This window comes from Lagenorhynchus albirostris, chromosome 3 (genome assembly GCF_949774975.1).
Source record: "Lagenorhynchus albirostris chromosome 3, mLagAlb1.1, whole genome shotgun sequence".
Taxonomy (NCBI): Eukaryota; Metazoa; Chordata; class Mammalia; order Artiodactyla; family Delphinidae; genus Lagenorhynchus; species Lagenorhynchus albirostris.
In genome coordinates, this window is record NC_083097.1 from 134,208,458 (window position 1) to 134,352,636 (window position 144,179).

The window sequence follows — 144,179 nt, forward strand, 5'->3', positions numbered from 1 at the left end:
GTGGTTATGTGGGCTTTTCCTTGAAGTCAAAAAACTTGCATTCATTTCAAGTACCTGGTGATCATAGGGTACAGCCAGGGAAGGTGCCATCCCCCTTGGGGGGAGGGCAGTGAATGGGCTCCTGCAGCCATGCACCTCCTGATGTACAGATTCTGGAGGAACAAAGGGCGGTCACACCGCAGTCAGCCCGTCAGGCTGTCGAGCCACTGGGCAACCCGACCAGCCTGGAAGTGCTCCGTCAGTTGCTGAAAGCAAAACTCTGTCCCTGCTGTGAAGCCAGGCAATTTGGGCCAGAGAGTCAGAGGAGACCGGTAATCAACTCCTCTCTACTCACCTCCTTGGGGTTACAGCAACCGCATCTCCAAACCCAAATCTGACCCTGGAGTGCCAAACTGGGAGTGGCAGGTGGGCTCTGCCGCTGCTTCAGCGCCCTCTGGAGGTTGTCTGCAATAATGGCAACTCTCAGCCCTTCCTCCTCCTCCTTCCCTAGTCCTGGGGGATGCCTTGGCCTCCTGCAGCTGCTGGCCTGATTTCATTCTTCTTTCTTCTCCAATTACAATTAAGTGTTTTACAGAGGTTTGGAATATTTTGAAGAAGGAAGATCTTTTAGTCAATACACCTTAACCGTGAGAAGTTGGTTTCAAGAATGAACCTGAAATACTGTATTTGTCTCCTGATGATTCCAAGGAGAGACAGCTCAAGTTTTCTAAATCATAAGAAAAACCAAGTTATAAATATGATATTCTGAGCCAGAGATGAAAAAGCAGTTTTTAGTACCCCCTCCTCTTGTCATATGACTGGGATTTAAATCAATCAGCTGCTACTGGTTTTTAAGTCACATGACCCAACTTTAACTCAATCAGCTGCTTCCCTGTAACTCACATGACTTGGTTTTGAAGAGTAAGAAATGCAGAGGTATAAAAATGATGTTCTGAACAATAAATGGAAAAACAAGATTTTAGAAAGTTTTTTTCTTTTTGAATGGACCATTCATTGCATACAGAAAAAAGGATTCTCTTGTGGATTTCTTGAACTGTAAACACATACAATGTCTCCGTTGGCTTGACTGACTTAGTTTTTTGGGGGTTTTTTTGTTGTTGTTGTTAACATCTTTATTGGAGTATAATTGCTTTACCATGTTGTGTTAGCTTCTGCTGTATAACAAAGTGAATCAGCTATTCTATACATACATACCCATATCCCCTCCCTCTTGCGTCTCCCTCCCACCCTCCCTATCCCACCCCTCTAGGTGGTCACAAAGCACTGAGCTGATCTCCCTGTGCTATGCGGCTGCTCCCCACTAGCTAACTATTTTACCTTTGCTAGTGTATATATGTCCATGCCACTCTTTCACTTAATCCCAGTTTACCCTTCCCCCTCCCCATGTCCTTAAGTCCATTCTCTACATCTGCATCTTTATTCCTCTGCAGTGACTCCTGCTAGGGATGGATACTACCTTTTATGCTCAGGGGAAATCCCCTAGTTTGAATATGATTTGAGTTTGGTCCTGTGAAACCATCAGAACTTCCCACCAGAGATAAATGAGGAGATTCTGGCCTTTATTAGTATGCACGGTGAACACGGGTGTCCTGGCTGTACTTGCCAACCCTCCTATTTTATCCACCTATTTTTATCCAATGTCCACCCTGTGAGTACTTTTGACCAACCCTGAGCTCAGACTCCTGACCTATTACAGTGACTTTGTCAGTCTTTCTTTTAAAATGGACAGGTAATAAAATGAATTTAACCTAGAAGCAGCAGCTCAGTAAGGGAAATAAAATCACCAGAAGTTATCTAATCACAGCCACAGCCATCCAGGGCTCTGTCTTATCTGCTGGGTCATAAGAATGAGACCTTCCTAAACTTGAAGGTCATCCAATCAAATAAGTAAAGGTGTTGCTCACCTCTGGCTCTTGGAGGGATTGCTAGGCAGTCTACCCAGTGTATACTAATGTCAAAACTCTGTCATGGTTTTGAAACACTTATGTTCCAGGAAAGCTTTTTGGGGTGCGTGGGGGAAGGTTTTTTTTTGACATCAAGCAAAAAATAAATCACCAAGCTCTTTGAGCAAAGGGGTTCTTAAGAGGGCAGTAGAAGGAATTAATGGGCAGAAAAGACGATCTCCTCCAAAGTGAAGGTCGTTTTTCCAAAAGAGTAGGATTTCATCTCAGTTTAAGGAGAACACTTTTAAATAGCTGCGACAGCTCCAAACTGCAGTTTAGGGAATGACTGCTTCAAGAGAACAGTGCTCTAAAGGTCCTGGCAAGGCAGCAAGAGGATGAAGAGTTGGTTTTGCATAGTTTTGAACACAGGAGTAAAGAAGCAGAGGCATCTCTGACTGAAAGGCCCTGAGATCCTATGGCATCAATGAGACAGTTGCAGCGGGCAGGGGATGGGGGTGGGGATATATTCCTCTCAAAGTCTCCCAGGGCCGTCACCCCTCCCTGCCCCACCCCCTACTCCCTTCACCCTTCCTCCCTCCACTGTCAGGTCCCCAGGGACAGCACTTCTTAAGCTGGAGCGCTCAGGCACCATCTCTGCAGTCTGGATTCAGGAGCCTGGCAAGTTCTGGGACAGGAAGGCAGGTCTTCAAGGCCTCTGGGGTGCATTCAGACTGGAGGGCTGGAGGGGAACTGGAGCTCCAAAGCCCCCTCATGTCCTTGAAGCCGAGGGAGGAACACATCCTCCTAACAGTACTTCTCAGGAGTCAGCCTGCTCCCCACCCGACAGTGATCCATACTCACTTGAGGCAGCAAGGACTGCTTCTAACTGGCCCCCTCGATTCCACCTTAAGGGTCCTCACACATGTGTGATAGCTCTCTTTAGTCAGCTGAGGCTAGTGCTGCCGGGGTCCCTCCACTCCCATCCCCCAGCCCCTCCCTCTGGTACTTCATCTAATAGAAGAAAGAGCACAGAAGAATTGGCTGAATCAAGGGACCTGTGAGACTGTGTATGAGTTTGAAGACCAAGAACCTAAGGCACAATTAAATACTATTGGAAACTACTGTAGGGTGTGTGGTGGGAGGTAAGGAGGCTGAGAGGCTGAGTCAATCTGGTGAGTCCAGCCCCAGGACACCACACAGCCCCTGCCCCACCTTCCCTGCCATCAGACAAGGGTTGCTGCAACTCCAGCCAGGACTGTGCATTTCCCCCTCCCTGATTCTCCTCAATAAGGGCAGGTGGCCCCCTTCTGAGGGCAGGGGCAAGACAACAGACCAAGTTCCCGTGGACTAAGGTGCTGCTGGAAGTTCTCCCTGAACAGCAGTGGTGGCTTGGAACGAACCCGTACACCTCCAAAGTTGGTCTCGTCCTGCAACTGAGGGACGCAGGCTTCAATTCAGGTGCCCTGGCTTTAAATCAAACAGCCCCCCCTTTAAGTCAGGTGACCCGACTTTAAGTCACTGTGTGTCCCTCAAGCCTGCAACTTCAAAAGTTGGGAACTTCACTTTCATCCCAGCACCTAACATAGCTGAATGCACACTGCAGTCACCCCCAAGCCTGGCTTAGAGGCAGGGTATAAGATAAGGGGATGGGCGTGCACACATGGTGATGAGGATGTACTTCATGTACCAGAAGGGTCTAGGTACTCTGGGGTACAGCGAGCAGTGCACGATACAGCAGCTCCCTGGCAAAGCTGGTGATGTACTGGGAGAGCAGGCACACCCATGCATGCAGATGTTCCAGGGCGGGGGCTGCAGCACAGCCAGCCAGGAAGGTGTGAAAGCGGAGGATCTGAGCCTTCTTGAGAAAGGCAGACACAGAGGATGGATGAGAAACAAAGACCAGATGAAATACAGATTTGAAAAACACACCCTGCTCTTGAAATTGGGGTGGGGGCACCCCAGATTTGAGTCCTCTTACTCCCCAGTTGCTAGTGCTTTGGCATTTGCCCAATTATTTATAAAATGTGATGGATAATATCTAACCCATACAATATTGCATTTGTAGTGGTTTTGCGTGTTTACGTTTCTATAGTGGAATAATCTTTTCTACAAGAAAAATGTATACTATCTGAAATAAATCAAAACCCCTTTTTAAAAAGTACTATATCGGACTTCCCTGGTGGCACAGTGGTTAACAATCTGCCAGCCAAGGCAGGGGACATGGGTTCGAGCCCTGGTCCGGGAAGATCCCACATGGCGTGGAGCAGCTAAGCCCATGCACCACAACTACTGAGCCTGCCTGCCACCTACTGAAGCCCGTGTGCCTAGAGCCGGTGCTCCACAACAAGCGCAGCAAGGGAAGCCACCACAGTGAGAGGCCCGTGCACTGCAACGAAGAGTAGCCCCCGCTCGCCGCAACTAGAGAAAGCCCGCGCGTAGTAACGAAGACCCAACGCAGCCAAAAATAAATAAATAAATTATTATTATTATTTTTTAAAGTACTTCTGTACAACTTCTCTGGGAAGAACAGAGAGATGGTGTGGGAGAGTGAGAAAGACCAATATTTAGTGCACATCTCTGATGCAGGTGCTCTGCTGGCTCAGATAGCTTTATCTCCACTTTATAAAGAAGGAAGTAAGCTCAGAGAGGTTTAGTAATTTTCCCAAAGCCAAACAGCTATTGAGTGGCAGAACCAAGATCTGAACCAAGTCTGTTACCTTCAAAGCCTAAGTCCTCATCACAACAAAACTCAATTAAAAATGACATTTATCGAATTACACTGCAACCTGGTGAGTTCTTGGCACAATCCTGAATAAGAGTGAGAAAGAAAGAAACAGCATTGTTCCTACAGTCAACCAAAATTTTTGAAGCAGCTGCTAGATGCCTGGCCCTCTTTGGGGTTCAGCAGTGATCAAGACAGGAAGAGTCCTGCTTTCACGAAGTATGTAGTGCGGAAGAGAGACGGGTGCAACTTGGGTGAGGGATTTCACCTTGCTGGGCCTCTGTTTTCTCATCTGGAAAATGGGACAGGTGTTCCTCATTTTCTGGGATTGTCCAGCCCTCACATTCTCTGATTCCATGAGAAGCATTTGTTTTCCTATTTCTTTAAAATTCAATCAGGCCATGAGCCGTGATGAATGTTGTTAGCTGCTCCCCAAATCACTCTATTCCCACCCTTTCCCTGTGATCAGGTCTTTCCCGAAACATGACTCACAATCAATCAAGTCCCAGAACATACGGGGCACCCAGCAGAAAAATTCCAACCCTGGCTTCTCAGGAGCTCTGCGGTCTACCTGGCCAGGTAAACTTAACTCACTTGGCACAAGGTGGCCATCCCTGGTTTCACATCAACATGATCTCGGGCACAAACCTCCTTGTTTTTCAATTTTGTCTTTAAGTTACTTGTTGAAACAACTGCACAAATATGACAAAGATATAAAATCAGGCATCTTCTGCCCCCAGTGCCTACTAATAAATGATTTTCTGCCACTTTAATGATAAAGATAGAACATTTCAACATTCTGCTGCCCTTATTATTTGTCATTTTTGTTGATATTTCTATTGAATACATCTTTCAATATTTTAACAATGGAACATTATTTAGGTTGATCCAGACCCAGCCTTTAGTGGTAAAGGTTTTGTTGTTATATTTCTATTATGTTTCCTTTAAAAATCATTTTCCTATTTAAATGGATTAAGTCGATTCTATAAGCATTTATCTTATGATATTGATGAAATTCATACATAGAGGGCAGTCGTACAAGTTGATTGGACTTGAGAACCTCTATTAGCACAGTTAACTATAAATATTATCTGTATGTAAGCCAAAGTACATGCTGAGTGAGATTCTCCGACTCTTTTTCACTGTCTGCCCCTCAAGCCTGTGAGAAATGGAATATTTCTTGCCATCTCAGTAAACAAAGGATGTCACAGTCATCAGCACTTGCAGCCCTTCAACGTGAGCCGGTGGGCCCTGAGGAAACTCAGGATATGCAGATACAGAATGCAGGCCCCAGAGAGCTGAGGTGCATATCAAAGGAAGGATTTCAGTGAGCCCAGACTCTTGCATCCTCCCATACAAAGAAAAGCGCTAAATTCCTTAACTTGGCATATCTGGTTTTCCTTAGTTAACTATCATCTTTTGATGTTCCCCATTACCTGCGCCAGTCCCCTGCCCTGTCCCCTCCCCCCTGGTACTTTAATTCTGGGAGGAAAGGGCTCAGAGGGACTTGGTTGAATAAGGGCCTGCGAGCCTAGGAATGAGTTTTAAGCCACCTTCCCCGCAGTCAGGAGGAGAGGCGCTGACGCTCCAGCCGGACCCTGCGCCTCCCTTTCCCAGATTTCCCCTCAGGACGCTCAGGCCGACCCCCTCCCCACGCCCACCAGGCCCCGCGAGCCAGGCCGAGGGCAGGGGCGAGAGGAGGGACCGAAGTTCCCCAGGACCAGATGCTGGAGGCAGCTCTTTCTAAACAGCAGCGGCGGGTGGCAGCGAACCCCTGCCCCTCAGAAGTTGGTCTTGCTCTGCCGCCCCGGCACCGAACCAGGCGGAGGGTCCGCGTCCACTTACCTGGCGCGCGGTCCCAAGGACTGTCGCGGCTTCGGCTGGTGGGGCCCCTACAGAGCCGGCAGCCTCAGTGAGGCCGCCCTCCTCTCGGGCTCCGGGGCAGTTCAGTGACGGCGGAGCGAAGAGACCCAAGCCAGGAGCTCCAACTCTGCGGAAGCGCGGGCTCCATTCTGGGCGCAGAGGGTGGGACGGCTCTGCCCCGAAGCCTTCCGGGAGGGAGGGGGTGCGGGGGGAGGGAGCCGCCAGGAGCGCGCAGGCCCCTTTGGGGGTCCTGGAGGGGCGGCCCGCACTGGGGGCCCCGCCCACTGTGACCGCAGCCCAGGCCTTTTTACTGTAATCCTACACAAAAAGTTAGCAAGATACAGTCTATAGTAAATATTCAAAAATGATTGTTGCTGTTGTGCTTACTATTCTATAAAACGTGTAAAATCCATAAAACACTTTAAGTTCAAAGTTAAATATGAATTTTTACCTTTCCTTATTATCTCTCTGCTATTCACAATTGTGGTTAATGAATTAGAGACTGCAGCATCACTAGTTAAAAATGAGCTTGTTAAAAAAATGGAATTCAGGCCCACCAGAGCTACTGAATCAGAATCCGCACTTTTACAATCTCCCTAGTGTGCTTGTGTACCCATGAATAGTTGAAAGGTACATTTCTACCTCGAAATGTCTTTTCTGTCTGAGAAATATACACATTTTATCCAGTTTGACATAAATAAAACACTCAAAAATGCATATGCCTGTGTTGAAACCATCATTTTGTAATTTCTTTTCCAGATAAGTATAGTCTCTATACTGGTTTTGTGGATCACATGTCATACTCTTTACTTGTAGTTAGAAATAAGGTATAGAATGTTACTTTGTAAATATATATATATATATATATATATATATATATAAGTGGATAATTCAAAACACTCTTCTAAATTAAAACCAGTTCTTTTAACTTGTTGTTTTCTTCTTGGGTTACATTATGAACTCTTCCCGTGGCCACATGGCCTGTGTACTTTTAATTTCAGGGACTGCTGACATTCCAGGATGTGGCCATAGATTTCTCTCAAGAGGACTGGGAATGTCTGGACCAAGATCAGTGGGAATTGTACAGGGATGTGATGTTAGAGAACTATAGGAACCTGCTCTCCTTGGGTGAGGATACCTTCCTTCCAGAATTCCTTATCCAACCACAGGGTTTAGATCTTTCATTTGTAGAATGTCTCCTGGAATTTTCTGCTTCCTACAGTAGGGTTTCAGGTTGCAACTTTTCAGGAAATATTGGGAGTTTGTGGGTGTATTTTATTTTATTATTTTAAAATTGCAACCTCCCTTTTAATATACTTTGTAACTGCTTGGGATGTGTCTATATGAACTGTGTACTATATGCTTCTGTTATAGTCCTTACAATATTTTATTGTCTTATTTTCTGTAACAATTTTCAATGGATTCTTTGGGTTTAAGGTATATTAAAAGGGAGACTGCAATTCTGGGACTTCCCTGGTGATGCAGTGGTTAACAATTCGCCTGCCAATGCAGGGGACATGGGTTCGATCCCTGGTCCGGGAAGATCCCACATGCCACAGAGCAACTAAGCCAGTGGGCTGCAACTACTGAGCCTATGAGCCAGAACTACTGAATCTGGTGCGCTTTGAGCCGTGCGCCATTTATTTTTTGGAGAATAAAACCACCTCTGAATGATTAAAATTTAGACCAGCTAAGTCAAAATGCTTTATCACCTGTTGTTCTAAAACACTGATCAATGTAACAAGTTAGACTAGGGATAACAGTGTAATCGTATTCTAGACTTCATATCGACAATATGGTTTATGACCTTCATGCTGGATCAGGACATTTCAATGGTATAACTGCTATTAATGGTCTGTTTGTTCAACGATTAAAGTCCCACGTGATCGGAGTTCAGACTGGGTTATCCTGGTTGGTTTCTGTCTATTATAGACTTCTCCCAGTAGGAAAGGACAAGAGAAATACTGCTTACTTTACAAAATGTCTTCAAACTAAATGATGATATAATCTACATTCAATTAATTTATACATACCCTACTGTAGAACAGGGTTTGATACGGTGGCAGAGCCTGGTAATTATGTAAAACTGAAACCTTTATCTGCAGTGGTTCAAGTCCTCTTCCTAAGAATATGTTTATAATCAACATTTTTTCACAAATTACCCAATTTAATTCACCATAGCATTCCTCATATTAACTAAATGGAGAATCCTATGCTATATACAAATCCAGAAAGGGCCCCAAATCATCAGCCCCTATGGATTATTACAACCCATTGCTGAGGCATTCAAATTATTTATGAAAGAACCACCATGACCATCAACATCATCAACTTATGTATTATTGCCCCAATGCTAGCCTTAACCGTGGCTCTCACAACATTAATTCCTCTTCCCATATCTTATCCATTAATTAATATAAATGTAGGCATACTATTTATATTAGCCATATCAAGCCTAGCCATTTATTCCATCCTCTGATCTAGATGAGCTTCAGATTCAAAATACTCATTCACTGGAGCTCTACGGACAGTAGCACACACAATCTCATATGAAGTCTTGTTAGCAGTTATTCTATTCTCAGTCCTACTGATAAATGGATCACTTACACTTTCAACAGTATTTATTACACAAGAACACCTATGACTAATTTTCTCCTGACTCCTACCCAGAATTTGATTATCTCTGCAGTAGAAGAAATCCAACGAAGCCCCACTTGATTTAACAGAAGTAGAATCAAAACCTGTATTTGGCTTCAATGAAGAAAATGTAGCAGGCCCATTCACCCCATCCTTCCTAGAGAATATGTCAATTTCCTTATAATAAACATTTCCACAACATTCTATTTTTAGGAGCCTTCGACAATCCCTACGTGCCAGAATTATATACAGCCCAAGTCATCATTAGAACACATCTAACAATCTCCTTTCTATGAATTCGAGCATCCTACCCACAATTTTGATATGATCAACATATACATCCCTTATAAAAATATTTTTACTACTAACATTAGCCCTATGTATATGAGAGTTTTCACTACCTGTCATCATACCAGGCAACCCACCACAAACTTAAGAAATATGTCTGACAAAAGAGTTACTTTAACAGAGTAAATGATAGAGGTTTAAATGCTCTTATTCCTGGAATTGAATTCTTCCTAAGAATTTTACATTCTCCATGCTACCACTTTACAACACATGCTATATAGTAAGGTTCTCTAAGAAAGCTTCAAGGCCCATACCCCAAAAATATTGTTGTATATCCTTCCTGTACTAATAAACTCTCATTGTTTTTACTATCATTCTACTGACCATTATCTCAGGAAATATAATTGTAGTAACAAGCTCACACTGGTTAATGGTATCCCCATTCTAATAAAAAACATGAACCCATAAGCTACAGAAGCATCCAACAAATATTTTCTAAAACAATCCACCACATCAATACTACTTATATGGCTATTATCATTAATCTAATATACTCTGGTCAAAGAACACAATGAATTACAAAAATCTTTAATCTAGCAGCATCCACTATCATAGCAATCGTCCTTGTCACAAAAGTAGGACTTTCCGGGCTTCCCTGGTGGCGCAGTGGTTGAGAGTCCGCCTGCCGATGCAGGGGACGCGGGTTCGTTCCCCGGTCTGGGAAGATCTCACATGCCACGGAGCGGCTAGGCCCGTGAGCCATGGCCACTAAGCCTGCACGTCCGAAGCCTGTGCTCCGCGGCGGGGGAGGCCACAGCAGTGAGAGGCCCGCGTACAGCAAAAAAAAAAAAAAAAAAAAAAAGTGGGACTTTCCCCATTTCACTTCTTATTGCCCGAAGTAACTCAAGGCATTCCATGAAGAGCAGGCCTGATGCTATCAACATGACAAAATTGCACCCCTATCAGTTTTATACCACATGTCACCATCCATCAACCTAAACATACTGTTAATCATAGTGATATTATAAATCATAGCTGGAGGCTGAGGCAGACTTAGCCATACTCACCTGCAAAAAATTACACCCTCCTCATCAATTGCCCATATAGGATGAATAACAACTATTATAACGTATATTCCAATTATAACAATCCTAAACATACTAATTTATATCATAACAACACTATCTTCTTCCTATTTATACCCAGATCATGTACTACAAGAGTATCATCATCACACACATGAGATAAAACACCTCCCATCACAATCCTTATCCTCACCATTACAGTGTCATTAGGAGGTTGCCCACCATTATCAGGGTTTGGACCCAAATGAATAATTATCCAAGAGATAACAAAAATGATAACATCATTCTACCAACACTAATGGCCATCACAGTACTCAGCATAGATTTCTACTTGCAGCTAACATACTCCACATCACTAACTATATTCCCTTCAATAAACAACACAAAAATACAAACATACAAAACAAATAACCTTCCTATCATTACTAATCATAATAGCTGTAAGGTCGGATCTTAACAAACGGCACCACGAAACAGAGGAAAGCTTCAAGTGAGCTTTATTAGGGAGCGCTCCCGGGCGAGGTTCACTTGTCCGAGAGAAAGGGGCCAGAGAAGTCGCACCCGGGCGAGGGCTGGGCAAGACTTTATAGGGGAAGAAGGGAAAGGGGTGTGATGAATCTGGGAGGGCGCAGGGTATTCCTTATTTGGTGGTCTTTTCGGGTATCCTGGGGGACCGTTGGTCCCGCCCCTCGAAAGGCGGGAAGGCTAGGCTGGGTTCAAAGTCCCCAGGTCATTTCCTGGAACTGGGTGGTCCGGAAAGTCTCCAGGTCAGTTTCTGGAACTGGGTGGTCCGGAGAGTTTCAGTCTGATACAACCTGTGAATCTTATTGTGTTCCCCTGCCTCGGGCCAGTTGGCCTTACAATAGCCACACGATTACTACCCGTAACACCCATTCTATTGGTGCTGGACTAGGAATTTAGGTTAGTTTAGACCAAGAGCTTTCAAAACCCTAAACAAGTACAATTTGCTTAATTTCTAAAAATAAGGACTGCAGGACTTTATCCTACATCAATTGAATGCAAAGCAAACATTGAATGCATAAGCCAAATCCTTACAAGATTGATGAGTTTTAACCCCAGGAAATTTTAGTTAACAGGCAGATCCTCTAGTCAACTGGCTTCAATCCACTTCTCCTGCCTTTGAGAAAGAAAAAAGAAAAAAAAGGCAGGAAAATCACGGGCAGAATTGAAGCTGCTTCTCTGAAGTTACAATTCAATTTGTTGATTCAGCACAGGGTTTGTGAGAAAGAGGGCTCAATCTCTGCCTTTAGATTTACAGTCGAATGCTAGCTCAGTCTTTTTACCTCTGTTCATACACTGCTGATTATTTTCAACAAATCACAAAGATATCAGCATTTTATATTTACTATTTGGTGCTTGAGCTGCAGTAGCAGGCAGCAGCTTAAGTATATTAATCCAGGCTGAGCTATGCTAACCTGGAGCGCTACTTGGAGATGCCCAAATCTGTAAGGCAGTCATAACAGTCCCTGCACTTGTAATAATTTTCTTTATAGTTGTACCCATTATGATTGCAGGGTTTGAAAACTGACTTAGGCCACTAATAACTGGGGCACCTGAGGTAGCATTTCCCCAAATAAATCATATAAACTTTTGACTACTTCCCCCATCATTCTTACTGCTACTCATATCACCAATAGTAGAAGCTGGGTCTGGTACAAGTGGAACCGTATATTCAGCTCTAGCCAGCAATCTGGCCCACACAGGAGCCCCTGCTGACCTAACCATTTTCTCCTTACATTTAGCAAGTGTCTCTTCAATTCTTGGTGCTATTACTTTTATTACTATAGTCTTTAATACAAAACCAGCAGTCATATCCCAATACCAAACACCAGTATTTGTTTAATCTTCCCCAACTATAGCCATATTACTATAATCACCAGTGTCAGTCCGAGCAGCCAGAATTGCCATACTGTTAAGAGATAGAAGTCTAAACACTACTTTCTTTGACCCTGCAGGAGGAGACCGAATCCTATACCAACACCTATTTTGACTCTTTGGTTACCCTGAAGTCTGTATTCATGGCCTACCAGGTTTGTTATAATCTCACATATCATTACATACTATTTAGGACGAAAAGTGCCTTTCAGCTATTTGGGAATGGTATGAGTCATGTCCACTGGCTTTTTAGGATTTCTCTTGTGGGCCCATCATATGTTTACCATAGGGATAGCTGTCGACTCAGGAGTATACTTTGCATCAGCTACCACAATTACTTCTATCCCTGCAGGAGTAAAAGTATCTAGCTGATTAGCAACTCTTTTTTAATTTTTTTTTTTTCTTGGCTGCATTGGGTCTTCGTTGCTGCGCGCAGGCTTTCTCTAGTTCTGGTGAGCGGGGGCTACTCTTCGTTGCGGTGCACAGCCTTCTCATTGCAGTGGCTTCTCTTGTTGCAGAGCACGGGCTCTGGCACGTGGGCTTCAGTAGTTGAGGCTCTCAGGCTCTAGAGAGCAGGTTCAGTAGTTGTGGCGCATGGGCTTTGTTGCTCCGCAGCATGTGGGATCTTCCCAGATGAGGGCTTGAACCCGTGTCCCCTGAATTGGCAGGTGAATTCTTAACCACTGCGTCACCAGGGAAGTCCCTGATTAGCAACTCTTCACGGAGGTATTATATGACCTCCCACTATATTATGAGTTTTAGGCTTGATTTTTCTTTTTACAGTAGGTGCTTTGACAGCAATCATCTTAGCCAACTCATCCCCAGACATTGTCCTCCAGGATACACACTATGTAGTAGCACACTTCCATGACGTAATGTCCATGGGAGCAGTCTTCACTATTATAGGAGGCTGCCTACACTGATTCCCACTATTCTCAGGTTATACACTTAACTCAGCATGAGCAAAAATTCACTTCACAAGTATGTTTGTAGTAGTAAATATGACATCCTGCAGCACTTTCTTGGCCTCTCAGGGATGTCACTACGTTAGTCTGAGTACGCTGAGGCACACACAACATGAAATATTTTGTCTTTAGACTCATTCATCTCAGTAGCACCAGTAATGCTAATAACCTTCATACTCTGAAAAGCTTTTGTGTCCAAACGAGAAGTATCAGCAGTGGAAACTGCTACTCCTAACCTAGAATGGTTACACGGATGCCCTCCACCATATACTATGTTTGAAGATCCTACCTACGTAAATGTAAAATAAGGAAGTACTCAAGTCCTTTTCAACCAGTTTCAAGCCAACACCAGAAAAATTATGCCTTTCTCAATAAATGAGATAAAAGTAAAAAGTGATGTCACTTTTTCAAAGTTAAATCATAGGCTAAAATCCTGTATATCTCTAAGGCATATCAATTTCATCTAGGCTCTCAAGATGCAACATCGCCGATTATGGAAGAACTTTTACATTTTCATAATCACACATTAATAGTTATTTTTAAAAGAAGTTCTCTAGTCCTCTATATTATTTCACTAATATTAATAACTAAACTAACTCATATACGTACAATAGATGCACAGGTAGAGAAAATTTGAACAATTTACCAGCCATTATTGTAATCTTAATTGCCCTGTCATCATTGTGAATCCTTTACATGCTACATGAAATCAATAACTCTTCCCAAACCATACAAACTATGGGTCAGTAATGTTACTGAAGCTACAAATACACAGATTATGAAGATTTAAATGTTGACTCCTCTGTAATCCCCACATCAGAGCTAAAACCAGGAGAATAATGACTAATGGAAGTCAACAACCTAGCAGTATAGAGATAGTCATTGAATATTAGTTTCATCTGAAATTGTTGTACACTCCTGAGCTGTTCCTTCTTAGACCTAAAAAGAGCTGCTATCCCAGGACGGCTAAATTAAAGAATCTTAATACCGACAGGGCCAGGCCTATGTTGTGGACAATGATCAGTAGAGGTCATTTTCCTGAGTCCAAAGACAGGACAGAGGGATATGGCTGAGATATGGGGTGAATCTGGAGCCCATGGGGATGCACTGTCCAAGCTCCAGGATAGCAATGGGGCCTCTGGGGTCCCAGGCCACCCACCACGCCCTCCCGAGCAGGATCTTGGCAACATTCCCTGTCAGTGATGAGGCAGCCCTAGCACTTGTCATACCCCAATGCTGTGTCCTATGTGGGTCCCATGCTCTTGGGACCACACCCACACTCTGCAGGTCCATGCTGCAGGGTCCTTTGTGCCTCAGGAGTAGAGACCACACGGCAAGCAGTTCCCTCCCCAACCAGCAGGAGGAGGGAAGGAGAGCAGGGGCACCAGGAGAATCTCACTCAGACAACAACACCCCAGGGGTGCCAGTGGGGCCAGTGATGATGCAGATGAGGCCCAGGCCAAGAGATGGAACCAGAGGACCCAAAAGGCAGCTGGTCAGGTCCTGGCTCATCTGCACCCCAGACACCTTTGTCCCTCATACACCCCCTTCCTCATACACCCTCTCCTTAAATGCAGATTCTTCAGATACAAACAGACAGAGCTTCAGACTGAAAGTCAGCTCTTCCAAAGTGAGCCATCAGCAAACACTGCAGGATTCCACTCCAGTGGGTGCCCTGGAGTCGACAACTCAGGGACCAAAGTGGACATTGGTGCCGAGTGGGAGGGGAAGGGGAGTGAGACTTTCATGGTTGTGGAAGTTTGGTTTTGCAAGATGAAAAGTTCCAGGAATGGTGGTGATGGCTCCACGAGAAGGTGAATATATCTGATGCCTCAGAAACGTGCACTTAAAATGGTGATGATGGTAAAGGGTATGTGATGTGTGTTTTATTTCACTTAAAATAAATTCATAAAATAATGTCTTGTTAATTGAGATGCCATTTTGACTCCCCTTCATCACAAATGTCAGAGGACCAAACAGTCCCCCACCTAAGGGGACATCATAGTATCTTCACATGGCACATGGGAGACCATTCTTAGTGGGGAGCTAGTCTGTGCTCACCTGACCTCTGTCCATTGGGACTCAGGCAGTGGTGACCCCCATACATTAGACATATGATATGCTATGATATTAATATGATACCACCAAGTGTTGTCACTCACCAGAACACAGAGCAGCAACCCACTCAAACATGCCCGACCTCATATGAATGTGACAAGATTAAGAGAAGAAAAGGAACCACAGGATAATCAGGGCAACACTCTTAATTCAGATGTTGGAAATCTCAAAGGGGATAAGAAACTCTTCAGGCAAAAAGCAGATATGGGGTCTCCCCGTACATGTGATCCCGACACATGCAGATGCGGTGAGACGCACACAGTCCCCACACCCTATACCTAGGGTCGCCCATCCACACTCACCACGGGGACCCACCTCCCCAGACCCTGCATCTAAAGTCACACGTTCTCACTCACCAGGTGACCCCACCTACCCAGACCCCTCCACCTGGGTCACACGTGCACAGTCGCCAGCATGACCCCCACCTCCCCAGACACCCTCAACTGGGGTCACACGTGCACAGTCTCCAGGGTGACCCCACCTCCCAAGACACCCCCACCTGGGGTCACATGTGCACAGTCTCCAGAGTGACCCCACCTCACCTCCCCAGACCCTTCACCTTGGTTCACACATGCACAGCCTCCAGGGTGACCCCACCTCCCCAGAACCCCCACACCTGGGGTCACAGGTCCACACTCACCAGGTGACCCCACCTCCCCAGACACTGCACCTGGGGTCACACGTCCCCTTGGTCAGGACACCATGGCTCTGCTGGTGGCTCCCCTACTGTGGAAACAAGCTGGGTCCCTGGGACCTCCTGGGATGGGAAAACGTGTAAGGTGGGTCTCCTCTCCCCACACTTGTCCCAGAGAAGTCCTCCTCTTCTCACTTTGGTTCTGTGTGATTTTAACAATTTTTAAAGCTTTCATGCTAGAGTTGAACACACTACCTTGGTTCTGGCAGGCTCAGTCCTTTCTCGTCTCACTTACATGTTGAGAAAACTCAGAGGACAGCAGGGCTGAAAGACGAGAGGCAGCTCTGGACACTGCTGAGTAGGGACGGGAGACTGGAAGGAGAGCTCAGCAGCAGCCTCACCTGTTGCCCATCGGCCTTTTGCCCAATCTGTGTGCCCTGCAATCAATTCACCAGCTAAACCTGCCTCCCTACGCACCATGCACGTGCTGGTGAATTGGAATTATTGCCAGGTAGCCCTCCTGAGGATTCTCCACAAGCCCCAGGGAAGGTGAACCTTGCAGGGATTAAGACTAAGGCCCCAACCATAGCACTGACCCTTGGGAGGACCAGGTAACCACACTCAGAAGAGAGGCTGTTACCTAGACAAGCCCACCTCAGCTCCAGACCCAGACATCAAAGCACTGACCTTCAGATGCATGCACGGAGCTTCCCAGTACTGAGGCCAGGCCAGGTCTCTACCCAGGTTCCCATAGTCCTAGCGTACACAGAACACGGTTAGGTCTAAATCTTCTTATTATAGACAACACATGGTCAGCTCTAAGCATAATCAGTAGACAGGACAGGCAGAGGTCTAAATCTACCGTGTAGACAGAACTTGATCATGTTTAAACTAGCTTAGGGCTGATCTCATAGGAGGTACAGGTCACACACATGGGTCCCTCATCTTTGGACACCCACATCAGGAAACTGAACAAAATCGTTGTCATTAAACATTTCAACAGGCAAAACAAAAATGTTACCAATTTCTCTGGCCACCTGATAGTCAGGATGCACGGGTGAGCCACGAACTTCTTAGAGTGCAGGCCAGTCTGCTGCCAGGACAGACAAGAAGTGGCCTGATTCCAGCCTCCCAGGCTTCCAGAAGGAGGCGGCCACACTGGAAGCCCAGGCAGGACAGTCCTGCATGGTCCGGGCCGGGAGATCCCGTCTGTCCATTCCGCTGGCCGATTCCGGGCGGGGCGCTCAGGGCCGCTGAGAGCCCTGCACTCAGGTCCTGCTTCCCTGAAGCATGTGTGGGAGGTGGGGGGGGGGGGTGGAGGGGGTGTGTGGCTGATGGCACCTATGGCTCCCGGTCAGATGACCTCACGCCCTGGGGCTGACACCCAGCATGGGCACCGAGCTGTCTTCGATGGGAGACACGGGGAGAGGCTGGGGCACAGAAGCCGTTGGAGAGGAGAACCCACCGCAGAACTCCTTGCACAGTGGCTCATCCCCACCTGGTGACTCGCCTGCCCATCGTGGGCCGCATGCCACCACCCCACCACCCCTGAGTGCAAAGTGCCTGCTCTGTCAAAAGCACAGGGTCTCACATGAAGGAGACCCAGCGGGGACTGTCACCCCCCACACACACTCCTGATGCTGTGTTTGGGGAGAATGAACCCCCTTGACTGTGCAATGGGACCCTGTGAGGAAAGAGGTGACAGCCGCATTCCAGTTGGGGTATGGCTGAGAGATGGGAACACAGGAGCCACGTTAAGGGCCCGGAGGCCATGCCAACAGGAGGGGCACACCCAGCCCTGGCCAGACTCTCCAACTGTGACATTGTAGCTTATAGGGGATCCAGGGCAGGTCACTGAATGTAATGGGGGCCTAAGCTGGACACTGAATGGGGCTTAAAGAAGGTGTGAAGCATGTTACTGAGACAGTGACAGTCATTGGAAGACAGACTCTGTGTCAGGACATCCTGCTCCATCCATTTAAATCCCTGAGATCTGTGACCTTTACCTGGCTACGCAGGATTGTTTGAGCAGGTGCGTGCGGACATATGTGGGGCACAATTCAGTCTGCAACCAACTTGCAAGTGGTTCCAGCAAACACACAGGTGTGCACACAGGCAGGTATAGCACACACACAAACACATGCACGTGCACAGCACAAATATATTCACACACTAGCATATGAACACACATGAACGCATATGCCCATGCACACACTAACGTGCAAATGCACATACCTATGCACATGCACAGCACATGTATGCAAACAGGCACATGCACACACATAGCACACACACAGGGAATAAAGTGAATACCGTAAAGCATTAATTCCTGAACACAAGTGAAGCTGACATGTATTATTCCCTTTTTCTTAGCTTTGCTGTTTTTCACAATAAAAAGTTTAAGAAAAAAGTTAATGGCAAATGACTTTTGATTCATAGGACTTTCCGATGTTATTCCACAAAAATTATATGACATGAGAAATGAATGTAGATATCACATGTGTCCATTAACAAATGAATGGAGAAGCAAAACATGGTCCATCCATACAAGGGAATGTTATTCAGCCTAAAAGGGAAGGCAATTCTGACACAGGCTGCAGCAGGGATGAACCTTGAGGGCATTATGCTCAGTGATGTAAGCTAGACACAAAAAAACGAACAGTGCTTGATCCACTCATACAAGGCCCCTAGAGCAGTCAGAACCATAAAGACAGAAAGCAGGATGGTGGGTGCAGGGGCTCTGGGAGGGAGAATGGGGAGTGAGTGTTTAATGGGCACTGTTTCAGTTTTGCAAGGTGAAAATGTTCTGGAGGACGATGGCGGCCAGGGTTGTACAACAGTGCAAATTACTTCATGACCCTGAAATGTGCACTTAAACATGGTTAAGACAGTAAATTTTATGATATGTGTATCTGACCACAATTTTTAAAACTTTTTTAAAAACAACAGGAAGTAATCCATGAATACCACAAGATTCACAACTTCACTAACAACCGAGGGATTAAAACCATAAGAAAACTACGGCGCACACACCTACCAGAATGGCAGACATGAAGACACAGTATTAAATATCAGCAGGATGTGGAGCAATGGAAAGCCTGGTGCGCAGCGGGCGGCGCAAACACTTCTGAAACAATCAGGCCTCAGAGAGCGAAGTCCATGCACACAGACCCACAGTGTTCCTCCCAGCTGAACACAAACCACCCAGCCCTGCACCAGGACACATGGACATGGACTCCGCAGCCACAGGAGCCAAACCTGAAAGAACCTGAAGGCCATCACAAGCGGATGCAGAAATGAACCCTGCACGCTCCTATGAAGGAATATTCCACAGCAACAGAGTACATTTTGTTTAAAGGTAGTAAAACTATAAAAATTATTTTTTAAAAAACCCTATATTCACAAGATGAAAGAATCTCATGGACACGATGCTGAGCCATCAAAAGCAACAAAGCAGCAAGCACAGTCCACCCACTTATGGACATTGGAACTAGGCAAAGCTGGGCTGCGTTATTTAGGGATGCGTGCTAGGGTGTAAACTATGAGGACAAGTCACTGACACAAAATCAGGAGAACAGCGACCTCACGGTGGGGAGGAGGCTGTGACGAGGGAAGGGCACTCCTGGGTGTCCACTCATCAGGTTCTGTTTCTTGATCTTTATGATTATTCTTTACATATGTATAACCTAATCCTTAATATGTACTTACAGCTTATCATTTTTGTTTATTAAAAAGCGGGTATCCCAACAAAGTAGAAGGAGACCTGCTTCTCCCAAGGAAGAAAAGAAATAGTTTCTACCAGTGAAATCTCGATACCATGGCTGCTTCAACCATTAAGCCTGACAACAACTCCCATGAGAGGGGCACCGGGGCCATGACACTCAGAAGGAGGCTCTGGGGCCTCAGTCCTGGGTCACTGCCTCTGAGGAGTCCATGGCACCTGGTCAAAGTTCTCAGTCATTCTGTGCATGACGCTTTTGCCTTGGTTGCTCTGGCAAAGCTCAGCCAGCATCATTGCTGGGAAAGAAAGAAGAAACGTGCAGAAGAGGGAACCGGGCTTCAAGCTGACCCACCTCCTTCTACGGAGATGATGCCACACTCCCTAAGAGAGGACAGTAAGGCCACAGAATCCAGCCTCTCTGCCTGAGGCCTGGCCACACTAGCGCCCCACGCTTCTGATGCCACAGGGAGAATTTCACAAGGTGCCCTCAGACCACCTGGTTGGACACAATGGGGCTTTCAAACATGCAGGTCCTGTGCGACCCCGCACCTTGGCTGTCAGATTCTGGAGGTGGGCCTGGAAGCCTCCAGTTTTTCACTTTTGATAACAGCTTTATTGAGACTGAATTTCTATACCACACAGTTAACCCATTTTAAGTATTAAGCTCAGTGGTGTTTTGCATATTCACAGGGTTGTGCACCCACCAGCATAATTCATTTTACAACATTTCCATCATCTCCCCAAACCCCCACTCTTTAGAGGCCACCCCTCATTTCCCACAGCCCCAGCATCACCAATCCACTTTCTGCCTCTGTGGGCTTGCCTGTTCTGGATGTCTCATGTAAGTGGAATCCACTAATTGTCTTTTTGTGTCTGGCTTCTCTCACTAAGCATCATGTTTTCGAGGTTCATGTACACCATAGCCTGTGTCAGTGCTTCACTCCTTTTCCATGGCTGAGTAACCCTTAGCCTCTCTGCTTTTAACTCTACAATTGTGTCTCCCTGCCTGCACCGCACAGGGCTGATGAGGATTTCACCTTCCGTCATTCTTGGGCTGTAAGCTGAACTTTGAACCAACACCAAGGGATCCTGTGAAGAGGCTGAAAGCCCAGCCCCACAGGGTGCATAGTCACCGTGTGTGACCAGAGCCCAGAAGGAAGGGTTTGATGGGCCTGCCTGTTTATGGGACCAGCGTCCTACAGTCTCACGGGAAACCAACTCACTGGTCAGCATTCCGTGGGAGGTGCTCCCCACGGTGTCAAGGGGGCAAGACAGACTGGTCAGGGACCACGGTGCTGCCTTCAGTTCTGGCCCACTCATACTAACTGTCTAGGTGGAAAGTGCTGAGGCTCCAGGGGAGGGTCCTTCCTGCTTCTTCCAGCTTCTTGGGGACCCAGGCATCCCTGGGCTTCTAGCTTCATCCCTCCCATCTCTGCCTTCATCTTCATGTGGTTTCCCTTCTGTGTCTGTGTCTCCACTCATCATATAAACACACAGTTACACAGGCTTGGGACCACCCTAAGGCCCTTGTCTTACCTACATACACAACCAGGCCCTACTTCCAAATGAGGTCATGTCCTGAGGCCCTGGGGTCAGGACATGGATGTCTCTTTCCCTGGGGGTACACAATCCCCCTTCAGTCTGAGGTAACAGTAATGTTGCCCACGAAACAAGCAAGCCCCTTACCTAAGCCAGCCCCTCGAAGAGGTCTGAGCCTGCCCGGTCTCTTGGAAACTGACTGGGCAGGAGAGTGTGGCTCAGGACCCCAGTGTGAAGGACACCAGGAAGCATCGGTGTGAGGTTCCCCTTCGCAGCTGCAGCACTGGACTAGCTGATGAGGTCCAGCAGGGCAACCCCGAGCTCCTTAGAGGACTCGACCCAGGTGGAGTGGGGGCGACAGGCAGCAGTGAGTGGGTGTGTGATGAAGTATATGTGACGGGCCTGCAGTGAGCAGGTGAGCACATCTGTGTGCATGACATCAGGCACACGTGATGGGTCAGCAGTGAGCACACATGTCTGAGATCAGGTGCAGTACACACTCACGTGATCAGGTTCATGTGGCATCGTAGCGGGCAGGGCACCACAGGGCTGCAGTGCTGCCACGGGCTCGAGCCACCGACCCTGCCTGGTGTGGAGCATCCCTCCCCCACCACGTGCCCCAGCAGCTCCCACGTCCGCAACTGCGCAGTGCCTGCACCTGCGCAGAGTATTTTCCCTGGGCAAGTAGTTCTTGAAAAGGGTCACCTCCGTGGTGACGGCGACCTTCCTCTTTTGCTGCTTCAGCGGGGGCCGGCCCTGCCAGTGCCTGCTTGCACCAAGCCATCCGGGCCACAGAGAGCTTGTCCCTGTACCTGAGACCAAAGAGAAGGACTTGAGGGGCTGTGCTTTCTCCCACCAGGAGCCTCATATCCAGGGGGGCCAGCACGGCCATGTCAGACACACAGGGCCAGACATTCTGGTTCATCTTCCCCCAATACAGTGGGTGAAAAGAGAGCCACTTGGGACCTCAGACCACGTAGGACAAGGCGTGTGTCGAGGACCATCTCACCACTGTCGATTGGCCCATTCAGTTTGCACTCCTGTGAAATGCTGCTCATGAACGGCTTTTCTCTACGTGAAAGCTGAAAAGAACTGCTTGTATTTAAAAGGGACACATTTGTGTGAATTTGACGAAGGGGTACGTGCAACCAAGCACACAGCTTGGTAGGAGGTTACTGCTATTCAGGAGGGACAGATACCTTCATGGTTTTAGCGCTTTTCTAAATGTGGTAAGAGGTAAGAATCCAGGTTCATACAAATTTTCTCCTGAAAATATGGAACTCTCTGAGGGCCAGTTCTGGCCCAGAGTACAAAGTGTCTCATCCTGATCTTCGCCCTGAATTCCTTTCAGGGTGTCCTGTAAGTCAGCGATTGTGGTGGTTGAGGACTTAATTCTTGTAAAACTGAATCATGGGCAACTTTCTTTATGTTACAATCCCCTCTTTTGGTCGTAATTTTGACCAAGGTTTAGGAGGCATTTCATGACCAATTTATCCCACGGCACCTGGAATACTCATTCCCAGTTCAGGTGAGGATTTCATTGATAGGCCACTCAATGTGCTGTTACTGGACTAGGCCCTGTTAACAATAGCCCAAAGCCACTGGGTCACCTGTCCTACTAGTCTGTTATGGTCCAGGAAATGGTTCCCTCTTGTAGCGTCTTCCCATATCTAGAGTTATACTAGTAAAATCACCGATCTTATAGAACTATGCATTTGACAATTGTTTTAGACATTGTCCTGTGCCTGCCTGCCCTTCCTGGGAAGGACCTGCTCATGATTTTCTGAGCTGAGAATCTGACTCTGTTCTACTTTACACACAAGTTATTTCTATATGACTTTAAGAATTTTGCAGGAATAGAATAACGACGTGATTCTAGGAAAGCTTGTTCGCACAGTTATTCAGAACTTTACCAAGAATTCTCTGACAGTTTGGAAAATCCAATCTCCTGGTAAAGTGGCTCAGAGTTTCTGAATTGCCAGTTAATGCACCAGGATTGCTGTCACCACAGTAATTCGAATTCTATACAACAATGCCTATTTGTCCTCATTTAAAAACATTAAATATAAAGTTTGAAGCGAGTTGAATGTTACCTGCCTTTTCTTAAATCTAAATTGAAGAAAAATTTAAGCAAACATCTGATTACTTAGTGTAGTTTAAGCCAAGCATTCACCTATTATATTATGTATTATTTCATTAAAATGTATTTATCTTTAATTCTCCTCTCTGCATACACACATATACATAACTATACTTAAATTGTATGTGTAGAGAGATTATCTTATCTCTGCCTCTGATTTCAGAAAGTGAGGGGAGCGTTACAAAGTACTTGGTATAAAAGGGGTGAGTGTCTGATGGGCTGACAGAACACCCATGACATAGCATTTCATTCCCTCTAAGGTACTAGAATCCAAAAGACAGACAATAAAAAGGAGAGAACTTGGAACCTTCAAACAGTGCTAGTGGGAATGTGAAATGGTGCCACCATTTTGGAAGACAGTCTGGCAGTTCCTCAAAATGTCACTACAAGACCCAGCAATTCCACTCCTACGTATAAACCCAAGAGAAAGGAAAACACACGTCCACACAAACACTTGTACATGCATGTTCATAGCAGCATGATTCACAACAGCCAAAATGTGGAAACCACCCAAATGACCATCAACAGGTGAACAGAGAACAGATAAACGCAATGTGCTCCATCCAAACAATAGAATATTACTCAGCCATGAAAAGGAGTGAAGCACTGACACTCGCTACAGTGCTGACAAAACTCGAGAACACAATGCTCAGTGAGAGAAGCCAGACACAGAAGGACACTGTCTTAGTCTGCTTGGGCTGCCATAGCAAACTACCAGGCTGGGGGCTTCAACAACAGAAATGTATTTCCTACAGTTCTGGAGGACAGAAGTCTGAGATCAGGGTGCCACTACAGTCAGGTTCTGGTGAGGATCTCTTCTTGGTTGTATGTGGCATCTTCTCCCTGTGTCCTCACATGGAGGAGATGTGAGGGAGCTCTCTGACGTCTCTTTTATAAGGACACTAATCCCATAATAGGGGCTCCACGCTCATGACCTAATCACTTCCCAAAGGCACCACCTCCTAATACCATCACCTTGGGGTAAGGATTTCAACAAGTGAATTTTGGAGGGACACAAACATTCAGCCAAGAACAGGCAAATTTATATCAAATGTCCAGAACAGGCAAATCCACAGAGACAGGAAGTGGGTTAGTGCCAAGGGCTAAGGGAGGGGGAAGGGGGTCTCCTTTTGGGGGGATGAGAATGTTTTAGAACCAGAGGGAGGTGGTGCTGGCACAACATTGTGAATGTGATAAATACCACTGAGTTGTTCAATTTAATGGTAAATGGTGAATTTTATGTTACACATATTTTAATCACAACTAAAAAAATAATTATTCGTCACATCAACATCTTGACACCTCAAGGAATTTCCATTTCTGCCAAGAGATCCTGTCTGCTTGCCCATGTGATTTCTGGGGCCCCGGGTGACCTCGTGTGGGCCATGGAGTGTAAATGAGGGCATGAACAACCCCTCACTGGGACGATCCAGAAGCAGACCCAGGGCTCGTCCCCAACAGCACAGGACAGAATCCATTTGGATTTATCAACGCACTGTGAACAGCCCCATGGGGCTGCTGGCCGTGTACTGCCTGATTGCAGCCCTGGACACCGGGGCCGTGGCCCGATCCCCCTCACCCCAAGACTGGAACCTTCCAGGTGAAGCAAACGGCACTGCAGTCAGTGCTTGGGAGCTGCTGGAGCACGGGCCCAGCCACAGAGCAAGGCTGGAGCACTTCCAGCTACCTGCAAACACGCATATTAGAAACATTTTTCCGTAACGCACGGGAGACCTGAAAGTGTGTTTTCTCAGGTAAACTGATAATACCACCTCCTTCATGTGTGGACGCCGCCCTTATGGTGGCAGAGTTGAACACTTACCCCTCCCCCGCCAGAATTGACCTCCAAGGCCTCCTGGGGATCCTCCCCAAACCCTGAGGATGTGTCCTGCCTGAGGCTCCTGACACAATATACTCCCACTCAGGCCGGCCTGCAGAGGTCACACAGAGGTCGGGCCCTGAAGCAGCAGGATGTGACCCTGGACACAGGCATGCCCACACTGCACAGACTGCGTCCCTAAGAACAAGTGTCAGGTTACTTCTTTGGGCCATGCCCCTGTCCCGCTCGAGGTGCAAGGCCCACCCCACTGCCCGGCCCGCGTCCCTTTCTCTGGGGCACCTGCGGGACCCAAACCCGCACCTTGCCCAGCCCTGCCTCCCCACCATGTAAGGCTGTCAGCATAACTGATGCCATCCTGGGCTCGTCCTTCCGCTGACCTTACCCAGGACTGTACTGTGTGGTCAAACACTTCTCTGTCCTCAAGCCTTTTCTAGTTAATAGAGGCTGTTTAGTAATTATCAGGACCAGGTGGCCTCTATGCTTTGTTAGTCCCCAAACAAGGAAGACCTTCGCTGATGTGTTCCCAGTGCCCATGAGACCAGTTACCCATTCATGAACCTTGACTTAGGAATGTACGTCCTGTTTCCAAGCACCCCCCACCCACAAGTTAACCATAAATTGTCCCGGTGACCCTTTGGCCATACAGAGTACAGCTACACATGCTTCCTTCCAATTGTTGTCCAATCCCATCCTGTGAGTAAACTACCCAATGATAAACTGATACTTTAATTACCTGGAGCTGCCTGCCTCGGTTTTCGGTCTCACGATACCCTGTCAGTTCGGTGGGCACTTCTCTTTCCCTCCATCCTCTAACACCTCACCTACTACTGTGGGTTCAATAGTATCCCCCCCCAAATTTATATCCATTCCTACCCCAGAATCAGGCCTTATTTCTGAAACAGGGTGTCTGCAGATGTGGTTAAGATGAGGTCATGCTGGATTAGGGAGAGCCCTAAAACCAACAGCTGGTCCTTATAAGAAGAGGGAAATCTGGACACAGACACAGAGGAGAAGCCACGTGACGATGGAGGCAGAGGTGTGGGTGATGCAGCCCCAAGTCCAGGGGCGCCAAGGATTTCTGGAAACCAGAGAAGCCGGGAGAGGCCAGGGCAGATTCCCTGAAGTTCCAGCAGGAACCAACCACACCTTCATTTTGTATTTCCAGCATCCAAAGCTGCGAGAGGGAAATCTCTGCTCTTGTGAACCCCCCAGCTTGTGGCATGTTGTCACGGTCGCCCCAGGACCCCCACACCTGCCAGATGATGAGACACGAGGCATCTGAGGAAAGAGCCCCTCGGTATCTGGATGAGCATCTCTACACACACGTCTGGGTGCTGAAGATGGAGGACACGCAGCTGCCTCCCCACCTGAGCTGTGCCTCATGCTGGCCTTGCTTTCCAGCTCACTCCTGTAGTATGTCCAGTGGATGACCAGCCTCTGTTGATGCAGGCGCCCCACCGCTGTCCTGCGACGTCCCCACGCACATCCCACCCACAGGCTGTGCTCCGGCCGTGGCCGCTCAGCAGCCTCAGCTTGGCTGCAATGACAGGTCAGGGGACCTGCTGGCCCCTCCCAGACCAGGGCCGGTGCCTGAAGCAGGAGGCCCTGGGCAGCCGCCAGGTGAGGCCTGGAGCAGGCACCTCGAGCTCCTCAGGGCCCTGATGCAGCCCCACGTGCCACCAACCCCACACACTCACCGTCAGGCTGGAGGCTCCGTGTCCCCAGGTACTAGGCACTTCTAGAAGGCGGCCCTGGGATGTGTCTTCAAACCGCTCCACGTTTGGCCCAACCTGGCTGGGAGCCCAACGGACGGCCGCCTTCGTAGGAGCAGACAGAGGGCATCCCTGAGGCCCCCGTGCCTCTGCCCCTAAGTGACCCCGCACTTCGCAGAACAGGCCGTCTGCCTCTGACCGCCACGCCCCCCGCCAGCTCTGGCCCGGCCTTCTAGAGACTCCTCACTCCCCGGAGGTAAGGGCTCACCGCCCCTCGGCCTCCCTCTCACCTCTGCCTGTCCGTCCATCTTCCCTGAGTCACGACACCACTTCCTCCGTGAGGCTCCTGGATTCCGGCCTGGGGCCCCGCCCCCCACACGCCCCCACGAGCTGTGTCGACCACCAGGATTGGTCACCTCAAGAGGTCCCGGAAGACGGACTCCCAGGGACCTCAGAATGGGACTTTGTGTGCAGATGGGCCACCGCAGAGGTGCCGGGGTTGAGATGACGTCACTCACCTGTAATTGGGGGGTTCCTCATGGGAGGAATTTGGACACAGACACATGGGGGAGAAGGCGATGTGACGGCAGAGACACAGCTGGGGCTGGGAATGGCATGGGACCTATTGACCCCAGAACCCGCGAGAGGAGCGGGCCCCCAATACCTTGACCTCGGGCTCCAGGCCTGAGAGTAGGCGGCCCCTGTCCCAACCCCACACCCCGTCTGGTGTTCTGTGCCAGGGCCGCAGGAATCCCACACCCGGCCTGCGGGGGGCGGCGCTGTGCTTACTGACACACAGGACCGTCACCGGCCGCCTCCCCTCTGGGCATGACGCCCACTCCTCCTCGGGGAGAGACCCAGGACCCCTGTCCCACACGTCCCTGTCACGGCGACCTCCTCCCCTCACCCAGCAACCCCCGGGGCATCTCAGACCCCAGAAAGGAGCTGCAGCGGTGTGGTGACCATGGTGAGTGGCCGCAGGCCACCGCACCCACCCGGAGACCTGAGTGTGGCCATCTGAGAAGCAATCCACCAGCCCCCGACCCAGGCGCCCCGTTTCACAGGGCAGGTCCTTGTGCCAAGTTCCGGGAGGGGGGTGTCAAGCAGGGGTGACTGAGGCCTGTGAATATGTGGGCCAGAGAGGTCCTCCCCAGGAGCCCAGGCACAGCTAGGCCAAGCCAAATCCATCCCTCCCTGCCTGTACCCCACAGAGTGAGGATAAAGCCCCAGTGACCCCCAAGAAGAGACATGACAACCAGAGGACTAGACCACCCACAGACCGGGGACTGAGTGTCCGCCTCATTCCCTCAGAGTGAACAATGTCTTCACCGGGGCTTCCAGACTGGCCCATGTCCCCACAAACACCCAGCTTCAGTGAACCAGCCAGACAGAAAACCCTCTTCCAGCATCCCCTGTGTTAATAGACCCAGCCTTCGGGGGAGGCGGGGCCGGCCTGAGGGAGGATGCATGTGCTCCAGCGCCGGACACTCACTGCCCGTCCCCCTGCCCACCCCCTGTCCTTCTCCTGCGCCCTGTGGTCTCACCCCCTCCAGAAACCCTCCTCTCCAGGCTCCCAGCACCCACATTTCCCACCTCAACCCCATCACTCTCCACTTCAATTTGCCTGTTTTCCCGCCGGGTGAAGAGAACAAACGTCCCGCACTGGTGTTTTCAGCAGTGTACACGGGGCTTCCTTTCTCTTCCTGGCGGGGGTCTGGCTGGACACCAGGTGGCTTCCAGCGGTGCGGGGCTAGGAGCCGCCCTGCAGGGAGCAGCCCTGATCCCCGCGCCTACACCGCTGCCTGCTGGACACTGGGTGGTTTCCAGCCCTGTGGGGCTTGGGCGCCACCCTGCAGGGATCAACCCTGATACCCCGCCTACAGCGCTGCCTGCTGGTCTCTCCGTCCTCCCGTCAGGCACAGTCTCCACCTTCCCCACTGTCTCAGATGGTCCCTCTCCACACTGTCCGGCGATCAGCCCCTCCTCGCCACCGCCATCACCCCCAGCTCCACACCCCTCGTCCAGCCTCAGGGATGACCCAGGACCCTTCCTGGGCCCCGCCGCCATTCCCAGCCTTGGTCGGTGTCCTCAAGCCACCTGTGCAGACGGGTGAGGATCCCCTCCTGATGCTCCCAAAGGCTTCACCCCAACATCCTCCCCGGGGTAGGCTCCATGACCTGTCAGTATGTTCCACCCTCACCAAGCCCCCAAGTACATGCCAAGGACAGGCATCAAGCCTGCTGCGTGCTCTGCTGTGCATCCTTCTGTATACACAGACATGACCCTCCCCCAGGATGCAGGAAAGGCAGCTCTACCTATTGATGTGGGGAGATGGACTGACCACAGGGCGGATGTTAGCTCTCAGCTCACCAGGCAAGGGCAGCAGTATTCTTGCTCCGTGGACCCTTTCTCACCCAGCCTGACCATGACCCGGCTTTGTTCCCACCCCCGTTGTCCCTCCATTGGCCTCGCTCTTGTGAGCAGAGCAGGACAGCATGGTCAGTGGTCACGGGCTGAGACACACAGACACTGGCTGACCTGTGTGCACCCATGCTGACCACACGGAATGGGCACTGCATCAGGACCCGTGCGGTGTGGGTTCACCTGCCCACAGATAGGCCGGGCCTCTGCTCCTGGCCCCAGAGGTCACCTTGAGTCTGATGGGAATGTCCGTGTTCCATGGACCTCGCTCCAGGTTGCTGTGTGCTGACGGGGTTATGCATGGTGGGGCTTCCTGAGTCGCCCCAGGGGCTGGAGGCCAAGGTCAGGCACAGGTGGTCCCCACATTGACGTGACAGACCCCAATAAACCTTGAACCTCAGGACTCAGGTGGGCTTCCCTGGGCTGCCACAGTCGAGGATGCTGTACCCTGCTCGTCCCCTCTGTCCTCGCTGATTTTAACTTGCATCCTTCACCATAATATACCCTGAGTATCACAGCTTCATGGAATTCTGGGAGCCTCCAAGGAAAAAGAAGCCGGGGAGGGGGTCTCTGGGTCCCCGACTCTGCAGTCAGGGTTAGAAGACGGTGGGGAGGATCTTGGGGCCCTGGAATCTGAAGGGCCCCCCTACCAGGGGAGGGGTAGGAGACCCTGGGTGGTAGTTAAGCTGAGTCCAAGGCCCTCCTGGGTAGGAAGCATCCTAGCCCCCGTGGATCCCAAAGAGGCCGGCTCCCTCCTCCCCTCAGCCCCCAGGCCTGGTCCCCGCTCTTGAGAAATTCCCTAGGGTGGGGTCCTGGTGCTGGAGGTGCCCCGATGCTGTGGCCTCCTGAGCCTCCAGTGAGGATAACGGGAGTGAGGGAAAACTTGTTCACAGAAAGGGAGCTTCTGCCAAAACAAAGCTTTGGCCTCCTGCCCCCGCCCCCAGGTGCACTGGGGCAGGAACGTGAGAGCGAGGCTCCTTCCCCTCCCAAGACACACAGGACACATGGGCACTGGCCACTGGACTCCCACACAATATTAAAATCTCCCACGCAAGACTGTTGGGTGAGAGACACAATTTAAAGACTATTAATGGGGCCGGGGGGGCCAGGGGGTGAAGCTGGGGGTGGAGAGAGTTGGAAAATCACCCAAAATCACCCATCTCTCTGCAGCGACCCCCCCAGGTGGGCCCAGGTGGAGGTGGACCCCTCAAGTCAGAGCCCACATTCTGGGCCTTTGGGGGACAAATAGCCAAGCACCCCTAGTACTTGCCTTCACCTGCTGCAGTTAGGGCCTGCCCTGTCTTCTTCATGGCCAAGTTCTAACACCTCCCAGAAGGCCTCTTTGGAGTTTATGAGATGGGGATGTCCATGGCAGGACTGGAGGGTCTGTGGTGGGCTGGAGGCCATGTGGCAGGCAGGAGGGCTCCCACCGATCTTAACGGTCCACACCTCCTGGTCACAGGCCTGCACAGAGTCCACCAGGCTGTGGATGTGGTAGAAGGTGCCGGGGACCAGTCCAGCCCATGCAGGTGTCTGACCACCAAGCAGTCAGTGTGGGGTATTCACAGGGAGCCCTGGCCATGGTCCCACACTCCTGGGAAGGACACTTCAGCATGGTCCCTGGAATGACCAGGAGGTCGGCCAGCAACGCCCCCAACCCAACCTCACTGTTACCACAAGAAACAAAAGACAGCTCCGTGCAGATAGACAGAACATCACCAGCCTGATGCTGAAGAAGGTCAGCTGGCATCTGGGAACTGGGTGCTATAGTGGGTTGAATGGGGGGTCCCCCCAAAATTTACGTCCACATCATGCCCCCCAGAATCTGAGAATGGAACCTTTTTTGGCAGTAGGGTCTTTGCAGGCATAATTAGTTACGGATCTGGAGATGAGGTCATCCGGGATCAGGCTGGCCATAAATCAGTGACAGTGTCCTTCTAAGAGACCAGAGGAGAGACACAGACACACAGGAGACACCATGTGAAGATGGAGGCAGAGACGGGAGAGATGTGGTCACAAGCCCAGGGACACCTGGAGCCCCCAGAAGCTGGAAGAGGCAGGCAGCACCCTGCCCTGGAGCCTCCAGAGGGAGCGCAGCCCTGGGACACCTTGACCTCAGACATCTTGTCTCCGGGACTGAGAGAGGACAGGTTTCTATTGTTCTGAGCCTCCGTTTGTGGTCATTTGCCACAGCTGTCCCAGGAAGTTAATTCAGCTGGTGAGCAGCTCCCTGCCCTTATCTAAACCCTCCCGCCTCCCGTTATGGGCAGCCCCCTGCACCTGTGCTGTTTGCACAAACTATGTGGTTCATGCTGAACCCCGGCTCCCCTTCCGGGCACTGGCATTTTGGATGGTGAGGGCAGAGAACATCAAATGACCAGCCCCCAGCCAGGTGCCAAGTCTCTAGTGAGCTTCCCTGGGGGGACGGGGGTGGGGGTAACTGTCATGGTTCTGCCCTTCGTTGCTAGGGGAAGAGACACCCTAGAGACCCTCGAGGGAAGGAGGGGGCATGAAGGGTCATGAGCTGACTGGGACAGGGACCCTCCCTCCCGTGCATCCCTACTGCGTGCTGTGACCCATCTCAGCTGTGAGCACACAAGCCACAAGTATGTGCTGGGTTCTGTGAGCCTCCCAGCCAGTACCTGAAGGTGAGGGTGGCCCTGAAGACCCCACCCCTTTCCTATACATCTAGTAGGTGGAAGACCCCCTTCTCCTTGCCATTCCAGAAGCGGTTCTGGAGCTGTTCGGGAGGGGTTCTGGGGTTTTGTGGGCTGAGCCCCTGTTGCTATGCCCCCACTTCCCCACAGGAACATCCAGAGCAAGCAGATTGCCCTGTTGCCTGAATGCCCCCCCACCAGTTTTCTCAGGAAAGAATCAGCAGTTTCTGTAGCAGCGTCTGCAGGCAGCTCTGCATGTGGACCCACATCCACATCTTCTGTGTAAACACCGACAACCTTCCCTGACACGTGCCTCCTACTGACCACTTCCGCATGCCGACCACAGGCCCCAGTGCGGGCGTCAGACTGACCGCCCGTCTCAGCCTCCCCCTCTTGTTGTCAGAGCTGCTCCAGGCCCTTGGTCAAAACCCGTGGACCCACCTTGAACAGGGCTGTCCTCCACCCCACCCTCAGCAGGAGTTCACCTATATATTTAAGTTAAAGGGTCCAGAGATAAGAAAGGAAGCTACAAACACAAAAACAGACGGAACCAGCTGGGACCAAGATGGCAACGAATCTGACCTGCAACAGACCCTGCGTCTCATCACAGGTTGAATTTACTATATCAGCATATTAAGTGACATACCTACCGGTGGCCATGACTGGACATGAAGGACGAAAAACGGGTGAAAAGAGGTGGTACCCCACTCCCTTGGAAAAAGCCCTGCCCCTTCCCCGGAAGGCCTCTTCATCCCCATCATTAGCCTCACTCGTCCTCCCTCTTTCAAATTAAGCCACTCTCTCGAGGAGGGCAAGAAGTTGATCTGTGAACTTAGTTCCCGCTTCTCCATTCTTTGGCCACTGAATGGAGCCTGTGCTGTGGTGGTCTCAGCTTTGGTTTTGTTATTTGCCTACTTGAACCCAAACGGAAAAAAGAAACCTTCCCCTCTGAGGCAGAGAGCCTCGCCAGGCTAGGGCCTGAGCAGGGTCCATATGACTTAACTTGGTAACAGTCTGTAAGGGGACGGTGGTCTCTGCCCATGGGGTGGGGGGAGGGAACACGTACAACCGCAGCACCGGCTCCATGGATGGCACGGCCCCTCATGGGCCTGGACTGTGTGCTCTCATCCCCCCACGCCTGACACCCCCTGACAGTCATGATGCGGTGACACTGGCTGCTCAGTGTCTAGTCATGGGGGACAAGAGGCAGCACCTGGTGCCAGATCACACGTGCCTTTTCACGGGCAGGGGACATAGGAGATATTAGGACTTTGTGTCTAGAAAACAAACCAAGCGGCTGGAAGGTGATCTGAGCTGTGGACTTGAAACCCACATGCCAGGTGAGAGCTTCCACTGGACACTGGCTCGGAAGCTTCTGTACAGGTGATGACCACACCAGTGCTTCCCGCCCAGCCCCTCCAGGCCTCCCTGGTGGGCACAGCTGGACCTGCGCCCCTCAGGCTCCCCGACCCAGAGCCTGAAGGTCTGATGCTGCCAGGCCCTGGGGACGAGAGTGGTCCCTCCACCAACGCTGCTCAGCTGCTCCTCCCCAGTGAACAGGACAGGGAAGCCCAGGGGAGTCTAAGGCCTGGCACAGGCAAAGCTTGTTGCAGCCCCTCCTCAGGAACCCTGGCCCCGCCCTGCTTACTCAGGCCCACCATCTGCCCCTCCCAGTGCCCGCGTCCCACAGACCCACATTCCTGGTGTGGACGTCCACGTACACAAGCTCCTCCGTGTCCTCTTCCCACATGGGACACCCCCATCCCTGCTTCTCCCTAATGACGGACTGCACCTCACCTGTTCTGGGCAGGAAGAGGGCCGAGGAGGACGGCAGCCTGTCTCGTCTGCTTCCTGGGGGCCCAGAAACAGGGCTTGGGGACTGCTGGGCCTTGAGGTCTGGATGCTTCCAGGTGGGGCGAACTTGCCACGGCCCACTGGAGCCTGCTCCTTCTGAGATTCCACAAACGGGGGACCCACCAAACCGAGCCCATCCCCAGGCTCTGCTGCAAGTCTGCTTGGATTTGCTCTCCCGATCCTGAAGACAGAACTGAAGGAAACAGGGCCTGCGATTCCCATACTGACGGTGTTCCGTGAAATTTCCACTAGACCACTTTCTACCCTGTTCTGAGGAAATTACTAGCCAATCCATGCTACCATCACTCCACAAACAGACCAGGAAGCTGAGGCTCTGAGAAGCCAAGTAATCCAGCCAGAAGCACAGATGTGCGGCCACGGAGTGGGGTCTGCACCCACCGCCCGCCCAGGGGGACTGCCCGCTCCCAGCAGGTTCCACACCTCTTCCCTTCACCCCCCTCCCGGGGCCAGCTCACAGATCCTCCTATTGGGCGGATTCACTTACCTTCTTCTAAGAGGATCCGTCTCACTATCCTGTTTTGGGATCATCCGGAAGCTTGTCACTCTGAAGCAGGTTCAGCCTCACGTCACCAGGGCAGCTTTCCTGGATCACACTCACCACCTGCTCGTCCACTCCCAGCTCAGACCCACAAAGGCCCCCTCGGCTTGAGCCCCATGGCTCTGCCTGGGCTTCCACCCCCTCCTGCCTGGTCCATCCCTCTCGTGTCCCCTGCAGGGTCACCAGGAGCTCCCACCTGTCCCAGGAAGGCTGTCTGCTCTGTCTGGGGGAGGCCTCCGTGGTGTCAGGTAGAAGAAACAAGAGGGACCCGTGGGGCCTACCTCAAGCAGCACAGTGGCCAGTACCCACCTACTTACCTCATCGCTCTGGATGGACAGGGGTTCATGCAGCCCACGGCATCTCCTGTTTCTCATCTCATCCCAGCGCTGCCAACAGAGAAGTTGCTAAGCAACTCTGTGCAGGCTGCACAGAGAGGACGCCCATACACACGTCCCCTTCCCAGCCCACGGGGTTCTCGTGGTCAGGTCCCTCCCAGGATACAGAGCTCCCCTGGCCAGGCACCCAGCAGGGCTGGGCACACAGGAACCGTGCACATAGCCCTCGTTACAGAGCACCCCCAGCTCACCTGTTGGTCAGAGCTGACCCTGAGCACCTCAGAGCAGGACCTGAACTAACAAACAGCAGCTCCTGGACAGGTCTGTGACCCTGGGCTTCACTCTGTGCGGCCTCCCTCTGCCTGATCTTCAAGACACTTCCACTGTAGCCGGGGCACCAGACCTCTGTCTCCGCCTACCACCCTTCCTCTCCCTGATTCCTGGGTTCCTCTCATTAGGAGAGGGTCTTCTTGAAGTTGTCTCCCACTCATGGGCCAGATAAAATAATTAGAAAACAAGCCAGAGCTGCAGCCCCTTGTCTATCCTGACCTTCAGGACGCCACACCTGTTCCTTGGACCTGGTTGGTGCAGCAGGCCCCATTTTCTGCAGCTGTGAGCCTCTGATGGGCAAGGATTGGCTGACCTGTGCGGCCTGACTCAGCCAGCCAGTCCTCCCCAGGTGTGCCTGGGTTGAGGTCAACATAAACACGCTCCAGGCAGCAAGATCCCCTGCAGCTGTGCCTGACGCCATATTCTCTGCCCCGTCAGCAGTCTCAGGGCTGGGCTGGTGGGAGAGAGTAGGGCTCATGGCTCTGTGGGTGGGCCGGTGTGAGTGGGGCTCTGCTGGATGTTCTGCAGGAGTTGCCAGGCTGCCACCTGCTAAGGAAGACGATGTGTCACCCATACCTGCCGTTGGAATTTCTCCCTGGGCAGAGGTGAGGAAGGAAAAAAGCACTGGGGGCCAGGACAGGAGGGGTATCTCAGGCAGGGAAATGGAAATCTTCCAAAAGAGCACCCAGGGCCAGGACCATCCTGCCTGGCCTTCAGGCACCAAGTCGGCCTGCGTGCTATTGCTGGTGTGGCCCTAAGCCCCTTCCTCTAGGATTTAAAGTCTTTGTACATATTCAAGTGATTTACCTGGGAAGGGTGGAAAAAGTTCAGCAGCAACTGGCCCGGGACTCAGCTCACGTTTACTCACAGATGCCTCCGCACGGTCCCCCAGCTTGGCAATGAGGACGCTCCTTGCAGGGAGGTTGCTGGCTGCGTGGGAGACGATTCCCCACCTCTGACCAACTTCAGAATTGTTTACCTCTGGAGCAAGTGTCCCAATAGCGTTTTCAACTGCATAACTGGTGGGTTCTGGTTTATTTTTTCTTTTCTTTTTTCTTTCTTTCTTTTTTTTTTTTTGGTTCAAGGTAGGTGTTATTCCTCGTTTTTGTATTTATAGATATAAGCATGGAAATAATTCATTCATAGAAATAAGTCTATGGGAAGGGAAGAACTTGTCTTAACTGTTTTATTTTTTTAACCTGATTTATTTTTTAATTTAACTTTATATTTTTATACAGCAGGTTCTTCTTAGTTATCTATTTATACACTAATATGTATACTATGTCAATCCCAGTCTCCCAATTCATCCCACCCCCCCACCCCCACCACTTTCACCCCTTGGTGTCCATACGTTTGTTCTCTACATCTGTGTCTCTATTTCTGCCTTGCAAGCCGGTTCACCTGTACTATTTTTCTAGGTTCCACATATATACATTAATGTACGGTATTTGTTTTTCCCTTTCTGACTTACTTCACTCTGTATGGCAGTCTCTGGATCCATCCATATCTGTAAAAGTGACCCAATTTCATTTCTTTTTATGGCTGAGTAATATTCCATTGTATATATGTACCACATCTTCTTTATCCATTCGTCTGTCTATGGCATTTAGATTGCTTCCATGACCTGGCCATTGTAAATAGTGCTGCAATGAACATTGGGGTGCATGTGTCTTTTTGAAATATGGTTTTATCTGGGTATATGCCCAGTAGTGGGATTGCTGGGTTGTATGGTAATTCTATTTTTAGTTTTTAAGTAACCTCCATACTGTTCTCCATAGTGGCTGTACCAATTTACATTCCCACCAACATTCCAAGAGGGTTCCCTTTTCTCCACACCCTCTCCAGCATTTGTTGTTTGTAGATTTTCTGATGATGCCCATTCCAACCAGTGTGAGGTGATACCTCATTGTAGTTTTGATTTGCATTTCTCTAATAATTAGTGATGTTGAGCAGCTTTTCATGTGCTTCTTGGGCATCTGTATGTCTTCTTTGGAGAAATGTCTGTTTACGTCTTCTGCCCATTTTTGGATTGGGTTGTTTGTTTTTTTAATATTGAGCTGCATGAGCTGTTTATATATATATTGGAGATTAATCCTTTGTCCGTTGATTCATTTGCAAATATTTTCTCCCATACTACGTGTTGTCTTTTCGTCTTGTTTGCAGTTTCCTTTGCTTTGCAAAAGCTTTTAAGTTTCATTAGGTCCCATTTGTTTATTTTTGTTTTTTATTCTATTACTCTAAGAGGTGGATCAAAAAAGACCTTGCTGTGATTTATGTCAAAGAGTATTCTTCCTATGTTTTTCTCTAAGAGTTTTATAGTGTCCGGTGTTACATTTAGGTCTCTAATCCATTTTGAGTTTATTTTTGTGTACGGTGTTAGGGAGTGTTCTAATTTCATTCTTTTACATGTAGGTGTCCAGTTTTTCCAGCACCACTTATTGCAGAGACTGTCTTTTCTCCATTGTATATCCTTGGTCCTTTGTCATAGATTAGTGGACCATCGCTGTGTAGGTTTATCTCTGGGCATTTTTTTTTTTTACATCTTTATTGGAGTATAATTGCTTTACAATGGTTAATTAGTTTCTGCTTTATACCAAAGTGAATCAGCTATATGTATACATATATCCCCATATTCCCTCCCTCTTGCGTCTCCCTCCCACCCATCCTATCCCACCCCTCTAGGTGCTCACAAAGCACCGAGCTGATCTCCCTTTGCTATGTGGCTGCTTCCCAGTAGCTACTGCTTTTACAATTGGTAGTGTATATATGTCCATGCCACTCTCTCACTTTGTCCCATCTTAACTTTCCCCCTCCCTGTGTCCTCAGGTCCTTCCTCTACATCTGTGTCTTTAATCCTGTCCTGACCCTAGGTTCTTCATAAACTTTTTTTTTGATTCCATATATATGTGTTAGCACACGGTATTTGTTTTTCTCTTTCTAACTTACTTCACTCTGTAGAACAGACTCTAGGTCCATCCACCTCACTACAAATAACTCAATTTCGTTTCTTTTTATGGCTGAGTAATATTCCATTGTATATGTGTGTCACATCTTCTTTATCCACTCATCTGTTGATGGACACTTAGGTCACTTCCATGTCCTGACTATTGTAAATAGAGTTGCAATGAACATTGTGGTACATCACTCTTTTTTTTTTTTTTTTTTTTGCAGCACGTGGGCCTCTCACTGTTGTGGCCTCTCCCATTGCAGAGACAGGCTCCGGATGCGCAGGCTCAGCAGCCATGGCTCACAGGCCCAGCCGCTCCGTGGCATGTGGCGTCTTCCCAGGCTGGGGCATGAACCCGTGTCCCCAGCATCGGCAGGCAGACTCTCAACCACTGCGCCACCAGGGAAGCCCTTCACTCTTTTTGAATTATGGTTTTCTCAGGGTATATGCCTAGTAGTGGGATTGCTGGATCGTATGGTAGTTCTCTTTTTGGTTTTTTAAGGAACCTCCATACTGTTCTCCATAGTGGTTATGTCAATTTACATTCCCACCAACTGTTCAAGAGAGTTCCCTTTTCTCCAATTAATGCCTCTCCAGCAATTATTCTTTGTAGAGCTTTTTGATGATGGCCATTCTGACTGATGTGAGGTGATACCTCATTGTAGTTTTGATTTACATTTCTCTGATGATTAGTTATGTTCAGCATCCTTTCATTTGTTTGTTGGCAATCTATGTCTTCTTTGCAGAAATGTGTATGTAGGTCTTCTGCCCATTTTTGGATTGGGTTGTTTGTTGTTTTGATATTGAGCTACATGAGCTGCTTGTAAATTTTGGAGATTAATCCTTTGTCAGTTGCTTCATTTGAAAATATTTTCTCCCATTTTGAGGGTTGTCTTTTCATCTTGTGTATGTTTCCCTTTGCTGTGCAAAAGCTTTTAAGTTTCATTAGGTCCCATTTGTTTATTTTTGTTTTTATTTCCATTTATCTAGGAGGTGGGTCAAAAAGGATTTTGCCTTGATTGATGTAACAGAGTGTTCTGCCTGTTTTCCTCTTAGAGTTTTATAGTGTCTGGTCTTATATTTAGGTCTCTAATCCATTTTGTGTTTATTTTTGTGTATGATGTTAGGGAGTGTTCTAATTTCATTATTTTACCTGTAGGTGTCCAGTTTTCCCAGCACCACTTACTGAAGAGACTGTCTTTTCTCCGTCGTATATCCTTGCAACCTTTGTCATAGATTAGTTGACCATAGGTAGGTGGGCTTATTTCTGGGCTTTCTATCCTCTTCCACTGATCTATATTTCTGTTTTTGTGCCAGTTCCAGATTGTCTTGATTACTGCAGCTTTGTAGTATAGTCTGAAGTCTGGGAGTCTGATTCCTCCAGCCCCATTTTTTTCCCTCAAGACTGCTTTGGCTATTCAGTGTCTTTTGTGTCTCCGTACACATTTTAGGATTTTTTGTTCTAGTTCTGTAAAAAATGCCACTGGTAATTTGATAGGGATTGCATTGAATCTGTAGATTGCTTTGGGTAGTGTAGTCATTTTCACAATATTGATTCTTCTAATCCAAGAACATGGTATATCTCTCCATCTGTTTATATCATCTTTGATTTCTTCCATAAGTGTCTTATAGTTTTCTGAGTACAGGTCTTTTACCTCCTTAGGTAGGTTTATTCCTAGGTATTTTATTCTTTTTGTTGCAATGGTAAATGTTTCCTTAATTTCTCTTTCTGATCTTTCATTGTTAGTGTATAGGAATGCAAGAGATTTCTGTGCATTAATTTTGTATCCTGCAACCTTACCAAATTCATTGACTAGCTCTAGTAGTTTTCTGCTGGCATCTTTAGGATTCTCTATCTATGGTATCATGTCATCTGCAAACAGTGACAGTTTTACTTCCTCTTTTCAAATTTGTATTCTTTTTATTTCTTTTTCTTCTCTGGTTGCTGTGGCTAGGACTTCCAAAACTATGTTGAATAATAGTGGTGAGAGTGGACATCCTTGTCTTATTTCTGATCTTAGATGAGATGCTTTCAGTTTTTCACCATTGAGAATGATGTTTGCTGTGGGTTTGCCCTATATGGCCTTTATTATATTGAGGTAGGTTCCCTCTATGTCCACTTTCTGGAGAGTTTTTATCATAAATGGGTGTTGAATTTTGTCAAAAGCTTTTCCTGCATCTATTTAGATGATCATATGTTTTCTATTCTACGATTTGTTAATATGGTGTATCACATTGATTGATTTGTGTGTATTGAAGAATCCTTGCATGCCTGGGATAAACCCTTTTTGATCATGGTGTATGATCCTTTTAATGTGTTGTTGGATTCTGTTTGCTAGTATTTTGTTGAGGATTTTTACATCTATATTCGCCAGTGATATTGGTCTGTTATTTTCTTTTTTTGTAGTATCTTTTTCTGGTTTTGGTATCGGAGTGATGGAGGCCTCATAGAAGAAGTTTGGGGGTGTTCCTTCCCCTGCAATTTTTTGGAAGAGTTTGAGAAGGATGGGTGTTAGCTCTTCTCTAAATGTTTGATAGAATTCACCTGTGAAGCCATCTGGTCCTGGACTTTTGTTTGTTGTAAGATTTTAAATCACTGTTTCATTTTCATTACTTGTGATTGGTATGTTCATATTTTCTATTTCTTCCTGGTTCAGTCTTGGAAGGTTATACCTTTCTAAGAATTTGTCGATTTCTTCCAGGTTGTCCATTTTAATGGCATAGAGACTACTACAATGGCTTGTAGTAGTCTCTTAGGATGCTTTGTATTTCTGTGGTGTCCATTGTAACTTCTCCTTTTTCATTTCTAATTTTATTGGTTTGAGTCCTCTCCCTCTTTTTCTTGATAAGTCTGGCTAAAAGTTTATCATTTTTTGTTATCTTCTCAGAGAAGCAGCTTTTAGTTTTATTGATCTTTGCTATTGTTTTCTTTATTTCTATTTCATTTATTTCTGCTCTATCTTTATGATTTCCTTCCTTCTACTAACTTTGGGTTTTGTTTGTTCTTCTTTTGCTAGTTCCTTTAGGTGTAAGTTTAGAATGTTTATTTGAGATTTTTTCTTGTTTCTTCAGATAAGCTTGTATTGTTATAAACTTCCTTCTTGGCACTCCTTTTGCTGCATCCCATACGTTTTGGATCACCGTGTTTTTGCTGTCATTTTTCTCTAGGTATTTTTTGATTTCCTCTTCGATTTCTTCAGTGATCTCTTGGTTATTTAGTAACATATTGTTTAGCCTCCACGTGTTTGTGTTTTTTACGTATTTTTCCCTTGTAATTGATTATTATTCTCATAACATTGTGGTCGAAAAGTTGCTTGATATGATTTCAATTTTCTTAAATTTACTGAGGATTGATTTGTGACCCAAGATGTGATCTATCCTGGAGAATGTTCCATGTGCACTTGAGAAGAAAGTGTAATCTGTTGTTTTTGGATGGAATGTCCTATAAATATCAATGAAATCTATCTGGTCTGTTGTGTCATTTAAAGCTTGTGTTTCCTTATTAATTTTCTGTCTGGATGATCTCCATTGGTGTAAGTGAGGTGTTGAAGTCCCCCACTATTACTGTGTTCCTGGCGATTTCCTCTTTTATAGCTGTTAGCAGTTGCCTTATGTATTGATGTGCTCCTATGTTGGGTGCACATATATTTATAATTGTTATATCTTCTTCTTGGATTTATCCCTTGATCATTATGTAGTGTCCTTCCTTGTCTCTTTTAACATTTTTTTATTTTAAAGTCTATTTTATCTTATATGAGTATTGCTACTCCAGCTTTCTTTTGATTTCCATTTGCATGGAATATCTTTTTCCATCCCCTCACTTTCAGTCTGTATGTTTTCCTCTGTCTGATTTGGGTCTCTTGTAGACAGCATATATATGGTTCTTCTTTTTGTATCCATACAGCAAGCTTGTGTCTTTTGGTTGGAGCATTTAATCCATTCATGTTTAAGGTAATTATTGATATGTATGTTCCTATTACCATTTTCTTAATTGTTATGCATTTGTTTTTGTAGTTCCTTTTCTTCTCTTGTTTTTCCCACTTAGAGAAGTTCCTTTAGCATTTGTTGTAGAGCTGGTTTGGTGGTGCTGAAATCTCTTAGCTTTTGCTTGTCTGTAAAGTTTTTGATTTCTCTGTTGAATCTGAATGAGATCCTTGCCCGATAGAGTGCTCTTAGTTGCAGGTTTTTCTCTTTCATCACTTTAAGTATAATTGTGCCACTCCCTTCTGGCTTGTAGAGTCTCTGCTGAGAAATCAGCTGTTCGCTTGTATGTTATTTGTCAGTTTTCCCTTGTTGCTTTCAGTAATTTTTCTTAGTCCTTAATTATTGTCAATTTGATTACTATGTGTCTCGGCATGTTTCTCCCTGGGTTTATCCTGACTGGGACTCTCTGTTCTTCCTGGACTTGGGTGGCTATTTCCTTTCCCATGTTAGTGAAGTTTTTGACTATAATCTCTTCAAATATTTTCTTGGGTCCTTTCTCTTTCACTTCTCCTTCTGGGACCCCTATAATGCAAATGTTGTTGCATTTAATATTGTCCCAGAGGTCTCTTAGGCTATCCTATCTTCATTTCTTTTCATTCTTTTTTCTGTTCTGTGGCAGTGAATTCCACCATTCTGTCTTCCAGGTCACTTATCCGTTCTTCTGCCTCAGTTATTCTACTATTGATTCCTTCTAGTGTATTTTTCATTTCAGTTATTGTACTGTTCATCTTTGTTTGTTTGTTCTTTAAATCTTCTAGGTGTTTGTTCTTTAATTATTCTAGGTCTTTGTTAAACATTTCTTGCATCTTCTCCATCTTTGCTCTCATTCTTTTTCCAAGGTCCTGGATCATCTTCACTATCATTATTCTGAATTCTCTTTCTGGAAGGTTGCCTATCTCCACCTCATTTAGTTATTTTTCTGGGGTTATCTTGTTCCTTCATCTGGTACAAAATCCTCTGCCTCTTCATGTTGTCTATCTTTCTGTGAATGTGGTTTCCCTTCCACAGGCTCCATAATTGTAGTTCTTCTTGCTTCTGCTGTCTGCCCTCTGGTGGATGAAGCTATGTAAGAGGCTTGTGCAAGCTTCCTGATGGGAGTGACTGGTGGTGGGTAGAGCTGGGTGTTGCACCAGTGGGCAGAGCTCATTAAAACTTTAATCTGCTTGCCTGATGATGTGTGGGGCTAGTTTCCCTCCCTGTTGGTTATTTGGCCTGGGGCAACCCAGCACTGGAGCCTACCTGGCTCTTTGGTGGGGCTAATGGCAGATTCTGGGAAGGCTCACTCCAAGCAGTATTTCCCAGAACTGCTGCCAGTGTCCTTGTCCCCATGGTGAGCCACAGCCATCCCCCACCTCTGTAGAAGACCCTCTAACCTAGCAGGTTGGTCTGGTTCAGTCTCCTATGGGGTCACTGTTCTTTCTCCTGGGTCCCAATGTGCACACTGCTTTGTGTGTGCCCTCCAAGAGTGGAGTCTATTTTTGCTCCAGTCCTGTCAAAGTCCTGCAATCAAATCCTGCTAGTCTTCCAAGTCTGATTCTCTAGGAATTCCTCCTCCTGTTGCTGGCCCCCCAGGTTAGGAAGCCTGACATGGGTCTCAGAACCTTCACTCCATTTGTTGGACTTCTGTGGTATGAGTGTTCTCCAGTTTGTGAGTCAACCACCCAGCAGTTATGGGATTTGATTTGATTGTGATTGCGCCCCTCCTACTGTCTCATTGCGGCTTCTCCTTTGTTTTTGTAGGTGGAGTATCTTTTTTGGTGAGTTCCAGTGTCTTCTTGTCAATGATTGTTCAGCATTTAGTTGTGATTCCAGTGTTCTTGCAAGAGGGAGTGAGAGCACATCCTTCTACTCCACCATTTTGAACCAGTCTCTACTGGTGGGTTCTTAATTAACAATGTGAATGGTAATGTTAAAAGTCCTGAATCAGGATTGAAATACTTACCCCCCACATGTACAGGTGTAAGAACCTGGGGAGGCCGTGTGCACACAGCACCCTTAGGGCTTCCGACTTGACCCCTCCACATTCTGGTGTCCAACCACTGCTTTAGGATTTCTGGGGGCCCAATGCTGACTCTAAGTGTTCCGTAATCCAGCCTCTGTCTGCCTTTAGTGAGACCCACATTTCCAGGATCCTACAGAGCAGGGTCTGTGTGATTGTTCTGTGTCTTCTCTAACAAATGACCACAAGCTGGGTGGTTTAAAACAACAGGAATTCATCCTCCCCCAGTCCAGGAGTTCAGACATCTGAGATCAAGGCGTTGTAGGACTGATGTCCCTCCAGAGGCTCCAGGATACGGTTCTCCCTGCCTTTTCCAGCTACTGGGGGCTCCAGGCATCCCCAGGCTTGTGGTGGTATCCCTCCCATCTCTGCCTTTGTCTTCACGTGGCATCTCCTGTATCTAGGTCTCTCCTCTTTTGTCTCTTACAAGGATGCTGTCATTGGATTGGGGGCCACTCTAACTCAAGATGACCTCCCTCGAGATCCTTAACTACATGTGCGAAGACCCTTTACCCAGATATGGTCTTGTTCACGTGTTCTGGGGGGACACATCTTTTAGGGCCACCATTCAATCCATTATCTGTGTATAAAATAACCCTCATTTTAGGAGATTACCAAGGTCTCATATAGGTTGGTACAGACAACAGTCATGTGGGTGGGGGGGTCTGGTGATGATGAGGACCCTAGAGTCACCTGGAAAGGATCAAAGCCTGGCTTCATCAGAAAGTGAGCTCTTCCACCATGGGGCCTGTGGAAACAGCCACTCCACTCTGTCCGTGGAAAGGGACCCAGTGCCAAGTCCTGAAGTGGTTACCTTGCAAAGCTGGCTCTTCTGGGATTTCACAATCAATAGCATCATGTAACCAATAACTATGGGCTTGGAGGAATTGCTTTCTGGTACGTGATGAGAGCACTGTCAGTTTAGGCACAGCAAGCCTAGATTAGGAATGTTTCAAGGAGAAGAGTTTGAGAGATTGCGAAGCTTGGTTGTCAAGGAAACTGAGCAGGTTTTTCAAGGTTGTCAAAGAAGCTTCTCTTCTAAACTGAAGGTAGGGCTGGGAGGGCTGAACTCCAGGGATCCTTTAAATGGGATACTCTGAAGCACCATTACCTGAGTGGTGGTCTCATCATGAGCTGGAGTTTGCGAAAAGTGTGATGAGATCAAGCCTGACTTTCTGTGACAGCTGGGGAGGGGTTTGTAAAGCACCTTGGCTTTTAGAGCAAAGGTTTGTTGCTGGAACAAAGTGTCTCCCAAAAATGGGCCGAAGCTGAAGATGTCTCTGTCCCCTTCTTGTTAGAGTCCACGGCAGGTGGGTGTCAGAGGCCAGGCCCTGTCCCCCTTGTTTCTCCTCCCTGCTTCTAGGTGAGGGCTCTAACCAGCAGGGTGGGATGACCATGGGGACATCATGCCCTCCATCCTAGAATGCAGGCTGGCCAAGCCCCTCACCACCTCCACCCTTTCCCCTTGGTAACACGAGACACTGTGTCTCAGCTGTAAGGGGTAGGAAGGCTGGGGGTGCAGGGTAGCCGTGAACAGGAAAAAGGGAAATGGGTTCTGATGGGCAGCTGGGCAGCTCTCCTCTGAGGGCCGCCCAGATGCTAGCGCAGAGACTCTGGGTCCTGTGAAGCTTTGATGCTTTGTGGTTCCGGAAATCCTATAGGAGATGGTCCACCGCAGGTAAAGCTAATGCTGTCAGTGGAGGTGGTGAAGCCAAATATCCGCAGTTCAGACTGAAGGTGCCGATGTACATACAGGACAAAACCATCTCGTGTGAATGTAGTTCAGGCACGTTTAACATGAGTGCAATCATGTTAATGCCTAACATCTTCTATCTTGTGCCTCCCCTCGGGGACCCCCTCCTCAGTTCCTGAGGCTCCGGTAACTCATGGACAGGGGAATGGAGAGTGGGCCCTGTCCAGTCTGAGCCCTGAGTTACCCTGTGTGTGAGTCTGCTCGGGGCTGCCGAAACAAATACCACAGACAGGGCAGCTTAAAACGACAGACATCTCCCAGTCCTGGATGCTGTCTGAGATCAAGGTGTTTCTTCTGAGGCTTCTCTCCTTGGCATGTCGACAGCCATCTTCTCCCCATGTCCTCACATGGTCTCCCTCTGTGCCTATCTGTGTCCTAATCTCCTTGTGTAGGACATCAGTTCTATTGGATTAGGATCCACCCTAGTGACCACATTTTTATCTTGATAGCCTCTTTGAAAACCCCGTCTCCAAATACAGCCACATCCTGGGGTCCTGGGGGTTAGGGATTCAACATGTGAATTTGTGGGGGACATGGCCAAGCCTACACCATTCTGCTTAGGAACTAATATGTGCCTCAGTCTCTCCTTCCCTCAAGTCTCACGGGGATCATGCAATGGCTCAAGGAGAGTTTGTGCAGAGTTTGTGTCCCAGCTGGGGAACACTTCTCTGCTCTCTTTGATCAGGCAGTGACAGTGTGCTGCTAGTCCCTTCCTGAGGTGAACAGTTCTGGGGTTTTGTGCCGTGTCGCCTGGCCTGCTGAGATGTTCATTGTCAGGGAACCCAGGAGCCAACAGCCTAGTGGGGATGCCGGGGACTCTCAGGGCCATGATGGACGCCTCTCTCACCAGACACATCAGAAAAAGTGAGAAAAACTTTGCGGGGGTGTACAGGTGGGAGAGAGTCAAAGTCTCATTTATGCTTCAGAAAGACCACTCTTTGGGGTGGGATGTGAGTGGCACCTGGGGGCAGGGAGCATTTTCAGGGCCTAATGGAGGGATCGGGCTTGGGCCAGGGCTGTGGGTGTAGAGGTGAAATAGTGTGGGGACTGGCTACAGACTCTGGAGGAGGAGCTGACAGTCACTGGGGCACAAGGACAGTGAGAGCCTGGGAGGCCCCAGTGTTACCGAACCAAACTTGGGTCCGCTTGCCCGAGTGCAGTAAAGCCAATCAACAGACACCGGTTGTGGTGAAGGAAAGTAGAGCTTTAAGTGTAAAAGTGTCAATACAAGGAGGACAGGTGGCTTGTGCTCTAAAAGCCCGAACTCCCTGCGGGATTTCAGCAAAGCATTTTTAAGGCCAGTTTAAGGAGGGGGGTGTCACAGGGTATGTGATCAGCTGGTGCACAATTCTCTGGTTGATGGTGAGGTAACAGGCAGTTAACACTGTAAATTCTTAGGCACCAGAAGCTCTGGGGCTACCTGTTCATGATCATCAAGTAGTTAATTTCTTCCACTTGGTGGTGGTTTTAGCATCTGTAAAACAACTCAGGAAGCGTTCATTAGATACTATTATCCAGGTACTTCAGACAGGAGCTACAGCAGTGGGTGTGGGGGAGGGGTCTGTCCTGGGAAGGCCCCATAGGGTTCTGCTCGGTTACACCTGGTGCCTGGGCTCAGCAAACCAGGAAGGTGGGGCTGCTCCTGGGTGTGGAGAGCTGCAGGATCACAGTCCTCTGAGGGCCCTGTTAGCCCCCAAGGTGAGATGGGGATGCAGTGGCTGGACAGAGGTGTCTGGCCTGGGAGAGGGGTCCAGGCTGGAAATGTCCCTGGAATCATTGCAGGGAGGGAGAGGAAAGGCCAGTGGGGGCAGGTAAGTCACAGCTGACTACGTGCAGGTGACTGCGGTCCTGTTGGAAGCAACTCAGAGCCAGAAAGGAGTGACCGTCAGGGGCTCAGCTTCATTCTCTTGTTCTTTTGTAAAACCACTGTGTCAGAGTTTGAGACAGCACCAGGAGACTTCTTGGGCCAGTGCTGCCATGGCTTCATCAAAGGGCCCAGGGGGAACAGAGAACCACTGCAGGCCCCGCCCATGTCTGCACTGGGAATGTATCCCATCGGGGCACCGTGGCTCACAGACTTCAGGGAACCTCTGCCCTCAGGACTGGTCCTCCTCCTTCCTCTCACCTGTTGGTCAGAGGCCCAGGAATCCCCAACCTGGCTCCATTCCCAGGGCCTGGATTCTGGGACAGCTTAGGGGTAAACAAGACCCTTATGCTCCTTTATCTGCCTACGGGTGATAATGTCTTAAAATCTACAACTGACTGATTATGAAGGACTGAGTGTTTCCAGAAGGTATGGGTGGAAAGATGGGGTGTGAAATTCTCCCGGCCAGTCAGCATCCTCCCAGGAAGCCCAGGAAGATCCAGGATTACCAGGGCAGAGGCTCTCCCCTTGATAACTTGTAACTTCCCACTCCCACAGCAAGGAGCCTGGCTCCCAGCATCTGCCATTTAACTATGCATTGCTCCTTTCCAGGTTACATGTGCAGAGGTTTCAGAATTGTTAGCTACTACACCCTGGAAAGAATTTCATAAAATAAAGCCCTCTGTTTATGTACAGTCCATTTTGCCTTTAGTCTACAGATTCCGTTCATTTCCAAAGGTAACTTAGGTCAGCACCTTTTACCCCATCACCTACAGTGAGTTTTTTCCCATATATTTCTAATACAGTTAGATTCTGTCACATTATTTATTCTATCCTGCAACACTCCTACATTCTAAATAACTAAATTTGAATAGATTATATGATTGACCCCTTGGACTATACACATCTATGGGCTTAGACAAATGCATAGTGACGGGTATCCATCCTAGAGTATCACGTGGAATACTTCAAACCCCCCACCTCATGATCTGCTTATCATGTATGTACCTTTGCCTTTCCTAGAATGTCATCAGTGGGGTCATACTGTATGCAGCCTCCTCAGACTGGGTTCTTTCACTTAGCAGTATATACTGAAGATTTATCCATGTCTTTCCATAGGTTGATGGTGCATTCCTTTCTACTGCTGAGTAGTATTCCACTGCACATGTATGGGAGGAAAAAAATTTCCCTCTACTTTTCTAGGTTCTTGGTTGAGATCCCCCCCCGCCCCCCAATAATAAAAGACAGGTTACCAGGAGGAAAACAGAAGTTCAATAACATGTATACCCCCTGTATACAGGGGAGATACCAAGGAAAAATGAGTCACTCCCTGAAATGACCAAAGCCATCACCTTAAATACCATCTTCAGCTAAAAACAGAAGAAAGATGTTGGGAAGGGGGAAGCCAGTTATGGTAGGTTATCATGCGTAGCACAGTAAACAAGGGTATGATTGTTTGCACATTTAAGTCAGGACTTCTTCACTGACAACAGTTACTTGAGATTTCATTATCCTTCTATTTCTGGTGCAAAGAGGGACATACCCTTATAAATGGAGACTTCTCTATTGTAAATGTCCTTCAGAAAAGGGTAATCTCTACTCAGCTTTCTGAGATTCCTTTTTTTTTTTAAAGCAGACTGAAATAATCCTTATGCCAGAGAGGCATAATTTGGGGTGGCATATTCTACTTGCCTTGACATGGATGTACCCCAGTTTGCTTATGCATTCATCTATTGAAGGACATTCTGATTTCCTCAAGTTTTTAGCCATTATGAGTAGAGCTGCTGTGCATAATTGCATCTTTGTTTGCATTTGGACATAGATTTTCAAAGCAGTTGCCTAAATACTGGAAGCACTATTGTTGGATCCCAAGGTGAGACTTGTTTAGCTTTGGAAAGAAGTGACAAACTGTCTTACAAAGTGGCTGCACATGCATCCCACCAATAAGCAGGGAGAGTTCCTGTTGTTCCTCACCCTCTAGCAATTGGTCTTGTCATTATTTTGAGTTTGGCTGTCCTGATCTTGCAGAGGCACCAGTGAGTGGTGGCGTGAAGTGAGATCTTAATTCCCTGCCCAGGAATTGAACCTGGCTAGCCTGGATGAAAACTAGGAATGCTAGCCACTACACCCTCTGGCTCTTGCCCCCAGTGAAAAATGCATTTCTTACAGAGGCAAAACTGTAAAAACAGGTACAAAGTTTATTATTAGAGACATAGCACAACAACAGGTGGGAGAGCACACAGAGGAACAGTTTGTTTAGTTAAGACAGAAGCAAGGCAGAGATGCACACCCAGAGGGAAAGGGTGTGGGCATCCCCCTAACGAGGAGAAGCGCAGTAAGGAGGCGGTTAAGTCACTTATATAGGGCAATTCTTCCGGGTCTCTGTTTACCTCTGGCCAATTACCTGGTTTCTTTTTCCACACCAGCCCTGCCCTAGGACTCTGCCCAACATATGTGTGCAACATTTTTCCAAGATGGATTACAGCCCAGAGACCTATGGGGTGGCCTTAGCATCACCTATTACGGGGTGGTGCCCCTTCCTTTTTGACCCCCAAGGAGCCTTTCTGCACATGTGCAATGTTTCCCTTGCCCCAAGGATAGAAAATGTATGCCCTCTTGATCTTTTAACAGGGTTTAGTCCCACTCTGTCCTTGCCATAAAAATATCAATTGTCCAGTTATTTACCCTGTTTCTGTTGCTGGATTTTATATCGAGGTGCAGATCTTGAAATATAGACAGGAGTCCAGTCATAAACATGTAGTCCTAGAGCCCATTTGTCTCTTGCTTCAGGAAATGTAAACAGGGGGCTGGTAATGAATGTCCAGCCTGGAGCCCATCTTCTTCTCACCCCAGGAAGTGTGAACAGGAGGCCAGTTGTAAATGTCTAACCTGGAGCCCATCTATCTCCTGCCTCAGTCCTAATAGGTGTGCTGTGATATCTCATGATTTTAATTTGTAATTCCCTAATGGTGTATGATGTTGACCATGTTTATTATGACTTTTACTATCTGTATATCTTTTTTGTCTGGATGTCTGTTCAGATCCTAACCCATTTTTTATGGGGTTGTTTTAGAGGTCTTTGTCTATTCTGAATCCAAATCCTTTATCAGATACAAGTTTTGCAAATATTTTTCTCCCAGTTTGTGGCTTGTCTTTTGATTTTCTGAAGAAGGTCTTTGAGAGTAGAAAGTTTTAATTTCATAAAGTCCATATGATTACTTTTTTCTTTTGTGGATTGACTTTTTGTGTTGTGTGTTAAAACTCAAAGCTCATGATCTCCAGACCAAACCCAAGGTCATGTAGATTTTCTAGGATTATCTCTGTAATTTTTACAGTTTCACATTTTAAATGTCTGTTAATAAATTTGAGTGAGTTTGGCGTAAGTTTTAAAGTTTGTGTCTACAGTCATTTCATACAGTTTCCAGTTAATTGTTCCTTAACTATTTTGGAGAAGTCATGGGATACTTCATTGTATTTCAGTTTGAATTTCCACAGTTTAGTGGATGCCTCAGAAGTGTCCTCAGGGGGCGGGGCCTCCACTGAATTGGGAGGCGGCTTGGTCTGCACGTTCCCATTAGCTGGCAGGGAACGTGAGCCTGCTTCCCCGACCCTCCGCTGGAATGTGCGTTCAGCCTTCGGACTTGGCTCCGCGCACAGCTGATGGTAGCCCCGTCTCCTCAGGACCCAATGGGCCTTTGGCTTCTGGAACACGGGGGGCTGAGTCCATGCTGACGGCTGGGCTTTGGGACAACCCGGGGTCGAGTGCACACTAACGGAAGTCGTGTCTCCTCAGGACCCGCTAGCCCTTCAGCTTTGGGACATCGTGGAGTCCGTTTCTCTCTGACAGGAGCCTGGTCTCCTCAGGACCTGCCGGGAGGTGATGGCACTGAGGGAAAAGGTGAGGAAAAGTGGGGAGAAGGTTCCTGTGTGTGGCTGACCACTGAGGGTGTCTGTCTTCAGAGGACCCTGGAGGGGAAGGGCTTGATGTGGAAAACTGGGTTTTTGGCCACATTTTTTGTGATATAGACAGAGTTCAGTGTTGTTCTTTGGCGTGTGGCATCTGGTTTTCCCAGCACTGTTTATTGGGGGGATTGTCCTTTCCCTGGTGTATGTTCTTGGCTCCTTTCTTGTGAATTAACTGACCACATGCCTTCAGGTTTATTCCTGGGCTCTCTGCTCTGTTCCTATGGTCTGTGTGCCTGTTTTTGTGCCAATTCCACTTTTTTGGGACTGTAGCTTTGTAATGAAGTGTGAAGTCAGGGAGCGAGATGCCTCCAGCCCGTTCTCCTTCCTCAGGGTTGCTTTGGCTCTTCTGGGTCCTTTGTGGCTCCACACAAATGTTAAGATTGTTTTGTTTCTATGAAATGTCATTGAAATTTTGGTAGTGGTTTCGTGTATGTGTACATTGCTTTGGGTAGCATGGACATTTTCGCAATATTTTCACCCATGCGCATGGGATATCTTTCTATTGATTTGTGTCTGTTCAGTTTCTTTCATCAATGTCTTCATTTTCAGTGTGCAGGTCTTTCAAGTTCTTGGTTAAATTTTTTCCTAGTTTTCTGAGGGATGAAATTATAAATGGAATTGTTTTCTTAATTCCTCTTTCTGATAGTTCGTCATTAGGGTATAGAATCACAAATGATCCTGCAGTTTACTGAATTCATTTTTTTAGTTCTGACCATTTTTTTGGTGGTTTTATGTGGAAACCTAGAATTCACAAATCCCACTGTTTTCCACTACATCCAGGTCATCCACAGCGCCCAAGACCTAGTGAATCCTAATATTATCTTCCCACAGTGCCTCTTAATACCATGTGGACAAAGTGATTAGCATCACCGCTTTGTTTAAATTTGGTCTGGGTGAGTCTTGGCCTCTTTAGCAATGTTTGATGTCATCTCTGATTTGCTGCCATGTTACTGACATGGCTGTATTGAAAAGTATTTTCTAGTAAATTTCAAATGTTTAAACTTTAAATAGCAGTACAAAGTTTTCTACGTTCACACCAAATACTGCAGTGTGTTTTAGCCAAACAGTCTCCCAGGGAACCAGGACATAACCTCAAAATAAGGGATAATTATGGTTTCCACAATATAATCCTATCCACAGGACCACTTCAGCTTTCACCAGCTGCCCCAACTTTGTGGAAATGTCTTTGTCCATTCTAATCCAGTTTTCATTTTCTGGAACCATCCCTGGGGCTTTCCCTCATTTAAAAAACCTTCATGGATTTAAAGTGTACCAGATGAGAATGATCTGGGTGGTTTTTCCTGTATGGCTTCTTCCACTTAGGATGTTTTCAGTGTTTATCCATGTTGTAACATGTATCATTTTTTTTCATTGTGATTGAAAACACATAACATTTATCTTTGAAGTCATTTTAAGTATACACGTCTATAGCATTAAATACATTTGCGTTGTTGTAAAAACATCCTTACCAGCCATCTCCTGAACGTTTTCATTCTCCCGAAGTGAAACTGTAACCCTTGAATACTTATTCCCCTCAACCCCTGGCAAACATTCTACTTTTTGTCTTTGAATTTGACTTATCTGGATACCTCATACTAGTGGAATCATAGAATGTTTGTCTTTTTGTGTCTGGCTTGTTTCACTTAGCATAATGACTTCAAGGTTCATCCACATTGCAACCTGTGTGAGAGTTACCTTAGTTTTAAAGGTTGAATCATATTCCATTGTGTATATACTACACTGTACTTATGCATTCATCTGTTGAAGGACACTTGTGTTGCTTCCACATTTTGGCTATTGTGAATAATGTTGCTATGAATATGGGGGTACAGATATCTGTTCCAGTCCTTGCTTTCTAATATTTTGGGTATATACCATGGAGCGGAATTGAGAGATTATATGTTAATTCCATGTTTAAGTTTTTGAGGAGCCGCCATACTGTTTTCCACAGCAGTTGCACAATTTTACTTTATTCCTTTATATGACAGAATAATGCAGCTTATGGATCTACCTTATTTTGCTTATCCATTCACCCACTGGTGGACATTTTAATTGTTTCTACCTTGGCCTATTGTGAACAGTGCTGCTATGAATATTTGTGTACAAGTTTTTATTTGAACACCCGTTATCAGTTCTTTGGGTATATATCTAGGAGTGGAGTTGTTGAAACATATGATAATTACATTTTTATATTTTTTAGAAAATGCCAAAATTTTGTACACATAGATTGCACCATTTTACATTTCCCTAAGTAAAGGTTAAGGGTCCCCATTTCCATACATTGTTGCCAACATTTGTTACTTTTATTTATTTTTAATATAACCATTATAGTGTTGGGAAGGGGTATCGCATTGTGGTTTTAATTTGCATTTCCATCATGACTACTGATGTTTGACATCTTTTCATGTGCCTGTTGACCGTTTGTATGCCTTGTCTGGAGAACAGTCCATGCAAGTCCTTTGTGCATTTCAAATATTGTGTTGCTCTTTTACTGAGTGGTAAAAGTTCTTGATATATTCTGGATAAAGACTCTTATCAAATATATAATGTGCCTAAATTTTCTTCCATTCTGTGGGCTGTCTTTTTACTTTCTGGATAGCCTCTTTTGATGTACAGAGGTTTGTAATTTTGAGAAACTCTAGATTATTTGTTTTTTTTTTTCATTGCTTGTGCTTTAGTGTCAGATCTAAGAAACTATTGCTAAATGCAAGGTCATGAATCCCTTGGTTTATTCCAGAGTACTGTTGTCCCTCAGTATCCACTGGGCTAGGGTTTAGGTCTGGCATTTGAGTCAGGTCAGGGTTTAAGGGTCAGGGGTCAGGGTTTGAGAGTCAGAGTAGAGGGTCTACAGGTCTGGGGTTAGAGTGTTAGGGTTAGAGATTAGGGCTCCTTAGTTTTGGGGTTAGGTTTAAGCATAACTGGCCCCCATTGCCCTTCCTTTCTCCTCTCTGAGGTCTCTAGGATGGATAGGATTTGCCCAGAGTCACACATGAGTCAGGGAGTTGAGCTGGACCACTGTTTTTCTATCCCCCAGTCCTGAGCTCTGAGAGAAGAATGAAATGTCTGTACTGTCTCTGAGTGTTTCAGATTGAACTCGATGTCAGTCAAGGGTTGTGGAGGGTGTCAGAAGTCATGCATGGTTTCTTCCTGCCCTCCCATCTGGGAAAGGTGGTGCTGGCCCTACTCTGCCTGGGCAGTCCCAGTTCCAGCAGAGTGCCCAGACAGGAGGGTACTCAGTGGACATGTGTGGATTAATGCAGGACTGGGTATAGCAACCTCCCAGCCCCCTGCCTACTTGAGGGCTGGTGGGGCCCTCCTGGGACTGCAGGCATCCCTTGTCCCATCTGAGTGGGTGTCAATAGACCATCAAGTCTCAGGCAGGACAGTCCTTGACCTCTGACCATTCAGGCAGGCATCTGTGGTCCTCTAGCTCAGTTCGGCCTGGGCCCTGTCAAGACCCCATGGACAATTAGTGAGCTGACCATGCTGCTGTGCAATGGAACAGCTACCTGGGCACTGTAGATATTCCTTTGAGATGTTTCAACTACCAACATCCATGTGGTTGAGAAAAGGGTCTCCCCTTCACAGCCTTCACAGCCTCATAGCCTGCCAAGAGAGGTAATAACCCTCTAAATATTTGAGTGTGTCCATTACACAACAACCATACAGCAGACCATGGCCCTGCAATCCTTTGTCCTTTTAGTTGTTAGAAATTTTGACATTCATATTCATTAAGAATCAAAGTTATGGGAGTAACTGGGCCTCCCAATGGGAGGTTCGCACTGAGATTGCATTGTCTTGGAGAGCCATATGCATCCATGTGGCCCCTGGAAATCCTGCCAATTATGGGTTCCATGGCATGGAATAATTCTTGAGCCTCCCATTACTTCATTGTACAAGAGTTTCCTTACCACCCTAGCACTTGGTTTCTTCCCTTAGTAAAGGAGATAGAAGAAACTGGAAAAGAAGCAGTATTGTTTTTCAGGGATGGGTAATTAATATGACCAGTGAGATGCCATAACTCAAGGGCTCCCACCTCTTAGGGGCAGGAATGAGGTCTTTGTGTCTTCTCAGGGCACATGGTCTGTTCTGGGTCAGCCTCTGAGATGTGAGGACCTGATGCCCCAAGGCAGGAGACTTGAGTTTACCAACAACAATTATCCTGCCTTTTCAGCAAGTGAAAGAACTCTTTGCAGTCTTGGGAGAGCACTCGTTGAGTAGCTGAAGCCCCTGACCCTAAGTGAACCCCTTCCTTCCTTTTGTGCCAGATGCTGGGCTGTGCATTGAGCTCTCATTGACATAGAATCTGCTGCTTTCTCCCAGCCAGCATCTGTTCTCATGCCCAAGTCTAGTACCTCAGTTTTCCTTTGGGAATTACATCTCACCTGCTTCCAGTGCAAATAGTTCCAGAAGGATGAGCCCATGTTCCACACAGCTCAAAGATGGGTTTACAACCCACATCTAGCCAGTCCCATTTTCCATCTTCTGGTGATGGGTCAAGGATGAGAATGAAACCCAAGCCAGGCCAAAGATATTCAAAACCATAACTTTTCTTACAACCCAAGAAGAGGAGCAACTTTTTCTTGGAAAAAGGATGGTGAGTGGTTGTCAGCCTAGAATTGCTCTTGGCCCAAGGGCAGTGAGAGAGACTGTGCCTGTGAATGGGGTCGCCCACAGACACTGAGCAGGACAAAGGTTTGGAGAGAAACAAGATCACACTGAGAGAGTGTGAGACACTGGACCTGCCAGGTCCAAATCCATTCTTAAACTTGCCACTTGCAAGTATTAATTTATTTCTACCCTTACAATACATACTAATTTATTTTACTTCAGTAAGTGTGTCCAGCTGCTGGGAATAAAAAAAGTCCTAGTTGACACATCCGAATCAGTAATCCCTGACGCATCCTCAGGTGTCCTCACTGGGTAGGCATGGCTGGGGGAGATGAAGACACTGGCTGGGGTCATATACTAGGGGAGCTGCCAAACAACTCTGTCACTGTTCCTTCCCTGTCCTGGGAGACGGAAACCCTGGAACAGTGATAGGATAACCAGTAGGGGAAGAGGTTCCTCAGAGGTTAATTAGTCTTTTTGTATTTTCCTTAATTTAGCGTCCATTTTGGTAATGTGTTTTTACAAGGAAATCACCCATTTCCTCTAGATTTCCAGTTTGTTACAATAGGTTTCTCTTATTTGACTTTTAATTTTTCCAGTCTAATTTTCTACAGAATCATCACAACTAATGAACAAATATTGATACTTTCTTATTAACTGAAGTCCCTATTCATGTTCCCTTTTTTATACCTTTCCTTGTTCCAGGGTCCCAAAGGACATGGGGTCATCATGTCTGTTTACTCTCTTCTGGGCATTGACAGTTGCTCAGACTCTCCTTATTTCTATGACCTTGACAGTGTGGAGGAGGATTAGTCAGGTATTGTGTAAACTGCCCTGCACTGGGATTTGCTTGGTATTTTTGTTGTAATTAGACTTGGCTTTGTAAAAGCAGATCACAGAGGTAAAGTGCTTTCTCTTCACTATATATCAAGAGAACAGGCTCTTAAGGGAACTTTTCACTTATATTCTTAACTTTGGTCACCAGGCTGAGGTAGTGTTTGTGAAGTTTTCACACAGTGAAGTTAATTTTTTCCCATGTTCATCCTGTGTGTCTTATTTAGGAGGAAGTCATAATGCAGAAGCCACACTTGAGGACAGAGTAGTTAGCTTCACATCCTTGATGGACAGCTGAGTGTTTATATGAATCGTTAGAAGCTTTCTGCATAGGAGAGTTCTATTTAACATCATTCATCATAAACTATGTAACTTATTGTTACCAGTTTGGACACATGAATAATTATTGTGAATTTTTGGGTATAATCCAGCACTACATTATTAGACTGCTTAGTTCATTCTTGCTTTGGCTGTTGAGTGCTTTCTCCACTTGCTCCTGTTTTCATTTTACATAATTTTTCTTTTGTGGGTTTTTAAAATTTTTGGTACTTCTTTACTTTCTGCTATTTTAAGATTATCCTGCTTCATATATTTACTGGCTCAGTCCTAGCATCATCCCTTTCTTCAAAGAGCCCTTGTTCCTTTTATTAGAGAATGGTATTAAAAAATTACATGTGGGGGGCTTCCCTGGTGGTGCAATGGTTGAGAGTCCGCCTGGCAATGCAGGGGGCACGGGTTCGTGACCCGGTCTGGGAAGATTCCACATGCCGCGGAGCGGCTGGGCCTGTGAGCCATGGCTGCTGAGCCTGCGCGTCCGGAACCTGTGCTCCGCAACGGGAGAGGCCACAGCAGTGAGAGGCCCGCGTACCGCAAAAAAAAAAAAAAAAAAAAAATTACATGTGGGAGCTAAATATGCTCAGCTGACAGTGCATGGAAATATATGCATGTATCCCAGCCTATACATATACACATAATTATAAAGATTTCCATGTGGAACTATGTGTATCTCTATTAGGCTAAAGATAGTTTATATTGATGTCTCCTACCTGATCTGTTATGACACGGATATTGTAACCTTCTCCCTTTGTTTGTCTGTGACTTCCCACTCCAGTGGTAAGAAAACTGGCTTCCACCATTTGTCATTAAATTCAGTGCTTGTTCCATTCGATTACTGATATAGTTGTTTCAGTACTATTAGTTACCACTCTCAATGGGAAAGAACTTACAGAGTCCACTGTGTGCGTACGGCATATTTTGCCTTTGGCCTACAGAGTCTGCTCATTTCCAGAGTTAACTTATGTCAGCGCATTTTGTCCCACCACAAACAGTGAGTTTTTTTCATACCTTTCTAAATCAGTTAGATTGTTTGTTACATTCTGTATGCCAGTCTTTGACACTCCCATATCCGAAGTAACTAAATTTGAATAGATTATAATTTACTTGTTGGGTTGTAAAAATCTGTGGGTGTAGACAAATGCATAACGACAGATATTCACCCCTAAAGTATCATACGGACCTTTTCAACCACAAATTCCATAAACTGTTTACCATGTCTGTTTTGCCTTTTCTAGAATGTCATATAAATGAGGTCATACAGTGTGTAGCTCTTCAGATTGGATTCTTTTACTTAGCAATATAAGTGTTAGATTCATCTTTTTTTTTTTTGCGTGGGTTGATGTTTCATTCCTTTGTATCTCTGAATACTATTGCATTGCATGTATATGAGAGGAAAAATAATTTTCCCTCTACCCTTCTATGTTCTTTATTGAGATTCCTGTTGTAATGAAAAGGAGATGAACTAGAGGAAAACAATCAGAAGTTTCATATATACCATGCATACCTCCTGTATACTTGAAAGATATCCAGGAAAACTTAGTCTGGCCCAAGCCATTGCCTTAAAGGCTACCTTCAGCTAAGAACAGAAGAAAGATGTTAGGGAATGGAGGAAGCCATTTAAGGGAGGTTATTAGGCAAAGCACAGTAAACACAGGTATGGTTGTTACGCAGATTTACATCCAGACCTATTTCACTGACAAGCTTTTTTTAAAAAATATTTTATATTTGGCTGTGCCAGGTGTTAGTTGCAGCATGTGGGATCTAGTTCCCTGACCAGAGATCAAACCCAGGCCCCTGCATTGGGAGTGTGGAGTCTTAACCACTGGACCACCAGGGAAGTCCCAACAAGTTTTTCTTGCTATTTAGTCATCATTCAATCTCTGGTCCAGAGAGGGACATACCCTTATGAATGGAAATATCCTTAATAAATGTAAATTTACCTCATAAAAGGGCATTTTCTACTTGGTTTTCAAAGATTCTCCTGGGTCTGCTGTTTTTTAAATTAATCGGTCCAAAATAATCCTTTTGTCAAATGGGCATATTTTGGGGTGGTGTATTCTGCTCCCCTTGACATGTACGTGCCCTAATTTGCTTACGAATTCATCTACAAAGGACATCCTGATATCTTTAAGCTTTTAGCCATTATGAATAGAGCTGCTGTGCATTACCTGATGCTAGTTTTTGTTTGAACACAGGTTTTCAAAGCGGTTGTCTAAATACAAGAGGTACTCTTCCTGGATCCTAAGGTGAGACTATTTAGATTTGGAAAAAACTGCCAAACCGTCTTCCAAAGTTGGTTGTACATGCATTCTACCAGCATCTTGAGTATATTCTTGTATGCTTATGTAGTATCTGTTTATCTTCTTTGGACAGGTGTGTGTTTCATTCTTTATCAAATTTTAATGACATTGTTTGGTATAATTTGAGTATACACCCTTTATTAGATATGTGTTTTGGAAATACTTTCTTCCAGTTTGTGGTTTGTCTTTTGGTTTTCTGAATAAGTTCTTTCATAGAGTTGAAATTTTTAATTTTATAAAGTCCACATTATCAATTATTTATCTTTTGTTGATAGACTTTTGGTGTTGTGTGTTTAAAATGCATCACCAGACCCAAGGTCATGTAGATTTTCTTTTTTTAAAAAAAATAAATTTATTTATTTATGGCTGTGTTGGGTCTTCATTGCTGCATGCGAGTTTTCTCTAGTTGTGGCGAGCAGGGGCTACTCGTCATTGCCATGCACAGGCTTCTCATTGCGGTGGCTTCTCTAGTTGTGGAGCATGGGCTCTAGGTGCACGGGCTTCAGTAGTTGTGGCATGTGGGCTCAGTAGTTGTGGTGCGTGGGCTCTAGAGTGCAGGCTCTGTAGTTGTGGAGCACAAGTTTAGTTGCTCTGAGGCGTGTGGGATCTTCCCAAACCAGGGCTCGAACCTATGTCCCCTGCATTGGCAGGCAGATTCTTAACCAGTGCACCACGAGGGAAGTCCTAGATTTTCTTTTTTCTTCTAGAATTTTTATACTTTGGTAATTTAAACTTGTCTATGGGCACTTCTGAGTGAATTTTGGTTTACGTTGTAAAGTTTGTGTCTACATTCATTTCATTACATATGGTTTCTAATTAATTGTTCCTTAACCATGTTTTGAGAAGATACAGTGAGATACTTGGCTCCATTTCAGTTTGGATTTCCAAACTTAGTATATACAGCAAAACAGCATTCTGGGTGAGGCCTCTGAGTTTGTGAGTGTGGTGCTCCTGGCACTTCTCTGACATCCCACAGGGGGCGACGAACCCACCTGTCTGACCCTGGAGACACAGGTGCATCCAGCACATAGACTTTGCTCTGTGACAAGCAGACAGGAGTTTGTCTCCTGTCAGGGCTTAGGTTTCTGGATCATGGGCCAGTGTCTACACTGACTGGAGCTGGCTTTTCTTAGGACCCACTGGTGAGAAGATGCCATGAGAGGAAAAAATGAGAAAGTGTGGAGAATCTTCCTGTGCAGCTGACTGCTGGGTGGGTAGGGTGCATCTTCAGAGACTTAGGAGAGAAAGGGTTTAATGTGGAATACTGTGTGGTTTTAGTTTTATGTGCAGTGTAGATAGTGACCAGTGTCGTTCTTTGGGGCCTGGTGTCTAGTTTTCCTGGCACTGTGTGTTGATGGCTTTGGGTAGAATAAACATTTTATTAATAGTCATTTTTCTGATGGATGAGCATGGAATGTTGTTTTCTATTGTGTCTTCAATTTCTTTATCAATGCTTTATAGTTTTCTGAGTATAGGTCTTTCATGTCCTTGGTTAAATTTATTCCTAAATAGTTTGTTCTTATGATGGAGTTGTAAATGAGATTGTTTTCTTAATTTTTCTTTCTGATGATTCTTTTTAAGTGTATAGAAACAAAACTGGTTTGTGCATATTGATTCCATATTTTGCAACTTTACTGAATTTATTTTTTAACATTTTTTTGAAGTAATGTGAAAAATTGTAATGTTAAAATCTCACTGTTTCTACTGCATCCCCGGTAATCTGCAGGACCCAAGACATGGTACCTACTGATATACTCCTCTCACGGTGACTTTTTAAAAAAACCTTATTTATTTCATTTATTTTTGGCTGTGTTGGGTCTTTGTTGCTGTGCATGGGCTTTCCCTAGTTGTGGTGAGTGGGGGCTACTCTTCGTTGCAGTACACGGGCTTCTCATTGCAGTGGCTTCTCTTGTTGTGGAGCACAGACTCTAGGCATGAGGAATCAGTAGTTGTGGTGCATGGGTTCTAGAGAGCAGGCTCAGTAGTTGTGGCACAGGAGCTTAGTGCTCCACTGCATGTGGGATCTTCCTGGACCGGGAGTTGAGTCCGTGTTCCCTGCATTGGCAGACAGATTCTTAACCACTATGTCACCAGGGAAGTCCCTCCCACTGTGCCTCTTAATACCATGTGGACTCCTACAAAGGAAATAACAATCACAACCGTGGTTGAACTTTGGGTAAGTCTTGGCCTCTATAACAAAGTTTGATGGCTGTCTTATCTGATTTTCTGGCATGGTACTGACATGGTTGTTTTGAAAAATAATTCACTTTCCAGTAATTTAAAATGTAAAGAAAAGTTTCAGTGATGGCAAAAGTACTCACATTTGCCACTTCACACAAAATACTCAGTGTGTTTTACCCAAAACAGTGTTACCCTCCTTAGGAATCAACACATAACCCCTAAATGAGGAAATCATGATGCCGACATTATAATTTAGAACACAGGCCCACATCAACTTTCGCCTGTTGTCCCAACTGTATAAAAATGTCTTTTTCCATCCCGATACAGTTTTCTTTTTCTGGAACAATTACTGAGTTTTTCCCTCATTTGGACAACCTTGATGGATTTAAAGCAGACAAGATGAGTATGGGATCTGGGTGGCCTTTCCTGTATGGCTTGTTTCACTAAGGATGTTTTTCATGTATATTTATGTTGTAAGAAATAGCAGCACTACACTTTTTTTTTCATTGTCATTAAAAATACAAAACATGACATTTACCATTTAATTCATTTTATGTATACACTTGTGGTATTGACTGCCTTCATATAGTTGCACAAACAAGTTAACTAACATGTGTAGCTCCTGTGTGCATGGGAGATACCCAGGAAATTGAGTAACACCCAGAAATGGCCTAAGACATCACCTTAAATACCATCTTCATCTCAAAGAAAAAAAAGGAAGGGTATGGTTGTTTCTGTCTACATTCATTTGATTGCATATGGTTTCCAATTGATTGTCCTATAACTAGTTTTGGAGAAGTCATGGGATAGTTGGCTTCATTTCAGTTTGAATTTCCAAATTTAGTGGATTCTGCAGGCTTGATACAAGTTTTACGAATGATATTGGATCAGGACATCCCATGGTATAACTGGTATTAATGGTTTGTTCAACAATTAAAGTTCTGTGTGATATGAGTTCAGCCTGGAGTAATCCTGGTTAGTTTCTATCTGTTATACATTTGTCCCAGGATGAAAGGACAAGAAAAACAAGGCCTACTTTATAGAAGTGTCTTCAAACTAATTGATGGTATAATCTCCACCTAATTTTTTTTAAATTTATTTCATTGAAGTATAGTTGACTTACAATGTTGTGTTAATTTCTGCTGTACAACAGTGATTCATATATATATATATACATACATATACACACACACATACTGTTTATTACATATATTCATATGGTTTACTACAGGGTATTGAATATAGTGCTGTACAGTAAGACCTTGTTGTTTATCCATCCTATATATAATAGTTTGCATCTGCTAATCCCAAACTCCCAATCCTTCCCTCCCCCGTCCTCCCCTTGGCAACTACAAGTCTCCTTTCTATATCTGTTAGTCTGTTTCTGTTTTGTAGATTCATTTGTGTCTCATTTTAGATTTCACATATAAGTGATATCATATGGTATTTGTCATTCTCTGTCTGACTTCACTTAGTATGACAATCGCTAGATCCATCCATGTAGATGCAAATGGCATTATTTCACTCTGTTTTATGGCTGAGTAATATCCCATTGTATATATGTATCACATCTTCTTTATCCATTCATCTGTTGATGGACATTCAGGTTGCTTTCATGTCTTGGCTATTGTGAATAGTGGTGCTATGAACATAGTGGTGCATGTGTCTTTTCAAATTATAGTTTTGTATGGATATGTGCCCAGGAGTGGGATTGCTGGTTCATATGGCAATTCTATTTTTATTTTATTTATATTTTTATAAATTTATTTATTTTATTTTTATTTTTGGCTGCATTGGGTCTTCGTTGCTGTGCACAGGCTTTCTCTGGTTACGGTGAGCAGGAGCTACTCTTTGTTGCAGTGTGCGGGCTTCTCATTGTGGTGGCTTCTCTTGATGGGAGCATGGGCTCTAGGCACACGGGCTGCAGTAGTTGTGGCACATGGGCTCAGTAGTTGTGGCACATGGGCTCAGTAGTTGTGGCTTCTGGGCTCTAGAGCGCAGGCTCAGTAGTTGTTGTGCATGGGCTTAGTTACTCCACGGCATGTGGGAACTTCCTGAGCCAGGGCTCCAATCCGTGTCCCTTGCATTGGCAGGTGGATCCTTAACCACTGCGCCACCAGGGAAGCCCCAGCAACTCTATGTTTAGTTTTTTGAGGAACCTCCATACTGTTTCTCATAGTGGCTGCAGCAAATTACATTCTGACCAACAGCATAGGAGGGTTTCCTTTTCTCCACACCCGCTCCAGCATTTATTTGTAGACTTTTTATTGATGGCCATTTTGACCACTATGAGGTGATACCTCACTGTAGTTTTGATTTGCATTGTTCTGATAATTAGCGACGTGGAGCGTTTTTCATGTGCCTATTGGCCATCTGTATGCCTTCTTTGGAGAAATGTCTATTTAGACCTTCTGCCTACTTTTTGATTTTTTTTGAGTTGTATGAGCTGTTTCTATATTTTAGAAATTAGGCCCTTGTTTGTCACATCATCTGCAAATATTTTCTCCCAAACAATTAACACAGGTGTGGGACAGCTGTATACCCACACGCAGAAGAATAAAGTTGGACCCTTACCTGCCCCCCCATCCCATATACAAAATCAACACAAAATGGATCAAAGGCCTAGATGTAAGAACCAAAATTATAAAACTCATAAAACATGAGAGTAAATCTTCATGACCTTGGATTTGGCTATGATTTCTTAGATCTGCTACCAAAAGCACAAGCAACAAAAGATAAAATAGATGAATTGGGCTTCCTCAAAATGAAAAACTATTGTGTATAAAAGGAACAAGGAATAAGATAATCCACCATCCAAAATGGCACAAGATGTTTGCAAACCATGTGTCTGATAAAGGACTGTAGCCCACCAGCCAAGCCCCCAGTGGTCCAGTGGAGTGTCTGTGTGGCCCCTCCCGTCCTAGGTGATCAGGAGATTTCAGACCCCACAGCACCCAAGGGCCGGACACTGGTCATCCTCAGCACCCTAAAGGAGTGAGTGATGGATTGTTTTGAGCCCACATTCCCTCCCATTACTGCCCTCAAAGGCTGAAGGCTTCAGCATGCCTCCAGAAGGACACAGAGTATTTGCAAATCTTTGAGAACCAAGAGAAGAGTCTTCACTTTTCTGAAAAGGGCATCTTATAATTTCACAAGATGAACATTTTCAATCTGGCTCCCAGGGGTGCCCTCTCACCTTCTTTATTTCTCTGAAAGTGGGCATGGTGGTTTGGCTGTCCCCAATCCCCACACCAGGTGACAAGGCCAGTGGGACCAGCTCCTGGTGGTCCTTAGCTTCATTGGAGATTAACCCAGACTCTCAGCCTGAGATTAAACTTGGACGCCCTTGCTTCTCCCCATCACGAATTCTCATCTCCTGCCCTGTCTCTTTTCCTCTTGCTTTTCAGAATCTGGTTTACCTGATGGTCACCACTCACAGTTCCCTCATAATGCAGAGATTTCTCCTCGAAAGAAAGGTTCTGGAAAAATCAGAGGGATAAATAAAGAATGCAGATGATTTCTGCCTTGTGCTGATGCCCAAGAGGATGATGAGAATGAGTGTTTTCGTTAGAATTTTAATGTGGCAAATAATTTATATTATAAATATGCCAATGGGGAGATCCATCTAAAAAATGTTAGAGGTAACTCCAAGGGTTTTACAACAAACGAGGACACTGAACCCTGTGTCCAGACACTGGCTGAGCGATTGCTACCCTGAGCCGCAGTCCCCTGGAGGGTGGAGTGGTCCTGACCCTCCTCCTGCAGGTCAGCCTACTCAGGCATATCCCACGTGGGACCACTGCATCGCAGAATCTTATTTAGAGTGGCCAATGGCAGGCAGCTGGCTAGAGATGTGGTCAAGAGAAAACTGCCCATCAGCCTGGGACAACCCCAGAGTGAGGCCTTAGTAAGGGCCAGTGTCATGTCATTAGTTAGGGCCAGCAGCACCAGGGCCAAAGTTAAGACCATTGTCAGGGCATTAGTGAGGGATATAATTAGGGTGTTAGTTAGGTAAAGAGTCAGGTCATTAGTTACAGACAGTGGCAGGGCCTCAGGTAGAGCCTTAGTTAAGAAGAGCATCGGAGCTTCACCAATGTAAGGGACAGCATGAGGATGTGAGTTAGGGCCAGCCACCAGGCCTTAGTTAGGGATAGTGTCAGGACCTCAGAGAAAACTTGAGGGCCTTAATATAAGACAGTTTAGGCCATTAGTTAGGGACACATCAGAGACTTTCTTAGGGACATATTCAGGGCCTTAGTAATGGTCAGGATCGGGGTGTTATTTAGTGACAGTAAATGCTATGAGGGACAGCTTCAGGGCCATAGTTAGGGACAGTGTCAGGGCCTCAGTTAAAGATAACTTAGGGCCTTAGTAAGAGAGAATTCAGGCCGTTAGTTAGGGATATCATAAGAGACTTTCTTAGGTACATTTTCAGGACCTTAGTTATGAACATGATCAGGGCGATAGTGTCAGATATCTCAGTCTATTAGGGTCACTGTCAGGGACTTAGTTAGAAATAGTTCAGGCTGTTCCTTAGGTATATTCTCATGGACTTAAATAATGCCAGAATCAGAGCTGTAGGTAGGGCCAGTGTCAGGGTGTTATTGTGGGATGTCTGCAGCTATTAGGGACATCGTCAGGGTATTAGTTAGGGAAAGAGGCAGGCCATTATTGTAGACAGTGTCAGGGTCTCAGGTAGAGACAGCATCAAGGCCTTAGTTAGGAAGAGCATCAGGGCCTTAGTTAGGGACAGTGTCAGGACCTCAGAGAAAACTTGAGGGCCTTAGTAAGAGAAAGTTCAGGCTGTTAGTTAGAGACACCTCACAGACTTTTTTAGGGACATATTTAAGACCTTAGTAATGGACAGGATCAGGACATTATTTAGTGACCACTTAGGCTCTGAGGGACAGCATCAGGACCTAAGTTAGGGAGACCATCAGGGTCTTAGGGACAGGGTTAGGGACTATGTAAGTTATAGTTCAGACCATTAGCTTGAGACAGCATCAGGGGCTTTCTTAGGGAGAATGTCAAGGCTTCAGTTAGAGATAATTTGCAGGCCTTAATTAGACACAATTCAGGCTGTTACTTAGGGACATCTTCAGAGCCTCAGTTAGGGACAACATCAGGGTGATAGTTAGGGAAGGAGTCAGGCCATTACTATAGATGGTGTCAGTGACTCAGGTAGAACGTGCATCAGGGCCTTAGGGACAGGGTCAGAGACTTACTTAGGGACATATTCAGGGCCTTAGTTATAGACAACATCAGGGCATTATTGAGAGATATATGAGGCTATTGGGGACAGCATCATGGTGTTAGGGAAAGAGTTGGGGCATTATTACAGACAGTGTTAGTGCCTTAGGTAGAGACATCATCATAACCTTAGTTAGGAAGAGGGTCAGGGCCTTGGCTAGAGACAGGGTCAGGGCCTTGGCTAGAGACAGGGTCAGGCCAACAGTGAGGGCATCTAAGGCTATTAGGGACATCGTCAAGGCCTTAGACTGGGTCAGCATCAGGGTTGTTGTGTCGACCAGTGTCAGGGCATTAATGAGGGACAAAATTAGGGTGTTAATTAGGGAACGAATCAGGTCATTAGTTGCAGGCAGTTTTAAGGCCTCAGGTAGAATCAGCATCAAGGCCTTAGTTAGGAAGAGCATCAGGGCCTCAATTAGGTTCAGCATCAGGACGTTAGTTAGGGCCAGCAACAGGGCCTTAGGGACAGTGTTGTCGAAACCTCAGAAATAACTTGAGGGCCTTAGTAAGAGACAGTTCAGGCCGTTAGTTAGGGACACTTCAGAGACTTTCTTAGGGACATATTCAGGGCTTTACTAATGGACAGGATCAGGGTGTTATTTAGTGACAGACTAGTCTATGAGGGAAAGCGTCAGGGCCCAAGTTAGGGAGAGTGTCAAGGTCTTAGGGACAGGTTTGGGTCTTCATAAGTTATAGCTCAGGCCATTATCTTGAGATAGCATCAGGGGCTTGGCTAGGGAGGATATCAAGGCTTCAGTTAGAGATAACTTGAGGGACGTAATTAGACACAGTTCAGGCTGTTACTTAGGGACATTATCAGGGCCTTAGTTAGGACTAGTGTCAGGGCGTTAGTTAGGGACAAAGTTAGGTTGTTAGTTAGGGAAAGAGTCAGGTAATTAGTTACAGATAATGTTAGCGCCTTAGGTAGACATTGCATCAAGTCCTTACTTAGGAAGAGCATCAGGGCCTCAGTTAGGGACACTGTCTGGTCATTAATAGGACCAGCCTCAGAGTGTTAGGTAGGGCCATTGTCAGGACACTAGTTAGGGGCAGCTTCAGGGCCTTAGTTAGGGACAGTATCAGGGCCTCTGTTAGAGAAAACTTAAGACCCTTAGTAAGAGACAGTACAGGTGTTAGTTAGGGACATTGTCAGGGCCTTAGTTAGAGACAGTGTCAGGGACTTAGTGATAGCATCAGGGCCTTAGTTATTGATAGTATCAGGGCCTACATTAGGGACAGTGTCAGCATCGATTTAGGGACATGTCAGGGCCTTAGGGAAAGTGTCAGGGCCTTTGTTAGCACCAGTGTCATAGCATAATTAGGGAAAAAGTTAGGCCATGAGTTAAAGACAGACTTAGGGAATTAGAGACAGCGTCATGGTCTTAGTTAGGACCAGCGTCAGGACATTAGCTAAGGATAGTGTCAGGACCTTAGTTATTGACAGCATCAGGGCCTACGTTAGGGACAGCAACAGTATCTAGTTAGGATCAGCATCAGGGCCTTAGTTACAAACAGTGCCTCAGCCATTATGAGAATAATATATTCTGTTGTTTATAAACTATCAAGTCTCTGGTATTTCATTTTAGCAGCCAAAGAGCTGGCTGAGGATAAATATCCCTTAGCTTGAATACCTATCAAAAGAAACCTTCAAATCTCAAAAGAAAAGAGAAAATGGGCTGGAAAGAAACCAACAGAACCTAATAATCAATAATTGTGGAACAACTAAAAATGCTATGACATATACATAATGGGTATAGCAAGAGAAGAATAAAGATAGAAAACAGAAAATATTTTTAAATGACTGAGAATTTCCTCAAATGAATGCCTGACACCAAAACACAATGTGGGAACTGAGACAAAAACATGAATAGTAAAGAAAACTACTGACCAATATCTCTCCAGAACATAGGTGAAAAAATCCTCAAAAAATACTAACAAATTGAATCCAACAATGTTTTGACAGACCTGTATACCATGAATGAGAAGGATTTATCCCAGGTATGCAAGGCCTGTTCCACATTCTAAAATCAAATTGCAGCCATCATATTAACAACCTAAAGAAGAAAACTATATTATCATATCAATAGATGCAGAAGACTTTTTAAAAATATCCAACACTCACTCTTCATGAAAACTCTCAGTAAAATAGAAATAAATAGGAGTTTTCTCAAGTTGATAACAAAAATCTACAAAAACTTTCACCTCACATTGTGCTTAGTGGTAAGAAACATGAAACTTTCCCACTAAACTCAGTTAAAAATCAAGGATGTCCCTTGCTCATGCAATAAGGCAAGAAAAGAAATAAAATACAGATTGTGTAGAAAAATAATAAGAAAAGCAACCTAGTTAAAAAGTGGACCAACACAATTTACAGCCACCTCACCAGAGAATACAGACACTTTGCATGTAAGTATATGGAAGATTAATCCAGATTACATGCTGTCATTAAAATGCAAGTTAAAAATACAATGATATATACCACTACATAACTCTTAGACTGGCCAAAATGTGGAACAATGACAGCAACAAATGCTGTAGAGAATGTGGAGCAATAGGAACTATCTTTCATTGCTGGTGGAAATGAAAAATAATAGAGCTACTTTGGAAGACAGATTGACACTTTCTACAACATTGAACATACTCTTACTATACAATCCAGAAAGTGTTCTCATGGATGTATACTGAAAGGAGTTAAAAACATTTGTTCATACAAAATCTGCATATGGATATTTTTAGCACATTTATTCAATATTGCCAAAATGTGAATGAAACCAAGGTGTCCTTCAGTAGATGAATGGAAAAATATACTCTAGTATATTCTGGGAATGGAATAATATTCAGCACTAAAAAAGTAAAGTATCAAGCCATAAAAATATATGGGAAATTCTTTTTTTTCTCTTTTGAAGTATAAATGATTTAAAATAATGTTAGTTTCTGTTGTACAGCATACTGAATTTTTTTTGCAGATTCCATTCCATTATAGGTTATTACAAGATATTGAATAAAATTCCCTGTGCTATACAGTAAATCCCTGTTGCTTATCTATGTTATGTATAATAGTTTGTATATGTTAATTCCATACCCTAATTTGTTCCTCTTCCCCTCCCTTTCCCCTTTGGTAACCATAAGTTTCTTTCTATGTCTGTGAGTGTGTTTCTCTTTTGTATATAAATTTATGTATTTCTTTTTAGATTTCACCTATAAGTGATCATATAGCATTTGTCTTCCTTTGTCTTATTTCATTAAGTGTAATGCTCTCTAGGTCCATCCATGTTGCTTTAAGTAGCATTGTTTTATTCTTTTTTATGGCTGAGTAATATTCCATTATACAGGTACATAAAGCACATCTTTAAAAAATAATTAATTAATTTCTGGCTGCATTGTGTCTTCGTGGCTGCGTGCGGGCTTTCCCTAGTTGCAGCAAGCGGGGGCCTCTCTTTGTCATGGTGTGTGGTCTTCTACTTGCAGTGGCTTCTCTTGTTGTGGAGCAGGGGCTCTAGGCACATGGGCCTCAGCAGTCGTGGCACGCAGGCTCAGCGGTTGTGGCTCACAGGCCCAGTTGCTCCACAGCATGTGGGATCTTCTCAGACCAGGGCTCGAACCCGTGTCCCCTGCATTGGCAGATGGATTCTCTACCACTGTGCCAGCAGCCAAGTCCCTACCACATCTTTTTTTTTTTTTTTCCAGTACGCGGGTCTCTAACTGTTGTGGCCTCTCCCATTGCAGAGCACAGGCTCCGGACGTGCAGGCTCAGCGGCCATGGCTTACGGGCACAGCTGTGCCGCGGCATGTGGGATCTTCCCAGACCGGAGCACGAACCCGTGTCCCCTCCATCGGCAGGCAGACTCTCAACTGCTGCGCCACCAGGGAAGCCCCCTACCACATCTTCTTAAGTCAATAGTCTGTTGATGGTAACCTGGATTTTTTCAGTGTCTTAGCTACTGTAAATAGTGTTGCTATCAATATAGGGGTGTAAGTATCCTTTCAGATTAGTGTTTTTGTTTTTTTCAGATTTATACCAAGTAGTGGAATTACTGGATCATATGGTAGCTTTTAGTTTTTTAAGGAATCTCCAAACTCTTTTCCATAGTGGCTGGAATTCTTTTTGTTGTTGTTGTTGTTGTACGCGGGCCTCTCACTGTTGTGGCCTCTCCCGTTGCGGAGCACAGGCTCCGGACGCGCAGGCTCAGTGGCAATGGCTCACGGGCCCAGCCGCTCCGCGGCATGTGGGATCTTCCCGGACCGGGGCACGAGCCCATGTCCCCTGCATCGGCAGGCGGACTCTTAACCACTGCACCACCAGGGAAGCCCCCTACCACATTTTCTTAAGTCAATAGTCTGTTGATGGTAACCTGGATTTTTTCAGTGTCTTGGCTACTGTAAATAGTGTTGCTATCAATATAGGGGTGTAAGTATCCTTTCAGATTAGTGTTTTTGTTTTTTTCAGATTTATACCAAGTAGTGGAATTACTGGATCATATGGTAGCTTTTAGTTTTTTAAGGAATCTCCAAACTCTTTTCCATAGTGGCTGGAATTCTTTTTTTTTTTTTTTGTGGTACACGGGTCTCTCACTGTTGTGGCCTCTCCCATTGTGGAGCACAGGCTCCCTACGCGCAGGCTCAGCGGCCATGGCTCATGGGCCCAGTCGGTTCGCGGCATGTGGGATCTTCCCGGACCGGGGCACGAACCTGTGTCCCCTGCATCGGCAGGCGGATTCTCAACCACTGCGCCACCAGGGAGGCCCTGGAATTCTTAAATGCATATTACAAGGTGAAAGAAACCAGTATGAAAATGGTACAAGATATATTATTCCAAAGATATGATATTATGTTAAAGACATATGTATAAGACAGTTAAAATTTCAGGGTTGCCCAGGGTGGCAGAGATGGGGCAATGAATAGCTTAAGTCTAGAGAATTCTCAGGATAATTAAAATAATCTGTATAATACTATTGATATAATGATGGATTCTTGTCATTATGCATTTGTCCAATCCCACAGAATGTACATCACTAAGGAAGAACCATAAGGTAAACTATGGTCTTTGAACAAGTATGATGTATCAACGTAGATCCATTGATGATACAAATGTACCACTATTTTGTAGGGTGTTGAGCATCAGCGGCCTATACCTGTGTGGGAACAGGAAGCATATGGGAAATCTCTGTCATGTTTTCACTTTTGCTATGAACCTAAATGGCTTTTTAAACAATCACTTAAAATTTAAATATTTACATTGGTATGTGGAGAATGAAATGCTTATTGGCATATATTAAAAGATACCAAAACTAAAAATAGAACTACCATATTACCCAGCGATTCCACTCCTGGGTGGATAACAAAAACAACCCCAAAACACGAATTCAAAAAGATACATGCACCTCAATGTTCATAGCAGCAGTTTTTACAAATACCAAGATATGGAAGCAAGCTAAGTGTTCATCAACAGATGAATGGATAAAGAAGACGTGATATATATACACACAATGCCATCCTACTCAGCCATAAAGAACATAAAAGTTTTCCATTTTCAGCAACATGGGTGGAGTTGGAGGGCATTATACTAAATGAAATAAGTCAGACAGAGAAAGACAAGTACTGTGTGATATCCCATGTATGTGGAATCTAAAAAGTACAACAAATCCGTAAATATAACAAAAAAGAAAACACAGATATATAGAACAAACTAGTGGTTACCACTGGAGAGTGTGAAGGAGCAATATAAGGGTTAGGAAGTGGGAGGTACAAATATTGGCTGTGGGTGGGGATGTATTTTACAAAACAGAGAAAATAGCCAATATTTTATAATAACTATAAATGAAAAGTAAACTTTTTAAATTATATAAATATTTATTTATTTATTTATTTTATTGAGCAGAGTTCCCTGTGCTATACAGTAGGTCCTTGTTGGTTACCCATTTTAAATATAGCAGTGTGTACATGTCAAACCCAAACTCCCTAACTATCCCTCCCCCCTCCGAATTCTATTTTTTTAAAAGTTTATTTTTTTTCTTATTAGTCATCTATTTTATACACAACAGTGTATACATGTCAATCCCAATCTCCCAATTCATACCACCACCACCACCACCACCCCCGCCACTTTCCCCCCTTGGTGTCCATACGTTTATTCTCTACTTCTGTATCTCAATTTCTGCTCTGCAAACTGGTTCATCCGTACCACTTTCTAGGTTCCACATATATGCGTTAATATACGATATTTGTTTTTTCTCTTTCTGACTTACTTCATTCTGTATGACAGTCTCTAAATCCATCCACATGTCTACAAAAGACCCAATTTCATTCCTTTTTATGGCTGAGTAATATTCCATTGTATATATGTACCACATCTTCTTTATCCATTCGTCTGTCAATGGGCATTAAGGTTGCTTCCATGACCTGGCTAAACTTTTAAAATTGTATAAAAATTTAATTTTTAGAAAAGAATAAAATAAAAATTTTAAATGATTCAATATTCTCAAAGAATATTTGAAAAAGTAGATATGCTTTTCCCTAATTTTTATTTAATTAGTGCGCTTTAAAGATGTGAGAAAGTATAAAGTGGGGATTGGGAGAACAAACTGTGACACTACAGTTTATAACACACACAATAAACAAATTATTCTGATCTGTTGATTCATTTATAATGTGCTTTATTACTCAATATAGATCACGACTTTTTTTGTTAATCAGATGTGCATTCATGGCATTATTTTCAAAAGTTTCTGTCCATCCCCAACCCAAAATGTTAATCCACCCTCCATTGCTGCCTTCAGTTTATTTTCAAACAAATCTGTGATGTAAACAACTTTGTGCCCTGCATCTTTTGGGGTATGGAGTCTCAGCTCACCTGAGGACTGGTGGTCATGCTCTGCCCCCCGGGAAGTCTTGTGGGTCAAGTGGGCCCTGAGAGGAGAGGGGGCTAGAAGACCTGAGGACTAAGGGTAACTTTGGGTAGATTTCTAAGAGTGACCCCTCACTCATCCCTAAACCCACCACATGATTTCCACCAACACAGCAGCATCTACCTTAGGCAACAGCAAGGCCACACCCATTCCTGGAGGAGCTCATCCCCTAGGAATAAGGCCCAGGGAACCTGCACTTCTGGAAGTTCTTAACCCAAACCTCTATGCTACGCAGTGGTCTCAGGTGTGCTATGCCTGATATCTCTAGCTCAGTGCTGTTGAATACGGGTCTGAGGGAGTAACATCTGCTCCAACAAAAAACTTGTTAAAGATGCCATTTCATCAGCCCTACAGGAGGATCATAACTTACAGTGGGACACTGAGTCCCCCCAAATTTGTATGCAGTTTGAAGCTGCAGAAGAAATGTTTGCTACGTGGTTCCCGTGCAGTTTCCCGTTAGTACTACATGATGAGTATTTAGAAATAACATCATCTGTGCCCTCCCCACAGAGTCTGTCTATTGATCTGGGTGGGAGCATCCGTGTTGTTTTAACTCTAGGTGATTCTAATGTGAGGCCAGGTTTAAGCCCGAGGGCTGCTGGGTAATGGGTAAGAGTTGCTTCCAGTCTTTTGTCCTTCTTCCTTTGGGGAGGCATTGGTGTCTGCTCTACATGGGACTGGAAGGGGCAGAGCATTATAGTCCACTTACTCTGTGCTGTAGCAGAGTTTCTGAGCATCTGCTTGAGGGGAGAGTATGTGTAGACAGGAAAGAAAAAGCTCACAGTTTGGTCTCCATTCAGGGGCTCATCGTTCCTGAATCTCTCTTTTTCAAGAGGTAGGCATTTCAGCGTTTCAAGGTCCTTTTGTCTGTGGCTGTGGTGGGAACAGGTGAAGGAGCTGTGCTGATGGTGCTGAAGGCATATTCTCAACATGCTGATGTGGTTCCTTGACATAATGTCCATGACAAAACGACCAGAGCAGGAAGAAGTTGAGGAGGGAATGGCAGCTTCTCAGGTGACTGTCCTGTCCTGGGTCAGAGGCTGTGTCTGCTTTTCCTTCTGAAATTTCATGGATTACAAACCTACAAACTTTTAATATTCTACTTCTGATGTTGCGGCCTTGCAAAGTTGTTTTTCAACTACTTATTTTTTTCCTTCTTATGATAGTCAAAGTCCACTCTTTAGAATACCTCTCCCCTGTGATCCAGAGCCTTTTCTCCATTGTCTGCATCCAGGCTCCCTAAAGAGTATGGAGAATTCTCACTATGAATAAATGACATTCAACTATTGAAATGATTCTCTTTGTGAAAGATCAACATGGGAAGGCAGTAATATCTAAAATGCCCTATGGCATAATTTCAGATGCTGGATATTAGTGAAGAAGGGAAAGTGGAATGATTAATGTACATCTGAATACAACAGAAACGTCAGCTTATCACAGCAGGATTAAGAAAATGCTCTTTTAAGTGCGATGGCATTAGTGGACCAGATAACTCAAGGTTCTGGGAGAAAAAGTAATTAGGAGAGATTTGCTCTGTATATTGATAAGAAAGACTACTTAAATACAGTGTAACAGTCAGGGAACATGGGAGGTATATGTGGACTGAAAGTGACATTTTTTTCATGATAGTTTCAGATTATGATTTTCTTATGTATTTTCACCCAGAATACCACAGTAGTGATAATGTTTCTTGTGAGCTTCAGTCACCTGATAATCATTTGTCCCATTACCCCTGATGTTCACTGGTTCAGGTGCTTTCTGCAAGATTCCTCCACTATGAAGTTCATATATTTTATCTTTAGTAAATGTCTGGTGTGATTCTCCGAGAAACTGTGCATAAACCATCAAGGTAAATCTGGAAAATTCCATTTCTTCTTAGTTTGGTTTTTTTTTGTTTTTTTTGCTTGTAGTTTTCTTTGGAAAATGAACATTGTCACCTTTGTTTATTAAAGATATTGGCTTTTCAACTGGAGGTTGTAATTGGCCAAGCCTTGTTCTTGTAAGTTTCCGTTGTACTCCATACTCAGGTAACAGATACTCTTCTTTATCACTTCTTTGTATTTTCAAAAAAGTTTACAAGAATCTCATTATTAATGTATGCTCAACTGTGTTTAATTTATGAAATAAAGCTCAACTCAAATAATTTTTCAAAGAAATCAGAGATTAAGAACCAATAGCTCTAACTAATTTTATATCATTGTATGTCTCCCTTAGTGTATTTATAATATACAAAGTGTATCACCCACAAGTAGATTTATATGATTTGCCCAATTAAAAATGGTTCATATTAATTCTTCTTTAAAGGTTTGTTAGAATTCACCTGTGAATCCATCTAGTGTTGGTATTTTTTTATTGGGAGGTTTTTAAGAACTGATGCAGTCTCCTTAACAGTAATTTGGTCTGTTCAGATTGTTTCATTTCTTCATGATTCAGTCTTTTTATTTATTTTTAAAATAAATTTATTTATTTGTTTTTATTTTTGGCTATGTTGGGTCATCTTCGCTGTGTGCGGGCTTTCTCTAGTTGTGGTGAGTGGGGGCTACTCTTTGTTGCAGTGTGCGGGCTTCTCATTGCGGTGGCTTCTCTTGTTGCAGAGCATGGGCTCTAGGCTCACGGGCTTCAGTAGTTGTGGCATGTGGGCTCAGTAGTTGTGGTTTGCGGGCTCAGTAGTTGTGGCTTGCGGGCTCTTGAGCGCAGGCTCAATAGTTTGGCACATGGGGTTAGTTGCTCCACAGCATGTGAGATCTTCCCGGGCCAGGGCTCAAACCCGTGTCCCTTGCATTGGCAGGCAGATTCTTAACTACTGCGTCATCAGGGAAGCCCCTGGTCTTTTTATTTTTTTTCTTTGGCCAATTGATTATTTAGGATCAGGTTGTTTAATTTCCACATATTTGTAAATTTTCCAGATTCTGTCCTGTTCATCTCTGGTTTCTTACCATTATGGTTGAAAAAATACTTAGTACAATGCCAGTCTTCTTAAATTTGCGAAGATTTGTTTAGTGACCCATCACATGATCTGTCCTGGAGAATGTTCAGTGTGCACTTGAGAAGAATATGTATTCTGCTGCTGTTGGATGGACTGTTCTGTTTTTCTCTGTTCAGTCCATTTGGTCTAATATACAGCTCAGGTTCAGTACTTCCTTATTGATTTTCTTTTTGGATGACCTATTCATTGTTGAAAGTTGGGTATTAAAGGTCCCTTCACTTTTTTTTTTTTAGTATTGTCTATTTGTCTCTTCAAATCTGTTAGTGTTTGCTTAATATATTAAGATCCTCCACTGTTGGGTGCATATTTATTTTTGATTTTTGTCTTGATAAATTGAAAGCATTATCATTATATAATGACCTTATTTATTTTTCCTTGTTGCAGCTTTAGGCTTAAAGTCTATTTTGTCTGGTATAACTCTAGCTACCACTGCTTTCTTTTGGTTTCCACTTGTATGGATATCTTGTACCAGAGCTTCAATTTGAGCTTATTTGTGTTTTTAACTCTGAAGTGAGTCTCTGATAGCCAGCATATAGTTCGATCTTGTACTTTTATCTGTCTAGCCACTCTATGACTTTTGACTAAAGAATTTAATACATTTATGTTTACAGTAATTACTGACAGTTAAGGACTTACCAATGCCATCTTATTGTTTTCTGGATTTTTTTTGTTGTTTCTTGTTCCTTCCACTGTTGCTGCCTTTCTTTGTGAATTAGTGATATTCTGTAGTGGTATGTTATGATTCCCTTCTCTTTATGTTTTCTGAATCTACTATAAGATTTTTGCTCTGTGGTTCCATGAGGGGTACAGAAAACATCTTACAGATTTAACAGGCTATTTTATGTTGATAATAATATAATTCCATGACACAAACACAAAACTACACTTTTACTCCCCTCCATGAATTTTTGTATATGGTGTTACAACTTACCTCTTTGTATATTGTTTATATATTCAAATAATTATAGCTGCAGTTATTTTAATAATCACATACTTTAACCTTTATACTAAAGTTAACCGGGTAACACACCACCATATCACATTATTAAAAGTATTCTTACCTTAACTATATACTTATGTTTACAAGTCTTATGTATTCTCATATGTTTTCATGGTACTATTTAGTTTACTTTTATTGTAGCTCAGGAACTCTTTTAGAATTGTTTTAACACAGATATAGTGATTATGAACTCTCTCAGCTTTTTGGGAGAGTTTTAAATCTCTTCATTTAAGAAGGGCAATTATGACAGAGAGGATATTCTTTGTTGGCAGTTTTTTTTTCATTGAGTAATTTGAATGTATTATCCCACTGTCTCCTGGCCTGTGAGGTTTCTCCTGAGAAATCAACTGATAACCTTATGAGGTTTCACCTGTAAGTTATAAGCTTCTCTCCTCTTGCTACTTTTCAGATTCTTTGTTTTTGACAGTTTTACTATAATGTGCTTTGGGGAATGTTTTTCTTTTTTTCTTTCTTTTTTTTGTTTTTAGTTTGGTGTCCTATGAGCTTCATGAACTTGGATATGCAAATCTCTCCCCCGATTATGAAAGTTCTCAGCAACTATTTCTTTAAATAAGCCTTCTCTCTATATCTTTTCCTTTTAAGACTCCATAATTCACAGGTTTCTTTTGATGGTATAGATCACAAAATCCTATAGATCACAAAATCCTTCTTCACTCTTTTTTTTCTTTGTTCTCCTCTGAGTGAATATATTCAACTTACTGTCTTCTAACTTACAGAAAATCTATTCTGCTTGATCTGTTTGTATATTGATTATGCTTATTGCATTTCTTTTTTCTTATATTTAACATAAAATATTACTTGAATTTAATGGTGCTTTGCTACATTTAAGTGTTATTCTTTGCCATTGTAGCAGTAGCTATCACGCTTGTCATGTCACATAATTATTATTTCTTTATTATGGTTAGAAAAATTAAGATCTAGTCTCTTAGCAAGTATGATGATTATAATACAATACCATGGTCTGTATTGACTGTCGTGTGCATCAGATCTTTAGGAATTATTTACTATTAGCTAAAAGTTTGTATCCTTAAACAACATCTCTCCTATTCCCCACACCCCAGCCCCTCATGGCCAACATTCTACTCTTTATTTTTATAAGTGTGGCTTCTTTTCATTTCCATATATAAAGGATATCACATAGTATTTGTCTTTCTCTTTTTGACTTATATCAGCATAATTTAACCAAGGTACATCAGTGTGAAAAATCATAGAGTTTCCTTCTTTCTAATGGCTAAATTATATCCATTGTGTGTATGTAAATATAGATAAGTATATAGATATAGATATCATATCTTTCTTATCCATTCATCTTTTGATAGGAACTTAGGTTGATTACATATATTGGCTACTGTGGATAATGCTGCAAGAAATATGGGGGTGCATATTTCTTTTCAAGTAAGTGCTTTTATTTTTTTTGGATAAATACCCAGAAATGGAATTGCTGGATCATGTAACAGATCTATTTTTAACTTTTCTGAGCAACCTTCATATTGTGTTCCATAGTTGCTGTGAAATTGTATCCCCACTAACAGTTCACATGTGTTCTCTTTTGTCAACATCATCACCAACGCTTATTTTCTCATCTTTCTGATGATAGCCATTCTAACAGGTGTGAGATAATATCTCTTTGTGGTTTTTATGTGCATTGTACTGATGATTAGTCATGTTGAGTACATTTTTGTATACTTATTGGCCATCTATATGTCTTTTTGGAAAAATAATCTGTTTCCTTTGCCCATTCATACATTGGATTGTTTGATTTCTTGTTGCATTTTATGAGTTATTTTAAAAGTGTATTTTGATTACAGGCCCCTTATCCAACCTATGGTTTGCATTTTTTTCCCATTTGGTAGGTTTACTTTTCATTTTGTTGATTGTCTACATTGTTGTACAGTAGCTTTTTTTAAGCTTTATTTATTATTTATTCATGTATTTTATTTTATTTATTTATTATTTTTTTGGGCTGCGTTGGGTCTTAGCTGCAGCATACGGGCCCTTCGTTATGGTGCGCAGGCTTCTCTCTAGCTATGGCATGTGGGGTTTTCATTTTTTCTCTCTCTGTAGTTGTGGTGCGCTGGATCCATGGTGCGTGGGCTCTGTAGTTTGTGGCACACAGGCTCTCTAATTGAGGCAGGCGAGCTCACTAGTTGTGACACATGGGATTAGTTTCACTGTGGCATGTGGGATCTTAGTTCCCTGACCAGGGGCAAACCCACATGACCTGCATTGTAAGGCAGATTCTTTACCACTGGACCACCAGGGAAAGCCCTAGAAGCTTTTTGTTTTGTTTTGCTTTGTTTTGTGCGGTACGCAGGCCTCTCACTGTTGTGGCCTCTCCCGTTGCAGAGCACAGGTTCTGGACGCGCAGGCTCAGTGGCCATGGCTTATGCGCCCAGCCACTCCACGGCATGTGAGATCTTCCCGGACTGGGGCACGAACCCATGTCCCCTGCATCGGCAGGCAGACTCTCAACCACTGTGCCACCAGGGAAGCCCCCTAGAAGCTTTTAAGTTTGATTTCTTCTTGGTTGTGGATTTCTGCTTTTGTTGTTTGTGCTTTTGTCATCATATTAAAAGAATAACCATCAATACAAGTGTGGAAGAATTTTTTATTCTTTCTTTTAAGACTTTTATGGTATCAGTTCTTAGGTTCAAGTCTTTGATCCATCTTGAGTTAATTCTTGTGACTGACATAAGATAGGGGTTCAAATTTCTGTTTTGCTTGTGCTTATCCAGGTTTTCTAACACCATTTATTCAAGACACTATGATTTCTCTATGGTTGTTTTTGCCTACCTTGTCAAAAATTAGTTAACCTCATATGTAGGGGTTTAATTCTGGGCTCTCTGTTCCATCGCACTGGTCTGGGTGTCTATTTTGATGCCAGCACTGTACTGTTTTAATTAATATAGATTGTAGTATAGTTTGAAATTAGGAACTGTGATGCCTCAGGCTTTGTTCTTCTTTCTTAAGACTGTATAGGCTATTCAGATTTTCTCTGGTTCCATAAAAAGTTTAGAATTGATTTTTTATTTCTGTGGAGAATGTCATTGGATTTTTGAGAGAGATTGTTAGAATCTAGATGGTGTTAAGGACTTTTGATCTTAGAAATCCCTCCAATCTTTGAATATTGGATACCTTTCCATTTTTCAGTGACTTCAATGTATTTTATTAATGTCTTATAGTGTTCAGTGTAGAGACTTTTCAACAACTTTTTCAAATTTATTTCTAAATATTTTATTATTTTGGATTCTATTGTCAATTAGATTGTTTTCTTTATTTTTTCAGATGTTTTACTATCTGTGTATAGAAATACAACTGATGATGTATGTTGATTTTATATACTGCAATTTTGCATACTTTGTTGATCAGTTACAACTTTTTGGTGAATTCCTTGGGATTTTTTTTTTTTGTGGTACACGGGCCTCTCACTGTTGTGGCCTCTCCTGTTGCGGAGCACAGGCTCCGGATGCCCAGACTCAGCGGGCATGGCTCACGGGCCCAGCCGCTCCGCGGCATGTGGGATCCTCCCGGACCGGGGCATGAACCCGTGTCCCCTACATCGGCAGGCGGACTCTCAACCACTGCGCCACCAGGGAAGCCCCTTGGGATTTTTTATATACAAAATCATACCATCTTCAAATAATGATAATTTTAGTTCTCCCTTTCCTATTTGGACACCTTTCTTTGTCTAGCCTAATCGCTCCAGCTAACACTGCCAGTACTATATTGAATAAGAGTGATTAAGTGGGCATCACTGTCTTGTTCTTGACCTTAGAAAAATAGCATTTACCTTTTTACCAACGATTATGATGTTAGCTGTGGGATTGTTACATATGACCTTAATTATGTTGAGGTACATTCCCCCCTATACTCAATCTGTTCAGAGTTTTTAATCATAAAAGGATAGCATTTTGTCCATTGCTTTTTCTGCATGTATTGAAACGATTATGTGTTTTTTATTTTTACCCTTTTAATGTGATGTATCTCGCATATTCATTTGTTATGTTGAAACATTCTTACATCCCAGTGATAAATCCCACTTGGTCATAGTGTATGATCCTTTTAATATATTGTTGAAGTTGATTTGCTAATATCTTGTTCAGAATTTTTGCACCTATGTTAATCAATTTTATTGACCTGTAGTTTTCTTTTCTTACAGAGTCTTTATTTGACTTTGGTGTTTTGGAAATGCTGGACTCATAAAACAAGTTTAGAAGTATTCGTTTCTCTTCAATTTTGTGGAAGTTATTACTGGTGCTAATTTTTCTTCATAGGCTTGGTACAATTTATCAATAATGTCATCTGGTCCTTCAGTTTTGTGTGTTGGGAGGTTTTTTTTTATTACTGATTCAATCCCTTGTTATTGGTCTGTTTAGATTTTCTATTTCTTCCTGATTCAGTCTTGGTAAGTAGTGTGTTTCTAGGACTTACCAGTTTCTTCTAGGATATCTAATTTGTTGGCATATTTTTGTTCATAGTAGTCTCTTATTATCCTGTATTTCTGTCATATCAGTGGTAATGTCTCCTCTTTCATTTCTGATTTTGTCTTCTGTCTTTTTTCCTAACCTAGCTGAAAGTTTGTGAATTTTATGGTTTTGAAAATCCAGCTTTTATTTCGTTGATCCTTTCTATTGATTTTCTTTTATCTATTTTATTTATTTCCACTCTAGTCTTTATTGTATCCTTCCCTCTGCTAACGTTGGGATACATTTCTTCTGTTTCTAGTTCCTTGAAGTGTAGAGTAAGATTATTTAGGCGCTTTCTAATTTCTTGTCATATGCACTTATGGCTGTAAACTTTCCTCTCTGAACTGCTTTTGCAGCATCCCATAGGTTTCGGTAGGTTGTGTTTGCATTTTCATTTGTTTTGAGGGGTTTTTTAAAATTCACTTTTTAAAAATTTTATTTATTTAATTTTGGCAGTGTTTGGTCTTTGTTGCTGCGTGTGGGCTTTCTCTAGTTGTGGCAAGCAGGGGCTATTCTTCGCTGCGGTGCGCAGGCACTACTCTTCATTGCAGTGCACAGGCTTCTCGTTGCAGTGGCTTCTCTTGTGGAGCACGTGTTCTAGGTGCGTGGGCTTCAGTAGTTGTGGCACATGGGCTTAGCTGCTTTGTGGCATGTGGGATCTTCCCGGACCAGGGCTCCAACCTGTGTCCGCTGCATGGCAGGCGGATTCTTAAGCACTGTGCCACCACGGAAGTCCTTTTAATTCACTTTTGATTTCTTTTTGGACCCATTGATTTTTAGGAAGTGTACTGTTTAGTTTCCACATTTTTGTAGATTTTCCAGATAGACTCTTGTTGATTTCTAGTTCTATATCATTGTGTCCAGAAAATTGATATGATTTTGATCTTCTTAAATTTACTAAGACGTATTTGTGTTTTATGATATGACCTATCCTGGAATATGTTCCATGAGAACAGGTTTTTGGATGAAATGTTCTATATATGCCTGTTAAGTCTACTTGGTGTAATGTATAGACGAGAATCTTGATTGTCAGGAAGTTGAAGTGGGGGATACGGGGGATGCTGTTCAAATGGTATAAAACTTCGGTTATGAAAGATGAATGAATTCTCGAGCACTGAGTACAGCCTGGTGAAACAGTCAATTATGGAGTGTATTATACTTTTTTTTTTTACATCTTTATTGGAGTATACTTGCTTTACAATGGTGTGTTAGTTTCTGCTTTATAACAAAGTGAATCAGTTATACATATACATATGTTCCCATATCTCTTCCCTCTTGCATCTCCCTCCCTCCCACCCTCCCTATCCCACCCCTCCAGGTGGTCACAAAGCACTGAGCTGATCTCCCTGTGCTATGTGGCTGCTTCCCACTAGCTATCTATTTTACATTTTGTAGGGTATATATGTCTATGCCACTCTCTCACTTCGTCCCAGCTTACCCTTCCCCCTCCCCATATCCTCAAGTCCATTCTCTAGTGGGTCTGTGTCTTTATTCCTGTCTTACCCCTAGGTTCTTCATGACATTTTTTTCCCTTAAATTCCATATATATGTGTTAGCATACGGTATTTGTCTTTCTCTTTCTGACCTACCTCACTCTGTATGACAGACTCCAGGTCCATCCACCTCATTACAAATAGCTCAATTTCATTTCTTTTTATGGCTGAGTAATATTCCATTGTATATATGGGCCACATCTTCTTTATCCATTCATCCAATGATGGACACTTAGGTTGTTTCCATCTCCAGGCTATTGTAAATAGAGCTGCAATGAACATTTTGGTACATGACTCTTTTTGACTTATGGTTTTCTCAGGGTATACGCCCAGTAGTGGGATTGCTGGGTCATATGGTAATTCTATTTGTAGTTTTTTAAGGAACTTCCATACTGTTCTCCACAGTGGCTGTATCAATTTACATTCCCACCAACAGTGCAAGAGGGTTCCCTTTTCTCCACACCCTCTCCAGCATTTATTGTTTCTAGATTTTTTGATGATGGCCATTCTGACCGGTGTGAGATGATATCTCATTGTAGTTTTGATTTGCATTTCTCTAATGATTAATGAAGTTGAGCATTCTTTCATGTGTTTGTTGGCAGTCTGTATATCTTCTTTGGAGAAATGTTTATTTAGGTCTTCTGCCCATTTTTGGATTGAGATGTTTGTTTTTTGTTATTGAGCTGCTTATAAATTTTGGAGATTAATCCTTTGTCAGTTGCTTCATTTGCAAATATTTTCTCCCATTCTGAGGGTTGTCTATTCATCTTGTTTATGGTTTCCTTTGCCGTGCAAATGCTTTGAAGTTTCATTAGGTCCCGTTTGTTTATTTTTGTTTTTATTCCCATTTCTCTAGGAGATGGGTCAAAAAGGATCTTGCTGTGATTTATGTCATAGAGTGTTCTGCCTATGTTTTCCTCTAAGAGTTTGATAGTTTCTGGCCCTACATTTAGGTCTTTAATCCATTTTGAGCTTATTTTTGTGTATGGTGTTAGGGAGTGATCTACTCTCATACTTTTACATGTACCTGTCCAGTTTTCCCAGCACCACTTATTGAAGAGGCTGTCCTTTCTCCACTGTACATTCCTGCCTCCTTTATCAAATATAAGGTGACCATATGTGCGTGGGTTTATCTCTGGGCTTTCTATCCTGTTCCATTGATCTATCTTTCTGTTTTTGTGCCAGTACCATACTGTCTTGATTACTGTAGCTTTGTAGTATAGTCTGAAGTCAGGGAGTCTGATTCCTCCAGCTCCGTTTTTCGTTCTCAAGATTGCTTTGGCTATTTGGGGTCTTTTGTGTTTCCATACAAATTTAGATTTAATCAACAAATTGTCAATAACATTCTGAAACATATGGTTCATTACAACAGAGATCACCTTAAAGTATAATGTTAAAGCAAATCTTCTGCAGTGAAAAATTACTCCTTTTCCAAACTATCCTTGCACTCATATAACTTTTTTAATGCAATTTAATTTTATATTTTTATTGAAGTATAGTTAATATACTGTATTCCTCCCCCCACACACACACATTTCCCCTATGGTAACCATAAGTTTGTTTTCTTTATCTGCGAGTTGGTTTCTATTTTGTAAATAAGTTCATGTGTATCAATTTTTTTAGGTTCAACATACCAGTGATATCATATGGTATTTGTCTTTCTCAGTCTGACTTACTTACCTTAGTATGTTTATCTCTAGGTCCATCCATGTTGCTGCAAATGGCATTATTTCATTTTTTTATGTCTGAGTAGTGACGACATCTTCTTTGTCCATTCTTCTGTCAATGGATATTCACGTTGCTTCGATGTCTTGGTTATTGTAAAGAGTGCTGCAGTGAACATTGGGGTGCATGTATCCTTTGTTTCCTTTAAAAAATAATTAATTTTAAACATCTTTATTGGACTATAATTACTTTACAATGTTGTGTTAGTTTCTGCTGTATAACAAGATGAATCAGCTATACTTATACATATATCCCCATATCACCTCCCTCTTTCATCTCCCTCCCACCCTCCCTATCCCACACATCTAGGTGGTCACAAAGCACCAAGCTGATCTCCTGTGCTATGTGGCTGCTTCCCACTAGCTAACTATTTTACATTTGGTAGTGTATATATGTCAGTGCTACTCTCTCACTACATCTCAGTTTACACTTCCCCTGCCCTGTGTGCTCAAGTCCATTCTCTATGTCTGTGTCTTTATTCCTGTCTTGCCCCTAGGTTCATCAGAAAGTTTTTTTTTTTTCGGTTCCATATATATGTGTTAGCATACAGTATTGGTTTTTCTCCTTCTGACCTACTTCACTCTGTAGGACAGACTCTAGGTCCATCCATCTCACTACAAATAACAATTTCGCTTCATTCTATGGCTGAGTAATATTCCATTGTATATATGTGCCACATCTTCTTTATTCATTCATCTGTCAGTGGACACCTAGGTTGCTTCCATGTCCTTGCTATTGTAAATAGTGCTGCAATCAACATTGTGGTACATGACTCTTTTTGAATTATGGTTTTCTGAGGGTATATGCCCAGTAGTGGGATTGCTGGGTCCTATGGTAGTTCTATTTTTATTTTTTAAGGAACCTTCTTACTGTTCTCCATAGAGGCTGTATCAATTTACATTCCAACCCACAGTGCAAAAGGGTTCCCTTTTCTCCACACCCTTTCCAGCATTTATTGTTTGTAGATTTTTTGATGATGGCCATTCTGACCGGTGTGAGGTGATACCTCATTGTAGTTTTGATTTGCATTTCTCTAATGATTAATGATGTTGAGCATCCTTTCATGTGTTTGTTGGCAATCTGTATATCTTCTTTGGAGAAATGTCTATTCAGGTCTTCTGCCCATTTTTGGACTGGGTTGTTTGTCTTTGTGATGTTGAGCTGCATGAGCTGCTTGTATATTTTGGAGATTAATCCTTTTTCAGTTGCTTCATTTGCAAATATATTCTCCCATTCTGAGGGTTGTTTATTCATCTTGTTTATGGTTTCCTTTGCTGTGCCAAAGCTTTGAAGTTTCATTAGCTTCAATTTGTTTATTTTTGTTTTTATTTCCATTTATCTAGGAGGTGGGTCAAAAAGGATCTTGCTGTGACTTATGTCATAGAGTGTTCTGCCTATGTTTTCCTCTAAGAGTTTTATAGTGTCTGGCCTTACGTTTAGGTCTTTAATCCATTTTTAGTTTATTTTTGTGTATGGTGTTAGGGAGTGTTCTAATTTCATTCTTTTACTTGTAGCTCTCCATTTTTTCCAGCACCAATTATTAAAAAGGCTGTGTTTTCTCCATTGTATATTCTTGCCTCCTTTATCAAATATAAGGTGAACATATGTGCATGGGTATATCTTTTGGCTTTCCATCCTGTTACATTGATCTATATATTTTTTTGTCCCTGTACCATATTGTCTTGATTACTGCTGCTTTGTAATATAGTCTGAAGTCAGCGAGTCTGATTCCTCCAGCTCCATTTTTCTTTCCCAAGGTTGCTGTGGCTATTCTGGTTCATTTGAGTTTCCATACAAATTGTGAAATTTTTTGTTCTACTTCTGTGAGAAATGCCAGTGGTAGTTTGATAGGGATTGCATTGAATCTGTAGATTGCTTTGGGTAGTATAGTCATTTTCACAATGTTGATTCTTCTAATCCAAGAACATGGCATATCTCTCCATCTGTTTGTATCATTTTTAATTTCTTCCATCAGTGTCTTATACTTTTCTGCATACAGGTCTTTTGTCTCCTTAGGTAGCTTTATTCCTAGGTATTTTATTCTTTCTGTTGAAATGATATATGGGAGTGTTTCCTTAATTTCTCCTTCAGATTTTTCATCATTAGTGTATAGGAATGCCAGAGATTTCTGTGCATTAATTTTGTATCCTGATACTTTACCAAATTCATTGATTAGCTCTAGTAGTTTTCTGGTAGCATGTTTAGGATTTTCTATGTATAGTATCATGTCATCTGCAAACAGTGACACATTTACTTCTTCTTTTACAATTTGGATTCTTTTTATTTCTTTTCCTTCTCTGATTGCTGTGGCTAAAACTTCCAAAACTATGTTGAATAATAGTGGTGAGAGTGGGCAACCTTCTCTTATTCCTGATATTAGTGGAAATGGTTTCAGTTTTTCACCATTGAGGATGATGTTGGCTGTCGTGTTGTCATAAATGACCTTTATCATGTTGAGGAAATTTGCCTCTATGCCTACTTTCTGCAGGGCTTTTATCATAAATGGGTGTTGAATTTTGTCAAAAGCTTTCTCTGCATCTATTGAGATGATCATACGGTTTTTCTCCTTCAATTTGTTAATGTGTATCACGTTGATTGATTTGCATATATTGAAGAATCCTTGCATTCCTGGGATAAACCCCACTTGATCATGGTGTATGATCCTTGTAATGTGCTGTTGGATTCTGTTTGCTAGTATTTTGTTGAAGATTTTTGCATCTATGTTCATCAGTGATATTGGCCTGTAGTTTTCTTTGTGATATATTTTTCTGGTTTTGGTATCAGGGTGATGGTGGCCTCGTAGAAGGAATTTGGGAGTGTTCCTCCCTCTGCTATATTTTGGAAGAGTTTAAGAAGGATGGGTGTTAGCTCTTCTCTAAATGTTTGATAGATTTCTGCTGTGAAATCATCTGGTCCTGGGCTTTTGTTTGTTGGAAGATTTTTAATCACAGTTTCAATTTCAGTGCTTGTGATTGGTCTGTTCATATTTTCTCTTTCTTCCTGGTTCAGTCTCGGAAGGTTGTGCATTTCTAAGAATGTGTCCATTTCTTCCATGTTGTCCATTTTATTGGCATAGAGTTGCTTGTACTAATCTCTCATGATCCTTTGTATTTCTGCAGTGTCAGTTGTTACTTCTCCTTTTTCATTTCTAATTCTATTGATTTGAGTCTTCTCCCTTTTTTTCTTGATGAGTCTGGCTAGTGGTTTATCTATTTTGTTTATCTTCTCAAAGAACCAGCTTTTAGTTTTATTGATCTTTGCTATTGTTTCCTTCATTTCTTTTTCATTTATTTCTGATCTGATTTTTATGATTTCTTTCCTTCTGCTAGCTTTGGGGTTTTTTTGTTCTTCTTTCTCTAATTGCTTGAGGTGCAAGGTTAGGTTGTTTATTCGAGCTGTTTCCTTCTTCTTAAGGTGGGTTTGTATTGCTATAAACTTCCCCCTTAGAACTGCTTTTGCTGCATCCCATAGGTTTTGGGTCATTGTGTCTCCATTGTCATTTGTTTCTAGGTATTTTTTTATTTCCTCTTTGATTTCTTCACTGATCACTTCATTATTAAGTAGTGTATTGTTTAGCCTCCATGTGTTTGTATTTTTTACAGATCTTTTCCTGTAATTGATATCTAGTCTCATGGCGTTGTTGTCAGAAAAGATACTTGATACAATTTCAATTTTCTTAAATTTACCAAGACTTGATTTGTGACCAAAGATATGATCTATCCTGGAGAATGTTCCATGAGCACTTGAGAAAACTGTGTATTCTGTTGTTTTTGGATGGAGTGTCCTATAAATATCAATTAAGTCCATCTTGATTAATGTATCATTTAAAGCTTGTGTTTCCTTATTTATTTTAATTTTGGATGATCTGTCCATTGGTGAAAGTGGGGTGTTAAAGTCCCCTACTATGATTGTGTTACTGTCGATTTCCCCTTTTATGGCTGTTAGTATTTGCCTTATGTATTGTGGTGCACCTATGTTGGGTGCATAAATATTTACAATTGTTATATTTTCTTCTTGGATCGATCCCTTGATCATTATATAGTGTCCTTCTTTGTCTCTTCTAATAGTCCTTATTTTAAAGTCTATTTTGTCTGATATGAGAATTGCTACTCCAGCTTTCTTTTGGTTTCCATTTGCATGGAATATCTTTTTCCATCCCCTTACTTTCAGTCTGTATGTGTCTCTAGGTCTGAAGTGGGTCTCTTGTAGACAGCATATATAAGGGTCTTGTTTTTTGTATCCATTCAGCCAATCTGTGTCTTTTGGTGGGAGCATTTAGTCCATTTACATTTAAGGTAATTATCGATATGTATGTTCCTATTCCCATTTTCTAAATTGTTTTGGGTTTGTTATTATAGGTCTTTTCCTTCTCTTGTGTTTCTTGTCTAGAGAAGTTCCTTTAGCATTTGTTGTAAAGCTGGTTTGGTGGTGCTGAACTCTCTCAGCTTTTGCTTGTCTGTAAAGGTTTTAATTTATCCATCAAATCTGAATGAGATCCTTGTTGGGTAGAGTAGTCTTGGTTGCAGGTTTTTCTCCTTCAACACTTTCAATATGTCCTGCCACTCCCTTCTGGCTTGTAGGGTTTCTGCTGAGAGATCAGCTATTAACCTATGGGGATTCCCTTGTGTGTTATTTTTTGTTTTTCCCTTGCTGCTTTTAATATGCTTTCTTTGTATTTAATTTTTGACAGTTTGATTAATATGTGTCTTGGCGTATTTCTCCTTGGATTTATCCTGTATGGGACTCTCTGTGCTTCCTGGACTTGATTAACTATTTCCTTTCCCATATTAGGGAAATTTTCAACTATAATCTCTTCAAATATTTTCTCAGTCCCTTTCTTTTTCTCTTCTTCTTCTGGAACCCCTATAATTCGAATGTTGGTGCGTTTAATGTTGTCCCAGAGGTCTCTGAGACTGTCCTCAGTTCTTTTCATCCTTTTTTCTTTATTCTGCTCTGCAGTAGTTATTTCCACTATTTTATCTTCCAGGTCACTTATCCGTTCTTCTGCCTCAGTTATTCTGCTATTGATCCCATCTAGAGTACTTTTAATTTCATTTATTGTGTTGTTCATTGTTGCTTGTTTCATCTTTATTTCTTCTTGGTCTTTGTTAACTGTTTCTTGCATTTTGTCCATTCTGTTTCCAAGATTTCGGATCATCCTTACTATCATTATTCTGAATTCTTTTTCAGGTAGACTGCCTATTTCCTCTTCATTTGTTAGGTCTGGTGCATTTTTATCTTGCTCCTTTATCTGCTGTGTGTTTTTCTGTCTTCTCATTTTGCTTATCTTACTGTGTTTGGGGTCTCCTTTTTGCAGGCTGCAGGTTCGTAGTTCCTGCTGTTTTTGATGTCTGTCTCCAGTGGCTAAGGTTGGTTCGGTGGGTTGTGTAGACTTCCTGGTGGAGGGGACTAGTGCCTGTGTTGTGGCAGATGAGGCTGGATCTTGTCTCTCTAGTGGGCAGGTTCACATCTGGTGGTGTGTTTTGGGGTGTGTGTGGCCTTATTATGATTTTAGGCAGCCTCTCTGCTAATGGGTGGGGTTGTGTTTCTGTTTTGCTAGTTGTTTGGCATAGGTTGTCCAGCACTGTAGCTTGCTGGTCGTTGAGTGAAGCTGGGTGCTGGAGTTAAGATGGAGGTCTCTGGGAGATTTTCGCCATTTGATATTATGTGGAGCTGGGAGGTCTCTTGTTGACCAGTGTCCTGAAGTTGTCTCTCCTACCTCAGAGGCAGAGCCCTGACTCCTGGCTGGAGCACCAAGAGCTTTCATCCTCACGGCTCAGAATAAAAGGGAGAAAAACTATAGAGAATTAGTAGAAGTATGAAGAAAGAAAGAAGGAAAGGAGGGAAGGAAGGAAGGAAGGAAGGAAGGAAGAAGAAAGAAAGAAAGAAAGAAAGAAAGAAAGAAAGAAAGAAAGAAAGAAAGAAAGAAAGAAAGAAAGAAAGGAAGAAGCAAAGAAGGAAAGAAGGCAAGAAGGAAAGAAAGGAGGGAGGGAGGGAGGAAGGAAGGAAGGAGGGAAAGAAGGAAAAAAGACAGAAAGAAAGAAGATACAGTAATATAAAATGAAGTATAATAAAGTTATTGAATTAAAAAATACTTATTTAGAAAAAATAAGGGACGGATAGAACCTTAGGACAAATGTTGGAAGCAAAGCTATACAGACAAAATCTTACACAGAAGCATACACACACACCCTCACAAAAAGAGGTAAAGGGGAAAAAATCATAAATCTTGCTCTCAGAGACCACCTCCTCAATTTGGGATGATTCATTGTCTAAAGGAGGGAAGGAAGGAAGGAAAGAAAGAAAGAAAGAAAGAAAGAAAGAAAGAAAGAAAGAAAGAAAGAAGGTAAAGTATAATAAAGTTATTAAAATTAATTATTAAGAAAAAATTTTAAAAAAAACCATGGAAGGATAGAACCCTAGGAGAAATGGTGGAAGCAAAACTACACAGACAAGCTCTCACACAGAAGCATGCACATACACATTCACAAAAAGAGGAAAAGGGGAAAAAATCATAGATCTTGCTCCTGAAGTCCACCTCCTCAATTTGGGATCATTCCTTGTCTATTCATGTATTCCACAGATTCAGGGTACATCAAGTTGATTGTGGAGCTTTAATCCACTGCTTCTGAGGCTGCTGGGAGAGATTTCCCTTTCTCTTTTTTGTTCTCACAGCTCACAGGGGCTCAGCTTTGGATTTGGCCCTGCCTCTGTGTGTAGGTCGCTGGAGGGCGTCTGTTTTTTGCTCAGACAGGACGGGGTTAAAGGAGCCGCTGATTCGGGGGCTCTGGCGCACTCAGGCCGGGGGTGGAGAGAGGGGCACTGTGTGCGGGGCGGGCCTGCGGTGGCAGAGGCCGGCGTGACGTTGCACCAGGCTGAGGCCCGCCGTGCGTTCTCCTGGGAAAGTTGTCCCTGGATCCCAGGAACCTGGCAGTGGCGGGCTGCACAGGCTCCGCGGAAGAGGGGTGTGGAGAGTGACCTGTGCTTTCACACAGGCCCCTTGGTGGCGGCAGCAGCAGCCTTAGCGTCTCCCGCCTGTCTCTGGGGTCCGCGCTTTTAGCCGCGGCTCATGCCCATCTCTGGAGTTCCTTTAAGCAGCGCTCTTAAATCCCTCTCCTCGCGCACCAGGAAACAAAGAGGGAAGAAAAAGTCTCTTGCCTCTTCGGCAGGTGCAGGCTTTTCCCCAGACTCTCTCCTGGCTAGCCGTGGTGCACTAACCCCTTCAGGCTATGTTCAAGCCGCCAACCCCAGTCCTCTCCCTGCACTCCGTTGAAACCGAAACCCGTGCCTCAGCTCGCAGCCCTGCCCGCCCCAGCGGCTGAGCAGACAAGCTTCTCGGGCTGGTGAGTGCCGGTCGGCACCGATCCTCTGTGCGGGAATCTCCCCGCTTTGCCCTCTGCACCCGTTGCTGTGCACTCCTCTGCGGCTCCGAAGCTCCCCCCTCCGCCTCCCGCGGTCTCCGCCCGCGAAGGGGCTTCCTAGTGTGTGGAAACGTTTCCTCCTTCACAGCTCCCTCCCACTGGTGCAGGTCCCATCCCTATTCTTTTGTCTCTGTTTTTTCTTTTGCCCTACCCAGGTATGTGGGGGAGTTTCTTGCCTTTTGGGAGGTCTGAGGTCTTCTGCCAGCCTTCAGTAGGTGTTCTGTAGGAGTTGTTCCACGTGTAGATGTATTTCTGGTGTATCTGTGGGGAGGAAGGTGATCTCCGCGTCTTACTCTTCTGCCATCTTCAAGCTCCCCCAGATTCTTTTGATTTCCATTTGCATGGAATATCTTTTTCCATCCCCTCACTTTCAGTCTGTATGTGTCCCTAGGTCTGAAGTGGGAGTCTTGTAGACAGCATATATACAGGTCTTGTTTTTGTATCCATTCAGCCAGTCTATGTCTTTTGGTGGGAGCATTTAATCCATTTACATTTAAGGTAATTATCGATATGTATGTTCCTATTACCATTTTCTTAATTGTTTTGGGTTTGTTTTTGTAGATCTTTTCCTTCTCTTGTGTTTCCTGCCTAGAGAAGTTCCTTTAGCATTTGTTGTAGAGCTGGTTTGGTGGTGCTGAATTCTCTTAGCGTATGCTTGTCTGTAAAGTTTTTAATTTCTCCATCGAATCTGAAAGAGATCCTTGCTGGGTAGGTTTTTCCCTTTCATCACTTTAAATATGTGCTGCCAGTCCCTTCTGGCTTGCAGAATTTCTGCTGAAAGATTAGCTGTTAACCTTAAGGCGATTCCCTTGTATGTTATTTGTTGCTTTTCCCTTGCTGCTTTTAATATTTTTTCTTTGTATTTACTTTTTGATAGTTTGATTAATATCTTTTATCGTGTTTCTCCTTGGATCTATCCTGTATGGGACTCTATGTGCTTTCTGGACTTGAGTGACTATTTCCTTTCCCATATTAGGGAAGTTTTCAACTATAATCTCTTCAAATATTTTCTCAGTCCCTTTCTTTTTTGTCTTCTTCTTCTGGGACCCCTATAATTCGAACATGGGTGGATTTCATGTTGTCCCAGAGGTCTCTGAGACTGTCCTCAATTCTTTTTTTTTTTTTTCTTTATTCTGCTCTTCAGTCGTTATTTCCACTATTTTATCTTCCAGGTCACTTAGCCATTCTTCTGCCTCAGTTATTCTGTTATTGATTCCTTCTAGAGAATCTTTAATTTCATTTATTGTGCTGTTCATCATTGTTTGTTTGCTCTTTAGTTTTTCTAGGTCCTTGTTAAACATTTCTTTTATTTTCTCCCTTCCTTGTACTTTTGATTTACATTTCTCTAATAATTAGCAATTTGAGCATCTTTTCATATGCCTGTTGGCTATCTGTATGTCTTCTTGGGAGAAATGTCTATTTAGAGCCTCTGCAATTTTTTTCATTGAGTTTTTTTTTATATTGAGCTTCATAAATTGTTTGTATATTTTGGAGTTTAATCCCTTGTGGGTTACATCATTTGCAAATATTTTCTCCCATTCCTCAAGTTGTCTTTTCATTTTGTGTATGGTTTCCTTTGCTGTGCAAAAGATTTTCAGCTTAACTAGGTTCCATTTGTTTATTTTTGTTTTTATCTTCATTACCCTAGGAGGTGGATCCCAAAAGATTTTGCTGCAATTTATGTCAAAGTGTCTTCTGCCTATGTTTTCCTCTAGGAGTTTTATAGTATCCATTCTTTCATTTAGGTCTTTAATTCAATTTAAGATTATTTTTGTGTATGATGTTGAAGAATGTTGTAATTTCATTCTTTTACATGTAGCTGTCCAGTTTTCCCAGCACCACTTATTGAAGAGGCTGTCTTTTCTCCATTGTATATTCTTGCCTCTGTTGTCATAGATTAATTGACCATAGGTGATTGGGTTTACTTCTGGGCTTTCTTTCCTGCTCCATTGATCTATATTTCTGCTTTGTGCCAGTATCCTGTTGTTTTCAGGACTGTAAAGTTGTAGTATGGCCAGAAGTCAGGAAGTCTGATACCTCCAGCTCCATTTTTCTTTCTTAAGGTTAGTGTGGCTACTAGGGGTCTTTGCGTTTTCATACAGATGTAAATTATTTTTTGTTCTCATTCTGTGAAATATGCCATTGTCATTTGATAGGGATTGCATTTAATATGTGGATTGTCTTCGGTTATATAATCATTTTAACAATACTGATTCTTTCAGTCCAAGAATATAGTTATCATTCTACCTGTTTGTGTCATTTTTATTTTCTTTAATCAGCATCTTATAGTGTTCTGAGTATGGTTCTTTTGTCTCCTCAGGTAGGTTTGTTCCTAGGTATTTATTTCTTTTGATGTGATGGTAAATAGGATTGTTTCCTTCATTTTTCTTTCTCATCATTCAGTGTGCTTTAATGCTCCAGTTCTCCCTTGCACTCCCGGTCCAGCCACACACGTGGGGGCCTTGCCACCTGGCTTCCAGTCAAGACCTTGTAAAGATCCATGAAAAATCTGGACTGCAGAGGTGGTCCCTGCAGGCTCCAGCTTAAGAAGTGCTGCCCCAGGGATTCCAGAAATTGAGAAAGGAAAAGTGAATGGAGTAGAGGGGTGGCATTGAGCAGGGTGAGTACCCTGGGAGATTTTGAGAGAAATACCCTCCACCCAAAACCCCTGCTCCTGCAGCTTATCCATTGATGCCATGGGATTTCAGTGCCTTTGGGGAGGTGATGTCTCTGCTTCTTTACTCCTGCGCTCAACACTATGCCAAACCAAATCCTCACCTCTTACTGATTTCCAAGGATTTTAAAGCACTGTTCATGGCTGATGTGGTTTTCAGTCCCCTAAACAGCAGTTTTGAGCTGTCTAAGCTATTTAAAAGTATTCTGCTTAACTAAGACAAAGCTCTATTCTTTTGATAAACTAACATGAATTGAGAGAAAATATGCTTTTCGCCCCTTTCCATCAACCTGCTGTGCACTTGGTGGATACAGGATTAGATACACCTGACACCTCTGACTCTCTGGCCCAAACTGTGTCCCTTCACAGAGGGGACATAGTCTGCCATCAATATCCAATTGTGAACTTAGAGCCTGATTGGGTGGCACAGTGGGCAGACACTGCGAATGCTCTCTGAACTATGATTGCCTTTGTTTTCACCAGAGGTAGGATTCTGGACTCAGAAATACCTTGTTTGAATCTTGGGCTGACAGTTTACTCACTACAGGCCTGCGTGAGTGTTTGAACCTGGAAAACAGGGCAGGTGGTTGTGAATGTGGAGCATATAAAACCAGTGATATTTTTGATGGCTGCATGTACTCCACCCTGTGCCCGAGCTCTCCAGAGTTCTCCCCAAACTTCTTTCTTCCCTTTAGATCCGAACCTCTTCCTTTCTGTCTACACACCCCTGACCTCAGCAGAAGGGTCTCACTTACTTATCTGTTGCACCATCAGTGATCACAGCCTGTATGCCCAGAGCTATGTTCAGTGCTGGGATCAACGTGAAGCTCCTGACTTTTGAAGGTGCAGGTTTCAGGGGCAGATTCTGAGTTCATACAGGGTCAGGTAAATTAAAGGGTATGGAGCTGATTTAAAGCTGTTCAGTGAGGTACAAGGGTCAGCTGGTTGATTTAAAGCCCGATCACGTGACTTGCAGGGTCGTGGTGTAGAGAAGCCCCAAAATGTTGATTTTCTATCTCTTGCCCCAAACGTCATATTTATAACTTTTTTTTATGACTTAGAAAACTAGAGCTATTTCTCCCTGGACATGAAAGGAGAAAAATACAGTATTTCAGATTCATTTTAGAAAAAAAAAAAAAAAAACTCAGGGTAAGGTGATGGTGACATGGTCCAGATCAAATGTCTTGGTGGCAAACTAGGGAAAATCATACGAGAAGATCCCAGGCCTGTTGTCTGTCAGCTTGGCAATGACGTTTGAGCAGTGACCAATGTGCTTGAGTGCAGCAGGTGAGGGGATAATGATATCCTCATCCTGTTCTTTATCTGGTCCACAAGTTGAGAGCAAAGAGCTCAGTACAGAACTCTTGATGTAAGGCTGTGCATGACAGGTGGACCTCATATCAAGTGTCTTGAGTGGTGGATGACCTGTGACAACAAGTTATTGACAAATTTTTTAGTGACTGTGTGGACAGTAATTGGTTTGGAAGAATGCTGTGGGAGAAGACACCACAAATATACAGTATATTCAAATTACCTCTCAGTCAAGAAAAATACTAGAAGCAACCAAATAAAAATATTTGGAACCTATGAAATTAAATTTCACTGGAAAAGAAATTAAAACAATCATTTTACATATCAAGAGGCACCCAACCTCAATGATGGTCAGGGAAAAAATTACAATGCCAATGTAATCGGTTTATTTTCCATTATATTGAAAACTTAAAGTATCATTGTAGCATGTCTTGTCATCATCAGTGGAAACAAGCCCTTTGATGTATGCTTGCAGGGAGTATACATGACTACTATCCCTTTTGAGGCAGTTTATCTCCTCTTTTGCTTCTTCAGGATCTGGGATTTAGGGGTTCTGTGGGGCTGATGTTTGTGTAATGACCTTGATATTTCCTGTGTCCTTGGGCCTCTGGTCAGTCTCCTTCAGGCATTGATAATTTGATTTCCTGAAGTAGAAGAGAAAAGGCAAACAAATTATGTAGAGGTTGAGTCAAGATGGCAGAACAGAAGGATGTGGAATTCACATCCTCTCAACAATTACATCAAAAATATATACATGTGGAACAATCCTCACAGAATACCTACTGAATGCCAGCAGAATATCTCAGACACCCAGACATGCAAGAAAGATCTCCATGTAATGAGATGAGATAGAATGAAAGAAGAAGAGGCAGCAGCTCCCACCTGGGAGGGAGCTGTGAAAGACAGTTTCCCTCACCCTGGGAACCCCATTCACCAGTGGGCATGTGAGCTGGGACAGAAACTGAGTTGCGGAGGCTTTGAGGAGAGCGCAGCAGTCAGTTTGCAGCAGACAAAACAGAGACACGCACAGAGGATCTGTGCTACCTCGCTGCAGTCCTCAGCCCAAGACGTGTGGTGTGGGTTTTGGGTGCTGAAACTTGGGCTTCAGAGGACACACCAGGGGATTGGACTGGGTTTGGCCACACACAGACAGCCCGAAGAGGCTGGAGTGTGGTGTTTGTCCAACCCGGGGTGTATGCGGAAGAAGACCAGGCTGGCCATAGAAGCAAAACATCATTGTTGAGGGGCAGCTGAAGGGAGGGTCAGGGCCACCATAGCAGCCTCTTTCTTGGTGCCAACTCTATGACGACCTCTGGGGGCACACAAGCACCAGCAGGTTGCCTACACGTGGAGGTGGAGTTGAAATCAGAGTGGATCCCAAGGTACTGTCTGACTTAGGAAGCAAGGCTGATACCTGAGCCCTCTCCCCATGGCTGTGCAACTTGCAGATTTATGCCACTGCCACTGGCTTTATAAACTCAGTGCCTGTGGGACATCCGAGTGGACAATGGGCACTCTCGTGGCTGGGACGGGCCCAGCCTTAGCAGCTGTGGGCTTCATGGACACGGGCACATGGAGGCAGGGCCAGGCTGGAGTTTAGTCTGCTTCCATAGCTCCCACAGTGGATCCATGTGTGGGACACTGTGGTCCTGGCACCTGACGTCAGTGGATCAGCACCTACGGATCTGCACTGGTGACTTTGTGAACACTGTGCCTAAGGGACACCAGGGTTGATTGCCTGCATTCCCACAGTTGAGGCAGGGCTGAGAGCAGTGCCAACAACAGTGTACTTTGTGAGCCTGCACCATGGGTGATAGGTGACACCGCTTCCTGGTGGACAGCTCCAGAAGAGGAATGCTCAGTGACTCCCTTCCCATTGGGAGTGCTCCATTCCAGCCTACCTCATTATGCTGTCTAATCCAGCATAGAAACAAACCTGGGGGATTCTATTCCAACAACTAGGGAGCAGACCCTGCTCCTGACAGGGCTGTGTCAACCACAGAGCAACGAGGAGGCCCCATTCAACATATAGTGCAAGCTCTGGTCACCACATACTCCTTATGATAGTCTTCCAAAAAAGACTGAAGAAAAAGGAAGCCTCCCAGAGACATTCTATGAAGTCACTATCACCCTGATACCAAAACCAGACAAAGACACCACCAAAAAAGAAACTGACAGACCAATACCTTTGATGAATATAGAACCTAAAATTCTCAACAAAATGTTGGCAAACCGAACCAAACAACACAGAAAAATGATCATACACCATGAACATGTTGAATTATCCTAGGGTCACAAGGATCTTTCAACATACACACATCAATCCATGTGTGATACACCGCATCAACAAAAAAGACAGAAATGACATGATCATCTCAATAGATTCAGAAAGAGCGTTTGATAAATTTCAACACCAATTCATGATAAAAACTCTTATGAAAGTGGGTATAGAGGGAACATATCTCAACATACTAAAAGCTATTTATGACAAACCCACAGCTAATATGATACTTAATGGTGAAAAGCACTTAGCCTTCTCACTAAAATCTGGAACAAGACAAGGATGCCCAGTCTCACCACTTCTATTCAACATAATACTGGAAGTCTACCCATGGCAATCAGACAAGAAAAAGAAAGAAAATGTATCCAAATTGGAAGGGAAGAGGTAAAATTTTCATTATAGGCAGATGATACGATACAATATATAGAACCTAAAGACTCCACACACAAACTACTAGAACTGATAAACAGATTCAGCAACACAGCAGGATACAAGGTTAAAATACAGAAATTGGTTGCATGTCTTTATATTAACAATGAAATAGCAGAAAGGGAATGGAAAAAAATCCCTTTTAAAATTGCATCCAAAAAAATAAAATACTTGTGAATAAACCTGACCAAGGTTGTGAGAGACTTATAAGCTGAGAACTATAAAATATTAATAAAGGAAAGTGAAGAGGATTCAAAGAAGTGGAAAGATATCCTATGCCCTTGGATTGGAAGAAATATTATTAAAATGGCCATTGGACTCAAAGCAATCTACAGATTTAATGACATCCCTATCAAGTTACCCATGATATTTTTCGCAGAACTAGAACAAAGAATCCTAACATTTATATGGAACCATAAACAACACAGAATTGCCAAAGCAATTGTGAGGAAAAAGAACAAAGCAGGAGACATAATGCTTCCAGACTTCAGAGAATACTACAAAGTGACAGTAATCAAAATAGCATGGTATTGGCACAAAAACAGACATATGGGTCAATGAAACAGACTAGAGAGCCCAGAAAAAAACCCACACACCAATGGTCAATTAATCTTCGACAAAGCAGGCAAGAATATACAATGGGAAAAAAGACAGTCCCTTCAGCACTTGGTGTTGGGAATGTTGGACAGCCACAGGTAAACCATTGAAGTTAGAACACACCCTCACACCATGCACAAAAATAAACTCAAAATGGCTGAAACAGTTAAATATAAACACATGACACCATAAAACTTTTAGAAGAGAACATAGGCAAAACATTCTCTGACATAAGCTGTACCAGTGTTTTTGTAGATCATTCTCCCAAGGCAATGGAAATAAAAGCAAAAATAAACAGATGGGACCTATACAAACTTACAAGCTTTGCCACAGCAAAGGAAACCATAAAGAAAATGGAAAGAAAACCTGTGGAATGGGAGCAACTATTTTTAAATGATGCAACCTACAAGGGCTTAATTTCCAAAATATACAAACAGCTCATACAACTGAATCACAAAAAAAAAACAACCCAATCAAAAAAATGGGCAGAAGACTGAAATAGACATTTCTCCAAAGAAGACATACAGATGGCCAATAAGCACATGAAAAGATACTCACCATTGCTAATTATTAGAGAAATGAAAATCAAAACTACAGTGAGGTATCACCTTAAACTGGTCAGAATGGCCATTATTTAAAATTCTACTAATAAATGCTGGAAAGGGGGTGGAGAAAAGGGAACACTTCTACGCTGTTGGTGGGAATGTAAATTGGTGCAGCCATTATAGAAAACAATATGGAGGTTCCTCAAAAAAAAAAAAAAATAGAGTGGCCATAGGATCCAGCAACCCCTCTCCTGGGCTTATATCCAGACAAAAGTATAATTCAAAAAGGTGGACCTCTTGGGGAGGGAGGGCTGCATAGTCTGGTGGGACAGTCCTTCACCCCATCATCAGTGCCTGCAACCTTTGCTCCTTCACCTACTCCTGCTGTGGTCAGCAGTGGTCTGAATAACCAACTTGAACTCTCTATGGGGATAGTCAGGGCACCTGGTGGATATGGGGCTCCTAAAGCTGTCTGGCTGACTGGAGTAAAGGCTAAAGTCTTGTAGATTTCAGGAACATTTACTCACCTCCAAGGGCACATCTATATGGAAATGAACTTCATGAAGAAAGCTCTGTATCACATGACAGACTTGGCAATTCAGTTTAACAAGAATAGCTTTGGTGTCGTCCACAGCATTCCTCTGGCCATCCCTACACCACTGATGCCAAACCAGAGCATTGATGTCTCTGTGCATCTTCACACCTTGGACCCAGTCATGAAGATAGAACCTCTGAACAACCTGCAGGTGGCTGTGAGAAACAATCGTGATACCTTCTACTTCAGCTGCCTCATCCCACTCAATGTGCTTTTTGTAGAAGACGGCAAAATGAAGTGCCAGGTCTTCCTTGCAACATGGAAGGATATTCCCAATGAAAATGAACTTCAGTTTCAGATTAAGGAAAGTCATTTAAATGCTGACACTGTTTCCAGAAAGTTGCAAAACAACAACATTTATACTATTGCCAAGAGGAATGTGGAAGGGCAGGAGATTCTGTACCAATCCCTGACTCACTAATGGCATTTGGGTTTTGGCCCAGCTTCACAGCCAGCCAGAAAACCCCAATTATACACTGTTACCAAAGTGTAGAGCTAGCTCCTGAAGCATCCCAGTACATCTATCAGGTCTACGACAGCGTTTTGAAAAACTAATAGACTGGTCCGGTGCCCTCAGGCCATCCTGTGATTGGTGCAAGCCAAGAACTCTTAACTGGAAGAAATTGTATTGCCGTGTGGAATCTGAACCCAAACACACCGAGGCCACTCCGAGGCCACCTGCCAAGGTAGTGACGGGTCTGACCTGTGCTAATATTAGGGCACAACCTTTTGGATAGTTTTAGCTATCCGACACTTCAGCATTTGTAACCACAGCTTCAATCACTTCCCACCTCTTGCCACCTGCTTCTGTCTATCCTTACTTGTGAGCTTCTCCATCCTGTGCCAGTGGCTGGTGTTTTTTAGTGTAGTTTGATATTTTGTAATTGAGAGCTCACTTCAAAAGCAGCAAAAGACAAAATATATTAAAACAAGGAAAAGTGTCCCTGAAAGAAAAATAAGTTTATTTGTTGTGTGTTTTCTACTCAGTTGTTTGAGCATATTATACATATTAGAGAGGTTTTTCAAATATTTTTCACATTTTGTAGGTACACTCTGCTCTCTGTAAATTGTTTCCTTTGCTGTTCAAAGCTTTATAGTTTAATGCAGTCTGTTTTCAATTTTTTTCTTTTTCTTTCTTTTTTTGTTTGCTTTTGCTGCCTGTGCTTTTGTGGTCACATCTAAAAATACATTGCCCATAGCACTGTCAAGAAGATTTCCCCCCCTATATCTTCTTCTAGTAACTTTACAGTTTCCGATCTTATATTTAATTCTCTAAACCAGTTTGAATTAATTTTTGTATACAGTGTGATATACAAGTCTAATTTCTTCCTTATGCTCGTGAATATTCAGTTTCCCACGAATTTAATGAAGAGATCCTTTTCTCATTGTATATTCCTGGCACTTTTGTCAAAGATCAATTGATTGTAAATATGTGGATTTATTTCTGAGGTCTTTATTTCGTTGCATTGTTCTGTATGTCTGTTTTTGTACTGTGACCATACTGCTTTGATTACTATGCTTTGTAGTATAGTTTGAAATTATGAAGAGTGATGCCTTCAGTTTTGCTCTTTGTGCTCAAGATTGCTTTGGACAATTGGGGCCTTTTATGGTTCCATATGAATTTTAATATTTCTTTTTCTATTTTCTGTGGACACTGCCTTTAGATTTTGACATGGATTTCATGGACTCTATAGATTGCTTTGGATAGTATGGGCATTTTTAACAATGTTCATTTATTCAATCTAGTAATAGAGGCGATCATTCCATTTATTTGTGTCTTCTTGAAATTCTTTCATCAATATTTTATAGTTTGCAGGGTATGGCTCTTTTACATTCTTAGTTAACTTTATTCCTAAATATTTTATTCTTTTGGGTGCTATTGTAAATGCGACATTTTTTTAACCTTTTCTGATAGTTTCTGTTGTTAGTATACAGAACCACAAGTGATTTTAATATGTTGATTTTGTGTCATGCCACTTACTGGATTTATTTATTAGTTTGAACAGTTTTTTGGAAGTGGCACTTTTAGGTTTTTGTATATATAAAATCATGTCATCTGCAAACAGAAAATTTAGGTTTACCTTTATGATTTGGATTTATTTTATTTATTTTTCTTGCCTACTTGCTCTGGTTAGGAATTCCCGTACTATGTTGAACAGAAGGGGCAAGAATTGATAACCTTGTCTTGGCTGAAACTTAGGAGAAACATTTTGGGACTTTTAGCTTTGGGCCTGTCATATGACTTTTAATGTGTTGAGGTATATTCCTTCTATAACTAATTTCTTGACAATCTTTATCATGAAAGGAAGTTGGATTTTGTCAAAAAATTTTATGTATCTATTAATATGATATTTTTCCCTTTATTCTCATAATGTAATGTGTCACATTTATTGATTTGCATACATTGTGCCATCCTTGCATCCAGGCATAAATCCCACTTAATCATGGTGAATGAATCCCTTCAATGTGCTGCTGAATTCAGTTTGCCAGTATTTTGAGTGTATTTCATCTATGTTATTCAGGAATGTTGATCTGTACTTTTCTCATCGTGCCCTTCTCTGTTTTTTTAAAATTAATTTATTATTTATTTATTTATTTTTAGCTGTGTTGGGTCTTTGTTGCTGCACGCAGGCTTTTCTCCAGTTGTGGCGAGTGGGGGCTGCTCTTCATTGTGGTGCGCGGGTTACTCATTGTGGTGGCTTCTCTTGTTGCAGAGCACAGGCTCTAGGCACGAGGGCTTAGTAGTTGTGGTGCACAGGCTTAGTTGCACCATGGCATGTGGGATGTTCCCAGACCAGGGATTGAACCCGTGTCCCCTGCATTGGCAGGAGGATTCTTAACCACTGAACCACCAGGGAAGGCCCCCTTGTCTGGATTTGGCATTACCCTTGTCTGGGGTAATGCCTCATAAGATGGGTTGAAAGCGTTCCCTCCTCTTTAAATTTTTGGAAGTATTTGAGTAGTCTTGGCTTTAATTTCTCTTTAAATATTTGGCATAATTCACGAAAAAAACCATCTGGTCCTGAAATTTTATTTATTGAGAGGTTTCTCAATGCTGTTTCATTCTCTTTACTCATTACTGGTCTGTTCAGGTGTTCTATTTCTTGGTAGGTTGTACATTTCTATGAGTTTGTCCATCTTTTTCTAAGTAATCCAAGTTGTTTGCATATGATTGTCAATAGTAGTCTCTGCTTGTCATTTGTATTTCTGTGGCATCATTGTAATGCCTTTATATGCATGTGTGTGTGTGTTTATTTATTTTTTCATTCATTCATCTTTCATTCAGTCTCTCTTTTTCTTAGTTATTCTTGCTAACAGTTTGTCAATTTTGTTTATCTTTTCAAAAACACCCTCCAATATTATTTATCCTTCTACTGTTTTTGTAGCTGACCCTTCCCCCTCCCCATATCCTCAAGTCCATTCTCTAGTAGGTCTGTGTCTTTATTCCCGTCTTACCCCTAGGTTCTTCATGACCTTTTTTTCCCCCTTAGATTCCATATATATATGTTAGCATGTGGTATTTGTCTTTCTCTTTCTGACTTCACTCTGTATGACAGACTCTAGGTCCGTCCACCTCACTACAAATAATTCAATTTTGCTTCTTTTTATGGTTGAGTAATATTCCATTGTATATATGTGCCACATCTTCTTTATGCATTCAACTGTTGATGGACACTTAGGTTGCTTCCATGTCCTGGCTATTGTAAATAGAGCTGCAATGAATATTATGGTACATGATTCTTTTTGAATTATGGTTTTCTCAGGGTATATGCCCAGTTGTGGGGTTACTGGGTCGTATGTATGGTAGTTTGTTGTCCATACTGGCTGTATCAATTTATATTCCCACCAACACCAAGAGTGTTCCGTTTTCTCCACACCCTCTCCAGCATTTATTGTTTCTAGATTTTTTGATGATGGCCATTCTGACTAGTGTAAGATGATATCTCATTGTAGGTTTGATTTGCATTTCTCTAATGATTAATGATGTTGAGCATTCGTTCATGTATTTGTTGGCAATCTGTATATCTTCCTTGGAGAAATGTCTATTTAGGTCTTCTGCATATTTTTGGATTGGGTTTCTTGTTTTTTGTTATTGAGCTGCGTGAGCTGCTTGTAAATTTTGGAGATTAATCCTTTGTCAGTTGCTTCATTTGCTAATATTTTCTCCCATTCTGAGGGTTATCTTTTGGTCTTGCTTATGGTTTCCTTTACTGTGCAAAAGCTGGTAAGTTTCGTTAGGTCCCATTTGTTTATTTTTGTTTTTATTTCCATTTATCTAGGAGGTGGGTCAAAAAGCATTTTGCTGTGATTTATGTCATAGAGTGTTCTGCCTATGTTTTCCTCTAAGAGTTTGATAGTTTCTGGCCTTACATTTAGGTCTTTAATTCATTTTGAGTTTATTTTTGTGTATGTTAGGGAGTGTTCTAATTTCATACTTTTACATGTACCTGTCCAGTTTTCCCAGCACCACTTATTGAAGAGCCTGTCTTTTCTCTACTGTATATTCTTGCCTCCTTTATCAAAGATAAGGTGACCATATGTGCGTGGGTTTATCTCTGGCTTTCTATCCTGTTCCATTGATCTATATCTCTTTTTGTCCCAGTACCATACTGTCTTGATTACTGTAGCTTTGTAGTATAGTCTGAAGTCAGGGAGCCTGATTCCTCCAGCTCCATTTTTCATTCTCAAGAATCTCAAGATTCTCAAGATTCAGGGTCTTTTGTGTTTCCATACAAATTGTGAAATTTTTTGTTCTAGTTCTGTGAGAAATGCCAGTGGTAGTTTGATAGGGATTGCATTGAGTCTGTAGATTGCTTTGGGTACTAGAGTCATTTTTCACAATGTTGATTCTTCCAATCCAAGAACATGGTATATCTCTCCATCTATTTGTATCATCTTTAATTTCTTTCATCAGTGTCTTATAAGTTTCTGCATACAGGTCTTTTGTCTCCTTAGGTAGGTTTATTCCTAGATATTTTATTCTTTTTGTTGCAATGGTAAATGGGAGTGTTTTCTTAATTTCACTTTCAGATTTTTCATCATTAGTGTATAGGAATGCCAGAGATTTCTGTGCATTAATTTTGTATCCTGATACTTTACCAAATTCATTGATTAGCTCTAGTAGTTTTCTGGTAGCATGTTTAGGATTTTCTATGTATAGTATCATGTCATCTGCAAACAGTGACACATTTACTTCTTCTTTTACAATTTGGATTCTTTTTATTTCTTTTCCTTCTCTGATTGCTGTGGCTAAAACTTCCAAAACTATGTTGAATAATAGTGGTGAGAGTGGGCAACCTTCTCTTATTCCTGATATTAGTGGAAATGGTTTCAGTTTTTCACCATTGAGGATGATGTTGGCTGTCGTGTTGTCATAAATGACCTTTATCATGTTGAGGAAATTTGCCTCTATGCCTACTTTCTGCAGGGCTTTTATCATAAATGGGTGTTGAATTTTGTCAAAAGCTTTCTCTGCATCTATTGAGATGATCATACGGTTTTTCTCCTTCAATTTGTTAATGTGTATCACGTTGATTGATTTGCATATATTGAAGAATCCTTGCATTCCTGGGATAAACCCCACTTGATCATGGTGTATGATCCTTGTAATGTGCTGTTGGATTCTGTTTGCTAGTATTTTGTTGAAGATTTTTGCATCTATGTTCATCAGTGATATTGGCCTGTAGTTTTCTTTGTGATATATTTTTCTGGTTTTGGTATCAGGGTGATGGTGGCCTCGTAGAAGGAATTTGGGAGTGTTCCTCCCTCTGCTATATTTTGGAAGAGTTTAAGAAGGATGGGTGTTAGCTCTTCTCTAAATGTTTGATAGATTTCTGCTGTGAAATCATCTGGTCCTGGGCTTTTGTTTGTTGGAAGATTTTTAATCACAGTTTCAATTTCAGTGCTTGTGATTGGTCTGTTCATATTTTCTCTTTCTTCCTGGTTCAGTCTCGGAAGGTTGTGCATTTCTAAGAATGTGTCCATTTCTTCCATGTTGTCCATTTTATTGGCATAGAGTTGCTTGTACTAATCTCTCATGATCCTTTGTATTTCTGCAGTGTCAGTTGTTACTTCTCCTTTTTCATTTCTAATTCTATTGATTTGAGTCTTCTCCCTTTTTTTCTTGATGAGTCTGGCTAGTGGTTTATCTATTTTGTTTATCTTCTCAAAGAACCAGCTTTTAGTTTTATTGATCTTTGCTATTGTTTCCTTCATTTCTTTTTCATTTATTTCTGATCTGATCTTTATGATTTCTTTCCTTCTGCTAACTTAGGGGTTTTTTTGTTCTTCTTTCTCTAATTGCTTGAGGTACAAGGATAGGTTCTTTATTTGAGATGTTTCCTGTTTCTTAAGGTAGGATTGTATTGCTATAAACTTCCCTCTCAGAACTGCTTTTGCTGCATCCCATAGGTTTTGGGTCATTGTGTCTCCATTGTCATTTGTTTCTAGGTATTTTTTAATTTCCTCTTTGATTTCTTCAGTGATCACTTGCTTATTAAGTAGTGCATTGTTTAGTCTCCATGTGTTTGTATTTTTTACAGATCATTTCCTGTAATTGATACCTAATCTCAAAGCGTTGTGATTGGAAAAGATACTTGATACAATTTCAATTTCCTTAAATTTATCAAGGCTTGATTTGTGACCCAAGATATGATCTATCCTGGAGAATGTTCTATGAGCACTTGAGAGAAATGTGTATTCTGTTGGTTTGGGATGGAATGTCCCATAAATATCAATTAAGTCCATCTTGATTAATGTATCATTTAAAGCTTGTGTTTCCTTATTTATTTTAATTTTGGATGATCTGTCCATTGGTGAAAGTGGGGTGTTAAAGTCCCCTACTATGATTGTGTTACTGTCGATTTCCCCTTTTATGGCTGTTAGTATTTGCCTTATGTATTGTGGTGCTCCTATGTTGGGTGCATAAATATTTACAATTGTTATATCTTCTTCTTGGATCAATCCCTTGATCATTATGTAGTGTCCTTCTTTGTCTCTTGTAATAGTATTTAAAGTCTATTTTGTCTGATATGAGAATTGCTACTGCAGCTTTCTTTTGATTTCCATTTCCATGGAATATCTTTTTCCATCCCCTCACTTTCAGTCTATATGTGTCCTTAGGTCTGCAGTGGGTCTCTTGTAGACACCATATACACAGGTCTTGTCTTTGTATCCATTCAGCCAGCCTGCGTCTTTTGGTGGGAGCACTAAATCCATTTACATTTAAGGTAATTATCAATATGTATGTTCCTATACCATTTTCTTGATTGTTTTGGGTTTGTTATTGTAGGTCTTTTCCTTCTCTTGTGTTTCTTGCCTAGAGAAGTTCCTTTAGCATTTGTTGTAAAGCTGGTTTGGTGGTGCTGAACTCTCTCAGCTTTTGCTTGTCTGTAAAGGTTTTAATTTCTCCATCAAATCTGAATGAGATCCTTGCTGGTAGAGTCATCTTGGTTGTAGGTTTTTCTCCTTTATCACTTTAAATATATCCTGCCTCTTCCTTCTGGCTTGCAGAGTTTCTGCTGAAAGATCAGCTGTTAACCTTATGGGGATTCCCTTGTGTGTTTTTTGTTGTTTTTCCCTTGCTGCTTTTAATATGTTTTCTTTGTATTTAATTTTTGATAGTTTAATTAATATGTGTCTTGGCATGTTCCTCCTTGGATTTACCCTGTATGGGACTCTTTGTGCTTCCTGGACTTGATTAACTATTTCCTTTCCCATATTAGGGAAGTTTTCAACTATAATCTTTTTGAATATTTTCTCAATCACTTTCTTTTTCTCTTCTTCTTCTGGAACCCCTATAATTCGAATGTTGGTGCATTTAATGTTGTCCCAGAGGTCTCTGAGACTGTCCTCATTTCTTTTCATTCTTTTTTCTTTATTCTGCTCTGCAGTAGTTATTTCCACTATTTTATCTTCCAGGTCACTTATCCATTCTTCTGCCTCAGTTATTCTGCTATTGATCCCTTCTAGAGTATTTTTAATATCATTTATTGTGTTGTTAATCATTGCTTGTTTCCTCTTTAGTTCTTCTAGGTCCTTGTTAAATGTTTCTTGCATTTTCTGTATTCTATTTCCAAGATTTAGGATCATCTTTACTATCATTATTCTGAATTCTTTTTCAGGTAGACTGCCTATTTCCTCTTCATTTGTTAGGTCTGGTGGGTTTTTACCTTGCTCCTTCGTCTGCTGTGTGTTTCGCTGTCTTCTCATTTAGCTTATCTTACTGTGTTTGGGGTCTTCTTTTCGCAGGCTGCAGGTTCGTAGTTCCCGTTGTTTTTGCTGTCTGGCCCCAGTGGCTAATGTTGGTTCGGTGGGTTGTGTAGGCCTCCTGGTGGAAGGGACTAGTGCCTGTGTTCTGGTAGATAAGGCTGGATCTAGTCTTTCTGGTGGGCAGGTCTATGTCTGGTGGTGTGTTTTGGGGTGTCTGTGGCCTTATTATGATTTTAGGCAGCCCCTCTGCTAATGGATGGGGCTGTGTTCCTGTCTTGCTATTTGTTTGGCATAGGGTGTCCAGCACTGTAGCTTGCTGATTATTGAGTGAAGCTGGGTCTTGGTGTTGAGATGGAGATCTCTAGGAGATTTTCACTGTTTGATATTACGTGGAGCTGGGAGGTCTCTTGTGGACCAGTGTCCTGAAGTTGGCTTTCCCACCTCAGAGGCACAGCACTGACGCCTGGCTGGAGCACCAAGAGCCTCTCATCCACACAGCTCAGAATAAAAGGGAGAAAAAATAAGAAAGAAAGAAAGAAAGAAAGAAAGAAAGAGAGAAAGAGAGAAAGAGAGAAAGAGAGAAAGAGAGAAAGAGAGAGAGAGAGAGAGAGAGAGAGAGAGAAAGAAAGAAGATAAAATAAAATAAAGTAAGATAAAATTAAATAAAGTTATTAAAATAAAAAGTAATTAAGAAAAAAATTTTAAACAGTAAAAGGAAAAAATAGAAAAAAAAAAAACCGGACAAACAGAACCCTAGGACAAATGGTGAAAGCAAAGCTATACAGACAAAATCTCACATAGAAGCATACATATACACACTCACAAAAAGAGGAAAAGGGGAAAACATAATATTTCTTGCCCCCAAAGTCCACCTCCTCAATTTGGGGTGATTCATCATCTATTCAGGTATTCCACAGATGCAGGGTACATCAAGTTGATTGTGGAGATTTAATTTGCTGCTCCTCAGGCTGCTGTGAGAAATTTCACTTTCTCTTCTTTGTTAGCACAGCTCAAGGGTTCCAGGTTTGGATTTGGCCCTGCCTCTGCATGGAGCTCGCCTGAGGGCATCTTTTCTTCACTCAGACAGGACGGGGTTAAAGGAGCAGCTGATTTGGCCGCTCTGACTCACTCATGCCGTGGGGAGGGAGGGGTATGGATGCGCCGTGAACCTGCGGCAGCAGAGCCCAGCATGACGTTGCATCAGCCTGATGCACGCTGTGCATTCTTCTGGGGAAGTTGTCCCTGGATCACGGGACCCTGGCAGTGGTGGGCTGCACAGGCTCCCGACAGGGGAGGTGTGGATAGTAACCTGTGCTCGCACACAGGTGGCTGCGGCAGCAGCCTTAGCGTCTCATGCCCATCTCTGGTGTCTGCGCTGATAGCCGCAGCTCGCCCCCATCTCTGGAGCTCTTTAAGTGGCACTCTGAATCCCCTCTCCTCGTGCACCAGGTAACAAAGAGGCAAGAAAACGTCTCTTGTCTCTTTGGCAGCTCCAGCCCTTTTCCCGGACTCCCTCTTGGCTAGCCGTGGCACACTAGCCCCCTTCAGGATGTGTTCACACCACCAACCCCAGTCCTCTCCCTGCGATCCGACCAAAGCCCAAGCCTCAGCTCCCAGCCCTTGCCTGCCCCGGTGGGTAAGCAGACAAGCCTCTCAGGCTGGTGAGTGCTGGTCAGCACTGATCCTCTGTGCGGGAATCTCTCCTCTTTGCCCTCTGCACCCCTGTGGCTGCACTCTCCTCCGTGGCTCTGAAGCTTCCCCCCTCTGCCACCCGCAGTCTCTGCCCATGAAGGGGCTTCCTAGTGTGTGGAAACCTTTCCTCCTTCACGGCTCCCTCCCACTGGTGCAGGTCCCATCCCTATTCTTTTGTCTCTGGTTTTTCTTTTTTCTTTTACCCTACCCATGTACGTGGGGAGTTTCTTGCCTTTTGGGAGTTCTGAGGTCTTCTGCCAGCATTTAGTGGGTGTTCTGTAGGAGCAGTTCCACGTGTAGATGTATTTCTGATGTGTCTGTGGGGAGGAAGGTGATCTCTGCGTCTAACTCTTCCACCATCTTCCGAGATTCCCCTCCACTGCTTTTAAAATGAGAGGTTAGCAGGTTCCTGTTTGTCTGAGGGAGAGACATTAGCTTATTCCTCAAGGCTGTTCATTACAAACACACTCCCAAGAAATGGTTCAGGTGAAATGCTGTCAGGGTATACATTCTTTTTCTTTGTTTCTTTTGTTTTTTTTAATTGAAGAATTGTTGGCTTATAATATTACATTAGTTTCAGATGTACAACATAATGATTCAGCATTTGAGTATATTACAAAATGATCACCTTGATGAGTCTAGTAAACATCTGTCCCCATCCACAGTTACTGCAATATCATGAACCATATTCTTTATTCTGTACATTAAATTCTTTTCAATTTTTGTCATATAACTGGAATTTTGTACTTCTTATACCCTTTCACTTGTCTTGTCCATGACCCACTCCCCTCCCCTTTTGCAACCACCAATTTTTTCACTGTGTCTGTAAGATTTGTTTTGTTGTGTTTATTTTGTTTTTAGATTACACATGTAAGTCAGATCATGTGGTATTTGTCTTTCTCTATGTGACTTACTTCACTGAGCATAATACTCTCTAGGTCCATCCATGTTGTCAAAATGTCAAGATTTTATCTTTTTATGGCTGAGTAATATATAACTGTATATGTACATTTGTATACACATATATATGTATATGAATATATCTGCATATATGTATAGATACATGTATATATGTGTACATGTGTATATGTATGTGTGTATATGTGTATGTGCATTGTGTATGTTCATATGTATGTATGTGTATATGTGTGTGTGTGTGTGTATATATATATCACTTATCCATTTGTCTATCATTGAACATTTAGGTTTCTACCATATATTGGCTATTGTAAGTTATGTTGCAATTAACACAGGGGTGCATGTATATCTTTAAATTCGGTTTTTGCTTTGTTTTGTTTTCTTTGGATAAATAACCAAATGTGGAATTGCTAACTCATATGGTAGTTTTTTTTAATGTTTTAAGAACCCTCCGTAATGTTTTCAATAGTTGGCTACACTGATTTACATTCTTAGCAACAGTGCAGGTGAGTGCTCTTTTCTCCACATCCTCAGCAACACTTATTAATTGTTGTCATTTTGATTATAGCCATTCTGACACCTGTAAGGTGATCTCTTTTTGTGGTTTTGATTTGCATTTCCCTCCTGATGATTAGGGATGTTGAGCATGTTTCCATGTGATTTTTAGCATCTTTTTTTTTTTTTGGCAAAATGTGTACTCAGATCCTCTACCCAATTGTTTTTATTTTATTTTTTAAAAGTATAATTTATTTACAATATTATATGAGTTTCAGGTGATCTGGGATTTTTTACAGATTACACTTGATTAAATGATTTTACAAGAGAATGGCTATAATTCCCTGTCTTATACAATATATCTTTGTTGCTTATCTGTTTTATACAAAGTAGTTTGTACCTCTTAAGCCCATACCCCTAATTTGCCCCTCCCCCCTTACCTGTCCCCAATGGTAACCACTAGTTTGTTTATAGATCTGTGAGTCTGTTTCTGTTTTGCATATACATTCATTTGTATTATTTTTAGATTCCACATATAAATGATATCACACAGTATTTGTCTTTCTCTGACTTACTTCATTAAGCATAATATTCTCGAGGTCCATCCACGATGCTGCAAATGGCAGAATTTCATTTCTTTATGGCTGTGTAATATTCCACCGTACATATATACCATATCTTCTTTATCCATTTGTCTGTTCATGGGCATTTCGGTTGCTTTCATATCTTGGCCATTGTCAATAGTGCTATTATGCATATTGGGGTTTACGTATCTTTTTGAATTAGTGTTTTCATTTTTTTCCTAGATAGGTACCCAGGAGAGTTATTGATGGATCATATGGTAGTTCTACTTTTACTTTTTTGAGAAACCTCCATCCTATTGTCCATAGTGCCTGCAACAATTTACAATCCTACCCACAGTGTACAAAGGTTCACTTTTCTCCACATCCTCTCGAAAATTTGGTATTTGTAGACATTTTTATGAGAGCTATTTTGACAGGTGGGGGTTGATATCTCATTGTTGCTTTGAATTGAACTTCTCCAGTAATTAGTGATGTTGAGCACATTTTCATCTGCCTTTTAGCCATCTGTATCTTCTTTGGAAAGATGTCTATTCATGTCTCCTGACCATTATTGATTGTGCTGTTTGTTCATTTCGTGTGTGTGTGTGTTATTGAGTTGTATGAACCATTTATATATTTTGGATATTAACCTTTTGTCAGTCATATCATTTGCAAATATTTTCTTACACTTTGCACTTTGAATTTTGATTTTGTTGCTGGTTTTCATGGCTGTGCAAAAGCTCTTACACTTTATTTAGCTTCCACTTGTTTATTTTTGCTTTTATTTCTTTTGACTTAGAGGCCAGATCCCCAAAACTATTGCTACAATTTATGTCAAAGAATGTTCTGCCTATGTCCTCTCCTAGGAGTTTTATGGTTTGGTGTATTACCTTTAGGTCCTTAATCCATTTTGAATTTTGTGTCTGGTGTGAGGAAATGTTCTAAATTCCTTATTTTACATGTAACCCTCCACTTTTCCCAACACCACTTATTGAAGAAACTGTCTTTCTCCATTGTATATTCTTGCCACCTTGGTGGTAGACTTATTTACCATAAGTGTGTGATATCCTTTCTGGGATCTCTATTCTATTCCCTTGATATATGTGTCTGTTTTTGTGATTATTGTAGCTTTGTAGTCAGGGAGCATGCTATCTCCAGCTTTGGTCTTTTTTTCTTAGGATTGCTTTGGCAGTGTGGGTGTTTTGTGGCTCTATATTTATTTGGGGATTATTTGTTCTGTGTGTGAACATTGTCATGGGTATTTTGATAGAGATTGCTTTAAATCTGTAGGTCGCTTTCAGTAATAGGACTATTTTAAAAAAGATTAATTCTTCTGATCCAAGAACATGGGATATCTTTTCATTTGTTTGCATCATCTTCAATTTCCTTCATCAATGTCTTATAATTTTTAATATATAAATCTTTCACGTCCATGGTTAAATTTATTCCCAGATATTTTATTATTTTTGGTACAATTGTAAATTTTTCTCTTAATTTCTCTGCTAGTTTGTTATTAGTGCCAAGAAAAATAACAGATTTCTGTATATTAATTGCATATATTTCAATGAAAATAAAAACAAAAATTAACAAATGGGACCTAATTAAACTTAAAAGTTTTGCACAGAAAAGGAAACCATAAACAAGATGAAAAGACAACACTCACAATGGGAGAAAATATTTGCAAATGAAGCAACTGACAAAGGATTACTCTAGAAAATATAAAAACAGCTCATGTAACTCAATATTAAAAAAACAACAACTCAATCAAAAAATGAGTGGAAGACCTAAATAGGCATTTTTCCAAAGAAGACATACAGATGGCCAACAGGTGCATGAAAAGATGCTCAACACCATTAATTATTAGGGAAATGCAAATCAAAACTACAATGAGGTATCACCTCACACCAGTCAGAATGGCCATCATCAAAAACTCTACAAACAATAAATGCTGGAGAGGGTGTGGAGAAAAGAGAGCTCTTTTGCACAGTTGGTGGGAATGTAAATTGATACAGCCACTATGGAGAACAGTATGGAAGTTCCTTAAAAAACTAAGAGTAGAGCTACGTTATGATACAGCAATCCCACTACTGGGCATATACCCAGAGAAAACCATAATTGCAAAAGACACGTGCACCCCAATATTCACTGTGACACTATTTACAATAGCCAGGACATGGAAGCAACCTAAATGTCCATCAACAGAGTAATGGATAAAGAAGATGTGGTACGTATATACAATGGAGTATTACTCAACTGTAAAAAAGGAACGAAATTGGGTTATTTGTAAGGACGCGGATGGACCTAGAGAGAGTCCTACAGAGTGAGGTAAGTCAGAAAGAGAAAAACAAATATCGTATATTAACACATATATGTGGAATCTGGAAAAATGGTATGGATGATCTCATTTGCAAAACAGAAATAGAGACACAGATGTAGAGAACAAACGTATGGACACCAAGGGGGGAAAAGGGGGGATGGGAGAAACTGGGAGATTGGGATTGACAGATAAACACTATTGATACTATGTATGAAATAGATAACTAATGAGAACCTACTGTATAGCACAGGGAACTCTGCTCAGTCTCTGTGGTGACCTAAATGGGAAGGAAATCCAAAAAAAGGGGATATATGTATACGTATAGGTGCTTCACTTTGCTGTATAGTAGAAACTAACACAACATTGAAAAGCAACTATACTCCAAAAAAGTTAATTAAAAAAAAAAGAAACAAATTGTGTATACTTCAAATTTACTGAGTTTATTTATGCTAATAATTTGTTGGTGAGATCGTTAGGGTTTTCTCTACATACTATCATGTCATCTGCAAAGAGTGACAGTTTTATTTCCTTTACAAGTTAGATCCTATTTTGTATTTTTATTTTTGTCTTTGGCTGTGGCTAGAACTATTAATCCTGTGTTGAATAAAAGTGGTGAGAGTGGGCATCCTTGTCTTGTTCCTATTCTTAGAGGAGATGCTTTCAGCTTTTCACCATTAAGTATGATGTTAGGTCTGCTTTTGTCATATATGCCCTTTATATTTATTTATTAATTCATTCATTCAGGCTGCACCGCACAGCATGGGGGACCCTAGTTCCCTGACCAGGGATTGAACCCACACTGCCTGCAGTGGAATTGTGAATTTCCAACCACTGGACTGCCACAGAAGTCCCTGTCCTTTATAATAAAAAGGTATGTTGCCTCTATACCCACCTTGTTGAGAGTTTTTATCATAATTCAGATGTTGAATTTTGTCGAATTTTGCCAAATCATTTGCTGGAGATATGAAGATGATCATACTATTTTATCCTTTGTTCTGGTAATCTGGCGTGTCACTTAATTGATCTGCATAGACTGAGTCATTCCTGCATTGCTGAGATGATCCATTTGATCATGGTGTATGGTTCTTTTAGTGTATTGTTGAATTCAGTTTACCAGTATTTTGTTGAGGTTTTTTGCATCTATGTTCACCAGGGATATTGGCCTGTAATTTACCTTTTTTGATAGTGTGTTTATCTGGTTTTCATATATGGGTGATGGTAGCCTCAGAAAATAAGTTTGGAAGCACTCCATCAATTGTTTGGAATAGCTTGAGAAGGACAGATGTTAACTGTCCTTTAAATGTTTGGTAGAATTTATTAGTAAAGCCACCTGGTGCTGGACATTTATTTATGGGTTTTTTTGATTATTGATTGATTTCATTGTTAGTAATAGATCTGTTTAGATTTTTTATTGATTGCTAACTCAATCTTAGAAGATTTATGTTTTTAGGAATTTATCCACTTCTTCTAGGTTGTCCCATTTGTTAGTGTACAATTGTTTGTCGTGATCTCTTAGGATACTTTCTATTTCTGTGGTGTCTGTTGTAACTTCATCTCTTTCATTTCTGATTTATTTGGTCCCTCTCTTTTTTAAAAAAACATACTACTATTGTCTTTTATTCTTTACAGAAGCTTAATAAGTGTTTGATCTACTACCCTTACTCTATGTATACTTTTTGCAGTGAGATTTTTACTTTTGTTTGTTTTCTGATTACTATCAATAATTAGTGAGACTTCTTTTAAGCTTAAGTAAATTCTTGCAACATTGCTTATAAGGCTGTTTTCTTAGTGATGAACTCTTCTAGCTTTTGCTAGTCTGGGAAACTCTTGATCTCTCCTTCAATTCTTTTTTTTTTCATAAATTTATTTATTTATTTTTGGCTGCGTTGGGTCTTCGTTGCTGCATGCACGCTTCTCGTTGTGGTGGCTTCTCTTGTTGCAGAGTATGGGCCCTAGGTGTGCAGGCTTCAGTAGTTGTGGCTTGCGGGCTCAGTAGCTGTGGCTCACGGGCTCTAGAGCACAGACTCAGTAGTTGTGGCTCACAGGCGTAGCTGCTTCACAGCATGTGGGATCTTCCCAGGCCAGGGCTCGAACCTGTGTACCCTGAATTGGCAGGCGGATTCTCAACAACTGTGCCACCAGGGAAGCCCTCTCCTTCAATTCTGAATCATAATCTTGCTGGTAGAGTATTCTTGTTGTAGCCTTTTTCCTTTTAGCCCTTTGAATATATCCCGTCGTTCCTTCCTAGTCTGCAAAGTCTGCTGAAAAGTCAGCTGACAGCCTTATGGGAATACCTTGAACATAACTAGATGCTTTTATTTCACTGCTTCTATGATCCCACTTTACCTTAAATTTTTGGCACTTTATAATATGTCTTGGTGTGGACCTGTTTGTCTTCATTTTGTTTGGGACTCTGTGTTCCCTGGACCTGGATGTGTGTTTCCTTCCCCAGGTTAGGAAAGTTATCAGTTACTATATTCTCTAATAAGTTCTCTGCCCCTTTCTCTCGTCTCCTCTTTCTGGGACCCCTGTAATGCTCATGTGAATATTCTTGATGTTGTCTCAGAGGTCCCTTTACCTATAGTCTTAATTCTTTTTTCTTTGTGCTATTCAGCTTGGGTGATTTTCACTACTCTGTTTCCCATTTCACTGATCTGTTCTTCTGTATCATATGATATAATGTTGCTCCCCTCATGTGTGTGTGTGTGTGTGTGTGTGTGTGTGTGTTAATATCATTTATTGTATTTTTCAGCTGTTTGGTTCTTTCTGACATTTTATTACTCTTTGTTGAAATTCTCACTATGTCCATGTATTCTTCTCCTGACTTGGGTGAGCATCTTTATAATCATTAGTGTGAACACTTTTTTTTTTCGGGTAGAATGCTTATCCCTGTTTTATTTAGTTCTTTTTCTGATGTTGTGTCTTGTTACTTCATTTGTAACATATTCCTCTATTTCCTTCTGTTTCCTAATTCTCTATGCATTTCTATTCATTAGGTTCAGGTTGCTACATTCCTGGGTCTTGGAGAAGTGATCTTATATAGGAGAAGATTGATATGGCCCAGCAGCACATTGTACTCTGGCCAGCAGAGCCACATGCTCCAGGGATGTCCCCTGTGTGGGCTGCACACATCTTTCTCTTACGGCAGGGCCACCTACTGTGGACAAGCTGGTAGGCAGTGTTGGACTCTGGCCTGAATGGCTGTGAGGCCCTGCAGTATGTGATTACCATGGGGGTGCTGGTAGCTAAGGCAGCCCTCCATTATGGGTGGCTGTGTGGTGCTCTGGGTGCACAGGCAGACAGGGTAGGCCCCCAGTGTGTCTGGTTGTGAGGCCTTGTGGTGCAGGAGTGCTATGGGCATGGTGGTAGATGGGGCAGGCCCCTGATTCTAATCAGTTCCAGGGAAGACTCTAAAATGTTGCTTGCCAATGTCTTAGTTCCTAGCAGGAGTCCCAGCTTCCTCTTGCCTTTCCAAGAAGCTCTCCGAGATTAGCAAGTGGGTCTGACCCAGGTGTCTTTCACACTACTGGCTCTGCACAGGGACTGAGAATGTGTGAGATTTGTGTGTGCCCAATGAGAGCAAAGTCTCTGTTTTCTTTAGCCTCCAGCTTTCCTGAAAGTAAGCCCTGCAGGTTTTCAGAGCCAGACCTGCTGTGTTCTTTTCTTCCCAGTGCAGGATCCCTGGGCTGAGCAGCCTGATGTAGGGCTAGGACCCTTCCCTCCATGTGGAGGACCTATGCAATTGTGATTATCTTCCAGCTGTGGGTCACTGTGCTCGAGGTGTGCATTCCAACTAGATTGTTTCCAGTCCTCCTACCTGCTTTCTGGTTTCTCCTTCCTTATATCTTTAGTTGCAGAAAACTTTCCCTGCTAGTCTTCAGGTCATTGTCAGAGATAATTTCCGTGTAAGTTGTAATTTGGCTGTGGCCATGGCAGGAGTGGAGCTCAGTATCTTCCTACTCTATCATCTTGATCCTCTCTCAAGAATTTTTTTAAATACATCCATTTATTACTGTAAACATAACTCTTTGAATTGCATTGTTTTTCCTGTATTCCATAAATTTAGGTAATTTGTGTTTCCAATTTTGTTTAAGAATTTTTTTTAAAATTTCCCTTTTGATTTATTCCTGTATGCATTGGCTATTCAGGAGCTTATTGTTCAATTTATACATGTTCTTGAATTTTCAATTATTCTTTTTAATGTTGAATTTCAGTTTTATACCATTGTGGTTGGAAATGATACTTGATATGATTTCAATATTCTTGGATTTTTGAAGACTTGTTTTGTGGCTTAACATAGGATCTACCCTAGGAAATGTTCTACGTGTACTTAAGAAGAATGGAAATTTTGCTGCTGTTGAGTGGAATGTACTGTATATGTCTGGTAGGTTCATTTGATATCAAGTGTGTGTTCAAGTTCAGTGTTTCCTGATTGATATTCTGTCCAGATGATCTATACAGTGTTGAAAGTTGGGTATTGATATTTCTTACCATTATTTTATTTCTGCACATTTTCCCCTTCATGTGTGTTAATATTTTCTTTATATGTTTAGAGGCTCCAATGCTGGACATGTACATATTTATAATTGTCATAAATTCCTGATGAATTAATCCCTTTATCATTATATGATAACCTTCTTTCCATTGAGAGGTTTGACTTCAAGTCTTTTTTGCCTGACAATAGACTAGTCAGGCAAGTATCATTTTCATGGAGTATCTTTTTTCCAATTATTCAATTTTATGGTATATATGGATTTAAAGTTAACATGAATCTCTTATACACAGTATATAATTGAACTTTCTTTAATCCATTCAGCCACCTTATGGATTATTTAAATTGAAGTATAGTTGATTTACAATATTACATTGGTCTCAGGGGTACAACATATGGATTGAATATTTTTATAGATCATGCTCCACTAAAGTGATTATAAAATAATGGCTATATTTCCCTGCGTTGTACTATATATCCTTGTTTGTTTATTTCATACATAGGGGTATTGGATTTAGAGAAACAAACTACTGTATTTCCCTCCACCCTTCACTCGCCTCACCAGTAACCACTAATTTGTTCTCTGTCAGTCTATTTCTGTTTTGTTATATACATTCCTTTCTTGCATTTTAGATTCTACAGAGAAGTGAGAACATAGAGTATTTGTCTTTCTCTAACTTATTTAAGTAAGTATAAATATTCTAGGCCTATCCACGTTGTTGCAAGTGGCAGAATTTGATCATTTTTAATGGCTGAGTAATAGTCTATTGTGTATACATACCACATCTTCTTTATCCACTCATCTGTTGATGGACATTTAGTTTGCTTCCATATGTTGGCAATTGTAAATAATGCTGCTATGAACATTGGGATGCATGTATCTTGTCAAATTGGTGTCTTCATTTTCTTTGGACATATACCAAGCAGTGGAATTCCTGGCTAATATGATAGTTCTACTTTTAGCTTTTCTCAGGACCTCCATATTCTTTTCATAGTGGGTGTACCAATTTACAATACCACCAACAGTGTACTAGGGCTCCCTTTTCCATGTCATGAACAACATTTCATATTTGTAGACTTTGGAATAATAGCCACGTTGAGAGGTGTGACATGACTTCTCATTATGGGTTTTCTTGTGGGTCATTCATTAAATTTAATTTACAAAAGAAGGTGATAGGCTGCATGTGATCTCCAGGTTTAGTTTGCTAATGCCTGGTATAGGTTAATTTGGGGAGAATTAATACCTTTACAATGTTATTTATTGCTTACATTTTTCAGGTTGACATTTAATGATTGGTAACAGATTTTAAATTTTTTCTCCCTGAAGGATATCTGAAGTCTGTTGGTTTGTTTCTGTTTCATAAATTTGTTCATTTCTATCACTTTTTTGACTCCACTATAAGTGATATCATATGATATTTGTCTTTTTCTATCTGACTTACTTCACTTAGAATGAAATAATGCCATTTGCATCAACTGGAATGGACCTAGAGATGATCATGCTTTTTCATTGCTGAGTAATATTTGATTGTGTACATGTACCACTTTTCCATTATCCATTCATCTGTTGATGGACATTTTGGTTGCCTCCATGTCTTGGCTATTGTAAATAGTGCATATTTGGGTTTGCGTGCATTTGTCTTTTTGAATTCTGGCTTTCTGAAGATGTACGCCCAGAAGTAGGACTGCTGGATGATATGGTAGCTCTATTTTTACATTTTAAAGGCATCTCCATACTGTGCTTTATAGTGGCTGTTACCAGCTTACATCTCACCAACAGCATAGGAGGGTTCCCTTTTCTCCATGTCCTCTCCAGCATTTATGGTTTGTAAACATTTTGATGATGGCCATTCTGACTGTGCAAGGTGATACCTTGTTGTGGTTTTGATTTGCATGTGTCTAATAATTCGAGATGCTGAGCATCTTTGCATGTGTTTTTTTTAAAACACTGTGGGAAAAAGTTACAGTTGACAATGGCTTTTTGAAAGTCTGACTATTTTGAATTTTTGTTCGATAGCTACCACAGGACATTTGTTAAAGGGCAGGTGTCATTTACACCCTGGCAGTCCTTGTGAATATTAAGTGCCCATAAGCACATGTTTTAAAGTTGCTGTTGTGGAAATGGGCACAGGTGGTAGGATTTTCTTCATGCCCCTCTCTGGTTACTTCGGTAACCAGAACCACTGTGGAAGATGGGCTCCTGGATTGTAAATTAGTGTGGGCTGTGGCAGAACAAACACCCAAAATCTTCTGTTTTGTTACTTCTTGTTTTTGTTTTAATTTTTCTTTTTTATTGAAGTAAATTTGATTTAAAATATTCTGTTTGTGGTAGGCGTACAGAGTCTTGTTCAGTTATGTATATTCATATGTCTATTCATCTTCAGATTTTTTTCCATATAGGTTATTAGAGAGTGTTGAATAGACTTCCCTTTGTTATACAGTAGGTCCTTGTTGATAATCTATTTTATATGTATTGGTGTGTAAATATTTTTCCCAGCCTCCTGATTTATTCCTTCTGCCCACCTTTCTCACTGGGTAACCATAAGTTTGTTTTCTACATCTGTGAGTCTGTTTCTCTCTCTTTTATTTTATTTGTCTGGCTGTACTGCGAGGCATGCGTGATATTAGTTCTCCCAACACCAGGGATCGAACGCATGCCCCCTGAAGTGGAAGCTCGGATTCTTAACCATTGGACAACCTAGAAAGTCCCTGTTTCTCTCTTGTAAATTAGTTCATTAGTATCAATTTTTAAATTTCAGCTATAAGTAGTATCATATGATATTTGACTTTCTCTTTCTGACTTACTTCACTTAGTATGATTATCTCTAATTCTATCCATGATGCTGCAAATGGCATTCCTTCATTCTTTTTCATTTCTGAGTAATATTTCACTGTGAACATGTACCACTTCTTTATCCATCCATCTGCTGATGGATATTTGGGTTGCTTCCATATCTTAGACATTGTAAATTGTGCTGCGGTACACATATGGGTGCATGTGTATTTTCCAATTCTGGTTTTCTCCTGTTATATGCCTGGGAGTGGGACTGCTGCATCATAGGGTACCTCTAATTTTACCTTTTAAAGCACCTCCATACTGTTATTTATAGTGGCTGTTACCACATTAGATCCCAACAGCAACATAGGAGGGTTCCCTTTTTTCTACAACCTCTCAAGCATTTATTGTTTGTGGACTTTTCGATGATGGCTATTCTTACTCATGTGAAGTGATCCCTCATTGTAGTTTTGATTTCCATGATGCTAATAATACAGGAATTAGAGCATCTTTTCAAGTGCTTTTCTTTTAAACAGTGTAAAATTTACCTATTGAAATAGGATCTTGAAAGTCTGTGCCTTTGGAATTTATTTTGCCTACCTATCCCTGGACATTTCCTGATTGTGCGTGTCATTTAAAACCCAACAGTCCTTGTGAATATTAAGTACCCATAGCATTGTTTTTAAAATTGCAGTTGCAGTAAAGGGCAACAAGGTAGTGGAACTTATTCATACTCAATTTGATTGCTAGGGAAAACAGAGGCTTAGTGGAATTCCTCTTCCTAGGTTGTAAATTGGAGTGTAAAGTGCCAGGACAAATACCCAAAATCTTGTGTCACATTACTTCTTGTTGAATTTACTTTTTATTTCTTATCAGAGTAAATTTGATTACAATGTTGTATTTGTTCTCGGTGTATAGAATCTGGTTCATTCATACGTATACATATATCTAGACAGGTTTAGATTATTTCCCATGTTGGTTATTAGAGTTGAGTAGACCTCCCTTGGCATCCAGTAGGTCCTTCTTGATTATATATTTTATGTGAATTATTAAATGCATGTTAACCCCAACATCTTAATTTTTCCATTCCTTTCATCTTTTTCAAAGTCTGTATGGGTCTTTCTCAGTGGAAATATGTTCATGGGTATCAATTTTTAGATAACACTAGTAAATTATATCATCGGATATTTGTCTTTCTTTTTGTGACTTACTTTACGTAGTATGATTACCCCTAGGTTCATCAGTGGTGCTGTAAAAAGCATTGTTTCATCTTTTCCATGGCTAATATTCGATTGTGTACATGTACCACTTCTTTGTCCATTCATCTGTACTTGGACATTTTGCTTGCATCCATATCTGGCTATTGTAAGTATCGCTGAAGAGCACTTTTGGTTACCTGTGTCTTTCTGAATTCTGGTGTTCTCGGGTTACAGGCCCATTAGTGGTTTGGCAGGATCACATAGTAGCTCAATTGTTAACTTTTAAAGGCACCTTCATTCTGTTCTGATTAGTGGCTGTTACCAGTTTACATCCTAGCAACAGCATAGGGTGTATCCATTCTCGGAAACCCATTCAGCATTTATTGTTTGCAGACATTTTTTTCTGATGGTCATTCAGACTATTGTGAGGTGATGCCTTTTTGTAGTTTAAATTTGCATTTCCCTAATAATTCTTGATGTTGAACATTTTTTCATGTCCTTTAAAAAACACTGTGAGGAAATTTACCTCTTGAATTGTCTTCTCCAGATTTTCTACTGTTTTGCATATTAATGTCCATTCCTGACCACAGGATATTTTTTGAGGGCAGGTGTCATTTAAAGCCCTGCAGTCCTTGTGAATATTAAGTGACCAATAGCACTGGGATTAAAGCTGCTGTTGCGGGAATTGGTCACAAGGCAGCAGATTTCTACATTCCCAGCTTTGGTTACAAGGGCAGGAGAGCCTTCCTGGAAGTTGTGTTCCTAGGTTCAAATTGTAGTGGAATGTTCCAGGACAAACTCCCAAAAGCTTATGTCTCCTACTTAGTTTGTTTTTTAAATTTATTTTATGTTTTTCATTGAAGTAATGATTTTTTAAACTAGATCCTTACTCTATCTACAATTTCCCCTTTCTTCTTTGCCTTTAATATTTATTTATTTATTTATTCACTTATTTATTTATTTATTTATTCATGGCTGTGTTGGGTCTTCGTTTCTGTGCGAGGGCTTTCTCTAGTTGCGGCAAGCAGGGGCCACTCTTCATTGCAGTGCACAGGCCTCTCACTATCGCGGCCTCTCTTGCTGTGGAGTACAGGCTCCAGACACGCAGGCTCAGTAGTTGTGGCTCACGGACCTAGTTGCTCTGCAGCATGTGAGATCCTCCCAGACCAGGGCTCGAACCCGTGTCCCCTGTATTGGCAGGCAGATTCTCAACCACTGGGCCACCAGGGAAACCCCTATCGGAGTAAATTTTATTAGAGTGTTGTGATTCTCTGGGTGTACCAATTCTGATCAATTTTTCATACATATATCTGTTCATCTTTGCCTCCTGTTACCAGGTAGGTTATTACAGAGTGTTGAGTAGACCTCCGTTTGTATTTGGTCGGTGTTTGGTGATTATGTATTAGTGATTATATAATTTATATATATTATAAGTTTATCTACATATAACATACATTAGTGTATGTATGTTAACCCCATAATCCTAATTTATCCACCCTCCCACCTTTCATTTTGGTTAACCATTAGTTTGTTTTATATGTCTCTGAGTGTCTTTTCCTTTGGAAATATGTTCATTGGTACGAATCTTAAGATAACATCTATAAATTATATTATAGGATATATATCATACACTTTTGACTTAACGTAATATGATTATTTCTAGACTCAACTGTAGTCATGAAAACAGCATTGTTCATTTTTTTCAAAAGCTAATCTTCCATTAGGTACATGTACCACTTATTCTTTGTCCATTCATCTGTTGATTGACATTTTGGCTGCTTCCATGTCTTGCCTATTTTGAATATTGCTGCAGGACAACTTTGTCAGCCTGTGTCTTCTTGATTCGGCTCTTAGGTGACAGGCCCAGTGGTGGGCATGCTGGATCAAATGGCATCTCAATTTTTACTTTTAAATGCATCTCCTTTCTGTTCTCATTACTGACTCTTACCACTTTACATCTCAGCAGCAGCTAGAGGGTACACAGTTCTCTAAAACCCTTTCAGAATTTATTGTTTGTAGACATTTTGCTGATGGTCATTCGACGGATGTGACTCGAAAACTTCGTAGATTTGCATGAGTCTAATAATTCCTGATGTTGAGCTTTTACCCATTTTCCTTTTTTGAAAAAAAGAAGGTGTAAAACTTACCTCTTCATACTATCTTTTTGAAAAATTTGCCAGTTGTGAATTTTTTTGGCCATTCCCTACCTCAGGACATTTTTTGAGGGCAGGTGTGCTTTACAGCCCTTGTGAATGTTAAGTGACCGTTACCTGTGGGTTTAAAGCTGCTCTTGCGGGAAACGGCCACAAGGTGGCAGCATTTCTACATTTCCAACTCTGGGTTTTTAGGCAACAGAGCCTTCCTGGAAATCCTGTTAGTAGGCTGCAAGTTAGAGTGGAACGTGCCAGGGCAAACACCAAAGAGCTTATATCTCCTTACTTCTTGTTTGTTTTTTAAATTTAATTTTTATTTATTATCACAGCAAATTTGATAAAAATGTTGTTTGTTTTATGTGTACAGAATCTGATTCATTATATCTATGTATCTAACTATTCATCTTTGGATCCTTTCCCGTGTAGGTTATTACAGAGTGTCGAGTACACCTCTCTTGGTATTCCATAGGTATTTCGTGATATGTATTTCATATGTATTAGTACATGTCTGTTAACCCCCATATCCTAATTCATCCATTCCTTACACTTTTCCATGTGATTAAACATAATTTTGTTTTCTTAATCCATGCGTGTCCTTCTCTTGGAAATAATTTCATGGGTATCAATTTTTAGGTAACACCTATAAGTGATATCATAGGATATCTGTTTTTCGGTTTCTTCCTTACTTCAAATTGGGTGTTTATCTGTAGGTCCTTCTATGGTGGTGCACACGGCACTGTTTCATTCTTTTCCATGGCTAATATTCCATGTGTACATGGACCAGTTATTCGTGGTGCATTTTTCTGTTGATGGACATTTTGGTTTCTTCCAAGTCTTGGCTATGTTAAATGTTGCTGCAGAGCAGGATTGCCAGCCTGTGTCTTTTTGATTCTGGTCTGCTCAGGTCATAGGCGCATCAAAGGGCTTACCAGATCACATGGTAGCTCAATTTTTACTATTTAAACGCACCTTCATTATGTTCTCACTACTGGCTGTTAACAGTTTACATCCCTCCAGAAGCTAGAGGGTACACAGTTCTCTAAAACCCCTTCAGCATTTATTCTTTGTAGACTTTTTGCTGCTGATCATTCTGATGGCTGTGAGCTGAACGTTTCTGTAGATTGGATTTGCATGGCTTTATTAATTCCTGATGCTCAACATTTTTTCATACCCTCTTTTTTAAAAAAAAATAAAAAGGAAAAGACAAACTGTGCATAAAATGTGCCTCTTGAAATGTGGAGGTCTTTTGAAATTCTTGGTCGATTTACAACCCCAGATTTGTTTTGAGGGCAGGTGTCATTTACAGGCCTGCAATTGTTTTGAATATTAAGTGACCATTAGTGCTGGGTTTAAAGCTGCTGTTGTGTGAAACGGCCACAAGGCGGCAGCATTTCTCCTTAAAAAATTTGGTTATTAGGGCAACAGAGCCTTAAGGGAAGTCGTGTTCTAGGTTGTAAAAAAGAATGGAATGTGCCAGGAAAAAGGCTCTTAAGTTTATGTCTCACTACTTCTTGTTCGTTTTATTAATTTAATTTTTATTTTTTATCACAGCATGTTTGACTACAATGGTTTCTTTGTTCCGCCTGTGCAAGATGTGGTCCTTTACACATATACACATATCTATTCTTCCTTGGATCCTTTTCCCATGTAGGTTATGATACAATATTGAGTAGTCTTCTCTTGGTATTCCGTAGATCTTTGGTGATTATATATTTCACCTGTGTTTGTATATCTCTGTTAACGCCAATATCCTAATGTATCCAGTCCTCACACTTTTACATTGGTGAAACATAAGTTTGTTTAATGAATCTGTGATTGCCTTTCTCAGTGGAAATATCTTCACTGGTATCAATTTTTAGGTAACACATATAAGTGGTATGATAGGATATGTGTCTTTCCCTTTCTCACTTACTACAAGTTGTGTGATTACTTCTAGACTCATGTATGGTGCTGCAAACGGCATTGTGCTATTTTTTTCCTTGGCTAATATTCCATCTGTACATGTACCAGTTCTTCTTTGTCCACTCTTCTGTTGATGGACTTTTTGGTTGCTTCCATGTCTTGGCTACTGTAATACTGCTGCAATGCAGATTTGCCCACCTGTGTCTTTCCAATTCTGTCTTCTTAGGTTATAGGCCTAGGAGTGGGCCTCCTGGATCATATCGTAGCTCAATGTTTACGTTGTAACGGCACCTCCATTCTGTTCTCATTAGTGGCTCTTACCAGGTTAAGCCCCACTTCAAGTTGAGGGTATGCACTTCTCCACAACCACTTCAACATTTATTGTTTGTAGTTTTTTTGCTGATGGTTATTCTGACTGGTGTGAGCTGATACCTCTTTGTGGTTGGACTTGGATGCGTCTCATAATCCCCTGAAGTTGAACTTTCAGGCATGTCCTTTTTCTCTTCAAACTGTGAGTACAGCTTACCTCTTCAAATGGTTTTCTTGAAGTATGTGCCACATTTTGAAGTATTTTGGTCATTACACCCCTCAAGACATTTTGAGGGCAGGTTTCATTTACAGCCCTCCAGTACTTGTGCATATGAAGTGACCATCAGTACAGGTTTTAAAGCTGCTGTTGCAGGTAACGGCCAGAGGGCAGCAGCATTTCTGCTTTCCCCAGTCTGGTAACTAAGGAAACAGTCCTTCCTGCCAGTGGTGTTCTTTGGTTATAAATTAAAGTGGAGTGTCCCTGGATAAACCCCCAAAAGCTGATGTCTCCTTACTTATGTTTGTTTTTTAAATTGAATTTATATTTTTTATTGGAGTAATATTCCATTGTGTATATGGACCACTTCTTCTTTGTGCATTCTTCTGTTGATGGACATTTTCGTTGCTTCCAAGTGTTGGCAATGGTAAATATTGCTGGAGTGCAGGATTCCTAGCCTGTGTCTTTTTTATTCTCATCCTCTCAGGCGATAGGCCCAGCAGTGGGTATACTTGATTGAATGGTAGCTCAATGTTTACCCTTTCGAGGCACCTCCATTGTGTTTTCATTAGTGGCTCTTACCACATCCCACTTAGAACCGAGGGTACGTATTTCTCCACAACCCCTTCAGCATTTATTGTTTGCAGAACTTTTGCTGATGACTATTCTGACTGGTGTGAGTGGATAGGTTTTTGTAATTTGGATTTGCATGTCTTTAATAATTCCTAATGTTCAGCTTTTTTCCACGCCTTTTTAAATTCTGTTAAACAAAAACAGAAAAAAACTGTGAGTACAATAAACCTCTTGAAATTGTCTTCTTGGAAGTTTCCATCTTTTTATTTTTTTGATCGATGTTCAACGCCAGGATTTTTTTGAAGGCAGGTGTCATCTACAGGCCTGCAATGAGTGTGAATATTTAGTGACCCTTAGCACTGGTTTTAAAGCTGCTGTTGTGGGAAACGGCCACAAGGGGGCAGCATTTCTCCATCCCCAAATCCGGTTACTAGGGCAGCAGAGCCTTTCTGGAAGTCATGTTCCCAGGTTGTAAATTAGAATGGAATGTGCCAGGAAAAAACCCCATAAGTTTATGTCACATTACTCCTTGTTCATTGTTTTAATTTTTTAAATCAGGGTAATGATTAGAATATTGTTTGTCCTAGGTGTACACAATCTGGTTCATTTGTACAATATATTTATATATATGTAGATATATCTATATATATAGATAGATACATAGATATAGATATAGATGTACAGATCCTCCTCCCATGTAAATTATTGAAGAGTGTCCCGTAGACCTCCGTTTCTATATGGTCAGTCTTTTTGACATATGTATTTAATATGCATTTGTACACGTATGGTAAACCTGATCTTAATTTATCCATTCGCTCCACCTTTCCTTTTAGATGAGCATAATTTGTTTTCTAAGTCTGTGAGTGTGTTTCTCTGTGGAAATATGTTCATTTGGGTCAGTTGTTAGATAACACCTATAAGTGATATCATAGGATACGTCTTTTGCTTTCCGACTTACCTCATGTTTTGTGATTATCTGTAGGCTCATCTATGGTGCCTCAAAGAGCGGTGTTTCATTGTTTTCCAAGGCTAATATTCCATTGTGTACATGGATCACTTCTTCTTTATCCATTCATCTGTTGATGGACATTTTGGTTGCTTCCGTATTTTGGCTATTGTGAAAATGGCTGCAGTGCAGCTGTTGCAGCCTCTGTCTTCTCGATTCTGGTCTTCTCACTTGAGAGGTTCAGTGTTGGGCATGCTGGATGGAATGGTGGCTCAGTTTTTCTTTTTTTTGCGATATGAGGGCCTCGCACTGTTGCGGCCTCTCCCGTTATGGAGCACAGTTCTCTAAAACTCTTTCAGCATGTATTGTTTGTAGTCTCTTTGCTGATGGTAGTTGACGTGTGTGAGTTGAAACCTTTTTGTAGATTAGATTTGCATGAGTCTAATGATTCCTGATGTTGAGCTTTTATCCATTTTCCTTTCTTTTGAAGAAGAGTGTGTAAACTTATCTCTTCATACTATCTCCTTTAAACATTTGCATGTCTTGAATTTTTTTGGTCATTCCCTAGCTCAGGACATTTTTTGAGGGCACGTGTCCTTAAATGCCCTGAGTCTTTGTGAATGTTAAGTGACCATTAGCAGTGGGTTTAAGCCGCTCTTGCCGCAAACGGCCACAAGGCGTCAGCATTTCTCCATTTCCAACTCGGGGTTTTTGAGCAACAGAGCCTTCCTGGAAATCCTGTTAGTAGGCTGCAAATTAGGGTGGAATGTGCCAGGGAAAACCCCTAAGAGCTTATATCTCCTTACTCCTTGTTTGTTTTTTAAATTTAATTTTTATTTAGCATCAGAATAAATTTGATAAAAATGTTGTGTGTGTTCTAGGTGTACAGAATCTGGTTCATTATATGTATGTATAGATTTATTCATCTTTGGATCCTTTCCCATGTAGGTTATTACAGAGTGTTGAGTAGACCTCTCTTGGTATTCCCTAGGTATTTTGTGATTATGTATTTCATATGTATTAGTACATGTCTGTTAATCCCCATATCCTAATTCATACCTTCCTTACACCTTTCCATTTGGTTAAACATAATTTTGTTTTCTGAATCTATGAGTGTCCTTCTCTTGGACAGTATTTCATGGGTATCAATTTTTAGGTAACACCTATAATTGATGTCATAGGATATCTGTCTTTCGTTTTCTTTCTTACTTCAAGTTGGGTGATTATATCTAGATCCTTCTATGGTGGTGCCAACGGCACTGTTCCATGCTTTTCCATGGCTAATATTCCATGTGTACATGGACCAGTTATTAATTGTGCATTTTTCTGTTGATGGACATTTTGGTTTCTTCGAGGTCTTGGCTGTGGTACATGTTGCTGCAGTGCAGGATTGCCAGCCTGTGTCTTTTTTATTCTGGTCTTCTCAGATGATAGGCCCATCAGCGGGCCTACCAGATCACATGGTAGCTCAATTTTGACCTTTAAACACACCTCCATTGTGTTCTCAACACTGGCTGTTACCAGGTTACATCCCACCAGCAGCTAGAGAGTACACAGTTCTCTAAAACCCCTTCAGCATTTATACTTTGTAGACATTTTTTGCTGATGATCATTCTGACAGCTGTGAGGTGAACCTTTTTGTAGACTGGATTTGCATGGCTTTATTAATTCCTGATGTTGAGCATTTATCCTTGCCCTTTTTTTTAACAAAAAAAAGAAAGAAAGAAAAAGAAAGAGAATACAAAATGTGCGTAAAATATGCCTCTTGAAATTGTCGTTTTGAAATATGCACGTCTTTTGAGATTTTTGCTCGATTTAGGACTCAAGGATTTGTTTAGAGGGCAGGTGTCATTTACAGGCCTGCAATTATTTTGAATATCAAGTAACCATTAGCGCTGGGTTTAGAGCTGCTGTTGTGTGAAACAGCCACAAGGTGGCAGCAGTTCTCCTTTACCAAATCTGGTTATTAGGGCAACAGAGGCTCAATGCAAGTCGTGTTCTAGGTTGTAAATTAGAATGGAATGTGCCAGGAAAAAGCCCCTTAAGTTTATATCTCATTACTGCTTGTTCGTTTTTTAAATTTAATTTAATTTTTTATCACAACAAGTGTGATTACAATGTTTTGCTTATTCTAGGTTTGCAGGATGTGGTTGTTTTACACATATACATATATCTATTGTTCTTTGGACCCTTTTCCCATTTAGGTTATGACAAAATGTTGAGTAGTCTTCTCTTGGTATTCTGTAGGTCTTTGGTGATTATAGACGTCACCTGTGTTTGTATATCTCTGCGAACCCCGACATCCTAATGTATCCAATCTGCACACCTTTCCATTGGTGAACCATAAGTTTGTTTATTAAATCTGTGATTGCCTTTCTCTGTGAAAATATCTTCACTGGTGTCAGTTTTTAGGTAACACCTATAAGTGATATCATAGGATATGTGTATTTCGCTTTCTGACTTACTACAAGTTGCGTGATTACTTCTAGACTCATCTATGGTGTTGCAAATGGCATTGCGTCATTATTTTCCTTGGCTAGTATTCCATCTGTACATGTACAAGTTCTTCTTTGTCCACTCATCTGTTGATGGACTTTTGGTTGCTTCCATGACTTGGCTACTGTAATACTGCTGCAAGGCACATTTGCCTGCCTGTGTCTTTCCAATTCTGGCTTCTTCTGTTATAGGCCCAGGAGTGGGCCTGCTGGATAATATGGTAGCCAAATGTTTCCCTTGTAAAGGCACCTCCATTCTGTTCCATTAGTGGCTCTTACCAGGTTACGTCCCATTTAAAGTTGAGGGTATACACTTCACCATAACCCCTTCAGCATTTATTGTTTGTAGTTTTTCTGCTAATTTTTATTGTGACTGCTGTAAGCTGATACCTCTTTGTGGTTGGATTTGCATGCGTCTCATAAACCCTTGAAATTGAGTTTTCAGGCATGTCCTTTTTTTCTTCAAACTGTGAGTACAGCTTACCACTTCAAATGGTTTTCTTTAAGTATGTGCCACATTTTGAAATATTTTGGCCATTACCTCCCTGTAGACATTTTGAGGACACATTTCATTTACAGCCCTCCAGTACTTGTGCATATGAAGTGATGATTAGCACAGGTTTTAAAGCTGCTGTTGTAGGTAACGGCGATAGGATGGCAGCATTTCCGCTTTCCCCATTCTGGTAACTAGGGAAACAGACATTCCTGCCACTGGCGTTCCTAGTTTATACACTAGAGCTGAATGTGCCCGGATAAACGCCCAAAGGCTGATGTTGTCGTACACTAAACTGTAACCTAAATTGTACCCGTTCCCTAACCGTAACCCTAACCCTTACTCTTACACTAACCCTAACCCTAAACCGTAACCGTTCCCTAACGCTAACCCTAACCCAAACGCTTACCTGAAGCCTTACCCTAACCCATACACTAATACTAATCCGTACACTAACACTAACCCATACCCTAACACATATGCCAACACTAAACCATTGTCGTACCCTACCTGTACTCTAAAACGTGCCAATTCCCTAACCCTAAACCTAACCATAACCCTAACCCTTACGCGAAGCCTTACCCTACACCATACCCTAATCCTAACCTGTACACTAACACTAACTCATACCCTAACACGTACATTAAACCTAAACCGTTATCGTATCTTAACAGGTACCCTAAAAAGTATCCGTTCCCTAACCCTAACCCTATCCCTTACACGAAGCTTTACCCTAACCCGTAACCTAATCCTAACCCGTACACTAACACTAACCCGTACCCTAACATGTTAACCCTAAACCATTGTAGTATCCTAACCTGTATCCTAAACGTTACTTGTTCCCTAAACCTAACCATAACCCTAACCCTTACCCGTACCCTAATCCTAACCCATACACTAACACTAACCTGTACCCTAACCCGTATGCTAACGCTAAACCATTGTCGTATGCTAATCTATACCGTAAGCCGCACCCGTTCCCTAACCCTAACCCTAAACTTAACCCTAACTCTCACCCTTACCTGAAGCCTTACCCTAACACGTACCCTAATCCTAACATGTACACTAACACTAAACCATACCCTAACACGTACGCTAACCCTAAACCATTGTCGTACACTAATCTGTACTGTAAACCGCACCTGTTCCCTAACCTAACCCTAAACCTAACCCTAACTCTCACCCTTACCCAAAGCCTTACCCTAACACATACCCTAATCCTAACACATATGCTAACACTAAACCATACCCTAACATGTACGCTAACCTTAAACCGTTGTCATACCATAACTTGTACCATTAACCGTACCCGTTCCCTAACCCTAACCCAAATCCTAACCCTTACCCGAAGCCTTACCCTAACCTGTACCTAAATCCTAAACCATACACTACCACTAACCAGTACCCTAAAACGTACGCTAACCCTAAACTGTTGTCGTACCCTAACCTGTACCCTAAACCATACCCATTCCCTAAACCTAACCCTAACCCTAAACCTAACCCTTACCCGTACCCTAATCCTAACCCATACACTAACAATAACCTGTACCCTAACACGTACGCTGACCCTAAACTGTTGTCGTACACTAACCTGCCCACTAAACCATACCTGTTCCCTAATCCTAACACTAATCCTTACCCGAAGCTTTTCCCTAACCCGTAACCTAATCCTAACACGTATGCTAACACTAAACCGTACCCTAACATGTACGCTAAAACTAAACCTTTGTTGTACACTAATCTGTACCCTAAACCGTACCTGTTCCCTAACCCTAACCCTTGCACGAAACTTTACCCTAACCCGTACCCTAATCCTAACCCGTACACCAAGAGTAACCCATACCCTAACACGTACGCTAACACTAAACACTTGTCCTACCCTAACCTGTTCCCTAAACCGTACACGTTCCCTAATCCTAACCCTAAACCTAACCCTTACCTGAAGCTTTACCCTAATCCGTACCCTAATCCTAACATGTACACTAACACCCATACCCTAACACGTACGCTAACCCTAAACCGTTGTAGTACCCAAACGTGTACCCTAAACTGTACCAATTCCCTATCCCTAACTCTAACCCTAAACCTAACCCTTACCCGTAGCTTAATCCTAACCCGTACACTAACATTAATCTGTACGCTAACACGTACGATAACCATAAACATTGTCGTACACTAACCTGTACCCTAAACCATACCCGTTCCCTAACCCGAACACTAACCTTCACCCTCACCCTTATCCAAAGCCTTACCCAAACCCATACCCTAATCCTAACCCATAGACTAACACTAAACTGTACCCTAACACGTACGCTAACCCTAAACAGTTGTCGTACCCTAACCAGTACTGTAAATTATACCCGTTCCCTAACCCTAACCGTAGCTCTAACCCAAACACTAACCCTTGCACGAAGCCTTACCCTAACCTGTAACTTAATCCTAAACCGTACACTACCACTAATCTGTACCCTAACATGTACATTAACCCTAAACCATTGTTGTACCCTAACCTGTACCCTAAACCATCCCCATTCCCTAACCCTAGCCCTAACCCTAACCCTAGCCCTAACACTTACCTGAAGCCTTACCCTAACACATACCCTAATCCTAACCCGTACACTATCACTAACCCGTACCCTAACACGTACGCTCACCCTAAACCGCTGTCATACCCTAACCTGTACCCTAAACCGTCCCCACTCCCTAACCCTAACCCTTACCCAAAGCCTTACCCTAACCTTTACTGTAATCCTAACCCATACACTGACACTAACCCATACCCTAACACATACGCTAAACCTAAAACGTTGTTGTAACCTAACCTGTACCCTAAACCGTCCCCGTTTCCTAACCCTAACCCTAACCCTAACCCTAACACTTACCCGAAGCCATACCGGATCCGGTACCCTAATCCTAAACCGTACACTAACACGAACCTGTACCCTAACACGTATGCTAAACCTAAACCATTGTCCTACACTAAACTGTACCCTACACCATCCCTGATCCGTAATCCTAAGCCTATCCCTAACCCTAAACCTAACGCTTACCTGAAGCCTTACCCTAACCCGTACCATAATCCTAACCCATACACTAACACTAACTCGTACCCTAACACGTACGCTAACACTAAAATTTTGTCGTTCCCTAACCTGTACACTAAAGCGTCCCCATTCCCTAACCCTAACCCTAACCCTTACCCGAAGCCTTACCCTAAACCGTACCCTAACCCTAACCCATACACTAACAGTAACCCATCCCATAACACCTAACCTAACCCTAAACTGTTGTCATACCCTAACCTGTACCATAAACCGTCCATGTTCCCTAACCCTAACCCATACCCCAAACCTTTCTCTAACCCGTACCCTAATCCTAACCCGTACACTAACACTAACCTGTACCCTAACACGTACGCTAACCCTAAACCATTGTCGTACCCTAACCTGTACCCTAAACCATCCCCGTTCTCTAACCCTAACCCTAGCTCTAACCCTTACCCGAAGCCTTACCCTAACACGTACCCTAATCCTAACCAGTACACTAACACTAAGCTGTACCCTAACACATACGCTAACGCTAAACTGTTGTCGTACTCTAACCTGTACCCTAAACCCTCCCCGTTCCCTAACCCTAACCCTTACCCAAAGCGTTACCCTAAACCTTACCCTAATCCTAACCCGTACACTAACACTAACCCGTAACCTAATACGTATGCTAACAGTAAATCGTTGTCGTACCCTAACATGTACCCTACACCAACCCCGTTCCCTAACCCCAATCCTAAGCCTAACCCGAACCTGAAACCTTACTCTAACGCATACCCTAATACTAACCGGTACAGTAATACTAACCTGTACCCTAACATGAAAGCTAAACATAAACCATTGTCATACCCTAACCTGTACCCTAAACCATCCCCATTCCCTAACTCTAAACCTAACCCTAACCCTAAACCTAACCCTTACCTGAAGCCTTACCCTAACCCGTACCCTAATTCTAAACCGTACACTAACACTAACCCATACCCTAACACGTATGCTAACACTAAACCGTTGTTGTACCCTAAACCGTACACAAAACTGTCCCCGTTCCCTAATGCTAACCCTAACCCTAACCCCTACCCGAAGCCTTACACTAATCTGTACCATAATCCTAACTCATACACTAACATTAACCCATACACTAACACATACGCTAACCCTAAACCGTTGTTGTACCCTAACCTGTACCCTAAACCATCCCCATTCCCTAACCCTAACACTTACCTGAAGCCTTACCCTAAACCATACCCCAATCCTAACATGTACACTAACACGTACACTAAATGTACGCTAACCCTAAACTGTTGTCGTACCCTAACCTGTACCCTAGGCCGTCGCCGTTCCCTAACCCTAACTCTAATCCTTACCCTAAACCTTACTCGAAGCCTTACCCTAACCTGTACCCTAATCCTAACCCGTGCACTAACACCAACCCATAACCTAACACGTATGCTAACCCTGAAACATTGTCCTACCCTAAACTTTACCCCAAATCGTCTCCGTTCCCTAACCTTACCCTAAACCTAAACCTTACCCGAAGCCGTATCTTAACCCATACCCTACTCCTAACACGTACACTAACACATACCCTAACATGTACGCTAACCCTAAACCGTTGTCGTACCCTAACCTGTACCCTAAACCGTCCATGTTCCCTAACCCTAACCCTAACCCTTACCCAAAGCCTTACCCTAACCTGTACCTTAATCCTAACCCATACACTAACACTAACCCATACCCTAACACGTATGCTAAACCTAAAACTTTGTCATACACTAACCTGTACCCTAAACTGTCTCCGTTCCCTAACCCTAACCCTAACGCTAGCCCTAACCCTTGCCCGAAGCCTTACGCTAACCCGTACCTTAATCCTAACCCGTATACTAACACTAACCCATACCCTAACACGTACGCTAACCCAAAACCGTTGTCGTACCCTAACCTGTACCCTAAACCGTCCCTGTTCCCTAACCCTAACCCTAACACTACCCGTTACCCGAAGCCTTACCCTAACACGTAGCCTAATCCTAACCTGTACACTAACACTAACCCATACCGTAACACTTACGCTAACCCTAAACCATTGTCATAGCCTAACCTGTACCCTAAACCGTCCCCTTTCCCTAACACTAACCCTAAACCTACACGTAACAGTTACCCGAAGCCTGACCGTAACCCGTCCCCTAATCCTAACGTGTACATTAACACTAACCCATACCCTAACACGCACTCTAACCGTAAACTGTTGTCGTAGCCTAACCTCTACCCTAAACCGTCCCTGTTCCCTAACCCTAATGCTAACCCTAATCCTTACCCAAAGACATACCCTAAACCGTACCATATTCCTAACCGGTACACTAACACTACCCCATATCCTAACACGTACGCTAACCCTAAAATGTTGTCGTACCCTAACATGTACCCTAAACCGTCCCCATTCCCTAGCCCTAACCCTAATACTAAGCCTTACCCGAAGCCTTACTCTTACGTGTACCCTAATCCTAACCCATACACAAACAGTAAACCATACCCTAACATGAATGCTAAACCTAAACCGTTGTCGTACCCTAAACTGTACCCTAAACAATCCCTATTCTCTAACCCTAACTCTAACCCTAACCCTTACCCGAAGCCTTACCCTAACCCGTACCTTAATCCTAACCCGTACAATAACACTAAGCCATACCCTAACACGTACACTAACACTAAACTGTTGTCGTACCCTAACCTGTACAATAAACCATCTCCGTTCCCTAACCCTAATCCTAACAGTAAACCTAACCTTTACCCGAAACCTTACCCTAACCCATACACTAACACTAAACCATACCCTAACACGTACGCTAACCCTAAACCAATTTCGTATGCTAACCTGTACCCTAAACCATCCCCGTTTCGTAACCCTAACCGTAAACCTAACCCTTACCCAAAGCCTTACCCTAACCCGTCCCCTAATCCTAACCCGTACACTAACACTAACCCGTACCCTAACACATATGCTAACTCTAAACCGTTGTCAAACACTAACGTGTACCCTAAACTCTCCCTGTTCCCTAACCCTAACCCTAACCCGTACACTAACACTGACATATACCCTCACACGTATGCTAACCCTAAACCGTTGTCATACCCTAACCAGTACCCTAAACCATTCCCATTCACTAACCCTATCCCTAACCCTAACCCTTACCCGAAACCTTACCCTAACATGTCCCATAATTGTAACCCGTACACTAACTCTAACATGTACCCTAATGCATACACTAAACCAAAACCATTGTTGTACCCTAACCTGTACCGTAAACAATTCCCATTCACTAACACTAAACCTAACCCTAAACCTAACCCTTACCCGAACACTTACCCTAAACCGTCCCCTAAACCTAACCCATACACTAACACTAATCCATACCCTAACACATATGCTAACCCTAAACCGTTGTCATACCCTAACGTGTACCCTAAACCCTCCCCATTCCCTAACCCCCACCCTAAACCTAACCCTAACCCTTACCCAAAGCCTTACACTAATCCGTCCGCTAATCCTAACCCATACACTAACACTAACCTGTACCCTAACACGTACGCTAACCCTAAACCGTTGTCGTACCCTAACCTGTATCCTAAACTGTCCCCGTCCCTAACCCTAACCCTAACCCTTACCCGAAGCCTTACCCTAAACCTTACCCTAATCCTAACCCATACACTAACACTCACCCATACCCTAACACGTACACTAACCCTAAACTGTTGTCATACCCTAAACTGTACCCTAAACCATCCCCGTTCCCTAATCCTAACCCTAACCCTAACCCTTACCTGAAGCCTTACCCTAACCTGCAACCTAATCCTAACCTGTACACTAACACTAACCTGTACCCTAACACGTACACTAACCCTAAACCTTTGTCATACCCTAACCTGTATGCTAAACAGTCCCAGGTCCCTAATCCTAACCCTAACCCTAACACTTACCCGAAGCCTTACACTAACCCGTACCCTAATCCTAAAGCTTACACCAACACTAACCGCTACCCTAACACGTACGCTAACCCTAAACCATTGTCATACCCTAACCTGTACCCTAAGCCATCACCATTCCCTAACCCTAACCCTAACCCTTACCCTAACCCTAAACCTTACAAGAAGCCTTACCCTAACCTGTACCATAATCCTAACCTGTACACTAACACCCGTATCCTAACGTGTATGATAACCCTAAAATACTGTCGTACCTTAAACTGTACCCTAAACTGTCTCTGATACCTAACCCTAACCCTAAACCTAACCTTTACCAAAAGCCTTCTCCTAACCCGTACCCTACTCCTAACCTGTACACTAACAGTAACACATATCCTAACACATACGCTAACCCTAAACCGTTGTCGTACCCTCAACTGTACCCTAAATCATCCCCATTCTCTAACACTAACCCTAACCTTAAGCCAGCCCTAAATCTTACCTGAAGCCTTACCCTAACTGTACCCCAATCCTAACCCGTACACTAACACTATCCCATAACCTAACACGTACGCTAACCCTAAACCGTTGTCGTACCCTTACGTGTACCCTAAACCGTCCCCATTCCCTAACCTTAACTGTAACCCAAACCCTAACACTAAACCTTACCTGAAGCCTTACCCGAACCCGTACCCTAATCCTAACCAGTACACTAACACTAACTCATACCCTAACATGCACGCTAACCCTAAACCATTGCCATACCCTAACCTGTACCCTAAACTGTCCACATTCCCTAACACTAACCCTAACCCTTACCCGAAGCCTTACCCTAACCCATATCCTAATCCTAACCCGTACCCAAACATGTGTGCTAACCCTAAACCGTTGTCATACCCTAACCTGTACCCTAAACCGTCCACATTCCCAAACACTAACCCTAACCCTAACCAGAAGCCTTACACAAATCCGTACCCTAATCCTAACCCGTACACTAATACTAACTGCTAACCTTACACGTATGCTAACCCTAAAACGTTGTCGTACCCTAAACTGTACCCTAAACCGTCCCCATTCCCTAACCCTAACCCAACCCTAACGCTTACCCGAAGCCTTACCCTAACCCGTACCATAATCCTAAACCGTACACTAACACTAACCCATACCCTAACACGTACGCTAAACCTAAACCGTTGTCGTACCCTAAACTGTCCCCATTGCCTAACCCTAACCCTAACCCTAAACCTTACCCAAAGCCTTACCCTAAATCATACCCTAAACCTAACCCATACACAAACACTAACACATACCCTAACACGTACACTAAACCTAAACCATTGTCGTACCCTAACTTTACCTTAAACCGTCCCCATTCCCTAACCCTAACCCTTAGCCCAAGTCTTACCCTAAACCGTACCCTAATCCTAACCCGTACACTAACACTAACACATACTCTAACACGTATGCTAACCCTAAAACGTTATCGTAACCTGTATCTGTATCTAACCTGTATCTGAAAACGTCCCCGTTCCCTAAAACTAACCCTAACCCTAACACTAATCCTAACCCTAAACCTAACCCTAAACCATACCCTAATCCTAACCTGTACACTAACACTGACCCGTATCCTAACACGTACACTAAACCTAAAGCCTTGTCGTTCTCTGACCTGTAACCTAAACCGTCCCCATGCCCTAACCCTAATCCTAACCCTTACCTGAAGCCTTACCCTAACCCGTACCTTAACCTAACCTGTACACTAACACTAACTCGTACCCTAACATGTACACTAACACTAAAACTTTGTCATACCCTAAACTGTATGCTAAACGGTCGCCGTTCTCTAACCCTAACCCTAACCCTTACCTGAAGCCCTACCCTAACACGTCCCCTAATCCTAACCCGTACGCTAACACTAACCTGTATCCTAACACGTACGCTCACCCTAAACAGTTGTACACTAACCTGTACCCTAAACCGTCCCTGTCCCCTAACCTTAACCCTAAGCCTAACCCTAAATCTAACCCTTACCTGAAGCCTTACCCTAATCTGTCCCCAATCCTAACCCATACGCTAACACTAAACAGTACCCTAACACGTACACTCACCCTAAACCATTGTCATACCCTAACCTGTACCCTAAAGAGTCCTGTCCCCTAAACCTAAACCTAACCCTAACCCTTAACCGAAGCCTTACCCTAATGCGTCCCCTAATCCTAACCCATACACTAACACTAACCCATACCCTAACACATACGCTCACCCTAAACCGCTGTCATACCCTAACCTGTACGCTAAACCATCCCCTAACCCTAACACTAACCTAACCCTTACCCGAAGCCTTACACTAACCTGTCCCCTAAACCTATCCTGTACGCTAACACTAACCCGTACCCTAACACATACGCTCAACCTATACCATTGTCATACCCTAACCTGTACCCTAATCTGTCCCCATCCCCTAACCCTAACCCTAAAACTTACCCGAAGCCTTACCTTAAACCGTCCCCTAATCCTAACCCGTACGCTAACACTAACCCGTACCCTAACACGTATGCTCACCCTAATCCCTTGTCGTACCCTAACCTGTACCCTAAACCGTCCCCGTCCCCTAACCCTAACCCTTACCCGAAGCCTTACCCTATCCTGTCACCTAATCCCAACCCATACGCTAACAAAAACCCATACCCTAACACGTACGCTCAACCTAAACTGTTGTCGTACCCTAACCTGTACCCTAAACCGTCTCCGTTCCCTAACCCTAACCCTAAACCTAACCCTTACCCGAAGCCTTACCCTAAGCTGTCCCCTAATCCTAACCCGTACGCTAACATGAACCCGTACCCTAACACGTACGCTCACCCTATACCGTTGTCGTAACCCTAACCTGTACCCTAAAACGTCCCCGTCCCCATCCCCTAACCCTAACCCAACCCTAACCCTAACACTTACCTGAAGCCTTACGCTAAACCGTTCACTAATCCTAACCCGTACGCTAACACTAAACCGTACCCTAACACATACGCTCACCCTAAATCATTGTCATACACTAACCTGTATCCTAAACTGTCCCTGTCCCCATCCCCTAAGCCTAACCCTAAACCTTACCCAAAGCCTTACCCTAACCTGTCCCCTAATCCTAACCCATACGCTAACACTAACCTGTAGCCTAACACGTATGCTCACCCTAAACTGTTGTCGTACCCTAACCTGTACCCTAAACCGTCCCCATCCCCTTAACCTAACCCTAACGCTAAACCTAACCCTTACCAAAGCCTTACCCTAACACGTCACCTAATCCCAACCCGTACGCTAACACGAAACTGTACCCTAACACGTACGCTCACCCTAAACCGTTGTCGTACCCCAACCTGTACCCTAAACCATCCCCTAACCCTAACCCTAACCCTATCCGTAACCCTTACCCGGAGCCTTACCCTAACCCGTCCCCAATCCTAACCCATACGCTAACACTAACCCATACCCTAACACGTACGTTCACTGTAAACCGTTGTCGTATACTAACCTGTACCCTAAACCGTCCCCGTCCCCTAACCCTCACCTAACCCAAACCCTAACCCTTACCCGTAGCCTTACACTAACCCGTCCCGTGATCCTAAACCATAAGCTAACACTAACCCGTACCATAACACCTACCCTCACCCTAAACCGTTGTCGTACACTAACCTGTACCCTAAACCATCCCTGTCCCCATCCCCTAACACTAGCCCTAACCCTAAACCTTACCCGA

At 42.9% G+C, this 144,179-nt stretch overlaps 2 pseudogenes; both read left to right on the forward strand.

The window, feature by feature from the left end:
• Positions 1-8,263: 8,263 nt before the first annotated feature.
• Positions 8,264-14,314, forward strand: LOC132518419 (cytochrome c oxidase subunit 2-like; annotated as a pseudogene).
• Positions 14,315-25,000: 10,686 nt separating this feature from the next.
• LOC132518420 (AP-2 complex subunit beta-like) lies at positions 25,001-102,228 on the forward strand (annotated as a pseudogene).
• The last annotated feature ends 41,951 nt before the right edge of the window (positions 102,229-144,179 follow it).